Genomic DNA, 144,179 nt, shown 5'->3' on the forward strand with positions numbered 1-144,179 from the left:
TAGACTTACGGTTCCACATAGCTCAAAATCATGGCAGGAGGCGAAAGGCACTTCTTACATGGGAGTGACAAGAGAAAAATGAGGAAGACGCAAAAACGGAAACCCCTGATAAAACCATCAGATCTCATGAGACTCATTCACTACCACGAGAACAGTATGGGGGAAACTTCCCCCATGATTCAAATTATCTCCTACCAGGTCCCTCCCACAACTGGGAATCAGGGGAGTTCAATTCAAGATGAGATTTGGGTGGGGACACAGAGCCAAATCATATCAGTCTTTTAAAAATCCCCTTATGAAAAAGGCTAATGTCTTAATCATGGCCTAGAAGTCATCCAAGGTCATATCCCTGATCTCTTTTTTACTTCTATCATACTTGCTTTCTTTTGTTCTTTCTTTTCTTGTAAAGCGGCATTCCTTCTCTGGCATTTAACTTTGCATATTCCTGGATGCTACTTTCCCTTCCTTTCTGACTCGTTAAACCGCACTCATCTCGGAGATTAAGCCTCATTTGCTCAGGGAAGATGGATGTCATGAATGCCCCAAACAAGCTGAATCTGCCCAACCTACCCTCCCATAACATCATGGCTTCACCTTTATATAACTCACCTCATTCATCACTATTCTTTGGCAATCTTCTCCTTAGATTGTATTATCTCAAATGTCACAGCAACGGTGTGTGCTCTTAAATGCATATCCTAGCACCTGGCACACAGTAGGCACTTGGCAAATATTTGCAAATTAGCAAAATGAAAATGAAAATAGAAGTTTAACTTGGCTAGTTTAGAATCTGTGTAATAAGATAACCATATTGAATCACTGATTCAATAGCAACAAATATTTCCTGAATATTTCTTCTATTTGTCAGGCACTGTGTAAGATCTCCCCTCAAAAAAAAAAAAAAATTATAGTATCTTTTCCCAAAAAACTTACCTAGGTAAAATGCTTGCTAGATGATGACCAAGGTAACGGTACATAACTTTTGTAAATTCAATGTGTAGGTACACAGTAATATTAGTGATGAGATGAATGATTATTTTTTATACTTTTCTTCCTCTTAGTTGGTTTCACTCTGACTATGGCTTATATGGAGATTTAGGATGTTGGGTTCTCACACTTCTCTACTTGCGGTCAGATAGTCTCTCCATTATAAGGAGTAATTGGCCCTTAAGTGGCTTTATTGTCCTCCAGCCTAAGATGCTGTTTCCAGCCAGCTCAGCAGTTCTGCTTTCCCCTAGGAAGTATAGCTGTGAAACACGGAAGAGAATGAAAAAACTCCTCTTCTCTCACATGGTGCATGAGCCCCTGGCCTGTCTGCCACTTCCCTCTCAGAATAAAGGAGAATGGGTGATTTAAGGCGGGGTAGACTGAGATCAGGCTTTGAGTTGCTTCCTGAAGCCAAGCACCTTCCCAGGGAAGGGAGAGGACATTTTTCCTTCATGGTCAACCAGGTATATGGTACCATTGACAGAGGCATTGGAAACACTTTGGGACATCTGTTCTGCTGGACTAGCACTTGCTTGAGGTCCTACTTCTAAAGAGTTATTTCTTAAGCTTATACCCCATGTTAAATTTTGTTTTTCACTTTGGGAGGCTGAGGCAGGCAGATCACAAGGTCAGGAGATAGAGACCATCCTGGCCAATATGGTGAAACCCCGTCTCTACTAAAAATACAAAAAATTAGCTGGGCATGGTGGCACACACCAGTAGTCCCAGCTACTTGGGAGGCTGAGGCAGGAGAATCACTTGAACCCAGGAAGTGGAGGTTGCAGTGAGCCAAGATTGCACCATTGCACTCCAGCCTGGCAACACAGTGAGACTCTGTCTCAAAAAAAAAAAAAAAAAAAAATCTATTTTTTTCTGAGCAGGTTAACACTTAACATCTACACATGAATTGGTTTTTCAGGTTGATTTCTAACTACAGACTAGGTGGATGTGAGGCCAGAATAAGACCATAGTTGAGATGTTTTGAATAGAAGGACAGTATGGAGGGAAATATGTCACAGTAAGCATATATGAGATGTCTACAGTGGAGAGGGGAGGGCAGGAAGGATGGGATGGGGCCTGGGCAGTTCCTGGCAGCATGGTATGATAAAAGGAGTGCTGGGCTTGAAGTCAGACAGACCTGGCATAGTCCTGGCTTTGCCACTGGCCAGCTGGGTGACCTTTGGCACTTTGTAGCCCTGAACTTAATTTTCTCCTCCATTAAATGAGAAGAATATTTCTTACTTGAAAGGATAATAGTGAGACTCAAATCAGAGAATATGAATAGTGTTTGTAAAGGGTAGCACAGTAGGCCCTGGAGCCAGACTGCCTGGATCTAAACTGTAGCTCTGCCACTCATCAGCAGCATGTCCTTGAGTAAGGCAAGACATTTCTTCATCACTGAAATGGGGATAGTAAGTATATGCACCTTGAAAGACTGTGAGATTTAAACAAATTAATATGTATAAAGCCCTTAAAATAATCCTGAAAGGCTGTGAATGTCCAGCTCAATAAAATTGAGGAGGGATGATGAAGATAACGATGATGTCATTGGTGGTGATGATCAGCATCTGCAGCAGCAGCAGGAGGCTTCCTACAGATGGGAGGGGTAGGGGAAGAGAGCTGGCCTGGGAGTCAGCAGCCTGGGCTAACCCTAGCTTGGCCATCCCAGCTTCGTGTCCCTGTGCTCTGGTTTCTCTAGCTGTAAGATACCAGTTTGGGACTAGATGACTTCTAAATACCTTCTAGCTCAGACAGTAGGTGATTCTGGGACCAGACGTGTAAAGGATTTCAGAGAAACAAACATTGAGAAAATAAAAACAAAACCAACCCCTATCCACTGCAAGAATTAACTCTCAGCTCCACTGAGGTGAACAAACATTTACTGAGTATGTACTATGCACCAGTCACCATGTAACATAAAGGAGGCATTCTCTGCAGAGCAGACTGCAAGCTGCCCTTTCACATAGAGTAGAATCCTCACAGAGCCATCTCTGTCCTTGTGATGACCGTGTGGTCACATCTGAAGTTGTGGTGGTATGACAAAATCATCAAGTACATGGCAAAATAAATTAGTTCCATGGCCTTAAACATGTTAAAAACCTCAGCTAACTCATCTGTGAATACCACCTCTTTCTTGGAGATTCTTTGGAAATTTTGGGAGATAAGGTATGTTTCACAGGAGCTACAATTTTTAAATTATTAAGTTTTCCCTTTCATCCATTCAGGGTCCAAGATTCTCTCCTTGGTTGGACTGAGATAGCCTTCTAGGGGTAATAATGGTAAGGGGGTATGGGCTGGGGAAGGCAAATGTTAGTATTTGTTTCAGAAAAAAATACAAAAAAAGAGAATGGGTAGTGATATTCAACCTCTGACCTTCAAAATGAAACTATTTAGAAAAATTTGACCTGTTTCCTAAATGTTGCTTGAACAACTACCTAAGGGACTGTTTAAATTATTAGATGGATGGAACTAAGTTCTAAATGGAATTAGAACAAAATTGGTTATTTTTTGTTTTTAACCAAAGTACTTGACCTTGGAGGGAAGATCAGATAACTTATAAACAAACTGAATAATCCATATTTGCTCTGCACATCTGAGTTGAAAGCTGAATGAAAATTTTGCCTAGCATAGTTATTGGAACATAGTAAATAGTTACAATTAAGATTGTTTTTGCAGTCTAAATTTATAATAATTAGGAGTATACAAAGGAGAAATGATACATGTCAAAAAGCTGTTTATATTTAACTTTTTCTGGTAAGAAATGAAGAAAGGAAATCACATTAGGCTGAGAGCTTATTGGGGGCAGGAGGTATGCCTTACTTATCTCTCTATCTCCTTCACCCAACAGAGTCCTTAGAACAGCTGCATTTAATAAATGAATACATTAATGAATTACTCCATATCAAGGTCAACTTGTGGAGAAGCAGAGTTATCAAATTACGCAGCTTACCATGGATGATATTTTGTGGTTATAATAAAAACTCTCAATTCCTAGAGGGTGGTCTTAAATTCATAAACTAGTTATGTAATCTTGGCCAAATTATTTATGTACTCTACATCAGTTTATTCAATTTACAAAGTAGAATACATTATCTGCCAACCTTACAGATTTGTTGTGAGAAATAAATAAGAACAGGGTATGTTAAAGCAAGAAGAATGCTAGAAATACAAAATGTTATTTATTCCCAAGAAGTCTGAAAATGAATAAGTCATGTGGAACACTGAGGCTTGGCTGCTGTTTCATTCCTGGGATGATTTAGATAAAGTACAGTCTTTTTTTTTTTTTGAGACAGAGTCTCACTCTGTTGCCCAGGCTGGAGTGCAGTGGCGCGATCTTGGCTCACTGCAAACTCTGCCTCCCAGGTTCACACCATTCTCCTGCCTCAGCCTCCCAAGTAGCTGGGACTACAGGCATCCGCCACCACGTCCTGCTAATTTTTTTTTTTTTTTTTAAGTAGAGACGGGATTTCACCATGTTAGCCAGGATGGCCTCGATCTCCTCACCTCGTGATCTGCCCGCCTCAGCCTCCCAAAGTGCTAGGATTACAGGCGTGAGCCACTGCACCTGGCCACAAGTACAGTCTTGTAGACACACCTGTTTTCATTTTTATTTTTAATGAAATTGAGTGATTAATCCCCCAGAGAGTCCATGAAGTTAGCTAAAGTATGATTTAAAATCATTTCTCTCATTTTTAATCAAGAATTTATTCTTATTAAAATTTTCTGGCCTCCATTGGCTTCAAGACCAGAATGAAATGAATGTTATTACTTTACGACAGAGCCAAGTTTCTATTCTTGAAACTCCAGTGAAAAGTAGATGAGGCAATTTGAACACTGTGCAATGCATATATGGGCTAACCTGGAACTAACCAATTCAAGCTTCCTCTGACAGCCATGTAGCCTCTGCCTTCTCTATGTTTGTGGCTTCAAAACACACAATTCCTTTGCCTAGGAACAAGAACAGGCAACAACAGAATTCAAAAGTCAGAAAAATTTACCATGAAGCACAGTAAATCTATAGAAGATCTTTAAAAAGTCACCCTAAAATTAACAGCATCAGTGTTTATGAATTGTTGATATGAACCCACTCTTACTGTGCAGCCATGTCAACTTCTTCCTTAAGTCAATGCTTCTCCAATCAACATTCTCTACAGGCCTCTCTTAAGCCAATAGCTCTCAACTGATCTACTTCACATACTGGGGATGTGAAATATCTCACAGGGATGCCACCAAATTTTGCTGTGTGGATTCCGGGATGAAGGGATGTGCTTCCTAGAACTCATTTTTTTTTCTCTCTCTCTTTTGGGCTTCGTTTGGAGAACCTCTTGTGTCTTCCATCTCAGTTCCCGTGGTTTGAGTGGGTCCAATTTCAATCTAGATACACAAGTCGGCATGACACCTAGGCCTAAACTAAGCAGCCTTTCTTTTTCTTTGGCTTAGGGAATGGGCACATGAGCCTTGTGGACGGGGTCAGGACTGGGCATATGACCCAACTTGGGCCAATAAAATCTAGATGCTTCTTCAAACTGTTGGGAGTACAAGAGAGAAGATGTCTCCTTTTTTCTACATTTGAATCTAGGAGGATTTAAGCCTGCAGCTGATGTGTCACTATGTAGGGTTTGGAATTAAAGCTAGCACAGGATGTGAGGAGGGAGGGAACAGAACCAAGAGTACAAAGAGACTGTGATGATGCCCTTCCAGCCTCTGGATCTAGTCATGCCTGAAGCTACCAGATTTCCCTGATACATCAGCTAAGGATATTTTTTCTTAATTGAATCAATTTGAGGATTGGGTTTCCTATCTATTGTGAGGGACTTTTCTATTTTAGCATTGTAAGTCTTACATCCCAAGAAACTCCTCATTTCTGGGAAAACTGGGACAGCTGGCCATTCTATCCATTGTCAATAAAAAGGCACCACCCAATGCAAAATGTATATATTTCCTTACCGTTGAGGATAAATGACATTACAGTATTGATAAAATGTTGAACTAAGTGCCTCATTTGACATGAGACAGGATTTGACACAACTGATGTGAAAAATAAGAGGGTGGAACACAGTCAGGGCATGAAAGAAAGATGTCCTCTGCACAGGAACCTTACCCCTGAGTATGGAAAATGATGGGATCAAGGAAGACAAGAGTTCTAATCAATAAATAAGAGCTTAAGTATTGACCAAAGAATAATGTTAGTCCTGTAAATGTTCTCATACACTAGTAGACTTTTTTCTGTACAATTTCATTCTAATTACTGATAACTTATTTTAGTGTTGTTTTGAATATTTTCTTTTCTTTTTCTTTCTTTTTTTTTTTTTTTTTATGAGACAGTCTTCCTCTGTCACCCAGGCTGGAGTGCAGTGGTGTGATCTCAGCTCACTGCCACCTCTGCCTCCCGGGATCAAGTTATTCTCCTGCTTCAAACTCCTCAGTAGCTGGGATTACAGGGGTGTACAACCATGCCTGGCTAATTGTTGTGTTTTCAGTGGAAATGGGTTTTCACCATGTTGGCCAGGCTGGTCTCGAACTCCTGACCTCAACTGATCCACCTGCCTCGGCCTCCCAAAGTGCTGGGATTATAGGATTGAGCCACCGCAGCCTACTGTTTTGAATATTTTCATTAAGCCATTAAAAATTCTAGAGTGTTGTGATATGCCCATAGTCTTAGCTATTCTGGAGGCTGAGGCAGGAGCATCACTTGAGCCTAGGAGTTGGAGGCTGCAGTGAGTGATGATCACACCACTGCACTCCAGCCTGGGCAACAGAGCAAGATCCTGTCAAAAAAAAAAAAAAGATTCTGGTTTTCAAATGTATGCTGTGACAATTAAAGGATAAGAATAATTAGTTTGACCCTTAATGTTTTCTCCCTTGAAGTTTCTGTACAGACCTTACTTTCCCCTCCGAATTTTAAGATCCTCAAAGGCACATTGAAGGTTTGCTTATCTTATATCCTCCTTCCACATCAAATGTACCCATTGACATGGGTGGCAGTAAAATATTTTTGAAACAAATTAATCTGAACCATCTTAGGGCATAGAAATCTTACTTACAGAACTGAAGGATTTAAAAGCACTTCACTGAAAATGAATTCTTTTCAGTCATTAAATCCTTGGGATGTTTTAGGTGGCTGGACTGTATTTGCAAAGCTTTGAGTTATCCACTATGAACTGGAAAAGCTGCCGATAATTTTTTAGTATTTGGTTCTTAGTACACTGGGAGATTTGTGTCTGCAACAAAGAAGCATTTTAGAAGTGGTAGATTTGTTTGATGCTAGTGGGGGTGAGAAGTGTTAGGAAAAGAAATTATAATGAGATTTCTTTTTTTGGAGAGAGGAAAAATAAAGAAGGCTAGAAAGCCAGAGAGGAAGAGAGAAATATGTCACTCTATAAAAAGTCAAAGATCTCTCTTTCTATTTTTATCAGGGCCAGTGGATGATTCCAAAGCTGAAATTCAGACCATAACTCTATGACTAGAAGGTCATTTTATTTTTCACCTTTACTGGAATTTGAGTCAAAAACAAAGAAATATTAAGTTTGACTTAAGCGATATTTGGACTTAAGAGTTCTCAGAGTAGTATGCCTACCCACAGAACTCATGATTTAAAGTATTTATATTGAAAAATTATATATGCGTAAGATAATATATATCCATTCATATAAATTTATTCCTATAAATGCATGCATATGTACTTACGAAATTTTTTTTAATGCCTACAGATGGCCAGGTGCAGTGTCTCACACCTGTAATCTCAGCACTTTGGTAGGCTGAGGGTGGAGGATCACCTGAGGTCAGGAGTTTGAGACCAACCTGGCCAACATGGCAAAACCCTGTCTCTACTAAAGACACAAAAATTAGTCAGGTGTGGTGGCACATGCCTGTAGTCCCAGCTACTCAGGAGGATGGGGCAGGAGAATCACTTGAACCCAGGAGGAAGAAGTTGCAGTGAACTCAGATCACACCACTGCACTCCAGCCTGGGTGACAGAGTGAGACTCCATCTTCAAAAAAAAAACAAAAAACAAAAATAAATGCCTATAGATAATTGTATTTCAGAGGTCAACAAAATGCAAATTCCATGAACATGATTCAGTAATACTGTGTTTCTGTATGATTCCAGCAACTCATTCAAAGACCCTTAAGACTTACAGTCAAATAATTATGTATCTTGGGATTTTAGGTCATATTAGAGTTTAGCATCAGTTCACACAGAGGACTCTGCCTTCTTAAAAATGGATGACCTCAAGTTTCTCTTGTGCAAGCAAGGCTAATTGTTTCTCCCTGTCTACAATCCATTTTTGTGGAACAGGTCTTTGCCTCCTTTCTGAGAGTTGGCTTCATACCTAAGAATGACACTATGATAGACTAATAAGTTCATGAGTCCTGGGCTCAAATCCTGGTTCTGCTGTTATCAACTCCATTACTTTAATTTCTTTATCTTATGGTTGCTCATTTTACAAATGAGATTAAAGCTAGTAACTATTTAGGGGTTGTTATGAATTAATAAGTATTTGTGCTTAGAACAGTACTGCCATGCAATAAGTATTGGCTCCTACTAATATGGCCCCAACACTGTCCCTTTTAACCACAGATGACTAGACCAGGAGTGGCTACCTACTAAGAATATGGAACTAGGGTATATCAGTATATCAGAGTCAATTATTGGAGAGCTCTAGAACTGAAATCACTTATGAAAGTCAGAACAGAGGTCACCATGTTTGAGTCATGGGCATGGATAAGCAATCAGAGAAAGCTTAGTTTTGAGGGAACTAAATAGGTGTAAGATGTTGTGCAAAACACTTTACATGTATTTTACATGTATTACCTCATTTAATCTTCACAGCAACACCATGAAGTAGATATTATTATTAGGCACCATCTTACAGAAGAGAAAATTGAGGCACAGAATGGTTAGGATTCAAACCTAAGAAGTGTAATTCCAGAGACCATACTCATTCATACCCACTCTATATACTGCTATTGAGTAAGTAAGTATACAAGTGAGAAAGAGGAATGGAAAGAGGAATGTAGAGAAAGGAGATCTTGTGTTTGCCTGAATACATGTCTCATAAGGCTCACTTCCTACTCATGGGTTCAATGATATACTTCTTTAACTTTTCAAGAAATTTTCTCCTTCTGCTCTATTTAGTTTGAATGGTTTACTGCTATTTTTTGATTCATGACTAAGACTTCCTTCTGTTTAGTGGCAAACTGTCTAAAATGACCAAGAAAACACCATACTTATTCTCACAATGAACTGCAACTTAGGGTTTTTGAGGCACATACGGACCTGACCGACATGAAAGGCTAGAGAAAGCGTTCACACACCCAACAACGATTTGAAAGTCTGGTTCAGGATCTATCCAGCCACAGGAAGAACAAGAGCCACAGGTAATTGTTGTACATGGGATGAAATAGTTTCCTCCACTTTAGGACTAAGGTTTATTGAAGAACAGATGGCACCAGGATGCGGTTGCTGCATCTCAATGTCATCTCAGGTAATTTGCATTCTAGATTTTTGGCTTCTCAAAAAAATATTTCTCAGTGTCAGCTTTCACAGTTAGAGTGAATAGGTAGTTTGAGTTGGGCAGAAGATATTTTAAATTAAGAAATCAGACATCTCCATGGTAATCCAAGTCACCAAAATAGGTCAGAGCTAGACTACGTTTCAAAAGACAAAATCACTGGAAGTTAGAGGAAGAGGAGAGAGGTGGCCTTGATGTTCTGAAAATAAAGTAAGTAAGAAGGAAAGGCAGGAAGGAGGGAAGGAGGGAAGGAGGGAGGGATGGAAGGAAGGAAGGAAGGAAGGAAAGAAGGAAGGAAGGGAGAGAGGGAGGGAGGGAAGGAGGGAAGGAAAGGAAGGGAGGGACGGAATGGAGGGAATGAAGGAAAGGAAGGGAAGGAAGGAAAGGCGGGAAGGTGGGAAAGTGGGAGGGAGTGAGGCAGAAGGAAGGCAGGCAGAAAGGCAGGAATGCAGGCAGGCAGGCAGGAAGGAAGGAATGAAGGAGCCTATGTTTTCTCATATGAAAATGAAAATGTGATATACTGAAAGCTTGAAAATCTTGAAAATATTATATCCAGTACCCTGACTACTTCTCAGTGGTGACATGTGTCATTTGAAGAAATGTCAGAAGGGAAGAGGAGAAAATTACATTTGGCCAGTTATATGTGGTAACCATCGGAAGGAAAACACTGACATAAAAGGTTGCTAAGTCCACAGTTTCCTCTGGTTGTCCCATTTCTTCGCTTCATTTCTTTAGCTTTATCTAAGCTTTGCTCAAGTCCTGAATGCACTGAAAAGAGCCAAATTCCAGACCTGCTGGCAATGAACTGTGCTTCATTCCTCATGTATGAACTCAGCGTTGGGATGAATCTCTCCCAGTGGAAAGAAACAGGCAAAGAAACGTGGAAATTTGTACAGTTCGGTTATTGTACAGATTGAGGAAGGTGGACTCATTGCATTTGGAAGAAAAGATGGATTTTCCTCCTTTGGCAGTATTTTAAAAAAGATAAAATTTATGACCACAATAAATGTCAAGCTAATTAACTACTACAAAGCACCACTTTTCTTTATGTATCTAATCCCTTTTATGAACAAAACTAATTGGAAGAGCGGTAAAGATGCTATAAAAATTCAGAGACTTTTAAGCCAGGAGTGATTGTTATCTGCCATGCTGTGAGCCAGCAGTTTTGGTTTCCTGCCTGCCAGATTTCTTTGTGTTCCACCTTCATTCCCCAATTTTTCAACCTCGCAGCTCACTCTGCCCATTATTCTCTCCACTAAATGTTTTGCCTTTCACATGCTGGATTAATGCTGCATTTGGGTTAGGAATCAGGAGACAGAAGACAGGATTGAGGGGAGGATGGGGTGTGTGGGAGGTGCATGGAAGAGAAAATGGGGTTATAGGCTGGGAAAAGGGCCTAACAGACTGACTTCATGAGCCTGTGACCTAAGCAGTCATCTAGGGCCCTGAGCTTAGAAGGGACCCACCCTTGGCTTTATGCTTTGCTGCCATCATCTTGAAATTCTCAAACATTTTGAACAATACTCCTCACATTTGCATTTTGTATTGGCCTCCACAAATTATATAGCTGATCTTGAGAGCCACGGGAAAGGAAGCCCAAAGGGAGACAGAGTCCAGAGGTCTCCTAGGAGATTATGAAGTACATGCAAGCTCCAGGTCATCAACTCACCAGGGCTGAATTCCTACCAGCAGAAAAGGGAGGACAAGGAACAAGAAAGGCATGTGCTCAGGTTCTGATTGCCCCAGCCTGGAAAGCTTCTACCCTTCCTTTCCTCCTCCATTCAATACACCAACACCTTACAGTCATACCCAAAATTAAATTCCTTTGGCTTCACATTTTGCCTGCTCTTAGGAAATATATGCATGACATGATTAGTCATAGTAGTCATTTATGTTTAGTCAATCAAGGAAGAAATATTTATCCTGTATATCCTACAGTAAGTCATTCTTCCAGGCACTGTGGATATGATGATGAGTAAGGCATGCAGAAGCCTTGTGCTCAAGGGCATTACATTCTAGTGGGGAGACATGAAATATAACTCATAAATAAGTAAATAAAAACTATAATATGTTGTAATGATATATGCTATATAAAAATGAAGAGGTAGGTAGAAACTGAGCAGGCTGCTTTAGCTAGGGTGGCCTGGAGCTACCCCTCTGGGGAGATGGCTCGTGACTTGACAGCTGAGTGAATAGATGGCAGGTCTGCAAAGATCTGGAGAATGAATGCTCCAAGAAGATGGAGTACCATAGGCAAAGGCTCTGAGAAGAGATCTACTAATAGTTATTTTTGTATTTGAGAGACAAAGAGATGGCCAATTTGACTGAAAGCTAGTGGATATTGAGGAGAATAAAGAAACATGAAACCAAAAAGTCAGCAGGGGTCAGATCTTCTTGCAGTCCAGAGGAAGAATTTAGATTTTATTGAAAAATAACAGGAAACATTCGAAAATTTTATCTCTGGGGAGTGACATGATCTAATTTACATTTTTGAAAGAAAACTCTGTCTCCTGTGTAGAGGATGGACTGCAGGGGGTGTACAGCAAGAATGGAGTCAGGGGAATGTTTCAGAGCCCATGGAAGTGACCCAAGGGAGGGAGCTTGTCACTTCAACAAGAGAGGTAGCAATACAGATAGGAAAAAGTGGTGGGATCCAGGATAAATTCTGCAGAAGGGTTCAGAATAGATTCTGATGGACTTATGTGAGATCCATTAGAATCTATCCTGAACCCTTTTTTGCTACAGCAAAAGAGGAAACGTGAGTGGCTTTTACATGATTAGCCTGAGTAGCTGGTAGACTGCAACCCCATCACTGATGATAGAAAGGTTGCATAGAAGATTTTTTTCTGTGTTGGAGATGAGAGTGGAAAGCAAGAATTCTTTTTCAGTCCCTTTACCTTTGAGGGTACTATTAGCCATCTCGGTGGAGATGTTGGGTAGGCAGCTAGATGTGTGAGTCTGGTCAAAAAAAAAAGAGGTCTATCCAGGAGATATGGGAGAATTACTAATGTACAGGTGTGTTCTGAAGCCATGAGATGGTATGAGAATCCTCTTAAGAAGAGAATGTAAGCAAAGATGAAAAGAGGGCTAAAGAGAGAGCCATGCACACTCCAAGATTTCAGGTCTAGTTTGTCAGTAGGGGAAAAACCAGGGAGGATGTCACAGAACCAGAGATGAAATGTTTTTAAAATGGACAATAATTGGGTGTAGATATCTAATGAGACTTCAAGATAGAACAGGAAAACCAGCCATTGGATTTGGCAAGATGGAAGTAATTAATAACCTTGGGAGGGACCATTTATGTACAATGGGGTTGGAAGTGAGAAGAAAAAAATGCTCAGTCTGAGTGGATGGCAAAGAATGAGAAGTACAGATGGGAGTGCACACAGTAAGTATGGACGCATTTTTGTATTTTTTTTAGGAGGAGGGGAGGAGAGAAAAGAAAAATATAGTAGTAGGTAGAAAACACCAGGACCAAAAAGGCTTCATTTTTAAAAATCTTTTAAAAAATATTATTTTAAGGCATATTTGTACAGAGATGCAACTCATTTCACAGAGGGAGAAGTTGATAGTGCAGTTGAACTAGGTATAATTGAAATTCTCTTAATCAATTTCCACTTAACTTGAGACTAGATTAACTGCTCTTCTCCATTTCTTTTGTAGAGCATATTGATGATTCCCATGGCTGGTATTCCACACTCTGAAATGCTATGCACTCTGTGTTTACCAGCTTGATCTGTGAAAGGGACAAAGATGCAATTGTGTCCCTCCCCAAACCTGCTAGTGCCTGTGTTATAGGCTGAATTATATTCTTCCCCAAATTCATATATTGAAGCCCTAAGCCCCAAGCCCCAATGTGACTGTCTTTGGAGACAGGACTTTTAAGGAGATAATTAAGGTAAAATTAGATCACAAGGGTGGGGCTTAAGCCAATAGGATAGTGTTCTTATAAGAAGAGGAAGAGACACGGAGGGTGCACACAGAGAGAAGTGACCACATGACACCACAGTGAGAAGATGGCCATCTGCCACCACAGAGAGGCCCTAGGAGAAATCGAACCTACCAACCCCTTGATCTTGGACTTTCCACCGCCAGAACTGTGAGAAATAAATTTCTGCTGTTTAAGCCACCCATTTGTGGTATTGCATTACAGCAGCCCTAGCAGATTAATACAGTCTGTTCTAATACAGTCTATTGTAATTGCGTCATTTAATAAAATATTACATACAATGAAGAAATCATGTTCAAAAGAGTTGTTCTTAATGAAAACTTAGCTCAATGCTTTGGGAAGACTTGTTCTTTTAAGAAATTGCTTTTAAAAATTGCCATTCCAGATGATCATTAAAAAGTCAGGAAACAACAGATGCTGGCAAGGATGTGGAGAAACAGGAATGCCTTTACACTGTTGGTGGAAGTATAAATTAGTTCAACCATTGCGGAAGACAGTATGGCAATTCCTCAAGGATCTAGAACCAGAAATACCATCTGACCCAGCAATCCTGTTCCTGGGTATATACCCAAAGGATTATAAATCATTCTACTATAAAGATACATGCACACGTATGTTTATTGCAGCACTACTTACAATAGCAAAGACTTGGAACCAACCCAAATGCCCATCAGTGATAGACTGGATAAAGAAAATGTGGCACATATGCACCATGGAATACTATGCAGCCATAAAAAAGAATGAGTTCATGTCCTTTGCAGGGACGCGGATGAAGCTGGAAACTATCATCCTCAGCAAACTAACACAGGAACAGAAAACTAAACACCACATGTTCTCGCTCATAAGTGGGAGTTGAACAATGAGAACTCACGGACACAGGCAGGGGAACATCACACACCGGGGCCTGTCAGGGGGTGGGGGGAAAAGGAGGGGAGAGCATTAGGACAAATACCTAATGTATGCGGGGCTTAAAACCTAGATGACGGGTTGATAGGTGCAGCAAACCACCATGGCACATGTATACATATGTAACAAACCTGCACGTTATGCACTTGTATCCTAGAACTTAAAGTAAAAAAAAAAAAAAATTTAAATTGAATTAAAAATAAAATAAAAAATAAATTGCCATTCCATTGTTATGGGCAAGACAACTATAAAAGATTTTTTTAATTTATAAAAATCTAGGACTCTGCCCTCAGATTATCTTTAAGCTTCTTCTGCTTTAAAGAAATTAAACTAAAATTCAGAGATGAAACAATATATCAAAAGACAAACCAAAACTCTAATCTTTGTCCTGTAAAAGATTGGCAAATGAATGAATATGTATAATATATGCTAATTAAACTATTTTAATGACACCAGGTGGGGTGGAGCAGCTCATACCTGTAATCCCAGCAGTTTCGGAGGCTGATGCAGGTAGATCACTTGAGCCCAGGAGTTCGAGACCAGCTTGGGCAACATGGCAAAACTCAGTCTTTACAAAAAATAGAAAAAATTAGCTAGACATGGTGGCGTGTGCCTGTAGTCCCAGTAACTGGGGAGGCTGAGTGGGGAGGATCACTTGAGCCCAGGAGGTTGAGGCTGCAGTGAGCCATGATCATGCCACTGCACTCAAGCCTGAGTGTCAGAGTAAGACCCTGTCTCAAAAAAATAAAAAAAGAAAATAGTTTAATGATACTTAATTTTAATTTATGAATCAACTGTAGTTTCCAGCTGTGTCAGATAAGAAGACATTTGCTGCAAAGTACATGAGAAGGTGAGATGGGATGGGATTTAATGCCCAAGGGGAAGTGTTATCTTCGATAGAGGCGTGAACATTGCTTCCATTTTCACAGGTTGGAATGCAGAGTGTAAGTTGGCAGAATTGGTAGTGGGAAGATGAGACTGTTCTGATCCTATCGCTTCTTTTTCCCCTAGGAAGTCTGAGAGGGAGGAAGGTGTGGTAAAGAGTTGAGAAAAAGGGAATGTGTAAAACAGCTGTCTTGGAGAGTGGAAAAGTTAACTTACTAGGGAAATGTATACCATGGTCTTGCCATATTGAGTGCCTATCTGAGATTTGTGATCATAAATGTGAAGTGAGTCCAGTTAACATGGTTACCTAATTTTCTACTGTAAAGTTTATCCTCACAGGGGCCAATATACATTTATAGGTTATTTGGGTGCGATTGTGGTCGGGATTTTCTAGGCAAGTAGGTTATGAGGAGAGTGGGGCACAGAAGTGAAGATATTTTAAAGGAGATTATTCTGATGATGCATCATGGGACTTGGGCTGGGTAAAGCTGAATAGTAGGACATACTATAAAAATAACAATAGTTGTACGGGGAGAGAGAACTCAATGGGACAAAGTACTGTTGGAGGAGTATGAGCATGGAGGGACTGGATGGCCGGCCGGCAAGTTCAAAGTTTTAAATAAAGATTTTAGAAGTGGTACTGTTTCTGGTAATAGAAACATCTGGAAGTGGCTGTGTGGATGGGTAGCTGAGGTGAAGTGGAGAAGTGATCATTTAACCTAATGAACTGAGAAGCCAAAATGTCAGATGGGTCATCATATGGATGCTGAAGTCATCAGTCATGATGACAGAGAAGTTATGGAGGAGAGACACATCAGGTGTGCAGGACACTGGTGACTGGTGGGGAGAGTGACAAGAAGTTAAGGAGCTCACAGGAGGAGTCTGAATCTTTTGGTGCCATGACTTTTCAATACTGAGACAAGGTCTTGATTTGGCAAGTGAGAGGGGCACATGAGAGCCCTAAAGACCTCGGCAGAGTGAGAGTGCCACTTAGGATTGTGGGTCAAGTCAGAATGCAGGAAGGAGGGGGGAGAGGTCACAGAAAACAAACTTGTCTACATTTCAATGGATTTCTGTGGACCAGCAGACGTACAGTTTAATCAGTGTGTGTGTGTGTGTGTGTGTGTGTGTGTGTGTGTGCATGCAAGCACGCAAAGGTACTTCTACAGATAGCAGAACACATAAGATGAAACTCAGTAGTTCACTAGATAGCAAGAGCTCATTCAAAAATCCCATCCCCAGAACTTCTGCCTCAAAGCAATGGTATAGTTCCCTGAAGATGGTAAAAATGGATGATAACAGCCATCCTCAGATGCTGGAATCTGAACATTGGAGGGTTTCTGAGTCTGAGCCCAGCTTGTGGCCTTCATCTGCAAAGAATTTTCTTTGCCGTCAGCATCTTTGCATGGTGCCAAGAGGCATCCGTGTCAACCCACATTCATGAAATAAGAAAAAAACGTGGTGATCTGAAAGCAAGATGTGGTCACTTCTTGGGAGCCTTCAACCAGAAAATAAGAGCCCAGTAAAAATTCTTAAGTAAGCAGAGGGACAGGGCCTCTGTGTTACACTTAGTGTGAAATGCTTCCAGCACAAAGGACAATTCCGAGAAGCATATACTTCCAAATACACAAAGAAAAGTTGGGGTAGAGGCTTTCTAGACTCTGGGAAAGTTAGCCAAAATTCACTTTGGAGACACTGCTTAAAGGTTCAATTAGGAACAATTTGGATAATATCGTTTCTATTATCACCAAGCTTGGCTCTTATCAATTCTGTTCAAACTGTTAGGTATCACCTTGTCAGTCAAGGGCAGAAGTAAAGTACCAGCCCAACTTTTCTTAGGAAAATAACCCACAAGATTGTTATGCCTACTATATTTGGGAATGGGTGTTTGGGGTGTGCGTCTCTACTGCTAATCACTTCAGTTCATTTATCAAAGGAGCACTCAAACTAGGTGACATGTAGACAAAACAACTGGTTAATTTCACTTTTTGCTCCACATTTGTGGCAGGCCAAGGAGAAGTTCAGTTGTTTGGGTTGCTTGAAAATATATCGTCAACATATAAGTTCCCGATATTCATTCCCATATATTAGATGAATGGTTGGGCTAGAAGATCTTTTACATCCTACTTAGCTCCGAAATTCTAGGATTCTGATTTATTGCAACCCTATGGCGTAAACTTGCACATTTTTGCAAATGGAGGGGGAGGCAAAGTTAGGCTAGTAAATATGGCTTTAAATTGAGGATAAGTAAAGCATTTGGATTGTCTCAGTTGAGTATGAGTGGAGAAGACAGATCCAAGATCATAGGGTTATTGTGGTCATTAAATGAGATGCTGTATGCGGAAACTGAGGCCTAGAAAGAATTTGTGACTCTGTTGATAGGGAGCTGAAGCAGAACTCAAATCCAGATTTGCTGGGACCAAGGCCTATGTCTGGGTCAGGTTTTCAGCTCTAATCAACAGAATCCACTCTAACTAATTTATTAAATGGAAAAAATATGTATTTATTTAAGATCGTTGGGTAATTTATGGGCATAGAGACTACACAAACAGGAGAAAAAGACCCCGTTAAGCTTTTGACCACTGTAGTGGACACTTCACTGTTCTAATTGTCAGGCACATTCTTAGTCACCTGTTTTGCTGACAGGCCTTACCTAGACCCTCCCACTCGGCTGTGCCTGGAAGCTGGCCTCCTCTGTTATAGCTGCCTCACTGGAAGGAATTTCTCTCTGTGGCTGCTTCTTTGTGTCACTGGCTTCCAATCCAAGGCTCACATAGGAGCATCTGATTGACCAAGCCTAGGTCACTTGCCTGTGGTCCTACTGTAAGAGATGTTTAGAAAGTGAATTTCCAGTGTCTATCTTTGAGAAATGCAGATTCAGAAGGTGAGAAACTCTTAAAACACAGGCAGAGTGTTCAGAGGGTGCTGGAATTCCCCAAATAATGACAAATATCTTCTAAATATAGTGCTTCACGTGCATAGAACTGACAAATTACAAATAACTTTCATGTTATTTTCACTGGATTATTTGAAGGGGAAAAATCTACAGTGAAAAAGACAGTAGTCCTCATTTTCCCAGAAGAAGAAACCATTTTTCAGGAGTGGAAGCTCCATGTAGATTAAGGACCAGACATAAGCTTCTCCACCTAATGAGGGCAGAGCTGTGTTTAAGCCCCCTGGGTCAGAGGTTCTTGACTGATCATCATGGGCTTTCTCCTCACTTAGTAAGGATGGCATTAGCTATTGATCGTTTACAAAGAGTGTTTTTTTTTCTATTTTAATACTATTCACCATTATTAAATAAAATTTATAAAATTCAGAAAAATTTGGGAGTAAAACAAAAATTCACCTGAAATTACCACTGAGAAATAACTACTGCTAATACATATTTTTATCATATAAATTGGGATCAAATTATATGAAGTGTCTATCTTAACATGTTACCAGGGAACTTTCCACATGTCATTGAAAGTATTCCAAAACATAATTTAAATGACTATATAATAATTTCACTATATATAACAATAATTTATTAACTATATATTTTATATCTAAATCTATATGGTATTTCTCACTGGAGTTTTGCTATTACAAATCACAGTGATAAATACCATTTTTACATAAGTTGTATCTATGTATATATAACGGACATCGTATATATGTGTAAATACATATATACATACATACATGTGTATATATGTATATGTGTATATATGAGATACATATACGTATATACACACACACACACATATATATGTATATATAAAATTGACTATTTTCTTAAGCTGGAATCTTAGAAATACAATTCCTAGGTGTCAAATACTACAAACCGATTTGCTGTGTGTAGTTGTTTTCCCTGAAACTTCAGCAACACTAGGTCAGCTTAATTTTAGTTTTTTTTTGTAAATGACTTGCTTTTGTTTTTTTTTTGGTTTATTTTTGCCTAAGTGTTTTTGTTGGATTTTTTCTTTACCTGAGTAACTAAAATGGTGACTGATATTATCTACATGTGTCCTTCTTTTCATGATTCTAAGGTGGTGGTTAGAAGCATTGGTCTGAAGCCAGACTACTTAGCAATGAGTTCTAGCTCTGCTATTTGCTTCTTTGACCTTAGGCAAATTACCTAAACTTTCCATGAGTCAATTTCCTTATCTGTAAAGTGAAGATCATAATTTTCTAAGGTTATGAGTGTTAATCAATAAAATATTTAGACAAATGCCCACATAGTAAATGCCCAATAACTCTTTCTTATTACTATTAACCATTATTTTCTAATATGTTGACCCATTCTTCTCTCACCTATGACGGTTTTCCTTTACCCAAAATTATTTTTTACCCTCATGCACAGCTCCAATTGTTCTAGCTTGCTCCTTGAGAATTTCTGTAACTCCTCCTTCTCCCTATATACCACCTTCTCTTTCATCCTTTTATCTCTTTATATTTTTCTCTTGTATCCTCATAGAGTATTTCCAAGAGAGTTCTTCACCCTAGTGATTCAACTCCTATACTGAACAGACAAGCCTTTTCTTCTGTCTCCAGTAAAAATTTTGATTACCTTATTATAATTTTAGTCTCCTTGCAACTCTTAATTATATTATCCAGCTTCCTTTTCATCTCGGCTCACTATCTTTTTACTTCATCCTGTTTTCATATTGGTTTATTCTCTTGACAACTTTCTGCTCCTGTTTCATTAACACCATACCCTCTAGCATCCCATTAATGATGTCACATAATATTCTAAAATTTTTTTCTAAGTTCTACATAAAATCTTTTTCAGAAATCTGTTCTTCCAAAACTTTAGGATGATTTTTGTTTTCTATTGTTCCGTAGTATTTTTTCATGGTCCCTTTGGTGGGTTTTAGGTCCTCTATACTCATCCTCTAAGCAAAAAGATATCTTTGGGAACCTGGTATATGTCCATAAACAGGTTGTATAGATCTCCCTTGTCTATCATCATCCTTTTGAATGATGATCAAATTCCCTTCTAAATTCTTCTGGTGGTTGTTTATAATTTGCAGCTCAGTTCGCAGTGTCAAACAGCCATGTGTATAGTGTGGCTCTGTTATATGGGATTAACATCCTCTCCCACATGCACTGCCCAATTTTTGATATTCTAAACTAATGCATTATTTGGAAAACCATAGTTCCTAGCATGCATTGTTCCCAGGGTTTTCCTACCTTTGTGGGAGCCATATTTCCCACGATGCAATGTGACGGTCAGTCCCAACCATCCCTTTCCAGTCAGATATTTTATTCAAATGAATATAGAGATGTGGGGGCAAAGAGGATCTTCAAAAGTAGTCATGCATTAAAAGCTCACCAGTTTTCTATTTAGTGAAGATTCTGGGTCTTTGAACCATACGATAGGCAGTGATAGAATGACATCTTTTTTTCCAGCATCTATCCATAGTTGAGAAACCTGCTTTAAGAGGTAAAGTGTGGATATGGATTTTCTTAATTGAGTTTCCTAAAGCAGCTCTATTGATCTTGGATACAGTGGTAAATGATCCTAGATTCCTGCATGGGGTTTAGTTCAATATTAGTTTTCACTGTGGCTAGTTTTCATCTTTTTCTGTCTTCTTAGGTACCATTGAAGTAGGGAGTCAGGAAAGTTGCATGAGGAACTAAAGGTCATATACTTTTTATAAGTGAAAATCTCATCTGTTTATCTTTTAATAGGTCAATACAAAATATAATACTTTTTAAAAAATGATAACTTGCTTTAGTCTCCTCTAGCTCTTGGAGTTACCTTTTTGCTGCCACATTATCACATTTTGCTCCATCTCCTGTTTTTCTCTGTGAGTATCAACTCTTGGACATGAGACAATGAGTTCCTTGAGAGTAGCAAACATTCCTGGGTCATCCACACATCCACTGGCCTGCCTTGCAGAGAACAAAGTTCTGAAAATCTCTGAATGAGCAATGACAAGGGAGCACAGAGAGGCTCTTTATGGATCAGCTTGTGATAGCAGAAGGAAAGGTTAGGTTTCCGCTCCCCCTAGAGTCATTCTGAAGGGGTTTGAAAGCCATTTGATCTCATGCAATTGCGGAAATATGTATTGGGTTCCCGCTGTCTGCAAGGTACTTGGGATTTCAAGATAACTAAGCCTTGTCTGCTGCATTCTCCAATACGGATATAAAACAGCCCATGCATAAGCAGCTCTGATAGAGGGCAGACAATGGTGATGCTTTATTGGCAATTCAAATAAAGCACAGAATGCAAATGAACTGGATTCCTTTTATTAGCTAACCCAACAAACATTGATTGAGAACCAACTCCAAAGCAATGTAAACATAAAACATTCACCTAATTATGAGATGTAGACCACCTCAAAAGGAACCAAAAACCCATATAGGCTGAGTACCCCTTCTCCAAAATGCTTGGGACCAGAAGTGTTTCAGATTTTCAATTTTTTTGAATTTTGGAATATTTGGATATATATATATATATATATATAATGAGCCATCTTGGGGATGGGACCAAAGTCTAAATACTACATTTATTTATATTTCATATACATTTTATACACATAGCTGAAGGTAATTTTGTACAATATTTTTCATAGTTTTGTGGATAAAACAAAGTTTGTATTGTGTGGAATTTTTCACTTATGGCATCATGTTGGTGCTCAAAATGTTTGAGATTTTGGCGCATTTTGGATTTTGAAATTTCAAATTAAGGATGTTTAACTTGTCATTTATTTGTCTAAATAATGGAGAGCAGCACACACATTCCTTTGTAGATACCAACTGCTGGGAAACCTCTAACCCTGGATCCTCAACACATCAGTAGGCAGTTCAGGAATTAGGTGTCAGCCTAACTATATCTCACGTGTTTGATGTTCTCTTCCTGATTTCCACTCAGTTAAGAAAATTTCCTTTCTTTTCTTAGCAATAGTGTTATTCATTACAGGAGAAATTAAAGTGTCACCTAGGACATCTGTATTTGTATGCTACTGGAAATAGCCTGTGTTTTCTGAAGCCGATGTTAGTTACAACTAAAGTTTTGTTGCTGGAAATAGCTTTGCTTATTTTCTGATGCTACATTTGGCTTGCTTAACATTTAATTTTTGATATTTATTTCCTTCCGATGAAAAGATGAAAAAGTTTTCAATATTGGGGAAACAAGACTTGCAAATAATATTAAAAGTTTTTAATCATACTGCATGTTTGTAAAGGAAGCAAAAAGTGGATGCCTATTTTAAATATCAGTAAACAAAGACAAAAGCGGAAAAGTACAGATCACAAGTGAGTCAGTAAATTAGAGAAAGTAAGCATCGTGTCTTTGATTTCATACTTTCAGCTGCATTACCTGATTTTCCACCTGTGTTATAGGTACCATGCACTTTCTAAAAAGCAAGGATGCAAAATATTCTATTGGTGACACTAATAGTTAACTAGATTGACCTCTTACAATTTGCCAAGGACTGTGCTAAGTGCTTTTATGTACATTATCTCATTTAATCCATACAAAAATGCTGTAAAATAGGTGTCATTTTCATTTTACTGGTGAATAAATGAAAGTTGAAGATAGATGGTTATTGTCCAAGGTAATGTAACTACTATGTGGTAGAGTGAGTGGGATTAGAATCCAATTATGTCTGACTTTGGAGCCCATGCTCAGTCTAAACCACCATGTGTGCTGCCGTGAGACCATCAAGGCTAAACCTCTCAGTTTATTTTTGCCAAATCTGTGACCCAGAGCAATTGTGGTTCACTCTATGTCTCACAAATGGTTGGTGAGACAGCAGAAGCTAAAAATGCAAATTTGTCGATTTCCAGGCCATGATTCTATTTGCTAAGAAGAAACAGGAGCATTTTTTTTTTTTTTTGTCGTAGACAAGTGCTCCAATCAGCACTGTTTTACTGACTGTCAGAGTAGAAGCACAGCATGTCTAGCATTTTTACAAAAGATATGTAATGTCTATGTAATTAAGAAAGTTGCTTCCAAACTTTGTCACCTATCAAGTTGAAAAAGACTGGCAGTTGGCTGGGCGTGGTGGCTCACGCCTGTAATCCCAGCACTTTGGGAGGCTGAGGCGGGTGGATCAGGAGGTTAGGAAATCAAGACCATCCTGGCTAACATGGTGAAACCCCCGTCTCTACTAAAAATACAAAAAATTAGCCAGGCGTAGTGCAGGTGCCTGTAGTCCCAGCTACTTGGGAAGCTGAGACAGGAGAATGGCATGAACCTAGGAGGCAGAGTTTGTAGTGAGCCAAGATCGCACCACTGCACTCCAGCCTGGGCGACAGAGCCAGAGAAAGAAAGAAGGAAAGAAGGAAAGAAAGAAAGAAAGGAAGAAAGGAAGGGAAGGAAGGAGGGAAGGAAGGAAGGAAGGAAGGAAGGAAGGAAGGAAGGAAGGAAGGAAGGAAGGAAGGAAGGAAGGAAGGAAGGAAGGAAACTGGCAGTTAAAAAAAGTGTAACCTGAAGTCTACTTGCCACAACCTAAGTAAATTTTCTTATGCTTAGTCTGATGTAAGAAATTTCTGAATATCAGTGGGAGTGGGTCTACCAATCTCCCAATCAGAATACACATCCCTGAAAACTCTATGTGGTAAAAAGTGCTTGGGGTTGAAGTTCTATTCTTCCTTTTTCTCTCTGGGTGAGCTTGCTTAAGTAATTTCACTTCTCTAATTCTCAGTTTTCTCACTGTAGAATAGATACAGTTATAACATTTATAGATCATTTATTTAAAGAATATAGTTAAAATAAGGCATGTGAAAGGCAATTTGCAAATTGTAAAGGGTATACAAATGTTAGTTTCTATATTTAATAGGTACCATTTTCATCCTAAAAAAAATACATCTTTCAACTGTGTTTTTCTGTACTTGTAGTCATTCATCCATCCATTCATTCGTTTGTTCATCTGTCCACCACTTATCAAGATATCTGTCATGCCCCATCTTAGACAGGTTATAAGAGATATATAAAAATTAGAAAGCACAATCTAGCTGCTTGTTCATCCTCTACTTTGGTATCTAATGGACATCACAACTTAATTTATTCAGGACTGAGCCCCTGATCTCTGCCGTAAACCTGCTCACCACCACCACCACCCCACAACCCCCACAACTCTTCCCCATTTTAGTTGATAGCTATTTCATCCTTCCAGGCACACAGAACAAAAACCTGAAAGCCAAACTTAACTTCTATTTTTCTCCGTAACCCACATCCAACCTTTCAGAGAATCTTACTAGCTCTATCTTCGAAATGAGTTGAGAAATAGAACACATCTTTCCATATCCACTGCTGCTACCCTTGTCTAAGTCACTAGAATGGGTCGAATTGTGTCCCCACAAAAGACACACTCAGGTTCTAATCTCTGGTACCTGCAAGTGTGACTTACTTGGAGGTAAAGTTTTTGCATAGGTCATCAAGTTAAGATGAGGTCATACTGGATTAGGGTGGGCCCTAAATCCATGACTGGCATCTTTGTAAGAGAAAGGAGAGGGAGATTTCGATATAGAGACACAGACACAGGGAGGACAGCCATGTGAAGGCAAAAGCAGAAATGGCAGTGATACTGCCACAAGGTAAGCTGGGAAAGGCAAGGAAGGGTTCTTTTCTAGAGCCATCAGAGACAGCACAGTGCTGCTGACACCTTGATTTTGAATCTATCCTCCAAACTGTGAAAGCATAAATGTTTGTTGTTTAAGCTACCAAGTTTGTGGTAATTTGTTACAGCGGCCCTTGGAAACTAATTCGGCCACCATCACATTGTACCTGGATAATGGCCATAGCCTCTTTAACTAAACCAACCCTCTTTTTCCACCTGCATTTCCTAAGTGTGTTCTCAACATAGCAGCCGGGGATCTTTTAAAAGTGTAAATGTAAATAAGATCGTGTCCCTCCTCAGTTCGGAGTCCTCCAATGTCTTCTTATCCATTGTGGTTCCAACAGCCTATGAGGTTCTATGGAATCTGCCACTCCCAAACTCTCATCTGTCTCCCCACCTGCTACCCCCATCATTCACTTGCTCCAGCTGCCCATCTTTCTGCCACCAGGACTCAAACACCCAGGTGCTCTGCCTCAGGTTCTTTGTACTTGCTGTTCTTTTGTCCAAAGGGTACTATTTAACCACCAGTTACCACTCAGGCACAGGTCAATCAGAATGAGTTCTGGGGGCCTTTTGCTGTTTAAGGAGTCCATCCTTTAGTTGTCTGCTGCCTGGGGAATGGGCTGTACCAAATAATGCTGACATACCTCAATATTTTAGCAACTCACTTGGCCTTATGAACCTTCCTGGATGAATGTCAGCTTCGGCTCTGCTAAATTTTCTCCTTTCCCAGGGACTTACAGGGTTTCCCTTATCTCCATCAGGTCTTTGCCCAACACCACCCTCTTGGTGAGTTCCATTCTAACCAACCTATTTAGTATCCCCACGCTCCTTATTCAACATTTCCACTTCTGTTTCTCTATGAACCTTGTTGTCATCTGACCTGTATGTCTTCCTTATTTATCAATTGCCTATTTTGTTAACAGAATGTAAGCTCCATAACGGCAGGGTTTTTGTTGTTTTTGTTTTGTTTTGCTCTGTTTTAGTTTTTTCTGTTTTGTCACTTGCTGTGATCCCAGCACTGAGAACAGTGCCTGATATGTAATAAACATTCAGTGAACATTTGTTAAACAAATGAATGAATGAATGTTTTCAAATAGCTTACACGAAGGCTATATGTACATCTACAGAAACAGCCAGAGAAGAGTCCTGAGCGGACCACATACCATAGGAACTGTCATTTTCAGTGCTCTCATCTGGAACATTGAAGCCCAGATGTTCGCTTTCTCCCATTCTCCCCTCTCCTCTTAACCCAGAGAGCCAGTTGGGCATGAAGCACCTAGGATGGGTCCTCTCCAGCAGTTCTCCTCATTTTTATAATTGTGATTAAAATAGCTCCTGTGACATAATCCCAGCATCCTCCTTTATGGCAAAATGGCTTTATTTCTATTTTGTCAGATAACGTATCATTAACAATTTGTCTTGTTTTGACAGCATGGGGCTATAATTAGTTTCTACAGGAAAATGCACCAATTAACACAGTGTTTGTTTCTTGGCTTGAATCTAAACGGAAATTGGAGGAAGCTAACTGAGAAAATATAAAATGATGCTGCACTGACGCTAGCAAGAAACTCACCTGCCTGCAGATTAAGGAAGCTGTGTGATAATTTAGCTACCTCTTTCTTCGAGGAATGATTTCCCTTGCCTTATCAATCCCCAAGAGGTTTTATCGATGCCTATCACATCCAATCTCTCTTCACTCTCTGAAATTTTCTCATGTTTATATAATCACTCATAACACTCAGAAATATATACTAGTATGCTGTTATTTTTAGCATGCTGCGCAGATAAAATTATAATAAAAGGAATTTGGAATACTATGCAGTAGATCAATGATTAGCTAGCTAGGGAGAGATCTCTAGGCTAAGTTTACATATAAAAAGTTAATATGAGGAACATTATCATTGTATATGCTACCTTTTGTGCTAGACAAGTGGGAAAATAAGAATGTATATTTGTATTTGCTTATACTTGCATTAAGAAGCATTAGAAAAATAAACAAGAAGTTATTAATGAAATGTCTATCTGGAGAGCTGAGGGGGAATAGGGAGAATTGAGATGATACAGGAGTGAGGTTCTCAGTGTATACCTTTTCATATTATTTTAAATTATATTTGAAGCAGGCAAATGTATAACCTACTCAACTTTTTGTTGATGTTTTACAAAAGAACTGTGATGTCATATACATGCAGGACCTAATAAAATGCTGGTGACTCCAAATACCCAATAAGTTGGGTTGATTCATTACAGGTGGAGCAATAGAGTCACTGTGTTTCAGTGAGCTAAACCCAACCTGGCTACTTTGTGTTCATGTGAACATGCTTCCACAAAAGGAAGTCGTTATGTTTGTTGATATAACATTTTCTCATCTCCCTGTCATGCCAAACCTCTCTCACTCATTCATTTGTCTTATAGAATTATAAAGAGAAGCTCAAACTTGATGCCACATTCTTCCTCTAATAATAACTGGCATGTATACAGTGCTTCGCAGCTTACCTAGCTGTTTTGTAAAATGTTTCCTTTGGACTGTTACTTGTGGAGACCATACCTTTGTTCCCTTAGTCTAAACAGTTAGATGTCATTGATGATCCAGGCCAGACTTTGAAAAAAAAGTGTAGTAGAGCATAATTAAGTATATAGATTCTAAGTCAGAAAGACCCTGGTTGACATTCCAGACTCATCAATATTTGCTGTATAACCTTGGACAAGTTACTTATATTTTCTGAACGTTTGTACTGTCATCTATAAGCTAGGCATAATAATTTCTACCTATTAGAATTGTTGTGATGCTTCCACACAGCAAGAGGAATCAAATGAATAGCACTATGTCTCCTACATGTGAGGGCCCAGTAAGTATTAAGAATGACTTGTGATTATTGTTCTTATTTATATGTACTTATTTTCAGTGCATCCAGGAGGTCTACTCCCTGCTCCTGCTCCAAATGTCTCCTTCTTGTTCCTTGGCACAATGAACATTAGATGTGCATTGCTTTGGGTTAAGTACATACTTTGCTAAGGTGCTCCAATTTAAAATGCAAATTTACATGTGAATTATTGGCTTCTTAGCTTAACTTTGATATCATTTTTCTTCCAAGATGACTAAAAAGAAATGGAAAATAGGGGGAACTGGGAAGAGTACTTTCAGAGCATGCACTTCTTCTCCTCAGGAAAAACAGATCAAGGAGGCAAAGTTGGAGGAATCAAGGGCATCTTTGCAGCCTGAAAGGCACTCAAAGTAGCAACAAAGACTGAGGGGGATAGGAACATGGGGATAGGGTTTTGAGAGGGAGCTCTGCTCCGCAGATCTGCCAGGCCACCTCAGAGGCACTATATTGTGCAGCATGTCAGTTCAGATCCTCAGCACCTGCATCTCTACCTGTCAGAGCATATCTGGTGATGAGCCATTTGATTTGGCTTCTTGGCTCCCGCCACTGGATTTGAGTGGGTGTCACAGTGTGACTGTGCACCAATTATCTCCCTTTCCTCTTATAAATTTCATTCAGGTTTGGAGCATGAATGTGACTATGAAATTACTCTAGGTCTTTTGTAAGATGTGTTGAAGCGAAATCAGACTAAAGGTAGGAACAGAGATTGGAAAGTGCTGTCCCTAATGCAGAAGTGAGGCTAGGAGAGGCAGCTAGAATAGGATAACTTTGCCTCTCCTCCAAGGATTAGTCAAGTCTTAGATCATATTTCCACACCACCATCAAGTCTACATCCCAATAATGACTCATTTTTGTGATCGTCTTGAGAATTTCCACACAATAATCGCTTGGTCTTAAGGTTGTTCCATTTTGGTTTTTAGGATTGATGAGCTAACTATATCCACTATTTCCCACAGTTAATTCAGTCCTACAGTCACATTAGACAAGTGTCTCTTCCTGAGCCAGCAGGTGTCACTATTGATCAATTGGAAATAAACATGGTAGACTCACCAAGATAAGGATAGATCTACCTCTGATTAGAAAAAAAAAAATTACCTTGACATTTCAAGTTAAACTACTACTATTGCTCAGATGCACTGGATTCCTTGTAAACAGCTGAGCTCTCAAAAGAATGTATATTTCTTCATCACCACCTACCTGCAGGTATAAGGCAGGTAGAGGTCTTGTGAAAATGGAGATGAAGAGATGGTCCTCATGGTTTCACTCCAGGACCAATGCTCTGAGACTTACTTATAGCCTTGTTTTCTATATTCTTTTTCTTTTCTCTTTATAGCTAGGAATAGTCAATCCTAATTGACCACTAAGGGAATCTTCCATGGTATATTTTAGCCCCAGAATGACTTTCCTCATTTGATCTATTCCTCAGACATTAGAGTTGATTTCAGAGAACTATGTACCAGAAATAATCAGTAAATAAATCATGTAGTGTACTTCAAAATCAAAATGTAACCTTGGGGAGAGATGATCTCTGACTCTGCATCATCTGAGGCACTGTTCTCTCTTTCAACACAAAACTAAACAAAAGGCAATTTGTTAAATACATTTATGTATATCCCTTTCCTTTACAAATATACACTAAATATTATTATATGCAAACTACCATGCTTTCTCCATGAGGCTTACCTCAACCCCCTCCTCCTCTAGATAATTTTCTTATATAAAATTCCTCTGTCTTTAATATTTATTTTCTCTCAATATTTCTCTTATTTAGTTTGGTGTACATGTATTTTTCTCTGCTAGATTGTCAGTTCTAAATTTTTTTAAAAGGTAGAAATATTGGATATGTTCTACCCCAGAACCTCTCCATTTCACACGTGGCTTATGACAGTAGCCAGCATTGCTTGATTTCCTTTTGTAATTGAAACACCAAGAATAATGCCTGGCATAGAAGAGGTAGCCAAAAAAAAATTTAATGTTAGGCATTTCAGTGATGGAAAAACAAACACCCCTTCTCTGCACCCATAGTGAAATGCTTATAGTCTAGCAGGGGACGTAAAATATGCATGCAAATAGGACTTCCAATCTTGTATTAAGTCCTGTAGGAATAAAGTACACAGGGAACTCAGAAAATGTCTCTGAGTGGCTGGCTATGAAAGGTTTGCAGAAAAAAAAAAAAGGGCTTTAATTTAGAAATACATATATATAGAAAAGAGAGGGAACGAAGGAGATAAAAATATTTGGCATGAAACAAATAGCAGAGCTGAGGCATAGGGACAGGGAAGCCTAGAAGATTCATAGAGTATTTATTTGAATAACACCTTAATTAGGTAAAAAAATAAATAAATATAATAAAACCTAGGTCCTGCATGCATGATTTATGTAGATAGTAGGGAATATGGAGCTTGAATCAGGAAAAATAACATCTAAAGAACTGGATATATAATATTCCATGTTTTACAGTGTTATAATTTAATATTTTAGATGGCACTATGTTACTAGCTTTGAAATTTCTCTCATACTTCCAATAATTTAACTTCTTAGAATAATCCTAAACAATTGCCTGGGAAAGCAAGAAACCTTTTTAGTTGACTTTATGCATTGCCAAAGATTTGAGGGGGAGGGCATCAGCTAGAAGGAAGAGTAAGTGCAAAGGCCTTAAGTATGCTTAAGGAATCAAAAACAAAAACAAACAAATAAAAAAAAGCTACTGATGGGAAATTGAAGACTTATACTTGGAAATGGGAAGGAAGTAGGGAATACAGTCATGGTCTTCTGACAGGAGGCCACTTCCTGCAGTCAATGATCTCTAGCCTTTTTTTTTTTTTCTGTCTTTACAGTAAGATCTCAAGAGTTGATTTTAGAAGGAAGCGACTGATTGGCTGAACTCTAGTCACCTGTCTGTCTCCTAGTCAAACCAGGGTAGTAAAAGAAAGAATTCCTCAGAGAGAACTTCCAGGAACCTCTTTTGCTTCCATAGTTTGTAGTAGGCCCATAGATTTACCATTTCATCACAATACCCAATGAAAAAGAGTTAAATCCCTAATGAAAATGGAAGTATTGTAAGGAAGAGGAACAGGGTTGTTGAGTGTCCTGAAAGCAACAAATACCCACTTCAAGTTGGGGAACCATTGAAGCTTTAGACAGAGCAAAAATGGCTAATGGAAAATGGCTAGCAGAGAGGAGTGGAGCAGAATTTTTTTTTCAAAGCACCACATTGATGGAAGATTGTTGGCTTTTACCTGCTCTTGTCAGAACCCTCTCAGTCCCAGCATATTCAAATTTCCATTGATTGGGTCATAAACTAGGTGTTCTGAACTCACATATATTTACAGAGTAAGGATAAAGAGGAATTTTTTAAGATCAGAGAGGTATTGAATAACTAGAGTTTGGAGGAAATTCATCAACAGTGACAATAGCGCAAGAATATTATAAAATCATAAACCTTGAGCAAATTGTGTGGAATGCTGATCCAGAAAAGAGCCAGATGCTAAATAAAAGCCAGAGGACCCAGCCACTTTAGCTGTTTTCTCTTCCACCGCTGACTTATAGAATGGGCTAGATTTATAGGCATGGGAAATAATACTGACCAAACACACCCTGGCAGAACCTCTCTTTTTCACATCCTTTTCAGGTTCTGAATATCCAAGCTGAACTACAACTCTGATGACATTACCTAAACATTCGTGCTTCCATATTTCCATGCCTTACTCATGTAATTTTCTCTACCTAGTATCCATCAGATAGATACAGATTTAAAAACCTCAGGTTGCCCATATGTCAACTTCCCTATAAATTATTCTGAGTGATTCCATCAGTTAGAAGCGATTTATCCCTCTAAATTCCCATGAAATTATAAAAGTCTCTAATAAAGTTCTCACTATATTTTTTGTTGTTTTCTAGTTATCTTTTTAACCCTCTCATTTCCCAAGAATAAATACAAATGATCATGGACAAACTAACTGAAATCCATACCTGTAAGAGACTTTCACAGTCCTTTAACTCTGTGAGTGTACATTTCTTATAAACAGGTCCAATTTAGCTCAGTAAATAGATGAGTCACTATCTCAGTCTGCAGAATGCAGAAGGATCTGCATTCAGGTCAGTGATGATCTTGCAGGTTTTTGCAAGAACCATGAAATTGTCTTGGGTTAATATAAGTACCCGTTATGTTATGGGGGATTCCTCAACACAAAGTGAGCTTCATAGATGTTTCCATGTCTAATGAATGAGAACTTCTGACAACTTTTAAATGACACTTTCCCCACCTTTGGAAAGACACAAGCGTATTCTAGACTTCCAGCTCCTTGGGGTACAGACAGTGTCTGCATTAGCTCTACACAGCACTTGCACAGTACCTGCATGTGATAGTGAGCAGCAACTCAGAACTGATGAATGAAGTCCCTGGAGACTGTGAGGACTGTCCTCATTGCGGAGTAGCCAGAACATTAAGCTCTGTCTCGGAATGGGGTTAGGTTCTAGTAGAAGTGACAGGTCCATTTAAAGCCTGAGAATATTGGAGAAGTCCGTGTATAGAGATGATGTTATCTTCTCTAAGGAGGCTGAATTCTTTCTGGTGTATTTTGCTGGAAGTCTTTCAGAGCTGTTGGGCTCATTCTCAAGGAAAGCTTTAACAGTGAGTTGTGGTTGGCTAGTCCAGCATGCTGTTCATTTTGTTCCATCTTACAATTCCCTGCACCCATACTATTAGTTACCTGGATGGTAGATAAGCATATATATATATGTTTCATGGGGTTATTTGCTTAGCTGACCCTAGTGTACTGTAATATTGAACAGGGAATTTCATGTTGAGAGCCAGAAGAAATTGCTGCCATGTAAAACCACATCATAGTACCTAGTCTTTCAGAAATCCCAGTTCTCTCTAATGGCGATTTTGATAGAGACAGTCAAGATTACAGAGAGACCACCAGCTAAGGGGTTCAGGCTCAGATACCCACCCCGCCACTCCCACCGGCCACTGTTTGGTATGAACAACATGTGTCTCAAACAAATAGAGGATAACATACTTACAGATCACTGAAAGAGCATCTTGGTTAAGAGTTCCAGAGTCAGACGTGAGTTTGAATCCTGGCTCTGCAACTCACTTACTTTGAAGTGAATCATTAAGCCTTAGGGCTTTTTCTGTCATCCGAGGATGATTTTAAAAAATAGAATGTTCTTCATTGTGTTATAAAACCTAAATGAAAAAAATCATATATGTAAAACATTTAGCATTTTGCTTATAAAATGCTCAGTAAGCACAATGTCAATGCTGATACTGCTGCTACCAGTCTGTTGTTATTCCATCATCACAGACAACAGCCCGTAAAGGGCATTCAGGTCCTGACGACTTTTTTCACTTGATGGCAGGCTTCATACATGAATCCTCTTCTTCCTTCCTCCCTTCTTTTTTTACCTTCATTCAAAAATTGTATGTCGATAATCTGGCCATGATGTACATTAGGTGCTAAGGATGCAATCATTAACTACACATCTCTTCTCCAAGAGGTCACAGACAAGTAGAGAGGCACATAAATTCATAATGCATTGCGATGATTACAATACTAGATGCACAGTGTAAAATGGTAGCATGAAAGAAGCAAGGAGTAACTCTAATAGGGAAAGAATGATCAGAGGTCAAGAAAAATGAGTGCCTAATAGGCATGATGGGAAGACCATTTCAGCGGAGAAGAAAACAGGCATAAAGGTGCTATGGGGGCTGGGCGCGGTGGCTCACGCCTGTAATCCCAGCACTTTGGGAGGCCGAGGCGGGTGGATCACGAGGTCAAGAGTTTGAGACCAGCCTGACCAACATGGTGAAACCCCGTCTCTACTAAAAATACAAAAATTAGCTGGGCGTGGTGGCAGGTGCCTGTAATCCCAGCTACTCAGGAGGCTGTGGAAGGAGAACTGCTTGAACCTGGGAGGTGGAGGTTGCAGTGAGTCAAGATTGCGCCACTGCACTCCAGCCTGGGCGACAGAGCGAGACTCCATCTCGATTGAAAAAAAAAAAAAAAAAGGTGCATGGGTATGCTACATGGTACATTTGAGAAACCATGAGTAGTTTTGTTAACATGTTAACACCGCATATGCAGGAGAATATAGGACTTGAGGCTGGGACCCTGGCACAGAGAACTGTATGTAAAGTTTGGAATTTAGGGAAAAGACATAGATTGCTATATGTTAGAATAATGATTCTGGTGGGAGTGGGGAGAAGGAGTTGGAAGAAGATTTGGAGGCAGGAAGGTCAGGAGGACATTGCACACATCCAAAAGAGGAAAGGTGAGCTCAAGCAGTATGAGGGAAAAGAAAGAGAAGACTCAGGGGAGATAGTTAAGAAACTCTTAAGACACTTTCCACTGCAAGTTAGAGAAGATCCAATTAAAACTGCTTAAACAATAAGAAAACGTTATGAGGTATAGAAATTCTTAAGTTGGTTAAATTAGTGGCTCAGTTATCTTACTGATTTTTCTCTCTGTGGTCTAACTTGTTCCCTTGGACCTACTTCCCTCTGGGTCCCAATGTGGCTGCTGTTAATACAGTTATCACATGCAGATTCATCAACATTGATCCAAAGATAAGAAACTATTTAATTCCACATGCTTTTATTAACAAATGTCCCCTCATTCGATAAGCCAGAATTTTATCACATGCCCATTTCTGGACCAATCCCTTGCAAGGGGAGTGGAAAGAATATGATTGGCTTAGACTAATCAAGATTCACCCAGTCTCTCCTGAAGTGCATGGTCACTAAGTACTTGAAGAAAAATGGAATTTTCTTAGAAGAAAGAAGGAAAGCCAAAAACAGCTATTGGGTAGAAAATCACTACTGTTTGTCTGCTACAGAAATCAAAATAGACAGGCCTCAGTGACCAAGTGTATGTTAAGGCCAAGGAGTTAGAGATGACTTTAAGACTTCTGGCTTAGACTTCTCGGGTAATTTTATAACTATCTATATAAATATGTTTCAAGAGGTTTAGTTTTGGAAGAATGAGTTGTATTATTAGAGTGTATTAGAGTGTATTCATATGTGCCTTAGGGATAAAGAACAGCCTTGAAATGAGAGTTTATCTTAACTGCTCTATGGAATACAGTCTCATTTGAATGAAAGCTGAATATTCATTAAATGATTACCCTAAATTAGGCACATTTGGGAACAATATGTGCATATCCAATGGTTTGATCTCATTTGTCAATAAAGTAAACATAACTGTGGTTGCCAGCATTAATGCAAAATAAAATATTCTGCTTGGGAAAACATTCCTTTTAAGACAGAACAAATTTGAGTTTTCTTCTATATATGGTCCCTCAATAAATGTTGGGCATTATTTTTTTATATATACTCACTACAAATCCTTAAGCTTGAAAACGTTTATTTACCATGACCTAAACTTCCGGACTTCTATTTCCAAAGTAATCAATCTTTTCAGTCATTCTCATCAGAGCTGTTGAAAAAAATGCTCTTCAATAAGGGCACATTTGGTCTCTGCCTATAGCAGGAGGCCTGTCTATTTCTAAAGACACGTTGCTATGTTACAAATGCACCATGCCGGTACTATAGACAGGAAGATAGCTCTTTGAAATTAGCCTGTATAAGCTGATAATGGGAAATATTAAATCTGAAAGAGAATTCTAAAGCAATGGTCCATGTTCACATTTTTCTTCTCCTCCTTTTCAAATAAATATAATTTTTCTTTTATTCCTTCTTTCATTTTTTTTCAGAGAAAACACATTCAATGTTCTTAAGCAATTTGTCATTAAACAGAACTAGATGATAGATTGTTTCATTTCATAAGCCTCACTGTCCTGTGACTTTTTTACCACATTTTAGATAAATAAAACTTAACTTTAGCACTTTGTAAATAAAAATTTTCCCCGGGAACATGTTACTTTCCATTTGTTGTGCAAACAATATAAAGGACATTCTAAACATTGATTCATGTTGGAGGAAATTTCCAATTAGTGTAAACACCGTGAAGACATTGATACTAATTTATAATGAGAGTTAAATCTTAAAGGGACACTGAACTGTTTAGCTTTGAGGACCAGTGATGTGTTCAACATGATTTTGAAGTAGAGGAAAAGGCACTAGATTCCACTTCATGTCTGGCATAGAGGAAAGAAGTTAAAATTTTATAACTTTCAAATTAAATAACATTATATTCTACATTATAGAATATTACGTAATTTTCCTAGAATGTGTTCAATTTGGGACATTTATATTTATGGGCGTAAAGCTGCTTCCTTCCCTTGGTAGTCATTTTCCAGTTACCTACTATGCAAAATTTTATCCCAACACTGTATAACTCCATATGAACTATTGTAACAGCCTTCCCATTGGTCTTCCTGGTCACCACCTCTATCCCGATCTGGATCCATTCTATATGTTACGATTATAGAACAATACTGATCATATCATTCAGGTACTTAGTCCCTTAATGATGTCCCATCACCCGCCTGGGAACACTACAGCCCTCAGCCTAACATTCAAGTTCCTGTGGGATATGACCACAGTCCAACTCTCAGCCCTGTTTGCCATTGCTCTTCTACTTTTTTCATTTGCATCAATGCTCTCACTTGATGAAGGGGTTAATCATGCTACCCAGGTGTCTGCTTCTTTGAGGATAACCTATAAGTAGGGGATCATTCACTTTTTTTGACTACACTACATATTCTTCCTGCCTCCACATATGTTCTTTCTCCTGTAAGTAGGAAACCCCCATTTCTCTCTACCTACATCTTTTCTAAATTTAAATACTTATAAAATCTTAGCTCTCAGACATAGCAACTCCTATGCCTTGCTTCCCCAACAATAACTGTAGAGGTTCTTTACCTGTGATCCCACGTGATGTTCATCTTTATGGAACAGGTAGGACTAGTACATTGAGCAGACAAGAACATTGTGAATTCACTCTGTCTGGAAGGTGAAAATGGCTCCATGTTGTTTTTCTGTTCATTTGGTAACTGACTAACAGAAACTGAAGAATTCTACAGGATCTGCAAGCATATACCAAGTTCACAGTCCATTTTTAGAGGGGAAATATAAGCAGAGGTTCAGAGCTTGGGCTCTGGAATCATGCAGACCTGAGTCAAACCTGGCTCCCCTACTTAGTATCTGTGTGATCTTCAGCAAAATTTTGCACTTTGAGCCTCTATTCCGTCATAGAAGAATGGGGATTGAAATTGCTTGGTTGTCACAAGATGATGGTATGGTTGATGAAAAAATGCCAACAAGAACACTGAAAGGACATAAACTTTCTTTATGGAAATGGAGACATAAATTATGGACACATTATACAAAATAGAAGACAAGGCAGGAGGCTCCCAGTTGAGAATATTGGCTTCTCAGGTCTTCATGTCCCCAAGAGGTCATAAAAATTGCCAAAGAATTGCCCAACTCCCTCTGCCACCATGAGAAAATTCTGCAGTGTGAAGCTTGCTTCTGCTGTTCTCTTGAGCATTTTTATACCTTCCCACTTGAGTTTTCCGCCCTGGTTGCGTATGCCTGCCCACCAGACACAAATCATGGGTGTATAACAATCCTAGTACATTCATAAATGTTTATTATATTAGATAGGCCATTTTCCCTTGTACGTTCCTGAAGTCCATTACTGTTCTAATATTGCCTACCTCACTTGGTAGAGGAAAGAATTAAGCAAGAAAGCACTTAGCCCAGTGCTGGGCACATGGTAATTACTCATTAAATCATAGTTGCAAGTATCATTTTGGTGTTTGTGCATTACTTTTTTCCCCTCCAATGGAGGACGCAGTTGAAATGATTTAGAGTAGGTTATACAAATCTTTTGTCAGGTGGAACTACTTTGAATTTCCCCCAAGTTTTACCAGGACTAATGGGGACAATAGGAAGTAGAATGGAAACAATTATATATATATATTACATATATATATTACATATGCATATTACATATATAACATCTATATTACATCTATATTACATCTATATTACATCTATTACATATTTTACATATATATTACATATATATTACACATATATTACATATATATTACATATATATATTACATATATATATTTATCTTATTTATTTATTTTTTTTAGACAGAGTCTTGCTCTGTCACCCAGGCTGGAGTGCAGTGGCACGATCTCTGTTCACTGCAACCTCCACCTTCCAGGTTCAAGCAATTCTTGTGCCTCAGCCTCCCAAGTAGCTGAGACTATAGGCGTGTGCCACCACACCAGGCTAATTTTTGTATTTTTAGTAGAGATGGGGTTTCACCATATTGGCCAGGTTGATCTCAAATTCTTGACCTCGTGATCTGCCCGCCTCTGCATCCCAAAGTGCAGGGATTACAGGCATGAGCCATTGCGCCCACCCAACAATTATATTTTTAATGTAGAAAGTATTACTCAAGAGGAATATGGAACCAGTGCTGACCTCACTTTCATTTGTAATAAACATTTTCTTTGTTAAAGTAGAACCAAAAAGGGTGGAGAAAGGCAATAAAATGCAGAGAGAGCTGGGCACAGTGGCTCCTGCCTATAATCCCAGCACTTTGGGAGGCTGGGGTGGGAGGATCACCTGAGGCCAGGAGTTTGAGACTAGTCTAGGCAACATGAGACTCTGGCTCTACCAAAAATTTTACAGATTAGCTGGGTGTGGTGCATGCTTTTAGTCCTACCTACTCAAGAGGCTGAGGTGGGAAGATCACTTGAGCCGAGGAGTTTGAGGCTGCAGTGAGCTATGATCACACACTGCACTCTAGCCTGGGCAACAGAGTGAGACCCTGTCTCAAAAAAAAGAAGGAAAAAGAAAAAAGCAGATAGGATAAAAGCAGTCATTTGAAATCTCTGGCTATTCTATCTGACTGTTGGAGAACTCATTTTTATTGTACCAAATTCTAAACAAGCAGCATATAGTATTGAGTACCAACGGTGTATTCGGTGTCCCACCAGATTATCTGAAGGAATGCAAATATATGGCATGTTGCTTCCTCCACATTGACCTGACCTTTTATCATTGGAATGCTTCAGAGTTCAGCTTTAGTTCTGTTTTCTTTCTTCTTTATCCATACACACACATTTGATAATCCCATCGAGTCTCATGGCTTTAAATATCAATTACTTAAAATTATGTCAGTGACTCCAAAATTACTTACATCTCCATCTATACCTCTCTCCTAAACCCCAGATTCATATCTCCACTTGCCTACTACGCATGCTTACTAAGGGATCTCAAATCTGAGATGGATTTTGACCCTAAAAGACTGCAAATGTTCCCCTTCTTTCCAACCCCATCATCTGTAGCAAAAATCCATTCCACTAGCAGCCTCCCACTTTTGGTTAATGGTATCTACATCTTTCCAATTACTAGGACCGAAAACCTTGGAATTGTCCTCAATTCTCCTCTTTTTTCCAGATGCCCAAACTAGTTTGTCATCGAACCTGCTGGATTTACTTTCAAAATTTGTCCAGAAGCCAACCACTTTTCATTAAGTCCACCGTTAACACTAAGGTCTAAGCAATCATCAACTGGATGACTGGGTATCTACAACAGTCTCTTAACTGTTCTTTCAGGTTTTAGCCTTATTCTCACTTCATAGTCTATTCTCAATTCATCTGATGATGCACTGAGAACATGAATCAGACTATGTCACCCCTCTACTCAAAACCTTGATGACTTCCCATTCAAATTAAAAGCCAAAATCTTTACAGTGACCTACAGGGACCTATATGATCTGGCCCCATTACATCTCTAACTCATCTATAACTTCTCCAATTCTTGCTCATGCTGAGGCACTACCCCACTCCTATTCCTCTTTAATATTTTTCAAAAACATTGGCATACTCCCAACTTAGGGTCTTTATACAGCCCTCTACCTCCACCCAGAATGCTCTATCCCAAGATGTCCACTGGGTGGCTACTTTCTCACCACTTTTAAATTTAAATTTTTTCTGCAATGACCTTTTTACTGAGACTCACCCTGATGACCTGGTAATATTAAAATTAGGACTCCACATACTTAGTCTACTTACAGAGTTTTATTTAAAGAGACAGATATCCTGCAAATAAATGAAAGTAATTCAATCTTCACTCAGTATCTTCAGCTGAAAAAAAAAAGAACCATGGAAACACATTCTTAAACATCAGCAATACTTTTTAAGAATTCCCTTTTCCTATCCTCTCAGTTTCTATTACTCTCACAAGCATGATGGCTATTCCAGTCTCTCTCTCTCTCTTCACCCCATTCTATCCTCTCTCCTCCTCCCAAAAAATTAATTCCACTCTCATGTACACTCTCTCAGTCATTTCCACTCCCACTTCAATCTATCTCTGCCCTTTATTATATAAATAAGTTTAGCCTTTCTGGATTCCATACTTTTCTTTTTTGTTCTGCCAATTACTTGGTGTCTGACCCTCCAAAAAAATTCTTGGTCCCAGCTCAGCAAACAAGAATCTTCACCTTTGGATAAGAAATATTGCAAACATGTATAATTTATAAATCTTTCTTGTAGCCTTGTTGGCTGAACAGCAATGATATAATTAGAAAAAATTCCATGGATTAAATAGTATCTGAGTTAGACTTTGAAAGCTGAGAAGAATCTCTATAGGTCAAAAGTAAGGCATCCACATAAGAAAAAAAAAATGTACACTTAAAATGTGAAGGGATAGAATAGGTTTCCCAACTAGGGCAGCATGATAAATTTGAAGAACAAGAACTATCAGACTGGACAAATGAGATAGAACTAAATCATCTGATTGTTAAAAGCTGGAAAAAATCTTCCAGTAAGGAAGTATGAAGGTATTTGAGTCATGCTACATCTGTTTATTATCATGAAATGATGATGGTGGAGCAGTGATCATTTATTGGGTGTTTTATGTACCTCACACTTGTTCCTTCTTTAGCCTTCCTGATTTTGGTAATTGGCAGCCCCATCTTTCTAACTGCTTATGCCAAAAGCCTCAAAGTCATTCCTAACTCTTCTATTTCTCTCATAATCTTTATCAAATTCATCAGAAAGTTTTGTCTTCTTTGTTTTCAAAATATATCTACAACCCAGTCATTTTTCACACCTCCTCATCTGTCACCTGATTCAAGCTGCCATCATCTCTCCTCTGGATTATTTCCATGGCTTTCCAAATGGACTTCCTTTGCCCTCCCTTGCTCCTCTCCAATTTATTCTCAGCTTAGACAAATATGCTTTGGATTTAAAGTATATGCTGAATCTTTCATTTCCCTGCTCAAAACCTTCCAATGGTTTACCATCAAAATAACATAAAAGCCTATACACTATGTATGAGCTATCTCTCTCCTGCATCTCTCTCACTCTCCCCTTGCTCTACTCCAGCACACTTGCCTCCTTATAATTCCTTGAGTATGTCTTGCATGCTTCTATCTCAGGGCCGTTGTACAAACTATTTTCTCAGCCTGAAAAGTTCTTTGTTCAACACACAGCTCAATCTCTGAATTCATATAGGCCTCTGATCAAATGCACCTCCTCATGGAGGTCTTCTTTGACTATGCTTTGTAAAGTAGCAATGCTTTGTCTGCTCCATGTCCCCCAACCCCTTACCCCGCTTTATTTTTCTCCGTGGAACTTCTAACCATTCATTACATTACATATTTACTTGCCATGCTAGATTTTTCACTCCTCCAGATCTACTCTCCACTCTTCTTCACTCCCTCTGTGTCCTGAGAAGCTCACTGGTATAGACTACATCCATGGGCATTCTAGCCCTCTGGATTCCAGTTGGGTTCAGCTAATGGTGGGCACTGGCAGGAGACCAGGACATGGGAAATTGATGAGGTTAGAGTACCCCTCATCTGCCTTCCTGCTGTGCTGCTCTTGGATAGTGGTCATTTCTTCTCTCATGGCTACAACTCTTACAGGACAGTGCCTTCCCATAGCTATAGATCTCTTTAACTGAGTTCAGGTGACTGTTCTCTTCCTCTAACTCTTGAGGTCTAGAGTGGTAACAGTCCTCTGCTATTGCTAGCCACAAGGTATTTCACCACACCCTTCTGGGTTCCTATAATCCCGTAGCACATTTATAATTAGTTCCTTGATTAGGCTGTCTTCAATCAATTACCCTGCTTGACTGAGCCATCTATTTCCTGGATAGACCTTGATTTATTTATTTTTTATTTTTTGGCTCTACACACACACACACATTTTGCGTGTGTGCGCACACATGCATGTGTGTGTGTGTGTGTGTGTGTAGAGCCAACAAAAATCCCTACCCTACCCATCCCTCAAGGGTAGGGATTTGTGATTACAACAATACCTGTTATGTAGTAGACAATTGGTAAATTTGCTGATGGATGGATAATGAATGAACAAGGCACTCTTTCTTATTCTTACAAGAACTTCATGGGATAGGAATTATTGCCTCCATTTTGTAGATGAGGATATTGAGATGCAAAGAGTAGTAACTTACTTGCCTAAGATCCTGTTGCTAGTGTAAAATAACACTGATTGGAATCAACATGCTGCATTTTTCCTGGTGCATTATCTTTTCACTATATCATGCGAGACCTGTCATATTGCCATTATGTGAAAGATTAATTTTATTATCCTTGTTCTATGATATTAGATTATGTCACATAGTTTGTGAATATCTTAGCTGCCTTAATTGCCACTGCAATTAAGAAATATCTATACAAATAGGCCTTAGCTTTAGCAAAAAATAGAAGGCTTCATGACTCATCAACCAGTAAAAAAAAAAATTGTAAACCCAGCACATATGTTAAACCCAAACTGCACGTAAGTGTTTTTTGTTGATAAGGTTGTCTATTAAGCCTACTGCTAGAACAGCTTCCACAGAGTTCCATTAAGTCTCTCATCAGAGGAGAAATGAGTCTGGGCCAGAGGAATGGCTGATTTGGAGCTGGCTGACAGGAAGTGCTTCAACCCCAGAGGAGTATGCTGATGTAAAACAGAGAAGAATTCAGTTCCCACAACTGAAAGCAAAGGCTCTATCCTTATTTTATGCCAGACTAGCTGACTCCAGGGACCATGATCTGTGTTTCTCTGAAAATCAAACATTCTACTTTCTAATTTCTCTAAACCTACAAAACCTTTTCTCCTCCTCTTTTATCTTCCTCCTCTATAACAGTGGGGCCTTTGAAGGTATCAGGGGTGGGAAAGAAAAGGTGCTAATAGGTTAATATGTATTGGAAGAAGTCGATGAAATAAATTTTTAAAAACATCAAGCAAAATAGGCAACACCTATGCATAAAATTTCCAAGTGAAAATAAGAAAAAAGTTTCTTGAGATACGGGGATTTTTTTTTTTTTTTTATGGAGTCTTGCTCTGTTGCCCAGGCTGGAGTGCAGCAATGTGATCTTGGCTCACTGCAACCTCCACCTCCCAGGTTCAAGCGATTCTGTTGCCTCAGCCTCCCAAGTAGCCAGGACTACAGGCACCCGCCACCACGCCTGGCTAATTTTTGTATTTTTAGTAGAAGTGAGGTTTCACCATGTTGGCCAGGCTGGTCTCAAACTCCTGACCGCAAACAATCCACCCACCTCGACCTCCCAAAGTGCTGGGATTACAGGCGTGAGCCAGTCTGACCGGCTAGGGATTTTTTTCTTTTTGAGATGGAGTCTCGCTCTGTTGCCCAAGGCTGGAGTGCAGTGGCGCCATCTCGGCTCACTGCAAACTGCACCTCCCGTGTTCACGCCATTCTCCTGCCTCAGCCTCCTGAGTAGCTGGGACTACAGGCGCCCGCCACCACGCCCAGCTAATTTTTTGTATTTTTTTTTAGTAGAGATGGGATTTCACCGTCAGGCGCACTCCAGCCTGGGCGACAGTGGGAGACTCTGTTTCAGAAAAAAAAAAAAAAAAAAAAAAAAGACTAAAAGAATGAAAACGGGGAGGAGGCTCAATTCAACTGTCACATAGAGAGAAAAGAGTTATGGAGGATGAGACTAGAAAAGTAAGCTGGTAAGCTGGGACAGGCTGAGCCTAGTGCCTGACTCCACCTGAGCTTTTGGTTACATAAGCCAATTAATTCCCTTTTCCCCCTTACTTATTTGGGCTGGTTTTCTATCTTTGAATCAAGACGCCTGACTAATGGTGAGGAGGCAGCAAATCATACTGCTCGAGAGAGGATGGTCCCTAACCTCATCATTGAATGCAAAGCCATTTGGAAACAACGTGTTCTGTACAAATGCTGAGCATTATGATTATCCTAATATGCGGGCTCCACACTCACCCTGAGTAGGATAGAACCTGCCCCTGACATCAAAAAGAGAAAGCTCTGTGGGTGGATGTTCCTACTGGCTTCAGAAAGCCCTTTCCATATGCATAATTAACATCGACAGCCAACCATTTCTCAGTACCCCTGCAGTAACTGATCAAGCACTCTAAAGGCTCTTCTCAGATGCCCACAATGTAAATTTGTGTGTGTCGGTGTTCACTAGCCACAGTTTCAGCTTTCTGAATCCTACACCAACAATGCCTTGAAAATTCCTTTGTTCCAAGTTTATTGTGTAGATGCAATAAGATAATTCATGCAAAATGCTTCACACAGAAGCTGATCAGAATCCAATAAAGTCCCAGTAAGCATTAGTTTCTATTTTTGCTATTATTATTGTCTGATCTTATTTCTGGATTCTCAAGTGCTTTGGTGATATGGTAAAAGAAAAAAGAATATAGTCATGCCTTAGGCTCCCTGAAGATCCAAAAAGGTAGGGAAAACTAAATCAACTGGAAAGAGAGCTTCTATCAGGCCCCCAAGCTAAACCCCAGAGGTAGGACATAACCCCATCATCTTAGACATAAAGTCCATGAGGGCCCCAGAACAAAGGTATGTATATGTTATTTCTTCCAGACTCCTGTGTTAAATCTTCAAGTCCTGTGCAGGGCTCTGGGAAAGGTGACCAGAATCTTTAATAAGGGCAGCAAGGACTGCTCAGGTGGCCTGAATCCTTCTCATCTCCTATTTTGTGTTCCATAGATGCACCATGCTGCCTCCTGCTATGGTGGCCTTTGCACCTGCCATCCTGGCCACATGGAGTAACTTCCCTTCTACCATGTTCACAACTCACCTCAAGCTTCACTTCCCTAGCAAAGCCTTTCTTGACCCCAAGTCCAGGGCTGTTTATGTTCCTGCACAATATCATATCACACTAGTCTTTTGCTTTAGAGGTTGGCATCACAATTTGTTAATATGTGTTTGTCAGTGTGATTCTTAAATAATGGACTTCCTCACTTGACTGTAAACCTCATGTGCACACAATCCAAGGAAGTTTAGTCATTTGTTTTCCTTCCTCTTAGGGACCTAATGCAGAGCCTAACACACAATATATGCTAAATAAATACTGGATAATTGGATGGATAGAACAACGGATGATATCTATTGAGATTAGAGACTGGATTCATTAATTTATTTAATCAAAACAGGTTATCTCAGAGGAATTATTGAGTCCTCAGAGAGGTGGGCAATAATCCCTTCCCTGATACCAAGTGGAAATGGTCCTTTGCTCCTTGCCCACATCCTCAATCAATAAATTGCCTTTTGGAGATTGATTTCTTTTAAAATATTACTCTCCTCAAAAGATGGCTTCCCCCAGAGTAACAGATCTTATTTGCAGGAGAGATAAATGTAAAGTCTAAGACTTATTCGTCTTGCCAAAGGTGTGCAAAACAAAGTCTGCCAAACACTCCATACAACCTACATCCCCTTTCTAAATAGGAATTGCATAAAATTAATAGATACTGTTTTAAATATGCTAGCTGTCTAGAAGAGACCCTCCTTTGTGGTTATGTTTAGCTGCCCACTTCAAGGTAGAGGCAATAAAGAATAGTGGTTCAAAGAATGCACTTCAGGGCCAGGTGGAAATGGTTGAAAACCAGGGGCTGCTCTGCACTATCTGTGGAATCTTAGACTAATGAACTTACTCTCAGTTTTCTCATCCATAAAATGGGGTATTTACTTCCTGGAGTTGATGGGCAGATTGAGTGAGGTACTGTCTATGAAACACTCGATGCCAGACATGCGGAAAGGCTCAAACAGTGAAAGTTATATTGCTATTCTTCCTGGATGGTTTTCTTTTTCATACTATTGCCAAAAAGTGTGATGCGGTTGTGAAGAGGAAAAGGGAATCAATTAATTCCATCCCAAGGCTGAAAGATAATTTTTTCCCCAGACCAAGAAGTCCATCTATGGATAAGCTGGAGTTGTTACTAGCTAAATTAGCCAATATTCTTTGTACAACTGTCATTATACCTCTTCTGTTTTTCGCATCTCATAGGAAACTTTTGTTCTTTTTTGTGACTGGTGATGCAAATCATGCTCTTTCACAGCCAGGACTTTGGTGATTTCTCCATTTAATGGAAGCAGCACGTTATTATGAAAGGCTCCCAGGCTGGAGCCAGAAAAACCTGAAGTTGGATTCCAAGTCTACACATTTTGGTAGCTATGTGACCTTGGTAGCTATGTGACCTAGGGTGCATTGCTTTGTCTCTCTTAACATCAGTCTTCTACAGGGGATTGGTAGGGTGAAGTGAGATGATGTTCATGCAGTGCCTAGCACCCAATATGGGGATGGGAGTGGGGGTTGTTACTGAAGCCTATCTAATTCTCCTTTTAAGGGTACATTTTCCTAATAATGCTACGTAAGGAAGAATAACGTGCATAGAGTACTAGGCCAAAACTTTTCTTGTTCTACTTCTGTCAGTGATTCAATATTTGTGTATGACTAGAAAAACTCTTTAACTTCTTGAGCTTCAGTTAATCTATGTTTAAAATGAGTTATTCTTTGAATGAAGATCTCATTAAATGTAATTTTTCTCTCATTTCTCATTTAAGGGTAGACCAGGAAAGGAAGAGTACACTGGTCGTCATAAACTTATACAGGGAACAGAATAGTTCTCTGTTATCTAATATCTATGAATCAAGCTGTATAAACATGTATTTGCTGATGGCCCAACCTGCAATGGTGCTCTCCTCCCTTCCGTCCATCCATCAAAGAATTCATTGCCAATTGCCTACTTAGAATTATGTGCCATAACCACTCTCGAAACAGGGACAGAGAAAGGAAACAGGATTTGGCACAGAAATGGTTGCAGTGGCCCCATAGAAAATAGTCCAGGAATACATGCAACATAGGATGGTAGAGCTTGAGATGATTACAACATAGGATGGAAAGGAAACTATGGGATTAAGAGGACAAAGTTCACAGAAGTTGGCTCTTAAGCTCAGACTTGAAAGATGAAAAAAAAAAGAGGAAGGGAATATGTAGAATGCTGAGACAAGAGAGGCCACGATTAGTATGTGGCACAACAGACATTTTGCAAAGCTCAAATGCCAAGTGGCAAAGGTACAATCGTCCTTTCTGAAGAGGATTCCTGCCTACCAGTAATTGTCACACTGCAAAACATCTTGGAAAGAATCAGAAGTTGTGCCTCTATAGAGCAAAGTTAAATGTAGGTTTTATTTTTATGTCGCCAATTTATTTAGAGAAAATCAAGCTGGACTATACAGAAAAGAAAAGACACCTGGAAAATTGTAATGATTTGGTTATTCAATCAGTTAAAATACAGATGCAATTACATATTTGGAACATCTATGACTGATCTTCAAAGATGCACGAAACTGTTTTCTGAGAAGTTTCTCTCAATAGGACAGTTTTCTTCAGCTTTAGGCATAAGTCTGGAAACATTGTGTGATCAATAAGTACTTTGCTGCTTGATTTCTTTCCATGGGTAGAAGTATAAACAATGTAAGACTCTAGAACATTTCAGTTGTTCAGAAAAGTATTTTACAATAAGGCCCAAAGCATTGCCGTATATCCACAACTTAGTTTTGAGGGGTCCAAGTAACACAATGTACTGGTGACAATTCCTGAGAGAGCTCTGTGTGGGCCACACATTAAAATGCTTCATTAAACCATCAAAAGTCAGTTGACCTTTTAGCAGGAAATTTTGTACAAGAAGTAGAGACTTTGTGATCACAAAGTCACAAATTAAAGAGAAGCGATTTGTTCAGATAACACAATTCTGACATTCAATTATACCAGTTAATGTGAATTTTATTCTAATGCCATTATGATGATGTGATAAATACATCTTGCAGGAGATGCTTAATTCTGTTTCTCAAAGAGTAGTCTGTGGCTTTATTTCAACAAAGTTCACAATTATTTATTTAGTTCATCACAGGCACTGTAATAGGAACATGAGATACATCAATGAACCATACAGACAAGACCCCTGCCCTCATAGAGCTCACATTCTAGTGGAGGGAGAGAAACAAAAAAGGATAGACGTTATAAATAAGAAAACAATTTTTTTTTAGAAATAGAGCAAGAAAAGGAGGATAAGAATGCCAAGGGTGTGGGGGTGAGGGCTGCAGTTTTCAATGTTAATTGGAATAGGCTTTATTGAGAAGGTAGGGTTCAAACATAGGAAGTGACAGAGGTGCAGATATCTCCAGGAGGAGCATTCCAGGGAGAGGGAACAGTCCTAAGGCAGAAACAATGTGGCCAAGGCAGAAGTAATGTGGGAGTAGGAGGAGATGAGGTTGGGAGGCAATGGCAAAGTGGGGGCAGATTATTTAGGGATTGCAGTCTTATAAGAGGATTGAGGAGCTAATGGTGGGTTTTGAGTAAAGATTGAGAGATGTGATGTGTTTTAAAGGATGACTCTGGTTTCTGAGTTGAGAATAGACTATGAAGGGCAAAGTGAAAGCAGATAGACCAGTGAGGAGGCTATTGCAGTAATACAAGAATCCCATTGATGATGACTCAGCTGGAGTAAGATATGGGTCATTAAAAATGGTTGAATTCTCAGGATAGTTTGGAAACACTATCAGTGCAATTTGGTGATGGATTAAATACAGGATGTGAGAGAGGTAAGAAAAAGAAAGAGTGTCAAAGATAACTCCATGGTTTTGTCCTGAAACACTGGAATTGATATGCCTTCAGTTGAGATGGGGAAGTCTGTGAGCAGGGGAAATTTGGGAGGGAGGGATGGGGAGCATTATTAGTAGTTTGGGTTTGGAATAGGTCAAGCTTGCGATGTCTATTAAACCTCCAAATGCAGATGTAAATTAGGCAGCCTGGAATTCAAGAGAAAGTTTCAGTAAGAGTTTAAATTTGGATATGTTTGGCACAAAAATGGCACTTAAAGCCATGATATTGGAAGAAATGAGAAAAATAATGGGTAGAGAGAAAGAAAAGAACCAAAGTTTTGCATCAGAAAATCATGTGGATAATGAGCCTACATTGCCAACTAGGTGCAGCCAGGAAGAGCTTCTTCTTCCACCAAGAGAAAGACCAGACCATCAAGTAAAACAACACACTCTGTAAAGATTTTCAGAAAGAGGGCATTGAGAATGAACAGAGGCAATGGGCCTGGTCCCAGCCACACAGGGTTACAGCACATAGCCCAGGAGTGCTGAGCTGAGCCTTAGCCCCCTCAAAGCAACCATAAAGGAAATCAATCAACTAAATCCAACTTATACCACAGTCAAACATTCAAGGACAGCAAAGAATATTAAAGCAAAAAGCCCAACTCAAAAGACAGAAACTTCAAAGATTAAAGGAACATCAGCCCACACAAATGAGAACCAGTGCAAGAACTCTGGCAATTAAAAGCCAGAGTGTCTTCTTATCTACAAGTAAACACACTAGCTCCCTAGCAATGGTTCTTAACTAGAATGAAATGACTGGAATGACAGACATAGAATTTGGAATCTGGATGGCAAGGAAGCTTATTGACCTACAGAAGAAGGTTGACGCCTAACCCAAGAACATGGTAAAATGGTCCAAGAGTATAAATATGACAGAGCCATTTTATGAAAATCAAACTAAACTTTTGGAAATAAAAAATTCACTACAGGAATTTCAGAATGCAACTGGAAGCATTAGTAACAGAATGTACCAAGCTGAGGAAAGAATCTCAGCATTCAAAGATCACTCCTTCCAATCAACACAGGCACACAAAAATAAAGGGAAAATATTTTTTAAAAATGAACAAAACCTTCAAGCAATATTAGATAATGTAAAGAGACAAAATTTATGACTCATTAGCATTCCTGAAAGACGAAGAGAGCAAGCAACTTGGAAAACATATTTGAGGATATTGTCCATAAAAATTTTCCGGACATAGAGAGGTTGACATGAAAATTCAGGGAATTCAGAGAACCCCAGTGAGATGCTATACAAGATGACCATCCCCAAGACATATAGTCATCAGATTCTCCAAAGTCATTGTGAAAGAAAGAATCTTAAAAGCAGCTTGAGAGAAGGGGTAGGTCAGATACAAAGGGAATTCCATCAGGCTAACAGTGGACCTTTCAACAGAAACCTTCCAAGACATAGGAGACTGAGGGCCTATATTCAGCATCCTTAAAGAAAAAACTTCCAACTGAGAATTTCATATACAGCCAAACTAAGCTTCATAAGAGGAGAAATAAAATCCTTTTCAGACAAACAAATGCTAAGGGAATTTGTTACCACTAGACATGTGCTAGAGGTCCTTAACAGAGTACTAAACATGGACATAAAAGACTAGTATCTGCCACCACAAAAATACCCTTAAGTACATAGTCCACTGACACTATAATGCAACTATACAGTCAAGTCGACGTAACAACCAGCTAACAACACAACAACAGGGTCAAATCCTCAAATATAAATATTAACTTTGAATGTTAATGGGCTAAATGCTCCACTTAAAGACATAGAGTGGCAAGTTGGATAAAGAAGCAAGACCCAACTGTATGCTGTCTTCAAGAGACCCATCTCATATGCGGTGACACCCATAGGCTCAAAGTAGAGAGATGGAGAAAGATCTATCAAGCAAACAGAAAACAAAAAAGAGAAGAGATTGCTATTCTTATTTCAGACAAAAAAAAAACAAAACACTTTAAACCAACAATGATCAAAACAGACAAAGAAGGGCATTATAATGATAAGGGGTTCAATTCAACAAGAAGACTTAACTATACTAAATATATATGCACCCAACACTGGAGCACCCAGATTCATAAAGCAAGTTCTTAGAGACTTAGGAAGAGACTTAACCACACAATAATAGTTGGAGACTTCAACACTCCACTGACATTGTTAGATAGATCATTGAGACAGAAAACTAATGAAGATATTCGGGACCTAAACTTGACACTTGATCAAATTGACCTAGAAGACATCTACAGCATACTCCACCCAACAGCAATAGAATATGCATTCTTCTCATCTGCACATGACACACACTCTTAAGATTGACCACATGCTTGGCCATAAAGCAATTCTCAACAAATTCCAAAAAACCAAAATCATACCAAGCATAGTCTCAGACCACAGCACAATAAACATAGATATCAACACCAAGAAGGTCTCTCAAACCCATATAATTACATGGAAATTAAACAACCTTCTCCTGCATGATTTTTGAGTAAAAAAATAAAATTAAGGCAGAAATCAAAAAATTCTTTGAAACTAGTAAAAACAAAAATACAACATACCAGAATCTCTAGGACCCTGTTAAAGCATGGCTAAAAGAATAGTTTATAGCACTAAACGCCTACATCAAGAAGTCAGAAATATCTCAAATTAGCAACCTAATATCACAGCTAGAGGAGCTAGGAAAAGAAGAGCAAACCAACCCTAGAGCTAGCAAAAGAAAAGAAATAAGCAAAATCAGAGCTAAACTGAAAGAAATTGAAATTCAAAAATCCATGCAAAAGATTAACAAAACCAAAATTGGTTTCTTGAAAGAATAAAAGAGATCTATAGATCACTAGCTAGATTAATAAAGAAAAAAAAGAAGATCCAAATAAACACAATCAGAAATGACAAAGGTGACATTACCACTGACCCCAGAGAAATACAAAAAACCCTCAAAGACTATTATGAACATCTTTATGCACATAAACTAGAAAACCTAGAAGAAATAAGTAAATTCCTGGGAACATACAACCTCCAAAGATTGAACAAAAAGAAAATGAATACCTGAACGATCAGTAATGAGTTCCACCATTGAATCAGAAAAAGCCATAGACCACACAGATGAACAGCCAAATTCTACCAGACATATAAATAAGAACTGATACCAATCCTACTGTAATTACTTTTAAAAATGAGGAGGAAAAACTCCTCTCTAACTCATTCTTTGAGGCCAGCATCATTTTGATACCAAATCTGGCAGAGACATAATGAAAAAAGAAAACTTTAGGCCAATATCACTGATGAACATAGACAAAAACTGTCAACAAAATACTAGCAACTTGAATCCAATAGCACATCAAAAAATCAATCTGCCATGATCAAGTATTATTAATTCTGGGAATGCAAGATTGATTAAACATACACAAATCAATAAATGTGATTTATCATCACACAAGTAGAATTAAAAACAAAAATTTCATGATCATCTCAATAGACACACAAAAGGCTTTTGATAAAATTATTCATTCATGTTATAAAACTCTTCAAAGGAACTTATTTAAAATAATAAGAGCCATCTATGACAAACCCACAGCAAACATCATACTGAACAGGCAAAAGTTGGAAGTATGCCCCTTGAGAATCAGAAAAAGACAAGGATGCCCACTGTCACCACTCCTATTCAATTTAGTATTGGAAGTCCTAGCCAGAGTAATCAGGCAAGAGAAAGAAATAAAAGACATCTAAATAGGGAGAGAGGAAATCAAACTATCTTTCTTCACAGACAATATAACTCTATACCTACAAAACCCAAGAGTCTCCATCCAAAGGCTCCTAGAACTGATAAGCGACTTCAGTAAAGTCTCAAAATACAAAATCAATATACAAAAATCAGCATTTCTATATACCAATAATGTCCAAGCTATGAGCCAAATCAAGAACACAATCTCATTCACAATAGCCACAAAAAGAATATAATGCCTAGGAATACAGGTAATCAGGAAGGTGAAAGATCTCAATTAGAATTATGAAACCTTGCTGAAAGCAATCAGAGATAACACAAACAAATGAAAAAAATATTCCATGCTTATGGATAGGAAGAATTAACATTGTTTAAATGTTCATACTGCCCAAAGCAATTTACAGATTCAATGTTATTCCTATCAAACTACAAATACCATTTTTCACAGAATTAGAAAAAACTATGCTAAAATTTATATGGAACCAAAAAAGAGTCTAAATTACCAAAGTAATCCTAAGCAAAAAGAGAAAAGCCAGAAGCATCACACTTCCCAATTTCAAACTATACTCCAAGGCTACAGTAACCAAAACAGCAAGGTACTGGTAGAAAAACAGACAGGTAGACCAATGGAACAGGTAAGAGAACCCAAAAGGAAAGCTGCACACATACAACCATATAATCTTTGACAAAGTCTACAATACAAGTAATGTAGAAAGGACCTCCTATTGAATAAATGGTGCTGAGATAACTGGCTAGCCTTATGCAGAAAATTGAAACTGGACCCCTTCATTTCACCATATATAAGACCCAATTGAAGATGGATCAAAGACTCAAATGTAAGATCTAAAACTATAAATACCCACAAGAAAACCTAGGACATATCATTCTGGACATAGACCTTGGCAAATATTTTATGATAACATCTCCAAAAGCAATTGCAACAAAGATAAAAATTGACAACTGGAACCCAGTAAACTAAAGAGTTTCTGCATAGTGAAAGAAACTGTCAACAGAGTAAACAGCCAACCTACAGAATGGGAGAAAATATCTGCCAACTATGTATCCAACAAAGGTCTAATATCCAGAATCCATAATAAATTAAATCACAAGCAAAAAAGAAACAATGCTGTTTTGCTATCAAAAAGTATGTCTTATTCATTCTTTCAATTTTTTGTACCCATTAACCATTCCCACTTCCCCCTAATAAAAAATGTGTAAATGACATGAACAGACACGTCTGAAAGGAAGACATACACATGGTCAACAAGCATATGAAAAAATGCTCAGCATCACTAATCATTAGAGAAATGCAAATCAAAATCACAATGAGATACCATCTTACACCTGTCAAAATGGCTATTACTAAAAAGTCAGAAAATAACGTATGTTGTATCAGAAAGATAATCCACCATGATCAAGTGGGTTTCATAACAAGGATGCAGAGATGGTTTAACATACGCAAGTCAATAAATGTGATATACCATATAAACAGAATTAAAAACAAAAATCACACGATCATCTCAATAGACACAGAAAAAGCATTTGACAGAATCCAACATCCTTTTATGATTAAAACTCTCAGCAAAATTGGCATACAAGGGATATACCTCCATGTAATAAAAGCCATCTATAACAAACCCACAGCCAACCTAATACTGAATAGGGAAAAGTTGAAAGCATTTCCACCGAGAACTGGAAAAGACAAGAATGCCCACTCTCACCACTTCTGTTCAACATAGTACTGGAAGTCCTAGCCAGAGTAATCAGACAAAAGAAAGAAATAAAGGGCATCCAAATTGGTAAAGAGGAAGTCAAACTGTCACTGTTTGCAAATGATACGATTGTATACATAGAGAACCCTAAAGGCTCCTCCAAAAAACTCCTAGAACTGTTAAAAGAATTCAGCAAAGTTTCTGGATACAAAATTAATGTACACAAATCAGTGGCTCTCCTATACATGAACAACTACCAAGCTGAGAATCAAACCAAGAACTCAACCCCTTTTATAATAGCTGCAAGAAACTAAAATACTTAAGAATATACATAAACAAGGAGGTGAAAGACTTCTACAAGGAAAACTACAAAACACTACTGAAAGAAATCATAGATGACATAAACAAATGGAAACACATCCCATGCCCATGGATGGGTAGAATCAATATTGTGAAAATCACCATACCACCAAAAGCAATCTACAAATTCAGCGCAATTCCCATCAAAATACCACCATCATTCTTCACAGAACCAGAAAAAAAAATCTTAAAATTCATATGGAACCAAAAAAGAGCCCACATAGCCAAAGCAAGACTAAGCAAAGGGAATAAATATGGAGGCATCACGTTACCTGATTTCAAACTATACTGTAAGGCCATAGTCACTAAAACAGCATGGTACTGGTATAAAAATAGGCACATAGACCAGTAGAACATAACAGAGAACCAGAAATAAACCCAAATACTTACAGCCAAATGATCTTTGACAAAGCAAACAAGAACATAATGTGGGGAAACGACACCCTATTCAACAAATGGTTCTGGGATAATTGGCAAGCCACATGTAAGAGAATGAAACTGGATCCTCATCTCTCACCTTATACAAAAATCAACTCAACATGGATAAAGGACTTAAATCTAAGACCTGAAACTATAAAAATTCTTAAAGATAACATAAGAAAAACCCTTCTAGACATTGGCTTAGGCAAGGATTTCATGACCAAGAACCCAAAAGCAAATGCAATAAAAGCAATTAACAAGAAAAAAAATCCCATCCAAAAGTGGGCTAAGGCATGAATTGACAATTCTCAAAAGAAGATATACAAATGGCCAACAAACATATGACAAAACCTCAACATCACTAATGGTCAGGGACATGCAAATCAAAACCACAATGCAATACCATCTTACTCCTGCAAGAATGGCCATAATCAAAGAATCAAAAAATAATAGATGTTGGTATGGATGCAGTGAACAGGAAACACTTCTACACTGCTGATGGGAATATAAACTGGTACAACCACTATGGAAAACAGTATGGAGATTCCTTAAAGAACTAAAGGTTGAACTATCATTTGATCCAGCAGTCCTGCTCTGGGTATCTACCTAGAGGAAAAGATGTCATTATATGAAAAAGATTATATGTGCATAAATATGCACACCCATGTTTATAGCAGCACAATTTGCAACAGCAAAAATGTGGAACCAACACAAATGCCCATCAATCAACGAGTGGATAAAAAAGGTGATATATATATATATATATATATATATATATATATATATATACACACACACGATGGACTACTACTCAGCCATAAAAGGAATGAATTAATAGCATTTGCAGCCACCTAGATGAGAGTGGAGACTATTATTCTAAGTGAAGTAACTCAGGAATGGAAAATCAAACATCATATATTCTCACTCATAAGTGGGAGCTAAGCTATGATGATGCAAAGGCATAAGAATGACACAATGGACTTTGGGGACCCAAGGGGAAAAGGGTGGGAAGGGAGTCAGGGATAAAAAGACTACAAATTTGGTGTAGTGTTTACTGCTCAGGTGATGGGTGCACCAAAATGTCACAAATCACCACTAAAGAACTTACTCATGTAACCAAATACCACTTGTTCCCCAATAACCCATGGAAGTAAAAATTTAAAAAAAAATTTTTTTAAGTAACATCTTTCACAACTTACTCCACCTGGAGAATCAGGTGCTCACCCTCACTCAGGATAGAGGTAGATCTCATATAGTAATAGCAATAAAAATTTGCTCAAAATGTAAAAAAAAAAAAAAAAGAAAATAACGTATGTTGGTGAGGTTGCAGAGAAAAGGGAATGTTTATTATACTAGTTGTGGCAAGGTAAATTAATTCAGCCACTGCAGAAAGCACTTTGGAAATTTCTCAAAAAACTTAAAACAGGATTCCCATTCAACCCAACATTCCATTACTGGGTACATATTAAAAGGAATATAAATTGTTCTACCAAGAAGTCACATGCACACATATATTTATCACAGCACTATTTACAGTAATAAAGACATGGAATCAATCTAGATGCTCATTAGTGGTGGACTGGATAAAGAAAATGTGGTACATACACACGAAGGAATACTACACAGCCATAAGATGAATGAAAATAACGTCCTTTGCAGCCACAAGGATGCAGCTGGAGGGTATTAGACTAAGCAAATTAATGCAGGAAGAGAAAACCAAATTGCATATGTTCTTGCTTATAAGTAGGAGTTAAACATTGAGTACATATGAACACAAAGATCGGAATAATAGACACTGGGGCCTACTTGAGGGTGTATGGTGAGAGAAGGGTAAGGGCTGAAAAAAACACCTTTGGGTACTAGGCTCACTACCTGGGTGATGAAATCGTTTGTTCACCAAACCCCAGTGATATGCACTTTACCCATGTCACAAATGTGCACACTTCCAAACCTAAAACAGAAGTTAGAAAATAAAATAATAATTTGAAATTCATGCATATTAGTTTCCTGTTGTTGTTGTTGTAATGAATTACTATACATTTAGCATCTTAAAACAGCACAAAACTATAATTGTACAGTTCTAGAGCTCAGAAATCCTAAATGGATCTCATTGGGCAAAAGTCAAAATATGGGCAAGCCTGTGTTCCTTTCTGGAGGCTCTAAGAGAGACTCATTTTCTTGTCTTTTCTAGCACCTAGTGGCTGCTCACATACCTCACATACCTTGGCTTGTGGCCCCTTCCATCTTCAAAGAAGGCAATGACCAGCCAAGTCTTCTCATGTCACATCACTCGGACACTGACTCATTAGCTTCTCTCTTCCACATTAACGACCATGTGATTACATCAGGCCTATCCAGATAAACCAGTAAAATCTCTGCATTTGACAAGCCTTAATTTAATCACATATATGAAGTTCCTTTTGCTGTGTAAAGTAACATATTCACAAATTCCAAGGATTAGGATGTGGATGTGGCAATCTTTTTTTTTTTTTGGAGGGGAGGATGGAAGAAGACATTATTCCATCTACAACAGTGTAGAAGCCTATTAATAATGCAGAATCCTGGGCTCCACCCTCGACCCTTGACCTACTGAATCAGTCTCTGGTGAATGGTTCCCAGGAAGCTCCCTAGGTAATTCCTATGTACTCCATTCGCTTGGTGATGAACACAGGCGGTGATAAAAGGAGATTAGTGAGAATTTGGTCCTACTTCACCAAGACTCTGGCCCCTGTGGACAGGGTGACACTATGTGTGTCAGCAACCCTCTCAAGGTCACCATTCCTGGTCATGTTACACAGCACTATGACTCCTTTTTTTCATGCAACCCAAAAGCACAAGTGTTGGAGAACTCTTTTATCAAGGTTAACTCACAAAGGAACCAGTTGAGGTAGTTGTGAACAGAAGTGACATTCTACTGCAGGTACTTCCTTTAGGGGCAAAGATATTAGGGCCTAGGTATTTCTCTTCATAAACATTAGAGAAGTTCCCAAGCCATGTGACATGATTTTAAAACTACACTAAAATAAAATGAAAACGAAACTTTTCACACCCAGCATAGGTGTGAATGATGAGTAACTTTAACACAGGAATGCTTAAATCTCCAAACTTCTGGATTTTTTTCCTCAAGTTGACTTCAAGGACATTTTTAAGTTTGGAAGCTTCAAACTAAGAATTTTTTTTTACGGGAATTCAAACTTCAATATTTGTTTCCTAAATATTTATTGTACATGAAATAGGAAAATGCATTTCCTCATAAAAAGTTTGATTCAGAAACAGAGAACAAGACATTAATATTTACCTTCTGATATGGTTTGGCTCTGTGTCCCCACCCAAATCTCACCTTGAATTGTAATAATCCCCATATGTCAAAAGTGGGGCCAGATGGAGATAATGGAATCATGGGGACAGTTTCCCCCATACTGTTCTCATGAGAGTAAGTGAGTTCTCATGAGATCTGATGGTTTTATAAGGGGTTTCTCATTTTGTTTGGCATTCATTCTCTCTTGCCTGCCACCATGTAAGAAGTATCTTTCCTCCTCCTTTGCCTTCTGCCATGATTATGAGGCCTCCCCAGCCATGTGGAACTGTGAGTCAATTAAACTTCTTTTTTCTTTATAATTACCCAGTCTTGGGTATGTCTTTATTAGCAGCATGAGAACAGACTAATACACCTTCATATCCATCACAAAGGTAACAGATGTTAGAGGTTTGGAGAACATCCTTCCTTCTTCCTTTATATTCGTGCTCATATATATATGCATACACACAAATTTATTTTTTATATAGCTCAGGTCATACTTTCTTTTTCATGAAATAATGTCTTGGATATCTATTCATGTCAGCATAAATAATTTTACTTTATTCTTCTAAACTATGGTGTGCTTCTCCAGTTTGGATAAAACACTATGTATTGAACATTTTCGTATTGATGGACAATTAGGATCATCTTCCTTTTTACTAGATGTGTGACCATAGGTTAGTTACTTAACTCCCCTGGACCTTTGTTTTCCTACAGTAAAACAGTAATGGTAAATTTTACTTACCTCACCAGTTTGAGTGTGTTGTAAGTACGTAGAATGTGTAAAACACTTAGAGCATATAGTAAGAAATTAATGTTGATTATTTTTAGTGTTACAAACAATGCCTAAGCAAACATCTTTACATATTTTTTCATAGATATATAATTATTTTTCCAGGGTAGATTTGTAGAAGTGAAAAAAAAGCTAATCATAGTGATTATGCCTCTGAAATTATCACTGGCACCACCAAATTGCCTTTCAAAAATTATTCTCCAGTTGATACTTCTATCAGTATTCTATGAGAGAACTCCTGTCCCAGTATCTTTACTGAGAAGGACATTTGCTGTGTGAGGCTCCTCAAACATTTTGAACACCTTTTCTATGTTTTAATAATTTTACACATTAGAATCCCTCTTTTTCAAAGTGGAATTCAAAAAAACTACATTTCCCACATACCTCTGCAGTTAGGAAAGCACCAGTTAGAATCATTCACTGAAAATAACCAAAAAAGAATTCCATGAGGGAGTGGCTGGGCACAAGTCATGGTTTCTGCTGGCACTGGGGGTGGCAGAGGCAGTATGTTCCCAAATGGCAGCAGTCCCTCACCAGGGCAGGTCTGAAGCATTGCTCTGAGAGGTATTCTGGAATACTTAGCTTACAGCCTGTTTCTCCAACTATCCTAATTTTCTGATCATCAAATAATTTTTAACAAGCCTCATTTCTGCTTAAATTAACTAAAGTAGATGCTTTTGTCTGCAGCTAAGAACTCTGATAGATTCACAAAAACCTTAGCAAACAATATCTTTCAAATTTTTGGCAATCTTGTAGGCAGTTAATTTTATCACTCAGATATAAACAATGACTTTTCACATCCTTTAGAGGAAGCTGTATCTAGATGTAGGATTATCAGGAGCATTGTTTTGCATAGGGACGAAATGGTAAATCTACAATTTCTCCACTCTTTTTTATGTCATTCCTTTACTAGTATTGTTATCATCAAAATATTCTGAATAATTCATTTAGAGCTAAGGTGATTATTTGAAGTCCCTTAGGTATCATAATTTTCATTTTTATTATATCAAAAAGTGTATATGCAAACCTTCCTTTTATCTATGATACAAGGGATTTGCCCCCATCCTTAGAGTTTTCAGGGAAATATTTTTTTCAAAAATCATTTATAAGGAATTCTAACTCTTCTCTGTTTTTTGTATCAAATACAAATTTATAATAAATACATTGGCATGGAATTGTATGATTAAATGTTGAAGAACATGGTTTGAGATTCTTTCTACCTTTGATACCTTTCTACCAATACAATAGATATTTACAAAGTGTGCAATGAGTTGAAATATGTTGGTATGCAAATTAAGAAGCACTGTTCATTATTCTGTGGGGGCAGAAACCTGCCACTTTCTTTTTTAAAAAATTTGTGGATACATAGTAGGTGTATACATTTATGGGGTACATGAGATATTCTGGTACAGGCCTGCAATGCATAATAATCACTTCATGGAAAATTAGCTATTTACCCCTCAAGCATTTATCCTTTGGGTTACAAACAATCCAATTATATTCTTTTAGTTACTTTAAAATGTACAATTTTTATTGAACATTTTATTATTTCCCCCCGTTGTTCTATCAAATACTAGGTCTTATTCATTCTTTCTATTTTTTTTTTTTGTTTTACTCATTAACCATCCCCATTTCACCTCACTCCCCCACAGCCACCCCTTCTCACCTTCACACTACCCATCACAGCCTCTGGTAACCATCCTTCTACTCTCTATGTCCATGACTTCAATTGTCTTAATTTTTAGATCCCACAAATGAGTGAGAACACGTGATGTTTGGCTTCCTGTATCTGGCTAATTTAACTTAACATAATGAACTCCAGTTCCATCCATGCTGTGCCAATGACAGAATCTCATTCTTTTTATGGCTGAATAGTACCCTATTGTGTATATGTACCACATGTTCTTTATCCGTCCATCTGTTGATGGACACTTAGGTTACTTTCAAATCTTGGCTACTGTGAAGAGGGCTGCGGCAAACATGGAAGTGCATGATATGCTGATTTCCTTTCTTTGGGGTATATACCCAACTGTAGCATTGCTGGATTTTATGGTAGCTCTATTTTAGTGTTTTGAGGAATCTCCAGACTGTTCTTCATAGTGGTTGTACCATTAATAATATACATTCCCACCAACAGTGCATGAGGGTTCCCTTTTCTCCACATCCTCACCGGCATTTATTATTGCCTATCTTTTGAATAAAATCCATTTTAACTGGTGTGAGATGATATCTCATTGCAGTTTTGATTTGCAATAATTCTCTGATGATTAATGATGTTGAGCATATTTTCATATGCCCTCATTCGCATGTCTTGTTTTGAGAAATATCCATTCAGATCTTCTGCCCATGTTTTAATCAGATTATTACATTTTTTCCCATATATATATGTACCACATGTTATATAAGCTTCTTTTATATTCTGGTTCTTAATCCCTTGTCAGATGGGTAGTTTGCAAATATTTTGTCCCATTCTGTGGGTTGTCTCTGCACTTTGTTGGTTGTTTTCTTTGCTTTGTTAGTCTGGCTAAAGATTTGTCAATTTTGTTTATCTTTTCAAAAAAACCAGCTTCGTTTTATTGATCTTTTGTATTGTTTTTTTTACTTCAAATTCATTGATTTATGCACTGATATTTATTATTTCTTTTCTTCCACTAAATTTGGGTTTGGCTTGCTCTTGCTTTTCTAATCCTTTAAGATGCGTTAGATTATTTATTTGAGGTTTTTCCTTTTTTTTGTTGTTTTAGGCACTTAATCGCTATACATTTCCCTCTTAGTACTGCTTTCTCTGCGTCTCATAGGTTTTGATATGTTGTGTTTCCATTATCATTCATTCCAATAAATTTTTTAGTTTTCTTCTTAATTTTTCATTGACCCACTGGTCATTCAGAAGCATATTATTTAATTTCCGTGTGTTTATATAGTTTCCAAAATTCCTCTTGTTATTGATTTCTAGTTTTCTTCCACTGTGTTCAGAAAAAATGCTTGAAATCATTTCAGTGTTTTAAGACTTGTCTTGTTTTATGACCTAAAATATGGTCTATCCTTGAGAATGACCCATATGCTGAAGAGAAGAATGTATGTTCTGTAGCCTTTGAGGAAATGTTCTGTAAATATCTATTAGGTCCACTTAGTCTATAGCACAGATTAAGTCCAATGTTTCTTTGTTGATTTTTTGTCTGGGTGATCTGTCCGTTGCTGAAAGTGGGATGTCGAAGTTTCCAGCTATTACTATATTGAGACCTATCTCTTTCTTTAGCTGTAATAACATTTGCTTTAAACATCTGGGTGCTCCAGTGTTGGGTGCATATATATTTACAATGATTATATCCTCTTGATGAATTGACCTCTTTATCGTTACATAATAAGTAACCTTCTTTGCCTCTTCTTACAGCTTTTGTTTTAAAATGTATTTTTTGTTTTCCATTGACATAGAATAGTTTTTTCCATACCTTTCTTTTATTTTCTTTACTTTTTTTTTTCTTCTTTTGAGACAGAGTCTCACTCTGTTGCTCAGGCTGAAGTGCAATGGTGTGATCTCAGCTCACAGCAACCTCTGCCTCCCAGGTTTGAGCAATTCTCCTGCCTCAGCCTCCCGAGTAGCTGGGATTACAGAAGTGTGCCACCATGCCCAGCTAATTTTGTATTTTTAGTAGAGATGGGGTTTCACCATGTTGGTCAGGCTGGTCTTGAACTCCTGACCTCAGGTGATCCACCCACCTTGGCCTCCCAAAGTGTTGGGATAATGGGCATGAGCCACCATTCCCGACACCTTTATTTTCAGTCTATGTTTCTTTATAGGTGAAGTGTGTTTCTTGTAGGCAACAGATCAATAAGTCTTGTTTTTTAATCCATTCAGCCATTCTGTTTTTTTTTTAAATTAGAGTTTAGTCCATTTACATTCAATGTTTCTATTTATAAGTAGGGACTTACTTCTACCATTTTGTTTGTTTTTTGGTGGTTTTTGTGGTCTTTTCCTGCTTTCCTTCCTTCCTGTCATCCATTTAGTGAAGGTGATTTTCTCTGGTGGATATGCTTTAATTTCTTTCTTCTTACTTTTTTGTATCCATTGTATGTTTTTCTATTTGAGTTTACCATGAGGCTTGCAAATACTATCTTATAACCCATCATTTTAAACTGATGATGACTTAATGATTGCATAAGCAAGCAAACAAACAAAAAGAAATCTAGTAAAAACTCTACACTGTAACTTTGTATCCCTACTTTTAAACTTTTTGTTGTTGCTACTTATATCTTATTGTACTTTCTATGTCTTGAAACATTGTAGTTATTTTTTATTGGTTCATCATTCATTCTTTCTACCTGAGGAGTTTTCACACCACAACTACATTGTTACACTATTCCGTGTTTTCTGTGTGCTTACTATTGCCAGTGAGTTTTGTATTAATATCTTCAGATAATTTCTTCTTTTTCATTAATATCATTTTCTTCCAGATTTAAGGACTTCCTTTATCATTTCTTGTAGGAAAGGTCTAGTATTGACAAAATTCCTCAGCTTTTTTCTGTGAGTGTCTTTATTTCTCCTTTATGCTTAAAGAATATTTTCACCAGATAGACTATTCTAGAGTAAAAGTTTTCTTTCTTTCAGCACTTTAGATATGTCCTATTAATCCCTCTCAGCCTGTAAAGTTTCTACTAAAAAGTCTGATGCCTGATGTTTTGGAGCTCCATTGTATATTATTTGTTTCTTTTCTCTTGCTGCTTTTAAGATCCATTCTTTACCCTTGACCTTGGATGTTCAATTATTAAATGCCTTGAGTAGTCTTCTTTGGGTTAAAGCTGCTTGGTGTTCTATAACCTTCTTGTACTTGAATGTTGACATTTTTCTCTAGGTTTGGGAAAAAGTGAGGTGTTGAAGTTTCCAGCTATTACTGTATTGAGATCTTCCCAATCTATCTGTTGGGAAGTTCTCTGATCCCTTTCAACAAACTTTCTAACCCTATCTCTTTCTCTGCTTCCTCTCTAAGGCCAGTAACTCTTAGATTTGCCCCTTTGATGCTATGTTTTAGATCCTATAGGGATGCTTCATTGTTTGTTGTTGTTTTTGTTGTTGTTGTTTGTTTGTTGTTTTTATGAGACAGAGCCTTGCTCTGTTGCCCATGCTGGAATGCAGTGGCATAATCTTGGCTCACTGCAACCTCCACCTCCCAGGTTCAAGCAATTCTCTTGCCTCAGCCTTCTGAGTCACTGAGACTACAGGCACATACCACCATGCCCAGCTAAATTTTGTATTTTCAGGAGAGACAGGGTTTCACCACGTTGCTAATGCTGGTCTCAAACACCTAACCTCAAGTGATCCACTTGCCTCAGCCTCCCAAAGTGCTGGGATTACAGGTGTGAGCCACTGTGCCTGGCTGCTGCTTCATTGTTTTTTATTCTTTTTTTCTTTTATCTCTTCTGGATGTATATTTTCAAATAGCTTATCTTCAAGCTCACTAATTCTTTCTTAGGCTTGATCAATTCTGCTATTAAGAGACTCTGATGTATTCTTCAGCATGTCAGCTGCATTTTTCACCCCTAGAATTTCTGCTTGATTCTTTTTAATCATTTCAATCTCTTTGTTAAATTTATCTGATAGAATTCTAAATTCCTTTTCTGTATTATCTTGAATTTCTTTGAATTTCCTCAAAACAACCATGTTGAATTCTCTGTTTGAAAGGTCACGTATCTTTACTTCTCCAGGCCTGGACTCTGGTCCCTTACGTAGTTCATTTGGTGAGGTCATGTTTTCCTGGACGATGTTGATGTTTATATATGTTCTTTGATGTCTGGGCATTGAAGAGTTAGGTGTTTATTGTAAACTTCAGTCTGTTCTTCTTGGGAAGGCTTTCTAGGTATTTGAAAGGACTTAAGCCCTACGCCCAATAACACTGTGGGTTTTGCAGACTTCTGGAGGTATTGTTTTGGTGGTCTTGAATAATTTCCAGATGAATTCTCTGTATTACCAGGCACTCTTGCTCTTTTTCCTTACTTTCTCCCAAACACACAGAGTCTGTCTATGCTGAGCCACCTGGAACTTGGGGTATGGTGATGCAAGCATCTCTGTGGCCACCACCACTGGAATGGCATTGAGTCAGACCTGAATCTAGCACAGCACTGGGCTTTTCCCAGTGTCCTTCCCTTCAGTGTAGCAAGTTTCTCCAGGCCCAAAGTGTGTCCAGAGATTCTGTCTGGGAACCAGAAACTAGAGTCAAAAACCTTAGCAATTTACCTGATGTTCTTTTCTACTGCAGGTACGCTAGCACTCGAACCACAATACAAAATCCTTCCCACTTTCCTTTCCCTTTACACAGGCAGAGGAACCTCTCCCTGTTGCGACCATAATCACTGGTCCACAGGTGCTTCTACCTGGCCATCACCAGTGTTCACTTAAAGCCCAAGGGCCCTTCTGTTAGCTTGTGGTAAATGTTGCCAGGCCTAGAACTCACCCTTCAGAGTAGTGGGCTCCCCTCTAGCCCAGGGTAGTTCCACAAATGCAATCTAAGAGCCTAAGCTTGGACTTGGGGACCCTAAGAACCTGCTTGTTGCTTTACTCCACTGTGACTGAGCTAGTACCTAGGTGCAAAAGAAAGTCCCCTTTACTTTTCCCTCTCCTATTCTTGAACAGGAGGAGTATTTCACCATAGCCACCACAGCTGAGAATGTGCTGGCTGTCCCCTGAAGCCAGCACATCTCAGAGCCCAAGGCCCACATGTACTTCCTGGGTGTTGCTGGTAGTTATTGAGAGACCAAGGACCCCCTCTTAAGTCAGCAGGTAATTAATTCTGCCAGGACTGGATCCTTCTCTTCAAGGCAGCAGGTTCCCTTTTCTCAAAGAGTGTGTCTAGAAATCTGGGAGACAGGGCCTGGAATGAGGGCCTCATGACTCTGCTCGATCATTTGTCATACTGTGGCTGAGCTAGTATCCAAGAGGCAAGACAAAGTACTCTTTACTCTTTGCTCTCCTCTCTTGAAGCAAAAGGAAGGAGTTACTTTTTTGTGACTATTAACTGCACTGCCTGGGATTGAAGAAGGGATGGCATAAGCGCTCCTTAGCTGTGCCAGCTGCTGTCTCCTTAGGTCATGTGCTGCCCTAATTCACTAGCTCTAAGCCCAGACTAGCGCTAGGAGTTGCATAGGAACTGCAGTTTTCATGTCCTAGACCACCTTTTGAATTTATTTAGGACCCCAGAACACTTCAGCTTATGATGGTGAGGCTTGCCAAGAAACTCAAATTCTGACTGCTGGAATAGGTGATTCCTCCCTCTAGAGCTGGTCCAAGTGCTCCCTCTGTGCATGAGTGCTGGCTCAGACCAGCACAGCTTTATTCTCTGCCGTGACAAGGCAGCACTGAGATCAATGTAAAGTCCTCCAGTCTCTGTGCTCTCCCTTTCCAAAGTGCACAGATTCTCTCATTGTGCTGCAACACCACTGCTGGGGAATGGGGGAGGGGTGGCATCAATGATACAAGACTGTTTCCCCTGCCCCCATCAATGTCTCTTTTCACTATATGAAGTTAAAAACACATACCATAATTGCTCACCTGATTTTTTGTTCTTGTGGTGATATTTTTCTATGTGCGGATAGTTGTTAAAATTTGGTCTTGTAGCTGGCAAGGTGGAAGGTGCAGACTTATATTCTGCCATCTTGCTCTGCTCCGTGCTGTCATTTTCAATGGTAAATTGATTCATAACTTTTAATAAATCATGGAGTAATCCTGTCAAAAACAATGTCATACTATTTTTCCTAATTGTATATGCACAAATTTTCAGAAAGCTAATTATTCTGCGGACCAATATATTGAACAATTATAGCTATTATTTTCACTTTCTAAAGAAAAGAAAAAATAAATAGGCACTATTTTAGTCAACTTAGACTGCTCTAACAAAATACCACAGACTGGGTGACTTAAACAATGGACAATTACTTCTCACAATTCTGGAAGTTGGGAAGTCCAAGATCAATGTGCCAGCAGATTCAGTTCTTGATGAAGGCCCTCTTCCTGGCTTACAGACAGCCACCTTGTTGCTGTGTTCCTACGTGGCAGAACTGGTAGAAATACAGAGAGCTCTGGTCTCTTCCTCCTCTTCTATTTATTTATTTATTTATTTATTTATTTATTTATTTTTGTGATGGAGTCTTGCTTTGTCACCCAAGCTGGAGTGCTAGTACTTAGGGTACAAAAGAAAGTCCCCTTTCATGTGGTGCAATCAAGGTAGCCTCAAATTCCTGTGCTCAAGTGATCCTATTTCCTTAGTCTTCCAAGTAGTTGGGACTACAGATACATACCACAATACTCAGCTAATTTTTAGTTTTTTTTTTTAAGAGATGGGATCCCACTACATTGACCAGGCTGGTTTTGAACTCCGAACCTCAAGCGATCCTCCCACCTCAGCCTCCCAAAGTGCTGGGATTACAGGCATGAGCCACTGCACCCAGCTCTTCCTCTTCTTATAAGGACACTAATCCTAGTATGGGGGCCCTATGCACTTGACATCATCAAAATCTAATTACATCCCAAAGGCCCTACCTCCAAATGCCATCACAATGGGGGTTAGAGTCTCAACATGCGAATTTGAGGAGAACACAAACATTCAGTTTGTAATAGTTAGATTGCAGGCTGCAAATCCTGAGGAATCTTTTGAATTTATCCCCAGCTGACCGAAAATAATTAGTCCCCTTAACTTCACCCTGCATTTATTTTAGCAATGTATTAAATTAGAGCACATTGGCAAATACACTTTAATAACAAACATCTAATTCTTTATTCAACTTTCAGATCTACAAATGAAATAAATTATCTATTTACATGCATCACTAGACCATCTGGTTCCATGTGAGGACCTAACACAGAATCCACTAATTGTCATCTATGTTTATTCATTATTCTTAACTCATTTTCTTAAGATAATGAATATCTAGGACCTTTAGCAGTCTTCACCATTAGTCAACAACTTGGTTTCTTTGACTAAATAGAACAGGGCTAAAGATACCAGCAAAAAAATTTGTAACTAAGAAAATTAATTGTTAGTCAACTCCATTTTGCCATTCCTATTTTGCAGAGAAGGAAAAAGGTGGGCAAAGTATAGATTTTAAAGAGCCTTAAGGAATTAGAACCAGAGGTCACTATTTCGAGAGTTTGTTTTTTGCTTAGGCAATTAAGTTCTTTTTTTTCAAAGGCATTCCTGAAATTCTTTCTTCTAGGTTATTTCTCTGCCTTTCTTAGAATACAGTATTACCCTCAACATTTGCAAATACCAGGATTGAGAAGCTCACGCATAAGCAACCAATATGCTAATGAGGAGGAAAAAATACCAAAAATATAGAACAACAAATAACTAAAACAATATGTTTTTGATTTGTTTTCAAACTATATGCACAAAAAATAAAAGGAAAAGTCCAATGTATTGCAAAAGCATCATAACTCATCTTTTGGCAAAGACCAAGGTGGAAAATTATTTTATAGTTTTTTTTTATTTTTGTTATTTTTTTTGAGACAGAGTCTCACTCTGTCGCCCAGGCTGGAGTGCAGTGGCACGATCTCGGCTCACTGCAAGCTCCGCCTCCTGGGTTCGCCGGATTCTCCTGCCTCAGCCTTCCGAGTAGCTGGGATTACAGGCGCGTGCTACCACGCCCAGCTAATTTTTTGTATTTTTAGTAGAGATGGGGTTTCACTATGTTTGCCAGACTGGTCTTGAACTCCTGACCTTGTGATCCACCCACCTTGGTCTCCCAAACTGCTGGGATTACAGGCATGAGCCACCACGCCCAGCCGATTCTCTTTCTTTAATAAATATAAGCCAGGCAGTAGTCAAACATACCTCCTACTCAATTTTTTGTTTAAACATCACTTTTCCTAATCCTTTGAGCTGGTTTAGTTCTTCCTTCTGGACACACCGTAACACCTTCCACTTCTCTGTATAATTATTTGTAATTATGTGTTTTGTGGTTATACTGTCAATGTCAAGAGGAGCAGTGACCTCTGTTGTGTTCTTAGCAGAAAAAAAAAAGTTCTCATTAAATTATTTGTTAAATGTAAGAACAGGATAGACATACTACATCTTCCTGGAGTACCAATTTTACTCACAGATTTGGTGTTTTTAATTAAAATAAGCACAGTATCATGATTAAAAACACCAAATATCAGAGTAAAATTACAAAATTCATATGAACTTTCAAGAAAAAATTGAAAACATCTCCCAGGTATCATGCTTAGTTTCCTCTACCATTAATGCTATTTTGGAGAAAAAAGTAATGACACATTGATGTGGTGGGTTTGAGGATGAGGCTCCAAAGAGCAGGTAATTGAAGCCAACCAAGCTAAGATATTTCATCATGAAAAGAGATGTGATTTCTCCCTTCTGTGGAGAAAACAAGAGCAGCCAAAGTAATGAAGAGGAAAGTGTGCCCTGGACAAGATTTTTGTTTGTTTGTTTGTTTGTTTTTTTATTTTTTTGAGACAGAGTCTCACACTGTCTCGCCAAGACTGGAGTACAGTGGCTCTAACTTGGCTCACTGCAGCCTCTGCAGTGGCGTGATCTCTGCTTGCTGCAGCCTCCACCTCCCAGGTTCAAGCAATTCTCCTGCCTCAGCCTCCCAAGTAGCTGGGACTACAGGCACATACCACCACACCTGACTAACTTTTGTATTTTTATTAGAGACAGGGTTTTGCCATGTTGGCCAGGCTGGTCTCAAACTCCTGACCTCAGGTGATCCACCCACTTCAGCCTCCCAAAATGCTGGGATTATGGGCATGACCCACCATGCCCAGCCTGGACAAGTTATTTTAATGCCTCAATTTTTCTAACTATAAAACGAAGGCCTTCAGTTGGATGCTCTCCAATGGCCCCTGAATCTCTGAAATTCTGTTGTGCATGAACTCTTGGGTTTTTTTGGTCTACCATCATTCTCACATCCACAAAATGGGAAAAGTAAGGAAGCAAACAATCATGGTATTTTTTCTTCCTTTCTTAAGCTTCTAAGTGTAACATTTATCTTTTGAGTAACAACTGTAAATGCTATGCCATTGTTTCTTTCTCTTTTTATGAACTTGTAGACCCATTCATAAGTCTAAAGGATGAGGAAAAGTACAATCAATATCAAACCACAGAAGTATATTTTTATGGATTAGCCACTCAGCTGTTATCAGCTGAGATGCTGTCAGGTATTTCATCATCACAACCAGAAGTAATGGAAAATATTTTATGGAAAATATTTTAAATTCTAAGTTTAAAGAGGGGAAGCCTATTTTATAACATCTTTTTTTGCTATTTCATCCTTTCACCCTCTTTTTCTTTCTCTGGGCTTGACATTCTAGCTTTATATAAAAAAGTTTTGCAAGACTATGTATAGTAACTATTAATTCTATAACGTTAATACAATCCCTCAGGGGTTATTACATGAAACAACTGCTGTGCCTCTGTACCAAGTAAAGATTTTCTAAGTACAAGTAAAAGAGAAACAGTCAATGTCAGTGTCGTGCCAAACACTGATAAAAAACAAGTGGGCCAGACGAGGTGGCTCACACCTGTAATCCCAGCACTTTGGGAGGCCGAGGTGGGCAAATCACGAGGTCAAGAGATTGAGACCGTCCCGGACAACATGGTGAAACCCCATCTCTACTAAAAATACAAAAATAAGCCGGGCGTGGTGGTGCTCACCTGTAGTCCCAGCTACTCAGGAGGCTGAGGCAGGAGAATCGTTTGAACCCGGGAGGCGGAGTTTGCAGTGAGCTGAAATCACGCCACTACACTCTAACCTGGCAACAGAGCAAGACTCCACCTCAAAAAAAAAAAAAAAAAAATTAATTAAAATAAAATAAACAAGTGATTGATATGCAAGCAAAGGAAACTAATATAAAACCATTATACTTTTCCCAGTCTGTGTGTATTGCCTAGTGTTTGCTTAATTCAATAAATCTCTACCAAAAAAAAAAAAAAATTCCTGGTTTTGTTCTATTATATTGTCTTGTAACCAAATACATCCAATACATATCTGCTTCAAATGTGATTTTAAGGTATCAGTGCTGTTTATGTGTGCTCTTTATTAATGATAATAAAAATGCATGCCAAGCACTTCTGTGGCATACCATGTATGCAACCTAAGAGCTGGCAAAATAAGAAATCAAAATCAGAGCTCCTAAATTCAAAAGTCAGACAATTTGAAGTGTTTTTAAGTCTATTCGAAACGGGAACTCTAGTACACTGCTGGTGGGAGTATAAAATGCTACAATCACTTTGGAGAGCAATTTGGCAATTATCTAGTAAAGTTGAAAATGCAAACGCCTCCAACCCAGCAATTTCACTGCTAGATATATAGCCTAGAAACCACACGTGTACATGTACACAAGAAGTCTTTTGTAATAGGAACAAAAGTCGGGAGCGCTGGACAGCACTAAAAGTCCTTGATAAATGGTTGGATAAATTCTGATGTGGTTATAAACTGGAATACTACATAGCAGTTAACATAAATAGGTATACATATATGTATTAAGTTGGATAAATACAACATTTAGTTAAAAAATGCAAATAGTGGTCCTGGTTCTTGTGTAAGAATTCTGACTGCACAACCCTGCACTTTGGCTGTGGGTAATGAAAAGGGTTGGGATCAGTCAGGGAGAGCTAGGGTGGGGGCAGTCTTTAAAGCTGTCTTCAGAGGCCTTTCCTACAGGGTCTGAGAAGTCCACCGCAGTCATTTCTTCCCTTCTGTCAGATATAATTCCTCGGTTTAGCCTTCCCACCTCTATACAGTCTGATAACGGACCAGCCTTTATTAGTCAAATCAGCCAAGCAGTTTTTCAGGCTCTTAGTATTCAGTGAAACCTTTATATCCCTTACAGTCCTCAGTCTTCAGGAAAAGTAAAACGGACTAAAGGTCTTTCAAAAACACACCTCACCAAGCTCAGCCACCAACTTAAAAAGGACTGGACAATACTTTTACCATTTTCCGTTCTCAGAATTCAGGCCTGTCCTCAGAATGCTACAAGGTACAGCCCATTTGAGCTCCTTTTTATTAGGCCCCAGTCTCATCCCAGACACCAGACCAACTTAGACTGTGCCCCAAAAAACTTGTCATCCCTACTATTTTCTGTCTAGTCATACTCCTATTCACCGTTCTCAACTACTCATAAATGCCCTGCTCTTGTTTACACTGCCAGTTTACACTGTTTCTCCAAGCCATCACAGCTGATATCTCCTGGTGCTATCAATTCATACAAAACCGTATCCAGGCCATCACCAATAATTCTACACGACAAATGTTTCTTCTAACAACCCCACAATATCACCCTTTACCACAAAATCTTCCTTCAGCTTAATTTCTCCCATTCTAGGTTCCCACGCCGCCCCTAATCCCACTTGAAGCAGCCCTGAGAAACATCGCCCATTATCTCTCGGTACCACCCCCCAAAAATTTTCACAGTCCCAACACTTTGCCATTATTTTGTTTTATTTTTCTTATTAATATAAGAAGACAGGAATGTCAGGCCTCTGAGCCCAAGCTAAGCCATCATATCCCCTGTGACCTGCACGTACAAATCCAGATGGCCAGTTCCTGCCTTAACTGATGACATTCCACCACAAAAGAAGTGAAAATGGCCTGTTCTTGTCTTAACTGATGACATTATCTTGTGAAATTCCTTCTCCTGGCTCATCCTGGCTCAAAAGCTCCCCTACTAAGCACCTTGTGACCCCCACACCTGCCCGCCAGAGAACAACACCCCTTTGACTGTAATTTTCCTTTTACCTACCCAAATCTTATAAAACAGCCCCACCCCTATCTCCCTTCGCTGACTGTCTTTTGGGACTCAGCCCGCCTGCACCCAGGTGAAATAAACAGCCTTGTTGCTCAAAAAAAAAAAAAAAAAAACGCAAATAACAGAATGCAAAATATAAAATAGACCATTTTTATAAAATTTCAAGTCACAAATAATGCCATAACATTTTGTGTCTGCCTAACTAGTGAAATACGAAATCGTGAATTGGAGGATATTCAGCAAGTTCCAAAGAGATGCTGACTGGAGAGGGAGAGAAAGAGAAAGGGATGTGCCACCTGGGAGGGATCCAAAAATACTGCAGCTTTCTTTGTAATGTTTGATTTTGTCTTTATTGAACGCAATTTTAGAGGCATATATGGCAAAATGTTAATTAATTCTAGGATGAGGACACAGGAATGTTTTCATACTATGTACTTTTCTGTGGTAATTGTTTTTCCAAATAATATAACAAAACTTCAGTCCCTTTTTGTTACTCAGTGCACTGTAATACTGTATCAGTTGAATTTAAGGAACCATGACTCTAAATTGTTAAATACACTGCATTTTATTCATTTACAGTGTTTATACTGGATGACTAAACTAGGGCTTTGGAACACGTTCCATGGAATTTCAGTCTAATTAGGTCTCATTTATATGCTTGGTAAATGTAGAGAAAGTAGAATTTTAAACATTTGTTTATTCAAGGTACACAAACCAGAAAATGTTTTCTTTGGTTTCCTAATATTATCCTGTGCCAACATGAGTATTATCATCAGTTTACAGGATTTTTCCCACTGAGAGATTCAGGGTTAATGTAGCTACATAAATGTCACCTGAATCCTATTTTGGGAAAATTTATATATCCATACAAAGTGTGGAAACGAGAGAATTTTACTGCAGAGCGTCTCATTTAAGAATAAACAATATGAAAATCACTTTTCATTCTATGGAATTGTAGCTTTTTCTCTCTCATATTTCCTGCACGTGTGAATCATCTTGTCTGAGTCCTAGAGCTGACATGGACAGTTACCTAGGTCTCAGTAAGAAACTGAAAGAGAACACAGGCAAGGGAGAAAGGAGGAAATAAGGTTTGGCCTAAGAAAGACTTGGGTTTAAATTCTGGCTCTGTCATTTGCTCATTGTGTGACTTTAGGCAGACTACTGAAGTCCAGCTGTAAATCAGAGATAATTAGAGTGATGCATCATGGATTGGATGAGGATTAAAGGAGATCCAGCATGTACGTGCATTTCAGAGCAAAACCGAGACATGGTACACTCAGGAGTGGTGGCCATTGTATTTATTGCTGTTGTTGCTGTCACTATTATAATCTAAAGAGCCTAAATCCTTATTTCCTTTTAGCAAGCGCAAAGCTAAGTCCACCTAGAATCGAATTCAGCAGGTTGTTTGTGCTTCTTTGATACGCTGCTGCTGCCCTAGTAAGGGACAAAGAACGAGGACAATTTGGAGTCTTTTTAGAGAATATTAAGGATGAATCTCACCAAGGTTTGATTTATTTTTCTTTTTATTTTTTGTTTAGTTTTATTAGTTTTTCTTTTACTTTTTTTTAAAGCTTTTTTCAAAGAGGAGATGGGAAGCTATTTCTTAAGAAGACAAAGACATCCTTGTTGCCATCCAATTCCAATTTCAGTTCCCTTTCTACTCACAGTTTCATCCTCCTGCTTCTCATTTTCTCCTTCTAATAAATGCACGCCATATTTCATTACAAAGATCACTTCTTTCATCCACACTCAAGGTTGAAAATCAATCTGATAGACTACTTCCTCCTTAGCTGTTTGCTGATAATGACTTAAACCCATTCACTTTCCCAGAATAAGAACAATAAAGGTAGTATTTTAATAGTGAAAGTTTTCAAAAACTTTTTTACTAGTGAAAGGTTTCAAAAAGTCTTTAAGAGCTGCTAATCCTAGAATTTCAGTATTGTGACAGGATGGCAAAATAGCCACTTTTGTGCCAAAAGCCTTAATTACACAGCATTCAAGTATGCCATCTAAGTGTCAGATTCTTCTGTTCTACTTTCAGATTGACCTTGATTCTTGTTTCAACCCAGGATGACATGTGAGCCATCATGTTCCCTTCTCAAGCCCACAGAGGACCTCACTAATTGAGCACAGTACTCCTTCTGGCAGGACCTGGTTGTGACTCACAATTCTTCCTGACATAGCACTCCAAGTAGTAACCATCAATCTTAGCCAATAAGGAAATTGAAACTTATTGGCCCTCAGTAGCTTAAAATGTATTTGTTGATTTTCCAGTTGTAGAAAAGAAATGTGAAAAGTGGCTCATTTAAAGAAGCATTAGAAAACAATAGAAAGGAAATCATGGCTCTGCTTTAGTTTTATTTACATATTTATTTATTTACTGAGATAGGGTCTCACTCTGTCACTCAGGCTGGAGTGCAGTGGCATGATCATAGCTCACTGAGGCTCAACCTCCTGGGCTCAAGCGATTCTTCCACCTCAGCCTCCTGAGTAGCTGGATCCACAGGCACACACCACCACATCCAGCTAATTTTTGTAATTTGTGAAGAGACAGGGTTTCGCCATGTTGCTCAGGCTGGTGTTGAACCTGAGCTAAAGCAATTCGCCTACCTCAGCCTCCCTAGGTGGTAGGATTACAGGCTGCTTTAATTTTAACTAGCAACCCATATATTCAGGACTATAGAAGGAAATAAAATATAGTCATATACAAGTAATATTTTTTAAACGTTGGAATGAGTATTTAATAATTGTGTGAAAGAATAATTTTCTTTATTTTTTAAATGACAGAAAATTACAAAGCCATTGTTCTTCCCGATAAGTTCCTATTATGTTTTAGATTTATTTTAAGCTAGAGATAGAAAACTGTTCCTACCGTGATGTCATGTTGTATTTATTTCTGGTCTCATCAATTGAGTCAATCAAGAGACACTCTCATGACACCTTCTTGCACAGAATGAACACTGTGAAGTAGGTTTAGAGCCCAGCCAGGCAGATTTCGAATTGGTTGAATGATGTAAACTTTCATGATGGATTAAATGGAGAAGGTGAGAACCGAAAAAGGAGTCCAAGATGATCTTGAAGTTTTGAGTCTTGATGTCTGGGAAAACATGGGATCTTCATAGACACAGAAAGTCAGTAGGAGAAAATAGCTGTTCTGGGAGACAGAAAAAAAGTTCAGATTTAGATTTTTTTGAGGTTTAAATTTAGAGTTCGAGGGACTTCATAATGGAGAACATCTCGCATGTATTTGGCATTATAGGCCTGGCCTTTGAAAGCCTGGGGGTAAAGATTTTGAAATCTTGTCCTCGAGGGCTGGTAGAAAGAAATGTTGTCCAATTGCAACCCCATTTCTCATCTGAAAGATATTCGAAGGATGCCAGAAATTGAGAAAGGGCAGAGCTGATTCTACAGTGAGTCACTGGGATTCTGAAAAAATATGAGTGGCAGCTCCAGAATTTCTATATGGGGTGGAGGAGGCAATTTACAAGTGGAAGTCTGGTTGTAAGATGTAATAAGCTTGTATATATGGCAGCTTACAACAGATTGAAAAAATAGATGTTTATTTTCAGAATACAGAAGGGAAAATGTAGAGATTAGGAGAGAGTGCCTAAGAAGCTACCAATGTCTTATGCATTGATTAGGTAGAAAAGATTAGGTAGAACTTTCAGACAGTTTGAACTCTCCAGGCTCCACTAGAACGATAAGCCATTTCTATATAAAAACACACAAAATCAGTAAGTTACTGAATAAAAGTGATCATAGCATAATTTGATGTTAGATAATCTGTAAAATATATAATAAAGGCAGTTCAAGCAGTTCAAAATTTATTTGAATTTTTCAGTTATGTTGACACTATTCCTAGTTGAGAAATAAAGTTGTGTTTATTTTAGTGAAAAGGTGACATACCTTGACCAGTGTTCCTTGGAGACTCCACTCTTTACCAAGGACATTTAGCAAACATGGCAATAAAAACACATTTAGATCTGTGAGATTCAGTCAAAGCCCAGAAAAACTGTTCTAACCTGAACCACATGATCGCAGCACAATGCATGTCATTGACTTTCTCAGGCTATCCAGGATTTGAATATTGAGGAGGTGGTGAATATTGAATATTGTCCAGTGGTGACTCATACTGAGTAAGACTATACAGACTTTCTCTTTAACATGTTAGGTACCGGCTACAATAGTGACTTTCCACTGACTCTGACCTGTGGTAGAAGTAGATTTCACATTGTGATCCAGAGCACGTCCTGCAACCGAGGTTTTATGAACCAATTCTTAACTTCACCATATATGCTACACTTTCATATTTTCTATTTTTAATTTTGTTATGACGCTTTGATTTCATGACCCACAAGTAAATCATGACTCAAAGTTTGGAAAACATTAAGCGGCATGGTAGAACTTTCCTATTTAAGGTCTTTTTCATTATCCTTTTTTGTTAATGTCTTATATACTCAGCACTAACAGCCAACTCTGGTTCATAGTCTCAGCATGTAAGAAGCTATATTATCTTCACAACTATAATAATTCATCATACAAGTACTAAGTGGATATTAATTTGACAATAGTGGTCTTAGATTTATTTGCATTTAAAAAAATTTAAAGTGATATCCTTACTACAATGGAGTTAGGACAAAAGACTGGAAAACAGAGAAACCTGATGATATAGTGATTGCTAAAATATTCGTAAAGAAATGTGGAATAGTCAGCAAAGAATATTGTGTATCTTCAATGCAAAATTACGCATTGTTTAGCATATACCCTTCCAGGTTATCTGATGCTAGCTTTTTATTGAGCTGTTTTATAAATCTGTAAATTGTAAATAACTGGTAGCAATGAAAATAATTCTTGTCTATACACATGAATTCCATCCAGTGGTGGGATAATCCTCCTTTTTCATTCCTGCCTCTCCCCAAAGCCAGTTGTGTGAGTGAAAATTTGTAAATTCATTCTTATACTCCTGATCTCTAGGTATATCTGCCCTTTGGATTCTACTTTGAACTGATTACATCATTTTATTGGTTCCTTCATTAATAAAGCATTAAATAAAATCTTTAGCACCATTTCACATCCTCCGAAATTCATTTTACCTTTTTTTTTTTTTTTAGAAAATTCACCTTAATATATTCAAAAGAGTTTTACCAGAAATGGAAAATTCTGCCCCATTAATTCAAGAAAACAAGTTTAGCTGGGCGCGGTGGCTCATGCCTGTAATCCCACTTTGGGGGGGCGAGGCAGGTGGATCACAAGGTCAGGAGATCGAGACCATCCTGGCTAACATGGTGACACCCCGTTTCTACTTAAAAAAAAAAAAATTAGCTGGGTGTGGTGGCACACGTCTGTAGTCCCAGTTACTCGGGAGGCTGAGGCAGGAGAATTGCTTGAACTCAGGAGGCAGAGGTTGCAGTGAGCTGAGATCCTGCCACCCCAGTCCAGCCTGGGCGACAGAGTGAGATTCTGTCTCAAAAACAAGAAAAAAAAGAAAACGAGTTTAATTCTTTCTCTATTTGGTTCTTGTTTCTTTGTTTTCCAGTTTATGTTTCTGCAGTTGTGGCCTTCATTGGCCAAGTATATTGATGGTTGTAGTGATGCAACAGAAAATATAAATTTTTATATTTCTGTAAAGTTTTTAATTTCCATAAAGTTCAATTTATCTATTTTTTTCATTTGTTGCTTGCACTTTTGGTATTGTTTTAGGAAAGATTTGCATAATAGAAGGTCATGAAGATTTATTCCTGTAGTTTCTTCTAAAAGTTGTACAGTTTTCATTGTTATATTTAGGTCTATGATCCATTTTGAGTTAATTTTGCATGTGATGTGAAGGAGGGGTCCAGCTTCACCCTTTTACACGTAGACATCCAATTGTCTCAGCACTACTTTTTGAAAAAAATAATTTTCCCCCTCCACCCCTGGCCTGCCCCCCACCCCTCCATCACCTCCATTAAGCTGTCTTGGTCTCCGTTGTTGAAAATCAACTGACCACAAATGTATGAGTTCATTTTTGGACTTTCCATTTTATTCCACTGATTTATATCTCTATTTTTATGCCAGTACCATACAATCTTATTTATTGTAGTTTTGTAATACATTTTGAAATCAGAAAGTATGAGTCCTTCAAACCTGTTCTTTTTCAAGACTGTTTTGGCTATTCTAGATCCCTAACATTTCCATATACATCTTTATGGTTTATCATTACAACCCAGAGGGGTGGAGAAATAAGTTTCAATTTTATCCTTACCTTATTCACAAAAATATACGTGTGTTTGTACATACAAATATACACACACAAAAGATAAGTGGACATCTTGTTTTTCTTTACTTGGCATGCATTCTCCCAAATTCTAATAATAGAATTATATTGGTAAAAGCTCTCTGATGCCACACCCTCATACCCTGCCCTGATTTCATGTATGTGACCCAGTCCTGGAAACTAAGTACAATTTAACTATTTGGTTAGTGATTGGTTTAAAAATGGACTCAGCCAAGCCAAGTTAGTTACTCCATTTTGGGGACTTTATTAGAGCTGTGGGGAAGACGTTTTCTTTCTATGTAACATTGCCTAGATGTAAAAAAGAAGCCTGGACCTGCTGCAAACATTCTTGCAACCAAGAGGGAAGAACCTGCCTGTGGATGGAACCAACACACAAGCAAACAGAGCCCGGAGTTGAAGGGCCTGAAAATGAGCCCTAAGTACATCGTTTGAGTCCTGGGTTTTGTTATACCTGAAGCATGTCCAGTGTGAATGAGTATCTATCCTTTATAATCAAAAGTGTCCTGATTAAGAAAAACAAGAGGATTAGAAAAATCAGTATGTATATTTCAGTCATGGAACTATAGATAATTTTTATATTTTCTTTCTTAAAATAAGGTAGATACATTACCTTTATAATCAGAGGAATAAAATAAAAAATGTAACATTCTTCTGATGCTCTTTAAAAAGTTGGATGTCTCAGTCAATCCTCTTTGGAGATATTAGTCAAGCTACCACCCAAATACTGGATTTATAAAATGTTGAAGAATCTAATTTTATGGTTTGATTATGCATATTTTTTCTCCTTAGTTCCACTTACTAAAATCAGCAAATACTGGGGCTTTTGTGATCCCCTAGCATACATTTTCCAGAGGTCATTTTCCTGTGTTGTGGAAAAATGTGAATAAAAGCACTAAGTGGAATTATTGTCTCCAGGACACAGAAATTTGGGATAAATATCTTAGTCAGATTTGATCCTGGGAATATACAGGGACAGCATCATGCAATAACTTCTGGTTTCCCCCATTGGAGGATCCTAGGGTGGAGGAAAGTTGGAAGAGAAAGAAAAGAGCCAGTGTTCACGTAGTCCTTCTTGTGTGCTTGAGTCAAATACATCTTTAAATTTTTAACTTTGTATTTTGAGATAATTATAGCTTTACATATAGTTGTAAGAAATAATACATAGAGGTATGTATACCCTTATGTCGTCTCACTCAGTAGTAACATCTTGCATAATTATACAATATCACAACCAAATATTGACATCCATCCACCTTAATTTGGTATCTCCAGTTTTACATGCACTTGTGTGTGTGTGTATTTAGTTCTGTGCAATTTTATCACATGTGTGGATTCTTGTGACCACCACCACAATCAAAATACAGAATAATTCCATCACCACAAAAATCCCTTTTATAAGCACATGCACCTACCACCATCCTCCAAGCCCTGGCAGCAGCTGATCTGTGGTACCATCTCTATAATTTTGTTATTTGAAGGATATTTTTAGTATACATTTCTCATATTCTAGAAATAACTAGAATAATTCAATGTGAAGTTTAGGAAGACTCTTACAGCTCTGTAGTTCACCCTCCCTTTCTTTACTTGAAGGAATCATTTGACCACCATTTATTCAGCCTTTTTATTAAGCAAGGGAGGTGGCAGAGTTCACAGGAGACTAGAGCACAGTAAGTCATATCGTAGCTCTGCTATGTTCTAACTGTGCAATTGCTAAACCTCAGCTACCTCATATGTAAAATGAGATTAATAATCATAATGATCTCATAAAGTGGTTTAAAATTTAAATGAAATGATGCGTGGCTAACATGCATCCAGTTACTTGAAACAAAGAACCTACTACCACACCGCCTCATTCAGTTTATCTCACAACTGTACAATCAGAGCTTTTAGAAAGTTTTTCCTCCTTGAGAGTTGGAATTCTCCTCTTCCAGATTCTGCTCATTGGCCCTAATTTTACTTTATAAAGTCTTACAGAATTTATTGGATCCCTGTTCCACATGACAGCATGGTAGCTCATCGAAGCTGAATCTTTGCTTGTCTCTTATCCATGCTCCACTTTCTTTAACTGATCCCCATATAATTCCGTGACTATAGAATTAAGTGTATCTGATTCACCACTGTCTTCCTCTCCTTGGACAGTGCCTTACTCACAGCCCCTGCTCAAAAATATTTTAATGGATGACATGCTTTAGCATTCTTTTATTATCATGGTTGTCCAGTTCTAAGCATACTCTATTTGTCCAGTTTACCTTTTATTAAATGATAGTACCCCATATGACATTTATTAATCTCCATATACAAAAACAAAGGTCACACCAAAACTGTGTCACCTCTGAGCTCCAACAACAACAAACATTGCATAGTGTTCTTTCGAATATGAGAATAATAAACAGACTTATATACACACTTCTAGAACCAAAGTTATTCAATAATAGAGGAAATTCTCTATTTCTGGATAGGTTTCTAAGCATGCATATTGAGCCTTGGCTAGTTTTTTTTGGCTGGCTGGTTAGCTAAACCACTACACCTTTCCACAGGAGCAGTCACCGTAGCATCAATTGTTTCTTCTATATTGGTTAGAATTAAATCCAAAGGAACAGCACCCCTCCTTGCTTCCTCTACTTCTTGAGAAAAGAAATTGCCACAAACCAAGGACAGGGCTGTCAGATGTTCTACTTCCAAATAAGTAAGACTCCCAGCATAAACTTGAAAAATTGATTCTATTCCTTTTTCTGCATCTCCACTACTATTTCCCTATTGCAGGCCACCATCATCTTACCTCAAATATTGGCAACACATTCTTAGCTGGTCTCTAGGGCTCTGTTTTTGCCACACACCTATCCTATTCTCCACATTGCAGCCAGTGTGATCTTGCAGAAGCAAAAATCTCGTGCTGTTTGTTTTTTTTCCCTTGTGGATATAGCCTGATCCCTCAGCATCCCCATTACCCTATATTTACTATGTTCTGTCCATTTCAAACATTTTTAATGCCTTAATGAATTTGTGTTTTTTATTGCTCCCTGACTTTTGAGAATGTGTCCTCTACCAGAAATACTTTTCACCCAAATCTGACTTGTCCCTCAGTTCAGACATTCCTGGCTCCCGAAGGTCTTCCTTTCCTGGATCCAGAAGAACCCCAAATCCAGGCAAGATGTGGCCTCTCAAGGCATCTGGAACTCCCTGCTTTACAACATTCACCACGCTGCATTGTCATCACTTGTCTCCTCACTGTAGGCTGGGGTAGGGTGGATGGGAAGAAATAACTTTATTTGTCCTGCTTTTCTTTGCAGGCTCAGAGAACAGCACAGAATGGGGTTTATAAGAAGAGCTTCATCTCTGAAAATGAAAGGAATAAGTTGTGAAAAATTATGATTGCCATTTTTATGTGTAATGAGGTGTATGTATGGGGAAAAGCAGTTTGATATAATCCTGTAATAGTTTTAAAGGACATGTTCATGATATAAATATTTTTCATGAGCATGCATTCTGCTTCAAATGTTAGTTTCCAAACTAGTTTTAAGAATCCTTTCTGTCATACAAACATTTTGAATACAGTGCAAACAATTCTATATGCCTTGTGGACTTTCCTTATACGGGGTAAGAGTTATGCATTATCTGTACTCTTTCCACTCCAATTACAGGCTTTCTGTGGGAGGCAGCTGGATGTTTGAACTCTCTCTTATATCATGAAGATCCAAGGAGTTCTGAGTTTGTGATTACCAAGAGGAATTGTGCCTTGAAACATACATGCTTCCTGAATGGAATTGGAACAGTAAATGTTTCATTTATTTTGTAGTAAAATGATATTTTTCTAACAAGATGCAGTTGCCATCCAACTCATTCTAGGTCTCTATTTATATTTTCCTTGAACAGAAGCTTTCGTTTTTTATTTTGATTACTTTTCATTGATGTTGTGCCAGTACCACAAGATAAAATTAGAAACTTTTTTAAAAGTCTCATTTCAGCTTACATTGTAGCAAAATTCCATGCCCTCTTAAAAATGAGTTGAAATGCCTCATCCCCTTATTGGTTGCCTTATTTTGTCCTGAATAAAGAAACTCTTGTAGCACCTTCAATAAAAAGAAGTCCCAGCAATCCTTATTTCTGTTTTATTCTGGCAGTTAATGGAGCAAACGATAGAAAATTTACAGACATACACACACGAGGATATTTACTGCAGCATTGCGAGAAATAGCAAACAACTGAAAATCATTAAAAAAGTAATAGATATGTTACAGAACATCTATGTTATGAAACATACGTAGTCACTAAAAACAAGTTAGATTAACATCTACAAACTATGACTTGTTGTCGAGTGAAAAAATAAAGCTGCAGAATTATGTGTATAATACAATTCTTTCTGAGAGCAGTATGTCAAGTTGGTGAATATCCTATGCATCTATGTAGACACATGGATGATAGATAGATAGATAGATAGATAGATAGATAGATAGATAGATAACTGTTAACATTAGTTGTTGGAGAAGGTAGAGCTGGAAAAGGCATTTCTTTATATATCTGAACTATTTCCTTTCTTATAAACAATATGATTTCTGTTTGAAACAAAAAAATTTAATGAAAAATTTTAATGGAAAATAAATGATCAAAGGCCAGGCGCAGTGGCTCACACCTGTAATCCCAGCATGTTGGGAGGCCGAGGCAGGTGGATCACAAGGTCAGGAGTTGCAAGACCAGCCTGGCCAATATGGTGAAACCCCGTCTCTACTAAAAATACAAAAAAATAGCCAGGCGTGGTGGCAGGTGCCTGTAATCTCAGCTACTTGGGAGGCTGAGGCAGGTCAATCACTTGAACCCAGGAGGCAGAGGTTGCAGTGAGCCAAGATCGCACCACTGCACTCCAGCCTGGGTGAAAGAGTGAGACTCTGTCTCAAAAAATAATAATAATAATAATTAAAAAGAAAATACATGATCAAAAAGAAGAGTATTATGAAGGGAAGCCAGGATGAATCAAGACTATCAATCTACTCATTCTGTACTCTCCCAATGTGAGTGGGTGTGCTTGTGATTGATGTCAGCGATATATACCTAAGGCACAGGCATCAAGAGGGTAGGAAAGGCAAAGGGAAAGAAGGCAAGAAGTGGATGAGAATGTTAAAGAACAACCAAAGATTTCTTTAGCCTCATAGGCTGCTAGTCCCTCAACTAGCTCTTCCAAGTATGCCAGTGATTCATTTAATCAACATGAACTGAGCATGCGTCATGTACAAGGTACTATGGAGTGCTTGGGGATAGGATGGTGAACAAACACACAGTCCTCACTGGGGCTAGAGATGATAGTGCAGAGACAGGGCTCTGAATGGGGTCTGGGCACTGGTACAAATCGTCATGGGAGCAGGGAAGCATACAAATACAATTTCATTATGGACCAAGGGATAGAAATAGAAAAAGAAATCACTATATTGAGTAAATTACCAAGGCTTTTTCTAATTTAATAGGTTTTCTTCATCTGAAAGATTCATTATCAACTCCCTTTCTAAACAGATAAGACACTTACTATGAATCATATTGTAGGGAATGACACTAGAATGACAAGTTTACATAGCCACTGCCCAGTAAGTTCAAGAAACATCCTCGTAAAAAGTATATCTAGAAACCATGATAAAACATTGTAAAATATAAAATAGGGACATTAGATGTACTGGTAACATTTTCTTTCTCTACTTAGAGAGTAAGTACATGAGTGCTTCTTTTTTTTTCAACTATGTATATACATTTCAAACACTTTTTGTAACATCATGCATTAAAAAAACAACAGAAAAGTAAATTATCTTTGAGAAAAAGTTAACATTTCCATAATGTGCCAATTTAATTTGTATATCAATTCTTCTTAATAACACCCGGTAAAGATACACAATTTTTTCATTTTTTCCCACTAAATTATGCTGTTTCTACCTACAATAATTCATTTAAGTAAGCAAAGCATGACTTTTGATGAAGTCGAGGAGAAAATGTAAACAAAGAGCAAGTGTTAAGCGTGAAAATGAGTTGATACATCATGAATCCTCTAGTATTTATCTATTGAGAATATTTTGCTTGGACTTAGATAATGACAAGAAAAATGGTGAGCATACTAACAATGTCAAAACGTTTTGAATATTCAGCATTCGAACAAGTCCTAGCTACTTTTCTTTCCTTTTGGGCCGAAGAAGGGTTGCCAAGGAAAGCTTTCTAGAAGAAGTGACCAACTTCCCCTTGAGAGGTGTCAAATGCTGTCCCCCACAAAACACCAAAACTTCCTGTTGACAAAACTGAGTCTACTACCTGGTGCAGTGAGGTATAACATCCCTCAGTAGAACCTCAGTAGCATCTCAGAGAAGAGGAAAGTTGAGATATGTATTAAGATTCTGACATCTGGTTTAAGATAAGACTTTCAATGCAGGGTGTTTAGCTAGCATTGGGAAAGTATCATAATAGAATAGTTAAAGATTGGCGGAAACAGCAAGATGAGAATTTTCAGGCAAGAATTTCAGAGTCTTGAGATATAAAACCTTATTTTATGCTTTTTTTTTTTTTGAGACCTGTCTCACTGTGTTGCCCAGGCTGAGGTGCAGTGGTACCATCATAGCTTACTGTAACTTCTAACTCCTGGCCTCAAGTGATCCTCTTGCCTCAGCCTCCTGAGTAGCTACAACTACCACACATGCATGCCTCCACACCCTGCTAATTTTTTTTATTTTTTGTAGCGATGGGGTCTCACTATTTTGGCCAGACTGGCCTCAAATAGTCTTCCTGCCTTGGCCTCCCAAAGTGCTGGGATTACAGGCATAAGCCAACATGCCCAGCCTGATGCTTTCTATTAAAAAATGTATAGGACTTTTAGGAAGTTCCTGGAATGAATAATTAAGTTTGTTACAACTGTTCTCTTTCTGAGCAAGAATCTTCTCCAATAGTAAAATTATGTTGATGAAGGTAGTGGAATAGTAAAGTAATGTTAATAATTTTAGACAGTGAACTGCATGTATGGTTTCCATTCTCAGAGAGGAGAAAGTCAGAAACAGCAGGAAAGATGCATCATCATTGCATCCACATGTCTAGACACTTAGTGTCATTTAGCCAGTGCCCAAGTAGACGGGCTCACTAATGCCAGAGGGGGGTCAAAACTGCTCTGTCATTGAGAATCATTAGGGGTTTTGAAATCAGACCCTCTTTCTGGGGCTCAATCTGGTCCTCTTTTCAATAAAATTAAAGGGCTATGCTAAGTAATCTTTTGGTGCTTCCATTGTCTGACTGTAGACAGACAGGAGATGGTCGTAGAGCAAGGACTCTAGAGTAAGATGATATAGGTTCACATCCCACCTCTACCACTTAGTACCTGTGTGACCTTGTGGGATGCTTAACTTCTCGATGTTGCAGAGGTTTTCTCTTATTTTAATAATAGGAATAAAATCTACCTTGTTGAAGTATCTAAAAGTACACTACCTCAGAATGATTGCTCAAATATTGGTGGCAGTGGTGGTGGTGGTTGTGGTGGTTACCATCATTAATATCATCATTCTGTGGGCTCAGAGCTTTTGCTCAAATGTGGACCACTTAAAATGTTTTAATTGGGCTCAGAGAGTTTTATCCTACATATCAGTTAACCTAGTATGAGATCCTGTGTATTAAGTTCAGATAGAAAAATTGTAAAGCATATAACTGAGAACTCCTTGTGATTAATGTGATTTGGATAAGCACAATGGAATAACATATTAAGGTCACCGATTTAAATTATTAAATGATATGAAACTCATAAAACAATTTTGAGAAAGATGTTTTAGAGAAAGATTTATGACTTACATACAGGCATGTAATTGCCAGGGTTGAAAATGTGTTGTTGGTTTTATTAATTGGTCTGGTTTTTCTTTTTTTTCTGTCATGAAAATAGGTTGATTCTGTCTGATCTTAACCAGCCAGATTTGACACTGCAGAATTTGGTCAGTTCACCATGTTCTTTCCTAATTCTGTGCCTGTCACTTTTCCGGGTCCAGCAGGCAGTTGCAGCCGTGTTTGCCGACTTGCAGAATCCCTGAACCTTTCTCACTGCTCTGGAAGTGGCTGAGAGAGCAGCAGGAGATATGCTGCCCATTGGGTTGGCATCACAAGGAAGCATCATGGCCTCAATTGCTTTCTGAAGACCTGTCTACACAAGATGGCAGTGGAAAATCAGAATGAGGGTTGAAGCTGAAAAGTGAATCACAGTTTAGGGAGAGTGGGTTATACCCCAAAATAGCTACATGTTAAGGGATATTTCTACCCATGTAGTGTAGACATACTAATCCTGTGATTTTTTTTTTTTTTTTTTTTTTTTTTTTTTTTTTTGAGACAGAGTCTCACTCTGTCGCCCATTCTGGAGTGCAGTGGCGTGATCTCTGCTCACTGCAAGCTCTGCCTCCTGGGTTCATGCCAACCTCCTGCCTCAGCCTCCTGAGCAGCTGGGACCACAGGCAACCGCCACCACCACGCCTGGCTAATTTTTTGTATTTTTAGTAGAGACGGGATTTCACCGTGTTAGCCAGGATGGTCTCGATCTCCTGACCTCATGATCCACCTGCCTCAGCCTCCCAAAGTGCTGGGATTACAGGCGTGAGCCACCGCACCCGGCCACTAATCCTGTGATTTTATGGCTAGGCATAGAGGCCGGATTTCTGTGCTTGAGTCTATCAATGAACTCTTTTCACCAGTAAGATGAAAATCAGCTGAAATACAAATCAAGTGTTCAAGTTATGATTCTTTGTGTGTGGGACCATACTTTCTTCTCCTAGATATAGTGGAAAGAAAAATTGAAGTAATTATGTATATTTTTTAATAAACCATTAGGACAATCGATGTAAAACTTGTCAAGGTAACTTAATTATACTATTATAGAATATTGGCAATTATTTGGTTAAATCTTCCACCCAAAGCAGAAATTATCTCTCTAATAACTACCTCACATTTATTTGGTTGAACATTTATTTCTACTTTTAATAAACTCAACACTTTATGAGCAGCCTCTACCCTTATAAGCCAGTGTCAAAAAGTTCTTCCTTATACTAAGGCAGAATCTGTAGCTATACAATTTCTAGTCTTACACCTATTTCTGTACCTCTGAGCTGCACAAAACACATCTCTTCCCTCTCTAACTTGATTTTCCCTGAAAAATTCAATTCATAGATAATTATTGAATATTTATGCCAGGATGCAAGAAGCTGGAAGAATAAGATAGAACTAGTCTTTGACCTCTTGGGGTTTGGGGGTTTACTATGTTGTTTTCACCAGCCTCTTCTTCTTCAGGTTTGACATCACTAATTATTTTTATTTCCCCCACATAACATATTTCTTACCCCAGGTCAAACATTTAAAACAAGACACATAAAACTATGCATTTCTCCAGATGTGATTTGCCTAGTGCAAAGTACAGTAGCATGATTAACCAACTTATCTTTGCATCTCTATTGACATTGAAAGCAGGCCTTATGCACAGTTGAGTACTCAACAAATATTTATGAAAGACTCTGGATACCCCTTTCTCTTGTGGAGGCAATGGTTTCAATTCTTCCATTAACTTCTTATGTTTGGACATAACCGTAAACTACGCATGATTAAAACAAATGCATGGGGAATAGTGAACCACATATGACTTAGAAGCTATTTTCTTAAAGAAGAAATTATGTCTACCTTGCAAAATTCCTAGAAAATACTTACATTCACATGAGTCTTCTGCCACAGTGAAGGGAGATTTTTAACCTAAATGCTTAAGGTTTTGAGGTAAAATGATTGAAAATATTTCCTGCCTCAGGGTGTGATTTATGATAGATTCATGTCTACTGCCTGTTGACTGCACATAGTTGTACTGGACTAAGGTGATCAGGTAAAAATATTTCAAAAAATTATCACCTCACTTCGATTGGAAGTCTTAGAAAGTGCTATGTTAACATATTCTCTCAATCTTTAGAGTCTAGTCTCCTGGACTACACACATACGCGCGTGCACGCACACACACACACACGCACACGGTATTGAAACTAGAATTCTTTCAATGTTGTATTCCCCATGCTTATTTATGTCTCAAAGACTGACCTTCAAAGAGGACAGAGACTTCCAGTGTAAGACAGTTGCAAATACTTGACTGTGACCAGCAACTAAAGGCAAACAAGTGTCAAAAAGGTCTTTGCTATTGTAAGGTGATTCTCTTTTACTGATCTAAACAAAAGGCTCTTCTCAATTCTCTATTTCCCATCCTGGTGCATTAACCATTTATATTTAATTAAGTCTTTCTTATATTTCTCAAATAGTAGTATTTATGCTGGTAAGTCTTAGCTTTTATAAGTTTATGAGCTTTTATTTTCTTTCTATGATGAACATTATTTAGTTTCAATAGTACTTGTAACACCTCTAAAACTCCAAATCATTTTTTTATTTTATTTTCTGCCTTCAGTAATATTGATGTCATCTTGCAATACAGTGTCTATACACTTTTTAATCAGCATGTTAATTCTTCTCTATGAATCATTTACAAAACTGACAGAATCAGAAAGAGCTCACCCACCAGGACCCACTAAAATTCCCTCAGTCCGCTGAATTTATATTATGTTCTTATCCATGGAAATTTGAACTAACTTGAACATTGTATAACCATTATGGCATTTCTCAAAGCCTGTAATCACCAGTAGCTATTAAGATGCTGTCAATTAAGCCGGGAGCAGTGGCTCACACCTGTAATCCCAGCACTTTTACAGGCTGAGGCGAGTGGAGTTCAGGTCAGGAGTTCAAGACCACCCTGGTCAGCATGGTGAAACCCCATCTCTACTAAAAATACAAAAAATTATCTGGGCGTAGTGGCATGTACCTGTAATCTCAGCTACTCAGGAGGCTGAGGCAGGAGAATTGCTTGAACCTGGGAGGCAGAGGTGGCAGTGAGCAGAGATCATGCCACTGCACTCCAGCCTGGGCGACAGAGTGAGACTCCGTCTCAGGAAAAAAAAAAAAAAAAAAAAATGCTCTCAATTAAATGGGCTAGTGAAATCAAAGTCTACTCATGTAGTGCTTGTAGACATGATCTGTGCTGAAATGATACATTTTCAAAATCCAGAAACAAGTGCTAAGGAAAGATGGGGAACAAAATGGGCCTTTGTATTGGGAGTATGTCTTCTTTGAAGATGAGTTTTTGAGACATAATGAAGCATGGTGAATGTGGCACAGAAGGAATTCTACATCCAATAGCACGGTAAAGAGCCTGAGAGCAGTAAACCCACACCTGTTAGACATTAACAATTAAAATAATCATTTTTGTCTCCTTGAAGAAAAATAAAAAATGAAAAATGATCATTTATGGAAACAATTTCTCAAAAAGATAAAGTGCCTTTAGTTCTTTTGAGTTATGAAAAAGATGTCAGAAAAAAAGAAACTATTTTTAACATTTCTCTTTAAATTATTGAATGGGTTTTGTTTCCCTCACTCGAAACTTGAATACTATGAACAAAAGTATGCCAAAGAACTTCTATTCTGATTGTGATTCTTTATATACTCCCTGTTCTCTCAAAGCATTGTTTTAAGTTAGTGTTATCTCACTTTTAAAATATCAGTCTTATTTGAAATAATACAATATAGTTCCTGTTGTTTTACCTTTCTTATCCTTACCTCAATTCTCTCTTTAAATTCACTTTCTACTTGCAAGTCCTGATTGTCACAATCCAGCAATAACTCTTAAGTAAAAAGAGGATAGACATAATTTCTGATAAACTTGAATTTAGACAAACATACTCTGTTTTTAAAGCAGCCTGTCCACATGACTAAACCAGACAGATTTAAACAGAGACAAACTGACATCAATCTTGGTGCTGACAGTAATTCAGGGTACCCTTGGTGATATGGTTTGGCTCTGTGACCCCATCCAAATCTCATCGTGAATTGTAATCCCCAGGTGTTGAGAGGGACCTGGTGGGAGGTGATGGGATCATGGCGGTGGTTCTCACATGCTGTTCTCATGATAGTGAGTTCTCACGAGATCTGATGTTTAAAGTGGCAGTTTCCCCTGCACTCTCTCTCTCCTGCTGCCATGTAACACGTGTCTTGCTTCCCCTTCGCCTTCAGCCATGATTGTAAGTTTCCTGCAGCCTCCCCAACCATGCAGAACTGTGAGAAAATTAAACCGTTTTTCTTTATAAATTACCCAGTCTCGGGCAGTTCTTTACAGCACTGTGAAAATAGACGAGTACACTTGGGCAGGAGGGAATCAAAAAGAAAGAGATTCAGGCTATGTGCACATTTTAACTCATAGCAAGGATTCAACTTCACATGAATGGCAGGAAGAGCCTCTTCGTGGAAGAAAGAAGCAAGTTCAAGTTTCTCATTAGTTCTGAAAATAACTTTAGAAGTCATTCAGGTCATCGCTTTGTTTTGACATTAACAAAACTGAGGCCCAAGGAGGTGAAATTACTTGTCCCAAGTCCCACAGCTGGTTAGAGACAGATTACGACTAAGACCCAAGTCTCTACTCTCCCAGTTCAACACATTTTCTACTTCACAGTTACCAAATGAGGACAATTATCCTTAACAAATGACATAGGGTGGAGTTTTCTTTTCCTAAGTTCCCCAGAAAACTTCATAAAATTAGCTAGCAAAATAGAAGATCATCTTTATGATATAATATAATATATCAAAGGTATCTGTTGTATCAGCCGCACTCTGGCCCCAAGGACATCCATCCTGTCATCCTGTTGAAAACAATATTTTCTAACATAGCCATCCTTTGGAAGGAGGCCCAAGCAGAGGGTAAATATGTCGCTTGCGAACTTCTCCAAGGCAAGGATCAACCTTCTATTTTGTTTTTCCCAGAGGGCCTAGAATCATAACATGCATAAATGATTGATACATATTCCATGCTTTGTTGGCAACACTTTTTAGCATTTTATGCTCCTTTATAATCAGATATTCTAATCCTGAAGTTGGACTGCCACTAAAGATTATGGAAGGAAAATGTTTGGGTTTAAGAAGTGAAGAACGGCCATGCTCATGGATAGAAAGAATCAATGTCATGGAAATAGCTGCACGGTCCAAAGCAATTTACAGATTCAATGCTATTCCTATTAAACTACCAATGACATTCTTCAGAGAACTAGAAAAAGCTATTTTAAAATTCATATGAAACAAAAAACAGTACAAATAGCCAAGGCAATTCTAAAGCCAAAAACAAAGCTGGAGGCATCACACTACCCAACTTCAAACTATACCACACTACCCAACTTCAAACTTTTACAGTTGTAAAAACAGCATGGTACTGGTACAAAAGCAAACACATAGACCAATGAAACAGAATACAGAACCCAGAAATAAGGCTGCATACCTACAACTATCTGATCTTCAACAAACCTGACAAAAACAAGCAATGGGGAAGAGCACCCTATTCAGTAAATGGTGCTGGGGTAACTGGCTAGATATATGCAGAAGGTTGAAACTGGACCCCTTCCTTACCCCATATAAAAAAATTAACTCAAGATGGATGAAAGATTTAAATGTAAAACCCAAAACTATAAAAACTCTGGAAGGCAACCTAGGCAATACCATTCTGGACATAGGAATGGGCAAAAATTTCATGATGAAGTTGCCAAAAGCTAGTGCAAGAAAAGCAAAAATTGACAAATGGGATTTAATTAAACTAAAGAGCTTCTGCACAGCAAGAGAAATTACCAACAGAGTGAACAGACAACCTACAGAATGGGAGAAAATTTTTGCAAACTATGCATCTGACAAAGGTCTAATATTCAGCATCTTAAGGAACTTAAACAAATTTACAAGAACAACAACAACAAAAAACACCATTATAAAGTGGGCAAAAGGCACGAACAGTCACTTCTATAAAGAAGACATGCATGTGGCCAACAATCATATTTTAAAAAAGCTCAACATCACTGATCATTAGAGAAATGCAAACCAAAACAACAATGAGATACCATCTCACACCAGTCACCATGGTTATTATTAAAAATCAAAATATAACAGATGTTGGCGAAGTTGTGGAGAAAAGGGAATACTTATACACTGTTGGTGGGAGTGTAAATTAGTTCAACCCTTGTGGAAGACAGTGTGGCAATTCCTCCAAGACCTAAAAACAGAAATACCAGTTGGCCCAGCAATCCTATTACTGAGTATATACACAAAGAAATATAAACTGTTGTATCTTAATGACATATGCATATGTTCATTGCAACACTATTCACAATAGCAAAGACATGGAATCAACCTAAATGCCCATCAATGGTAGAGTAGATAAAAAAAAATTTGGTACATATACACCATGGAGTACTATGCAGTCATAAAAAAGAATGAGATCATGAGCTTTGCAGGGACATGTGTGGAGCTAGAAGCCATTATCCTTAGCAAACTAACATAGGAACAGAAAACCAAATACCGCATGTTCTCACTTATAAGTGGGAGCTAAATGATGAGAACACATGGACACATAGAGTGGAACAACACACACTGGGGCCTATAAGAGGGTGGGGGGTGGGAGGAGGGAGAGGATCAGGAAAAATAACTAATGGGTGCTAGGCTTAATACCTGGGTGAGGAAATAATCTGAACAACAAACCCCCATGACACACATTTACCTATGTAATAAACCTGCACATGTACCCCTAAACTTAAAACAAAAGTTAAATTTAAAAAATAGAAAAAAAAAAAAAAACAAGAAATGAAGGATGGACCTGGATTCCTCTGGCCCAGAATAACCAGTGGAGTTTTTCTCACCTTCTTAGTTTTACCGGAACTACTGTCAAGCTATTCTGTGGGGTTAGAGGTTGATGACACAACAAAAACATTTCAATAAAAATCACCAACACCACCTACGATATGGTAAACTCTGGCCCAGCTCTATGACACACATCATGGAAGACAAATGCAATAGCTTTAAAACCAGACTAATCTGGATTCAGAGCTCAGCTCCATCACCTACCATGGCAACCTTGGGCAAATGACTTAAGTGTCCCAGCCTCAAAATTGATTTATCTGTGAAGTAGGGATGATAATGTCCTTCTTGTCAAATTGTTAAAGTAAATAATGTACACAAAGCATTCAGCATAGGCCTTGTACAAAACGTTTAGTAAATGACAGCTTTCACTGTGACGCTGAAGCAGTTTATCATCCAGGGTTGAAGAGCCTGGCCTTGGCAATCAGAACAGATACAGGCGAATTGCAGCTCCTTTCCCCAAAGGAAATGACCTTGGACAAATAACACAGCCTCTGTAAGCTTCGGTTCACTTATCTATGAGGATGATAATACTTTTTCTGTCTGTTCTTCTTGTTGTATGATTAATTGAGATAAATAATGCCTGGTACATGATGAAATATCAGCAAATAGCAATAATGTTATTGCTACCTCATTAAATCCTTACATGAGTCCTCTTATGGAGGTACAGTTTTCCCATTTTATACACGAGAAAGTTAAAGCTCAGAGTTTGGGAAACTTTCCTAAGCTCAAGGCGCTTAAGTGGCAGACTTGAGATTTGACTCAGGACCTAAATCGCCTCCAAAGTCTAAGCCTTTTGCAATACCAACCTTTCTCTTCTCACACCCCTTCTACTTGTTTCCAGGGAAGTTGTCAATCAACTTTCTCTTTGTTTTACTCCTGTCGGATTTTTTTTATGCATAATAGAATCATCTGGGGTAAAACAATAATATTAAATTTTCCAGTGGAAATTTAAGTCTTTTAGATCTTCAGTTATACCGACATTTTTCTCTAGAATTCTAAATTATCTCCATTTCTTAAATTACTATGACACATGTTAATGATTATCAAAGGCTCTGAGTTTGGTTAAGGCCATCTCCAAGTTTCCTCCATTTCTATCATAATATGGAAAAAAACAGTTATAAGACATTTTAGTTCTGATCTAAGCCAAGTACATTTACATAACTTTCAGATAACCTAAGATGAATATGCAAATTTAAAGAAAATCATTACCTAAGGAATTCACTAGCATAATAAAAATAGTACAAAAAATTAAATAATATTATCTGCTAGCTGAAATTCGCCCCATTTTACTAATAGGAAATTTTGGTGGTAACACTAAGAAACGATTCATGGGATTTTGTTTTGTCTTTCACAGAAGCAGAGGGCAGAGGTAACAGTTTAGATGTAAACTCTAGGCTTAGAGAGACCTGAGGCCAAATCTTGACCCTGAGAATTATTAGCTATGATCTGGAGCAAAATTACGTATTCTTTCTAAGCCTCATTTCATCTTGGCAAAACTACCATAATTAAAGCATTTATAATATCAGGTGTACAGAAAAAGTTGGTTCTTAGAAAGTACATGTAACTGTCTGTATTCAATACACAGTAGCTATTATTTTTATTATTATACCATATACCCCAACCATTCCAAAATCTCCTTAGTTTCAGAGTGTGGGATGCAATTCCATAATCCAAAGGCACATTTCTAAGTCACAGAGCCAGTCAGTTAATCATTTACCTGAGTTTTTTCCTTCTGCTGTATACCATTTTGAATCATGTCATTGGTAGTTTAAACCAAGAAAAACCAATGAGCCATTAAGGCTGTAAGAGTATTCGTGTCCATATAGCACCAAAATAACTACTCAAAGTGATTAATTTGATCATCCAAATGGTAAGTTTATTTCAAAACAAAATTAAAAACTTAACTAAACTGGGGAGTAAAACTTGGTCTCAGCAGTCCTCTGACTGTCTAGACTGAAAATGCCACACGGTTTTTTGTTTTATCTCATATCCGAAGTAGAAACATCTCTGTTTCTCCTTTTGACAGACAAATCTGGGCATCTATAACATGTTGGCTTTATATTCCACTCTTAGATTCTATGGGATATATCCAATTCTGTGGAATATATCAAACCATCTTCAAAATGCATCCATGCCTAAAGACATGGTGGCTTGTAACTATACCGTGTAATGCATAAATTTATTCTTGCCTCTCTCCTTGGGGTATCTGTGAGGAAGTTCATTTAATAGCTGGGTCAAAGTACATAGAAATATGGGCAACAATAATGGCAGCCCCTGCCTCTGTAGAACTGCTGCAGGGAGTCCTAGACCGTCTTTGTTGGGGAGGACATGAGCAAAAGTGCTACCTCCCTGCATCCCTCCCAAGGGCCAGTGGCTCGTGAGGGCAGCTCAAGAACTCTGTCCTAAAAGTGGGCTGAATGAGGGGAAGGCAACCCTCAGTGCTGCCTGAATCCCCACTTTAAGAATCTTTCTGATGTCTACGTCTCACAGCCTCTTCTCTCCATCTCCATCACCACCTCCCTGATCCAGGCCCTTGCAATCTATTCTCCACATTGCAGCCCAAGAGGACATTTAAAATGCAAATGTTATCATGTTCATTCTTCTGTTTCCAACCCCTCAGTGGCCTCCTCTGACTCTCAGGATCCAGATCAAACTTCCACAGGGGGACCCCAGGTGCTTCCTTCTCTAAAGCCTGCCCGTCGACAGAGCCTCAGCTCTGCTCACCTCTAATGTGAAGGCGCTGCCCAACTTCTAGGTTATCAACCCCCTCAGGGCATTCACAGTCCATTTTCTCTACCCAGGCGCTTTTCCTTCCCTGCAGCCCGACTTTTCTGTCACCCAGCCAGATTCTCTAGGTCTCGGTTTAGTCACTTTTACTTTCATTAAAAAGCTTTCCTAATTCCCGCAGATCAGATTAGGATCACCCTTAGCACTCTGTACCTCTTCTGAAGCTTTTACCACAAATACAATTAATGAGTTGAGAAATTACTAAATATCTGTCTTCCCCACCAGAATGTAAGCACCACAGTGGTCTCTGTTCTCACCTCCTAGCACAGCTCCTATTTGGTTCAACACTCAGCACAAGACTTCTTACCATGCTCAAAGAGAATTAACTAAGTGCACAAATGAATTAATGAATAGATGGAAGGATGAACAGTGAATACGGAGAGGAGCCTCCATCTGACCAGTCTCTCTCATATCCAGGCTCAGCAGGCATGGACTTGATGACTGAGATTGAAAAGTGACTGCCTGCATTATAATCCAGGGCTTGCACATGCAGCGTGGGAGCTGGGGGACCTCACAGATCCCCCCCCTGCCCTTTAGCTATACTCTTACAAGTGTGAGCACCCTTGTCTCACCAGGAGATCTCACCTCCCTTGAGACCAGGGACTATGAAAGATCACTTTTTTTCCTGCATCATACCTAGCCCAGCCTCACACATAGTAGGCACATGAAAATGTTTGATAAATACATTTGAAAAATACACAGATCATTGTTTCTTCTGTACCCTGGTGAAGGATATAACAGCCTCTTGGCCCTGAACTATTCATGTTTTGGTTTCCCCATCACTAACTCATTTTATCCCCCTTTCAAGCTGGGCAGACAACAGACCCTCTCCCTTCCTTCTATTGATGCAACTACAATGTATCTGAAGCACTTTTAGTGCTTGGAAAGAAATAGAAAGTTTATAAAGACACAATTATTATAAATATTATGGCCTTTCTTTCACATCTCTTTGAATATAGATTCTTAGAGCAAATATTGTAAGAATATTAAAAATAAATTTCAAAATCTGTTAGTTTCAAGACAATTCCTCATTCATTCCTAACTATTCCATCTTGTATTCATATTTATTTTTTAATTCAGTTGGAGGCACTCCTTTCTCAACTAAGCCACCTAATTACATGAAAGATCATAAAACCAGTTATAAGCTCAAATATTAAGAAAGAAATCAAGGTTAAAACATATATGTCTCCTGCCTATCTAAATACCCATAATTACTGTGATGATGACAGCATTTAAGTGGGATTCTATAAATCAAAAGAAATATGTGCTGTCTTAGCAAATTACTGTGAATAGCCATGTCTAAAACCAAACAAAACAGTGCATTTTAAGCTTCAGTTACCATCTTGTATTTGACAGAAAAAAATCTAAGTTCTCAACTGAGCAAAACTCCTATAGAGCTATTTTTCAAAGTGAAGAATGAAACATGAACTAAACTTGGAGGGAAAAATATGCAAAAATAAAATGAAAATGTAAAGTAATTCAGTGTGAGCACACACACACACACACACACACCCCTCCAGTATCCAGAAACTGTAGATAAGATTTGGTCTTCAAACCACACACAATAAATGCACCAAGCAGTCCTCCTGCATTCTGCTGGAACCCAGCGGAAGTCCTGGATGAAGTTTACTTTTCTGTTGTATTCATTTAAACTATGGCAGACCTCAAAAGGAGCCCAGGAAACTGTGAAACCCCTGAACTTGAACTGAAGGAGGCAGGATGAAAAAACTTTCCACAAAGATCAAGAAACGGAAAGAACTGTTTACATAACTGGGTTCAAGCTCTGCTTTATTCTCTGTTCACCCTGCTATCTCGGCTTGCATGCAGCACACAGGCTTTCATCATGGGCCATATTCTCATTAACTGGAGTGGCCACATGTGGGGTGAAGTGTGGGGCCTTTGACATAAAGGAGATTGCTAACCTGCTCAAGGTGACTCCTTGCTGGAAATTCATGGCGTAGCCCTTAACATCAACTCAAGGTTTGAAAAGATTTATACTGTAGCATGCACATTACAATAATACATGCCAAGAACATGGTGCTTTTGTTGGGGAAAACAAGGTTGTCGTTGGTAGAAAAGCTCTATCACAAGGCCTTTAAATAGAAGAAAATATCCGTCAAATGGAGAGCATGACCAGTAAACAAGAGCCCTTTGGGTGTCTCTGTTATCTATTTCAGTCCTGGAAATGATTAGCAAGGAGAGATAAGAAATGAAAAGAAAAAGGTTATAGAGTGCTTCCTAAGCATGAGATAAGTGCTTTATGTGCATATTCTCATTTCATCCCACCACTACCCAAGGATATGGTAGATTTACAATAGCCTGTTTTACAAGCAAGGAAATTGAGACTCAGGTCACTTACCCAAATTCACCCCTAGAACAGTGCCTGGCATACAATAAACACTCAAATATTTGTAGAAAGAAGGAAAAGAGGGAGGAAGAGAGGGAAGGGAGATCAGATAAGGAGATATTTATTGTCATCAAAATAACAAATGAGGAAAGTCTAGCCTGGAACAAGGGCAGTGGGACCAGAGAGGAGCAAACAGATTCATGAGCTATTTGAAGGAATAACATTATAATGTTAATAAAAACAAATACTTATTCAGCAATTTCTATGTGCCAGTCACTGTTCTGAGTGTTTTACTTTTGTTAACGTCTATTAAATGTATTTATTTGTTTAATTCTATGAACTATTTTTTACTTATTATTTATTTTACTATTTTATCCTTAAAGCAGCCCCATGATACAGAAAAGGTCAAGTGTCTCAGGTCACTTTCCCTAGAGAGAGCCTCAGATGGGTTTTCTTGTGCAAGCCATTTATTGAGGAAGTGGGAGAAGCAGGGGATCCTACTAGAATTCTAGGTTGTGAATAACACCACAGGCTGACCCGATCTGTGGCATGGGGGCTGGACATTCATACCCCACATGAGTCATTGGCTGCAGGCAAGCTTTGGAACTCAGGCAGGTCTCTGATCTCAGGTCTCTTTTCAGAACAACTGTGAGCTGTTAGTAGCCAGTGCTTATCATCAACATCATCATCATCATGATTACCACTGAAAGAAGACAGGGTTTGAGAAGTCACCAAGAGCAAGGCAGAAGGGATGAAGGAGAAAACGAGTAAATGGTGGTCAGGGAAGGAGGCAATGTGAAGAGACCCACCAAAGCTTGACCAACTGACTGCCTTGCAGGAAACTAGGGAATTAGGCCTGAGGTCTGTAGGCTCATTCCTTTGGGAAGTTCTTATTCTGCAGAGGAGCAATAAAAAGCTCAGTTCTGCTTTATGACAAATATTTTTACTTTGCAGGGCTTCAAAATAAGGAATCTTATAAAACTTTATGGATATGGGAAGAAAAATCAGAGGGGCTTTGGTGTTAGCAAGCAATTTAAATATATTCTCTTCAATCTTTTAGGAACCTAGTAAGAAATACTAGTGCTCAGAAAAGCATGTTTTCTCTCTTGTTATTAAACTTTGACTAATTTTACACTAAAAAATAAACACCCAAAACAGTAAGTTCATGAAATAGTAGACTACTGATTATTCTGTGTCTATGAGTTACTTTTCCTTTATTGAGTTTTGCTTTTCCATTTGTTTAAAAGAATTCTGTTTCCTTCCCCTGCAATATTGAAGCAGTTTTGTCTCTGTCTTAACAGAGCATTTACATTTAGACAATATTCTTCTGCACATTAAGATATGGTCACAGGAAAGGAAAAGTTGAACCTTTGTGCACAAAGCTGATGCTGGTGACTCACCACCAGCAGGCCAAAGGCTCAGAACTGTTTTTTGAGAAGCAGAGAAATAACCAGCCCAGCCTCCCCAGAACTAAGAGAACTTGTCCATGACATAGATCACCTAGGAGAGGGTGTTTTCATCACGGAAATAATTGATTGTATGGGAATCATGTTTGCAATTTGCCACCTTTCACCTCCATTATACAAGTTTATAAATGTCAGTCCCACATAAGTTAATTCACCTCCTGGCTGCCATATCTGATGCTGAAGAGTCACTGTATGATCAAGTATAAACCCTCAATAGTCATGGCACAAAGAATGGCTTAGGAGAGCTCTCTAACCCACTCCAAAACCACCCAAATGATTGGGTTTTTTAGATATGCCCCCCACCTCCACCCCACCATCTGCCCCAACCGCATTGCTGCCTTCGAATCCTCTTATTTGGAAATTCTAGAGTTGGAAGCATGCTGTATGTTTTTTTGAAACTTTAGAAAGTGACTCAGTACTACCCTGCCTACAACTGGGTTTTGGAGTCATATTCCTTGTGACTATAGCCTTGAAAGGAAGCAGAGGCAGAATGTCAGCACATTTTAATTATATAGCATTTCTTTAGCCCTAGAGAGCATCTTTCACAAGTGATTCTTAGTGTGAACCCTTATCTACTTTCTTTCATGAAAGTTCACCTTCACTTTGAAGAAGCTTCCCCATCTTAGACCCATTTCCTTAGATCTGGTATTCAAAAACTCTGGTCAGTGGCTCTCAAAATTCTTAATCTGTGCACAGAAATTCACAGAATTTGCTAAAAATGCAAACTTAGTAGGTCTAGGGCTAGTTTTAAATCACAAATTTAAATTAAAAAATAATCCCCTGAAGCATTATTGGGAATGTCATTGGGAGAAATGAGGCATTAATGAAAATACTGATTACTTAATAACAACAATTATAATGGTTCAAAAAGGCCATGACACTGATTTGGGGTTATGTGTCTCAGATTTTGCAGCATTTCATACTTAAGCTCTTAGGGATTGCTATTTTTCAATAAAGAATTCAGCTATTTTCAATAGATGACCTATTATAATTTTTATGTAATTACTCTGGCCCTTATTTATCGTTAACCATTTATTGAGCACTTACTGTGCACTAAGCATTTTATGCCTCTTATGCATTCTATAATTTTAGTAGTCAACCTAAGTGATTCTAATGTAGCAGGTCACAAATTCGGGCCCCCACTTTGAGACACTCTGGTACAATGATGAAGAGTTTAGGGTTCAGCAATCAGACAGATCTGGGTTAATTTCTGGCTTAGTGTCTAACTAGCTGAGCATATTGAGCCAATTATTTAACTTTTATATGCTTTAGTTTTCTCTTCTCTAAGATAGGGACATTAGCAGTTTCTATCTCACAAGGTCATTAGGTTAAATCAATGAGACAATTAAATCAGTGAAGCACAGTGCCAGGTGACATATAAATGCTCATAACAGTTTACTATCAGAACAGGGATTGGCACTAGTAGGCATTAATAAATATTTGCAGACTGTGAATGAAAATAAATTATACTAACAGAGACAGCTTTGCAGGTAGATCAAGTGCTCTCCTAAGCCTCCATTACAGGTTGAGCATCCCTTATCCAAAATGTTTGGGATGAAAAGTGTTTTGAATTTGGGATTTTGTTCAGATTTTCTGAATATTTGCATATATATAATGAGATATCTTGGGGATGGGAACCACATCTAAACATGAAATTCATTTATGTTTCATATACACCTTATACACGTAGCTTGAAGGTAATTTTATACAGTATTGTTTAATAATTCTGTGCATGAAACAAAGTTTGTGTACATTGAACCATCAGAAAGCAAAGGTGTCACTATCTCAGCCACGTACGGGGCCAATCTTTGGTCATTTGGCATCATCATTCCTGACTCTGAATTTTTATGCTACTGATAAGCAGTAATTTTTATACCTGATTCACACATAAGTACTTAGCAGCAAAAAATATGACACACATTTATATAGTGAAAAATTAATATGCTCAGAGTAACTAAGCAGCACAGTGGCACCACCAGAATGCATGCATCAGCTGTTCAACAAATCCAACAACAAACGACTCCAGGCTTGCAGTCGCCACCTGCAATGCTATGTTTTAATTAAAAGATTACTGTACACTGTATTTTATTTTAGGTGAGAAGAAACATCAGGAGCTGTTAAGGGACCAGGAAGTGGGTCCTCAAGGGATGAGGAGGCATTCTGTTGGGTGTTTCCTCCAGACTCATCTGCCTCATTAACAATGTTTCTTGTTTTAGAAGTCTCTCTTTGATTTTATAAACCGCCCTGATTTCTTGTTCTGTTTTGAATGCATGCTACTCTAGTCCTTCAATAAGCCCATCACACATTTTCACCGTGTTGTCTATAGGCATTTTCTGCAGTGTTAACAATGTCACTTGCAGCCTCATATCAGCATTCAAAAATTTCAGGTTTTGGAGCATTTTGGATTTCAAATTTTTGAATTGGGGATGCCCGACTTGTATAAGAAAGGGCCAAAAAGAGAAAGAGGCTGCTTTTGGGGGCTTTAGAAGTAAGGCTACTTAAGAGAGAAGACACTGAACTGAGCAAATACATTGCTTTAAGAATCAAGATGTGCTCGTTCCAAGCAACTTCATGACGTCAGTGAGTGGCAAAGTATTTTGAATATAATGTGAAAGTATAATTTGTAACTCTCTGCTGGAATCAGCTAAGACTAGACTGAAGTAGTGAAGAGGGCTAAAGCAGAATTTTTATATCCAAATTAAAATTAAAAGGAGGCGTAATACCATTCATATTAGAAAGAAACCATGAATCACAAATTTAAAATTTAAAAAAATCCCCTGGCGTATTATTGGGAATATCATTGGGAGCAATGAGGCATTAATGAAAATAGTGATTGGTAAATAACAATAATTAATATGGTTCAAAAAGCACATGACACTAATCTGGGGTTATGTGTCTCAGATTTTGCAGCAGCTCATAATTAAACTCTTAGGGGTTGCTATTTTTCAATAAAGACTTTAGCCATTTTCAACAGATGACCTATTATAATTTACTCTGGCTCTTATTTATAATTACCATTTATTGAGCACTTACTGAGTGCTAAGCATTTTATGCTTATCGTTTACAATAACACTGCAAGACAGTTGTTACCATCTTCATTTTATAAATTATGAATAAAACTCAGAGGGTTATATGACCAATGTGAACTAGAAGTGACGGAGATGTGATTGAAACCCAGCTATCTCCCAGCCAAGCTGTCCTTCCACAATACTCACTGACTCTTGGTGGTGATTAGCGGGTGTCCTTGCCTAGCTAGCCAAGTGGAACCAGTGACCTCTGTGCCACAGCTGGCCTGCCCCACACCATGGCATTCCTCCATAGAACTTTTAGCTTTCAGCTCTCTCTCCCCATGATGATTAATTGAAATAGACGGTTGCCCAGTTTCTACATGGCTTTGGGCAAATTACATAATCTAATTGTTCTAAAGTACATCTAATGACCCTAAAGAAAAAGGCAACAGGAGGCTTATATCTGTGGCCATATTTTGTATTTTCTCATTTACATTACAAAGGAGAGTGAGAAAAATATTTGAACAAGCTTGTTCAATGATAAGAACAATGTTAATGGTAATAATGATTAAGATATACTAAGTATTTATGCACCAGGCATCAGGCTAAGCACTTTACATGCAATATCTTATTTAACTCGCCTGACACTGTGATGAGGTATTACCTCTATTATAAAGCTAAACAGATAAAGATTCAAAAGCTCTGACTGATGTCACCAATGACTCATAAACTGTAAGTGGCCAAGCCAGGATTGGAAACTAGGACAAAGGGGTCCATGGCATTCTAGGCAAGCCAGGTAACACAAATGAGTAAACACAGCCAGGAAGGGGCCATGGCAAATGTCAGAGCACATGTATGTTTTCAAGAATGGCTACTCAGTTCCAGCATTTTGAGGCTGCGTGGGAATTGTAGGCCCCTTTCTTCTGATGTTTTGTAACATCTGACTGGATGTAAAATCTCCTAATTTATAAATGTTGGCATCCATTTAATCCAAATGTGTTTCTTTAAACATTTCAAGAGCCCAAGAAACACATCTGTGGGCAGAGTGTGGTCCTAGGCTTCCTGGATGCCACTTCTGATTTAGTGCCTGTGCTCTTAGCCCTCAGGCTATTGGAGCTCCAGGGTCTCCTTAGGTCACCTTTGCGAATAGTCCTTTCCAGGTCTGTCATTCTTAGATCTATGGCTTCGTCTTCCTTCTTGGTTCTCAGAGCTAACGGAAACAGCAAGGTAGAAAGAAATGCAGAGCAAGACAGACACAAGCTGGCAAAGGCAGAGGTTCAGTATATAGCTTCAATAAATATAACATCATTCCCAGAACTCTCTCCCCAGGAGCAACCTTCCACTGCTCTGGGCCTAAGACTGACAAACATTTGCATTTACAAAGTTATAGAGCCAACTTTTTATTAAAATAAATACATGGTGCCCTTTAGGGGTTACTTGCCTTTTTACTTGGGAGAGATTAAACAGATACACTTTCACAGGCAGAATTCCTTCAAAGTTTGGGAAATAAGACCATATGTGTGATGCCCTTGAATTTTTCATTTTTTCTGAAAGCCATCTGCTTCCTGTTATCCTGATGTGCCCAGTCATAATGACAGTGTTGTAGCATGGAAATCGGCTCCATCCAGGTTTCCATATTGGTATCCAAAAATTTGTTTGTTTCAATTGACAAGAGTCTCCCCTTAGGGATTCTCCCTAAGACAGCTGGGCTCACTGCCTGCTTCATCTTCACCCTGTCTTCAAAACAGATGAGGGAAGATCCACAGGCTGAGAAAGGCTAAGCAGCAGCACTTCGTGCATTTATTCCCCTTCCCACTCATGTTTATTAATATCTGGGCAGAAATGTGACAGTGAGAAGTTTTGATGCACACAGGAGGATGGCTATAGCAAGCGAGCAGTTTAATATAGTACCAACCAAGTGGGCTGTGCTGTACACAGGAGAAAAACGAATCTTAAGTCTATTTTGCAAAAAATAAGTAAATGCTGGTTTGAATCAGCAAATAAGCTACAAAATCATGTAGAAAACTAAGAGCTATGACAAAACATTACTCTAAGCCCGGCCTATGGGTTTCATAAATGCCATTTCTTTTTGGAAAGTTAAGGGTTCTTTGGTGATTGATAAATACTATTTGAGAAACAGGATTTTAGTAGATCCTTAAAAAATCTGTAGAACTGGGAGAAATACCCTTGAAATGTACAGCAGTGATTTTATGACTAAAAGGGACAAAAGTATCAGTCTATGACTATCCACAGCCTTTTCCCCTCTTCCCTGTCTGAGAAGAAAGTTTGGATTTTGCCGACTCTTTTCCTTCCTCATCCTACCTGGAGGGTTCTTCCATTGGCCATGCTAAGTTAGGAGACTAGATGCAGGGAAAAACAGACAGCACAGAGGAAATACTGCTTTCTGGAGAACCCTAGGTCACAGGGGAAATAACATGCTGAGAGTCCGTTGTGTGGGAAGGCAGAGGAGGGAGAGTGACAGGAGATGGCCTTCAAGTGGGATGACAGAGGTTGAATGGATGAGACCAGGGAGGTGGTTCTCGAGTAGAGAGTGAGAGGCTTCCAGGAACTTCTAAGTCCACAGGAGAAAACAGCTTATTTTAATCCTATTCTCATTTATGTTGCTTGAGGGATACCACAACTCATTAGAATTCCTGTTTGGATAGTGTTTACACTTCAAGTTTCTCATGAACTGAAGCACATGGATCATAGCTCTAATAGGGTTATGACTGTCAATGAGTTTGCCTGTTTGCTATGCCTTTCCTCTCTATTTCCAAAGGGACAAAGAAACTTAACACAGAAGCACAAAGACGTGTGACTTTGTTTTCTTAGGCAGGAGTAAGGGACCTTTTCAATAAATATGACACTGTTCCCAGATTTCAGAATAATCTGCCTCAGAAAGTTAGAGGTCAACATTTAGTGGTGCCTTGAAGGAGTTTATTATGATCTTATCAGGGGGACAGGCACCTGTGTGACTGAATATGGATTGATATTTGGATTCTCTCTACAACTCTTATTCATTCGTTTAATCAATAAATATTTACTGACCACTCACCAAGTCTCAGGCACATGTCCCTGGCTCTGAAGATATTGTAGTTAACAAAACCAGTGAATTCCCATCTCTCACGAAGCTTACGAACCTTTTTACACATATTTCTTTCTAATAAAAATGCTCCCATTAAGTAGGCAAAGAAATGCGAGTGGCAGATTATAAACTTGTTGTTTAAGTCACTTGGAAAATTAAAATCATGCCTCAGAATCCCCCTGCTATGGGGAATAAGGGTTATGCCAAATATTTTCTTTTTTATCCATTCAAAAATAACTAAACTCAAAGGGAATTAAGAACACTTATCCTCAGCTTAACAGAGCCTGGCATACTTTCAAGAATCACAAGGAGGCAGCTGCAGGGTCAATAATACAGGCGGAGGGCTCTATCGGCCAGAGCTGGGCCCCATCTGAGGCACTGCATGCTTTGGGCAAGTTGTATAACCTCTGTCTTTGTTCCATCACCTGTCATATGGGGTCAATTAGAGTACCTATCTCATTAGGTTTTTGCGTGGACAAAATGAGCTAAGTTGTGTGAAGTGCTTAGCTTAGTGCATATCAGAGAGTACCCTGTTATTATCTATTCTTATTATTTTGTTGCCTTACGTTTAAAGAACGGGCTAGAGGAGCTCAGCTCTGTTTAAGTCTAAACTCTCTTTACAAAAGAAATGAATAAAAAGATGAGAAAGACTCACTGACAAGTGAAGAGATAGAATAAGCAAATCAAATAATGATATGTAAGAGTGGTGGCAAGTCTGTACAAGATTTAGAACAAGAGCAGACGATGAGATTTTTCTACATAATGTATCTGTGTCTATGTCTCCTCTCTCTGTCTCTGTGTGTGTGTGTGCATGTCTGCATAAGCCTAGGCAGCTAAATTATTTTCAGTAAACCACAGCTAGCTTTCTGATGACATTGACAAGCTTGCAACATCAAGGAGGCAGCAAGACTCCACTAATACTGGTTCTGTGTTCCAGGAGCTGTTTCCAACTCTGAGAAAGTCCCCTGATGGAACAAATTATAATTTAAGTGGCATAAGCAAGCAATGCAAAATGCCAGTGTCAAGCCATTGAGGTTATTTCCTGGGCAGAGGGCTCATTTAATGAAGAAGCACATGACATGTTTACTCCAGAGTCTTTTCATTGCTTGGATCAGCATCTAGGCTTTCAAGAAAATTTTTTTCCTGTTGTGTTTTGGGTAGAGGAGGTGGGGGCAGACATCAGTCATTCTAATTCCCAAAATTGTCTCCAATCTTTTAAATAAGATAATTGATAGAGGTTTAGTTCATCCAGCAAAAGGTTAATCTGAGCGATCTCTAAGACAGTCTTGTGCTGGCATTCTCTTTTAAATTGTTGTTCCATCTTATTCATCTTAGTGATGGCCTCTTTCATTTTGAGGCAGAATTTGTCTTCATGCTCTGTGCCACTCTGCATACCAATAGGAGTCCAGTGAAAAGAACACAAGGAAATCAAATCCTGGTTCTGCTACACCCTCGTTATTTGATGATTAGCTAATCCTGCAGTCTCAGTTTCCTCATCTGCAAAACAAAATCCATCCAGCAGAGAAGCCCTAAGGAGTCCAGCTAATCTCTATACACACTAAATGCTGACTGTCCTATGATTTCCTGGGTTACAGTCTTCCCTCATCTCTGCATCAGCGTCTTCCTTGTATCCTCTTGAAATATTCTTTTTAATGGCAGCCCTTATCACAAAGATGGTGTATGGTGGTGGTAGTGATGAGGCACTCTGGAGGCAAACTGCCCAGATCCAAACTCTGTCTCTACTGCTGATTATCATTTTGCTGTGGGCACATTTTAAAATTTCTCATGCCTCGATGTCCTGATGTAGAAAATGGAGCTAGTAACAGGAACTATCTTACAATATTTTCATAAGAATTAAATTAGTGCCACATGCAGAACTTTTATAAGCATGAGCTGTTATTTTTTAATCAGTATCTGAGAATTGTCTAATGCTGGATCAGCATAAAGGCATCGACCAAATAGAAGGGATAGATGGGACATGGGGGACAGAGCATCCGAGAAGAGAGAAAAACGGACATCCTGTTTACTCCTCATCTTACAGAGCCTTAGCGGTGAGTAGCAGAGCACTAGATCTCTCAGAGTTCACTGGGCTTCAGCTCTCCTCACCATGAGCTCCTGGAAGCAAGAGACCATGACTTGTTTATCCTCAAGGCTGGCCCACAGAAATACTCAAGAATAAATAAACCTAAAACAAGAAAAGGAACACAGAGCTTTGAACTATTGCCAGGCTAGCAAATTCTCTGATTTATTTGGTGACCTGAACAATTGCAAAGTGGTAACACACAAAGTAACCCAAAGCCCTTTACAACGTGTCAATAGGGGACCTAGAACCAAGCCTGCCTGCTCCGGGTGACTCCCAGGAAACTCTTCAAAGCCATTAAGAAACCTGGAGAGTCCTAACCGAAGAGGACATCTGGTCAACTTCATAAAGCACACACTCTCGGGCACTGTTTAACATGAGTAACCCAACCCCTTGCTGCAGCAAGAATTCCCTTGAATCATTTTTCTGGCAGCAGGGTGTCCTCCCCAAAGGCAGGACTATTATCCATGTGACCTCCCAAGATCCATTTCTTTCCTGTGATTTATTCAGTGACCTCCTCCGGTGCACAAAATGGTATCTTTGTGCCTTAAAAGGGTTTTTCCCCCTCCTCCTTCTTCACTATGAGTCATTTATTTCTTCCTGCCAGTAGGACACTTCTCTTGTTCATTCCCAAAGCATCCCTGTAAAGAAGGCAGTAAGGGTATAAAAATAAACCCTTCAGAAGCAGAAAAGGGCTCCAAAGCCCTCTGCTAGGACCACCCCACCATCATGGTCATGGAGTAAACTTGGTTAGAATGTCAGCTCTAAAGTCTGACTACCTCAATTCACACCCTCACTCCACACTCAGCAGCTGTGTTACCTTGGGAAAACTACTTAACCTCTTTATGTTTTTATTTTTTCCTCTGCAAAATGGGGCTAAAAATAATACTGACCTCATAGCATTTTGTGAGGATGGTATGCGGGAATACAGGAAAGCACTTTGAATAGTGTTTGCTGTGGTAAGAGCTCAATAAAAATTATCTAGAATTTCTTTCTGAAGCCACTGTAAATTCTCAGCATTGAATATATACATGGATAAATGAAAAGTGGGGTTAAATGACTCGCAGAGCTCAGAGTAAAGATGCATGATGGCCTTCATTATCTATTCCCTTCTCTTAGTTCCTAGCTTCCTGTCTAGTTAGATGCTAATATCAGTAGCCAATATTGAGAAAAAAATTCTTCATTTGTTTCACTTAAAAATAGGCATTGCCTAAAACAAGTCTGAAATGAATGTAAATATTGTATTTTCATTCACCTTTGACTGAATCACTATCTATTTCCCCCAGTGTGAGAGGTTGATTCTTTGAGCTAGAATTTTGAAAGAGAGAGAAGGTAGGTTCTGTGACAGTGTAATTCTTGTTTTAAAATGTGTCCTTAAAAAATGTGCCCTCGCTCTCTTGCCTTGGCTTCCAGGAGTGGCTTGGCATGGGGCTGAGTTCCTGGTGGAGAGTGCTGAGCTGGCCGTGTGTCAGTGTGGTTCACGCTGCCTTCCCTTCTTGCTTTTAGTTGCATATGAAGTAAATTTCTGGAAACCACTCACCATGTATTGACATCTGTGAATGGAGTCAGAAAAAAAAAAGTGTAATCATCATCGGCAGAGTACAGTACACTGATCTGAGAGTTTTCAGGAGAGAGAATTACATTCTATAACTTCATCTAAGTTTTTTTAACTTTACATTTTTTCATGCTCAGAAGAGAACTGGCAGAAGTGTTTGACAATTAATGATGAATTCAAACAGCTTTCGGCACCCACTCTCATTTGTGTCTCTCAAGCACAGAGGCGGCAGAGGTGAACCATCTGCATTTTCCTGGGTTTCTGCTGCCATGTGTACCGGGGAACAAGGGTTAAAGGAAACACATCACTAAAACAGCTGAAAGTTTCCAACTGCAGTATTGGTGAAGAGAGTAGAAATTTATGTCACTGATTTCCACAAGGACAATTTGATACATTCACTTTGTTCAGCCCACAACGAGGTGCAGGAGAGATGATGAATTGAGTCTCTTTCTATGCAGATCTGTTCCCTGCCAAATGAGCCCACCATCAAAGAATACAGTATGGCTCTTTCTACACTGAGCTGTTTGGCAGACACATTTTGTAACCAGAAATGGTGCCAGCAGTTTGCAGCAGCCTCCGCCACAGCAAATCAGCTGTGATATTAAAAAGAAAAACAGCCTGGCAATGTGGAAATTATCCCATCCAGCAGTATTTCCCAACACAAGAGACTTGATTTTGCTGCCCAAGTAAGAGTGACAGAACTGATTAATCCTTTATTCCAAATGCCATTCTCTACCATCAAATTTTGGTTGTTTATTTTTTAATCTTTTCTAGAAAAAGGAAACATTGTGACTCTACTTAAATAGCCCAAGTAGACTGAAGATTTGGCGACGGCACTGTACATTTAAGCCAGCCGAGCTAAGAAGAGAAGAAATTGGGTTATACGAGGTAAAGAAATCTATTATCCCCTGTGCTTTCTGGATTGACTCGTTCTATGGTGAAACCACTTTCTTTTCTGCTATAGTGTTTCATGAAGCCATCTGGATTATTTAATCTATACAGACAGCTGGTCCAGATACTTTTAGACTCAACATGGATTTTTTTTTTTAACAGTCTGAATAATGTACAAGGCCTAAATTAACAAGAGAATTGCCAGCTCTCTCTCTCTCTCATGTTGTGCCAGGGCCCCATGAGGAGCATCAGGAAAAGCGTGGGACAAGGAAGGGGTTTGCACCTGTAGCTGTTGGATCCTTCAGCTGGCCAGGTGGAAAGAGGCTTCAAATGGGATAACTTTATGTGTTCAGCCCTTCGTGCTCTGAATACTGTCCATTTTCTTTCTCCCTTCAGCAGCTGCTGTTCCCCAGAGTTTGTCTATGTAAAATTGTGGCTACAAAGGCTCCAATTTTTTATCTACAAAGCTGAGGCTCATGTGGCTAAGGAACCACTCAAGAAACCAGAAACTAATAGAACCCGAGAAGAGGTCAGTATCCCCAGTGATAATTGGACTGTCTGATCTCTTTACCAGAACTTTCTAAGTAATAAAGAGTGCTAGTACCACGCTACTCCATCAGACAACTAATTGTGCAGCCCTATGCACTAACTAGTTGTGTAATTTGGGGCAAGTTACTTTTCTGAGCCTCAGTTCCCACATCTATAAAATGAGCATGATAATGGTACTTATCTCGTGAGGTTGAGGTGAGAATTAAATCAGATAATACATGTAAAGCACTTACCTGGCACAAGGAGCACTCAAAAAACAACAAAATAGTAATGATAATTACCATTTGTCGAGCACTTGCTCTAGTATGCCAAATACCCTTGGAACTTTACAACATAGCTTGAAGCTCTTATGATAATCCTGTGAAGTGGCTGTTGTTATACCTCTTAAACAATAAGAACCACAGATGGTAATTAAAGGTCAGATGACCCTGGTAGTTGCTTCTGATATAATCATCAATCAATTTACAGAAAACTGATTGGCATAACGGTTGATGAACATGGGCTCTGGGGTCAAACGGCTTGGGATTTAATCTCTGTCCTGTCACTTATCACCAAGGTAACCTTGGACAAATGATTTAACCTCACTGACCCTCATTTTTCTTATCTGGAAAATAGAACTAATAATCATTCCTACCTAATAGGGCCGTTGGGATGGTAATTCAACAATATAAAGGATGCCTGTTTAGCCCACAAGGAACTAGCAGTGCTGCAGCTGAAAACAGGTTAGTGATTAGGAACACGTTGCTTGCTTCGACTCTGACCACTCTGCTTACTAGCTGGGTGACCCAGGGCAAGCCACTTAACCTCTCAGGTCTGGTCTCTTCATGTGTAAGATGGAAAGGCTGTTGTGAAGACTGGACAAGTTAAAGCACATAAAGTGATTAACTGGTAAGTATTCAATAAATATACAAGTACATTTATAGACATGGGCTTTTTAATGACAAAGTTAAGCAAAAAACAGCAAGCATCAGAAGCAGGAAAGTTCCTGAGGGTTCCAACGAGGTAGAGGCTGGGTGGTTAGTGGTGGTCAGAAAGTCTGAGCTGAGCCACAAATTCAATTCAATGCAAACTTTACTGTAGCAGGCCTGGTACTGGGTTCTGTGAATATACAGGTGAAGGTAGGCAGTACCTGGTTTCTGAGAAGGCAGTGTAGCTAAAGGGTATATGAGTTAGGAAGCATTTAACTGAGACAGTGTACTGGGTGTTACACTGGAGAAAGGCAGACAACAAAGGGAAGCTAGATAAGAAAGATGGGAGCAGTGGATTCTCCCTGCGATGACAGAATGAGGATCTCAAGAGGCCAAGGAGCAAGCTGGGTAAAGATGCCATTTATTGATCCACTAAGCCATCATGATGCCTTAAAAGAACCCAGATTCTGGTGAACATGAAAGGCAAAATTGTAAAAAGTTTAAAGGTTGTTTGAGAGGTGCTTTAATAAGATCAGAGATACTGTGTTCTTCCTTTTTGCCAACTATAACTGCAGGGTTCCAGGTAATTCTTGTTCTCTGAAATTTAATTAGCTAAGGATATCTGAGTTCCAAGCTAAGAACTTCTAGCTCTTCTCTGCATTTCTGTATAAGTAACACTTGTTTTTTAGCAAGTAACAGAAACCCAGAAACCTACTCAAATTACCTTAAAAAAATTATCTCACTTAACTGGAAATCCAAGATGTTTCTAGCTTAAGGCCAATCTAGGGCCTCAAACTAGACACTCATGTACTCATGGTTCTCTTCCTGTTAGCATTTTTTCACAGGCAGGCTCTTCCCAGTTTAGCGGCCACCCCTCCCCACCCAGAGTCCCTCTTTGACAGTAGGCTCCTGCAAAACTTGCCATTGTATTTTTAACAACCGTAACCAGTAAAATGGAGTGTCTCATTGGTCATGCCTGGCTTTGCAGAGCCTGGAAGCCATTGGGTAAAGTCTGTGATGCACAAACTAAATGAAAGATGGGGAGTAGTGGTTCTATAAATGGATGATGAGCCTAGAAAAACTTTTCTCTATTACAGCGTGCTCCAAAGGAGGAAGGCAGAGAGAAGAAGGTAAGGAGATGGAAGGGGAAAAAAATCATATATGTAAAGCCAATCAACTCAGCTATGGATCTTTCATTACTCTCATCATAAATTGAATCCTCTTGAATTTTAAAGGTATTTTATTCTCCATTTTTCTTCATTTCCAGCCTTTCAATTTATTTGTACACCTCTTGTCCTTGATTTTTATAGATAGTTTCATAGTCAAGAAAAAATAAATTTGGGAAAATATATTCCACAAAGAAGTTTCCACTCTACCTAAAATAGCAGAGGCCATGTATGATTTGAGGTCCTCAGTACATCACTTTGGGTCCTTAAGGTTGCATCAGTTTGGACCTGCTGAGACATTTCTACTGCAGGGTAATCATGGTGGATTATTGAAAGGTTGAGCACTGGGAACACTGACTTGGAGTTTGATCTCTCTCTCTCTCTCTCTCTCAATCTCTCCCCTTCTCCACCTCTAATCAAAGATGTGTTTACATATTTACATAGAGGCAAAGAATGTCCCCCAAACCAGATCCAAAGATTCTAGGACACATAGACTTTTAGTCCTTTTGTAAGAGAATATTTGCAGGTGTTTTCAGCTTTTCTCTATGGGCCCAATATTTTTCTTTTATATTTTGATTCTTCACTCAACACATCTGTTCAAAAGGATGCTAGATACCATGTAAAGCTTCAAAGAGTGGAGCACACCATAACTCTTAATTATCACATGGCTTTCTATTATAATTGTTATTTAAAAGTGCTTTGGCCCCCAGGCTGGAGCCATTAGGTGTTCTATTCCTGCCTCTGCCCTGCTTGACAGTATTCATTTGACAGTATGAATTTAAGATGCCATTAAGTCCCAAAGCTTCATTTTCTGCCCATTCAAGACCCCCTTTATCACTATTCTAAACTTCAAGAATTCAGATTTAGCAATTTGCAGGACTAAGCACCCTTCCCGTGTGAATCCGCAAAGGGAAGGACCCACAAACCCAAAGGCTCTAAGCCATGGGCTTGGCAAGTAAAATCGTCCCTAGCAATCTCACTTGCATGTATGATGCCCTGTGTAAATTTTGCAACTCCTTTCAGCTTGTAGAGAAGATTTCTAATGTCTATCCTACGGCCACATGAGACCCTGGTGCTTACACATGTGAATTCAGTTACCTTTATGAGCAAGGTATTGAATGAGCACTGTAGGCCACATGAGACCCTGGTGCTTACACAAGTGAATGCAGTTACCTTTATGAGCACGGTATTGAATAAGCACTGTAGGCATCTGGTTAAAACTGATTTCTCCTGATTGCATCATTACAGTTCTCCACTCAGTGGGTGGTTGCAGAGCAAAGAGAAGCTGAACTGAAGGAAAGAATTTTTTTTTTTTTTTTGAGGCAGAGTTTCATTCTTGTTGCCCAGGCTGGAGTGCAATGGCACGATCTCAGCTCACCACAACCTCCGCCTCCTGGGTTCAGGTGATTCTCCTGCCTCAGCCTCTCGAGTAACTGGGATTACAGGTGTGCACCACCACTCCTGGCTAATTTTGTATTTTTAATAGAGATGGGGTTTCTCCATGTTGGTCAGGCTGCTCTCAAATGCCCGACCTCAGGTGATCCGCCCGCCTGGGCCTCCCAAAGTGCTGGGATTACAGGCGTGAGCCAGTGCGCACGGCCAGAAAGGACAAATTCTAGGACAAACTCCGCAATACTGTTTTGATAGCTCAGGAGTTGTTCATGGGGTCCATCATGTAGTCAGGCTGCTGGCAAGTTATCTAGACACCTGGCCATCCAGGTTGTCATTTTACTTGATTCATGGTGGATTCTAAAGGGCTTTATTTATAATCCAGAAAAGCATTCTCTCTCACCCTGTCTCTTTTTATCTCTTGCATATACACACACCCCACACACCCCAGAAAGGAAAGGGAAGCCTTTCAAGGGATTTCTATAAATAATGTTATTCAATGGAGGCAGCCATTCCCACAGTTCTCTAGGCTCAGCCTAAATGGTTTAATGTTATCACCTGGTCACCAAATTTTCTGCATAAACAGAGGGGTGCTCAAACATCTTGTTTGAGAAGATTCTGCAGCTGTGCAAATACAGTCGGCCTGATCATTAATCCATTTGTCAGATGAGATTTCCTTCTTTAACTAGCAAAGATCCCAAGTGGTATGAGTTAGTGTCTACACTATAAAATTGTCCTCTGAGAAGTTGGATTCTGGGTTTTCATGGGAAACAATGGACAGGCCTCTCTAAGCCACTTGGCCCAAAAGTTTTAGCATCATGTTTAATTATGAGTCATTCAGTGCAGGGTCTCTTAATAATTCTGGCCATTGCTCACTTATTCAAAAATATTAGGTGTTTATTGTGTGCCAGTCACAGTGCTGAATGCGAGGGGAACAAAGATGAACAAGAACCAACACCTGCCTTCAGGAAGCTTGCAGTCGAAGTGAAAAGCAGATACTATTTCAACACAGTATGATATGTGCTTTGTGATACAAGATGGAATGATACCCAAAAAGAGGAATAGGGTCAATCTTTGATGGAGAGGCTTGTTTCCGGAAGGCTTCTCAGGAGATACCGGAGCCTGGGGATTGAGGAATAAGTAGGAAGGTGAGAGGGTGAAATTCCAGACACAGAAACCACCATGTGCAAAGACATTGAGATATGAAAGAAAAATACAAATGGGAACTCTGAGTAGTTTAGAAGGGCCAAGGAGATGAAGCATGTGGCAGCTTGAGGAAAATCAAATAAATCATGCAGGACCTAATGGATCATTCTAATTGTGGAGCCATTGAAGGTTTTCCATTAGAGGAGTCTTTTCAAAATGTACTTCTGTCTCTGGTATGGAGGATGACAAATCACATCATATTTGTTTTCTATGTAGAATAATTAGTAACTTTTATCTGGCTTCTCTTAATTAATGTATTTCAGAGATGGAAGATATATGCTACAATGGCCCCTTTATCCTACAACTGTGAGAGATATTGTGAAACAGTTTTAGCATCTTTCTCACTAAATCCAGATTCAGACCACAACTCCTTCTTTAATCCTAATACTCAGGCATTTGCCACCAAGTCATTGGATTTGGCATTGAGTTGAAACTTGTTCTCCATCCCTGGCCTGTTACTGGCAGGGTCATATCAGTCTGTGTGCCATTCTGATCTCTGTCTTCCTAATACACTTGCCCTGTCCTCAGTGGAAGGCAACTCACTTCCAGCACAGCAAGATTCCTCTCCTCTCCTTTTGTTATATCACTGAGTTTTGCTATCTCTGGTTCTTAGCTTTCTCTGGCATGAGGAACCTGAGTCCATTATGTTTCCTAAATCCAGGAGACATGTATCAAGCTTTTCAATGGTTCTCTTAGAGCCACAGCTTGATTGGCTTAAGGTGATGGGAAAGCACCCACCCCTTCCCGTGATAGGCTACATTTCCTGGGAAGCTGACTCTGAGTTTATTGTGTAGGATCATTCTTAAGGACCACCTGTGGGATCAGCACCTGTGGAAGGGGTGCAATGGAAGCAGGTGGGCAATCGGAGACACAGGCCATGGAACACAATGACAGCCTCAGCCAAGCCTGCAGGGAGTTCTGGAGCTCTAATATCTCTTAAAGTGGTCCCAAGATGACTCATTCTTCATACAACCTCGTGGATCAATCACTGAACATGGGCCACCCGGGAAGGAATATGACCTTGGACAAGGCTGTTCTTTGCAGCTAAGCCGATTCAAAGAAATTTTCTCTCCCTGCTCCAGTCTCTCCAACTTCAACTGCTTTCAGAGATGAAGGGAGTGATTGGTATTGCAGGTGGATCTGGTTTTAGGACTTCTTAGTCTGTCTCATAAAAGGGCTTTAATTAAACATTTTGTTAATTTATTGTTGTTGTTTTCAGGTTTTGAGGGCTCAGCTAAAGCTAATACACGGAGTTCCATTTTACTGCACTGCTACATATGGTAAGTTGTTAAACTATCTATATTGCAATAGCTGGGTGTAAAAGATCATGACTTGTATTCCTATAACAATCCATAGCACAGCAGTTATAAAGTGATCCAAATTTCAAATAATCTTCTTAGCAGTCACACGGTACACCTAGTTTTTGGTTTGGAAAATATAGTCACTATACACAAAGGCTTAGGACAACTCTGGGCACATAAGCTCTAGGCCCTCGACCCTTGGTGCTGACTCAGTGACTTTTTACCTTAGAAACTGTTGTTGAGTTTGAATTAGGGCTGTTTTCAGTGCCTGCGGCTTCCTGAATGCTTTTGGGAGGAGCTTCATCTAAAGCAGCTTCAGCTCTCTTTTTGGGATAATTATAATTATCCCAATCTTTAGGGGAGCCTGTTACCCCTTTTCCCTTTTTGCTCTCAGGAAAAATAAAACAAATCAAACTGTTTTCTTTAGTTCTGTCTGTTGACTTCCTCAGATAAATTTCCACAGGTTTGTATGACTATCACTGGGGTCATAAAAGGCATCTTTCGAGATTGGGCTTACTTTTTCGTGGTTTTTACCAAGCCAAAAGGAAAAGTATAAGAAAAGTAGCATAAGTAAAAGAAACTGAACAGGAAATTGGTAATAGCTGATTTTAGGATTTTAGGTCAGGAAGTTATTATTTCAGGTTCAGGCTCTGAGATGATCTTTGACACGTTACTTCCTCACTCTCTCTGCTTTGGTTTTCTTACCCATAAACATAAAGAGATTGGATAAATTCTTATGTGTCTAAAAGTTCTCATAATTCTGGGTAGGGAGTGTCATGAGACATGATCACCCCATGTAGGACACAGCCCTGCAGTTGATATGCAGGTGGAGGAATCACTCCTAGTAACCAATACTAGGAAGAATGACCAGTAAGGCAGGAGAAAAACTAGAAAAGTATAAGGTCATAGAAAGCAAGAAAAGAGAGGATCTTCAAAAAGAGAGGATCTTCAAAAAGAAAGGTAATTAACAGTGTCCAATATTCCTAACAGCTCAAAGAATATAAAGACTGCAAGAAATGATACTCAATTTAGTGTCCACTAAGTTGGCTGAAGAGTGATTGAATGTGAGGGTAAAGAAAGGAGTACAAGGGAATATCCCAAAATATTATTATTAGTTCCTTTCAAGGGAGAAGGAAAGAAATGCAAAGGAAGGTAGCAGAAAATATTAACTTTAAAAAATTTATTATTTGATCCTGGTTGCTTTTATAACTTTAAGGAACTCAGATAAAAGAATGAATGAAAGGTCAAAAAGTGGAGACAGCAATTATAAACTATACTTCCAAGAAGGTTGTTTCATAAGTGTAAATGTTTTACACAGGTGTTACTGGAAAGAGGGCCTTGAGTGTAAGTTGTCCAGGTTCTTGGTGTTTTGAATAAACAACTGAACAAAATGCACAAAGTAATAAAGGAATGAAACACAGGAACAAGGCAGCAAAAGCAGGGATTTATTAAAGCAAGAAAGCACTCCACAGAGTGGGAGTGGATGCAAGCAAGTGGCTAAAGGGCCCAGTTACAAAATTTTCTGGATTTTAAGTACTCTTTTTGAGGTTTCTATTTGTTACTCCTTATCTGGATGAAGGATTTGGTCCATGGCTAATTAAAGCCTGAGGTGAATTGGCCCTCTATGCAGATGAAGGGATGGCCATGCTTGGCCCGCAGCCAGTCCAAGGCACTCTCCCTTTCCATCTGAGACTTGGTGGAGTGGGAAGGTTGTAGGGAGAGTCGCCTTTGATCCCTTTCTATTGGGGTGTGGTGGGGAGATGGGGTTTTTCGTTTAGGTTTAGCTTTAGGAAGTTGACATTAATTGGCCTTAGGATTTCCGTCCCCAGACCCAAGTGTTTTTCTTTTGCTCCAGCTTTAGGAGGTCAGCACGAATTGGCCTTAGATTCCCTGCCCCCAGTCCTTGGTGTTTTCTCTTTTAGGAAGTCAGCACAATTGGCCTTAATTCCCACCCCCAAACCTTGGTTTTCCTTGAATCAGCATGAATTGGCCTCAAGTTCCCTGCCTTCAGACCCTATTTTCCTGCCTCACAAGATTTTGTAGCCAAACAAAAGCAGCCAAAGTAAAAATAAATAAATAAACAAACATCAACACTTAATTCTTCACATTTGACTCCCATTTTACCATTCCATCACCAAAGCTCTTCTTCAAAAGTCTTTTCACTGACAGGAAAATAGGAAGAGCAGGATGAAAACAGAGAATAGGACCTGATATATAAAAACTTCTCACCCAAATTACAGTAATCATGCTACAGTTTACATTTTTACTAGTTACATATAGATTTCTCCAGACCAACTTGTCATTTCAAGGATGGTTTCTGAAACTCTAGGCTGGTTTTGCATTATTGCGATAGCCTTGAAATATAATCTTAATAAGGTACACCCCAAAAGAGCATGCTAATGAGGTAAGCCAACAGCAACCCCTTAGCCAATCATTGTAAGCTCCCTGTTCAACTTCAAGAGTAGCCTAGCTCTGAATGAGATGGGACCTCTCACTCAGGTCTAAATATTGGACTTTGTCCATAAACCTAATTGGCGAAAGAAGATGTAAAGATAAGCAGAAAGAAACTACTATCTTAAGGCATGTTTTAAAAGGGTCTTTTGCATAGTTGAAAACAGTTGGTATATTGTCAGTCTCCTAGGACAACTTGAAAAAAATGTTTTGCTGTATGCATGTTTGGAGGAAAAAAAGAAAACAAAAAAACCTTTTGAGATCAGGAATGAAAGACAGCCTTGTAAACTTGGCAACTGCTGGATCTTTTAAAAGATGAGACAAAAAAGTGTGTGGCGGGTGGCGGTGGTGCTTAGTAGTAGAATTTTTTTTCTTTTAGTGAAATGCTTGAAAGTATTTTCTCTAAAACTTTATTCAGTGCAAAATGAAGGAAAAAGTTCTCTCTGGTTATGTCAGTTCTTCCATCTAAGACACATCTTTTCTATAAGAAACATTCCTCTAATCACTAAGCAGCCCACATACTTCAGCTGAAATTTCTGATGTTCAGAGTGAGAAAGAAGGAGGTTTTTTGGACACATGCATTCAAACAATAATCAAGACAACAAATGAGTATAATGAGGAATAACAATGAGTATAGAATAAGTAGTGAGTAGCTATGAATAAGGTCATCCCTCTTAGCTGATTATCCTGTTACCTATTTCATAGAAAAACTGGAAGTTGTCAAGGATGAACTACCTTAGCCTTCTCAACTCCTGCCTCTCTATTTATACCCACACCCAGACTCTCCTCCTTCCACTCTGACCCAGAAGAAGAGCTGCCATCCTTCTACTCCAGGCTAACTCCTCGATCCATTCCATTCAAACTTCTTCAAGGATTTTGCCCCTTCACTGGTTTTTCCATTCTCTTTTATCTTTAGCCTCCTCTTTTTCTTTATTTGATGCCAACATATCCAAGTTTTCTCCAACTCTTTTCTCAGTTGAACTGTCAAGTGGTCCTACCACGCTACACCTTCAGGCTTTCTTCCTAGCCTTCCCCTTTACACTACTATACTCTTTTAGAGTTATCTTCTCACTTCTCCAGTTCACTTCCACTCATTCAGTTACCTCTGATTCCCATCCTTAATGCTCACTGGAAGCACAATCTGCTCAAGTCACCAGTGACCTCCTAATTGCCAAATATGATGAGCATTTTTCAGTCCTTATTAATATCTTTATGTCATTAGACTTTTATCATAATTCTGTCTTGAAAGTCTTCCCTTCTTTGGACTCTGTACCATCAAAACCCTGGTTTGTTTCTTATCCCTCTGATAATTCTTAGTTCCTATGCAGACTTCTCTCTTTCTATCAAGGCCATCCAAGCCCCTTCTCTTCATTCTCTGTTCACTTTCTCTCTGACTGATCTTGTTGTCTATTCCAATGACTTCAGACTTAGATATTCCTACCTGCCAGACATCTCCATTGGAATGTCTCATACACAATATGTCCAAACTGAACTCCATTATCTTTCCAATCAAGCAGCTTCTCTTCCTGAATTCTTCCATATCTCATTCAATGGCACCATTGTTCCACAAGTTAACTTATCCAGAAACCTGGGAGTCATCCTTGACATCTTTCTCAACTCTTTCTGTCCAAATGCTTTGTCCTTAATAGATGTCCGTTCAACCCAGTTTCCTCCAACTGCTAAGTAGTTTTCTAATCCAACTGCTTTCCTCCACTTACATCATCACCACTACCTTTCTCCCAGACCACAACAGCAGTTTCCCTTCTTCCAGACTTCCTCCTCGATAATTCATCATACTACAATCCATGACACAGCTAAAAGCCTTTTAAAACCTGTACCCTGTCCAGATATCCACCCTAAACTTATGCCATTCTCCCCGTCTATTCAGTAATTACACTATTTTGAAGTTATCTCTGTCCTGGGATTCCCCAAGCTCCCTCTAGCTTTTCTCTTTTAGCCTGTTATTGTTCTTTAGGGCCCCTTCCTCCAGGATACCTCCACTGGTCCCTGTAAGAAGTCAGATGAGAATTTACTCCTGAGGGCTATCTCTCTCTACTCACCTCCATGTGCTGCCATTATTCTCACTACATTTATTGTCACTATTTAATTTTCTCATCTTTACTGGAATATAAGCTCAGAGAAGGCAGAAAGAATGTTTAACTTCTTTTCCAAAGTATCCCCTGAGATTAGAACAGTGTCTTATTCATTGACGTTGTTCAAATTGTTTAATAATGGGTAAATAAATGAATGTACTAAAAATTATTTGCTTATGGAACAATGGCTTTTGGTCCAACTCATTCTGCTACAAAATAAAATGATGAAACTATTTCCTCATTTTTAAGAAAGACTTGGTCTAGAATTATCTTTAGCTCAAACAAACATGTCATAAGCCTCTCATATCCACTACCAACCATGTGTATACCATACTCTACAAGGGCCCATGAGGTCTGAAACAAGTTTGAGTGCCCAGTGTATACTCGTTTTCTCACTCTTCCTCTCTGTCTGGCATATCTTCTCTTCCTGCTGGGACCCACCTCTAATCCTCAACTGCCACATCATAGCTGGGTGTACTCTGCTCTATAAAAAGGCTTCAGCCAGCATGGTCACTGAGGGTAGAAATATAGCCCTATGCCCTGGCCCTGGTACAAGGCTGCAGAGAATCCAGAGGAAGAGGTACCTTTTTGTAGTTTGTGTGCCTAGAGGATATCTTTTTGCAATTTACACAAAAACTGCCCAAAGTACTAGCTGACGGCCATATGCCATTCTGCCCCTAATTTCTTGAACTTCCAGTTCACAACTTATTTGAATCATGAAAATAACCAAAAACCAGTTATCTCCATACTGGCTTTTCTACCCTAGTTTCTAATGCACATGTTCCAAAAGATTGATCTAGTTGACCACTAAGAAGCCTTGCTGTTTCAACACATTTTAATCAGTCCCAGTTAAGCGTTTTGAATATGGGTTAAAGTGTTACCTCCTCCTCCTCCTCCTCCTCCTCCTCCTCCTCCTCCTCCTCCTGCTCCGTGAAAATGTGACACCTCAGCATTTTTTCCAGTGGCAATTTGAGTAAAGAAACCATTTCTGCTTAGCAAAGCAGACAACAATTTGACCACCGGTTTGTGGGGTCATCTGCAAGTTTTGTGTAATTTCAAGTGTGGGGTGAGGGCAGCAGCAGTGGCCTGAGCTCTAGGAATTTAGCTCAGTGACCCAGCAAGTTGGGTATGTGCCCAGGCTGCATTAAGGAGGCATCCAACCGTGACTGTGTTGTTTGGTTCACTAAGTGCAGTGCAAATCATGTGGTTATTTTTTCTTGATTGTATAGACTTTTGTTTTCAGTCTCTAATTGTTTAAATGCATTTTCTAAATTATGCTCCTTGGGATGCTAATATGCATTGCATTGGTAAAGAGTTGTGCACAGTGGATTTAAGAAATGCTAGATTAATCACAATGTAACAGGTTTCCTTACAGCAAGATTTATTGAAGACTTTATTACGCAAAAACAAATTATGAATCTCCAAAGAGAGAAGGCTGTAACATGCCACATTCCCAAACAGATGTTGCCATGAAACCCCCTTCAAAGTACAGTTCTTCGAGGGCTTTTGTTCCATGGAACCCACTCTAGAAAACATTGTTTGAAGCATTGCCTTTCAGAATTGCTTCTATGTTTACCCCAAATTCCTGGAGAACCAGCACATTCATCATAAGATTTTCTTTTCAATCATCATAGTATGGAATCAAACTAAATGCCATCTGGAAAGTTTGATTTCACTAAAAGGTAGTAATTAATTTCATGAGATGGGCAGTGGCATTTAGTTTTGGGTACTCAGGCATCATAGAATTTAAAAATCTAGTTGGAGCTAAGAGAAAAGCACCACTTTGGAGTTAAATTCTACACCTGGCTTAGTTAGGTTGGAGGCTTAGGTGGAGTAGGGAGGAAGAGTGAGGAGGGTAGTTGGGGAAGGTAGTTGGAGATGGTGGTTTAAAAATTCTGATGTCCGGTCTACATCCCAGATCAATTACATCAAACCAGGGATGAAGGGATTGGGATTCTAAATTCAGTTTCTACACACTTAGGTCTCTGTGATGGTTCCAATTTTTGTAAACTTGTCTAGGCCATGGTACCCCATTTTTGTTCAAACACCAGTCTAGATGTTGCAGTGAAAGTGTGTGTCTTTTTTTAAAGATGTGATTAACATTTAAATCAGTAGACTTTGAGTAAAGCAGATTACCCTCCATAATGTGGATAGGCCACATCCAATCAGTTGAAGGCCTTAAGAGTTGAGGTCCCCAGAGAAAGAAGGAATACTGCCTTTAGCCTGCCATCAGCTTGGAGTTGCAGCATCTACTCTATCCGGGCTCTTTAGCCTGCCGAGCTGCCCTGCAGATTTCAGGCTTGACAGCCTCTACAATCATGCCAGCCAATTCTTCAGAATAAATCCTTGATAGCTAGATAAGTAGATACACGTATACATACATACATACTATTCATACCTTCTACTGATTTTATTGGTTCTACTTCTCTAGAGAACTCTGAGTAATACAGTCTTGCAATTGATCACCTACCTTTACCAGGCATGTGACCTCTCTAACCATCTGCTGCATTTGTATTTTTCATTATAACTCATGAGTAGAATGACTGTTTTTGCAAAGTAACATACTAAATTCAAATAATAGCATCCTTTATATTTGGACAAGGAGAATAATACATTTTTACTTGACAAAATAAATTCTTTGATTGGCCTTGCTCTTAGTTAAATGTATCATGTTGATCTTGAACATTTTTAATAAGTAGATTTATATTAGAGACCAAGTGTCAAAATTGTTTAAACTCGAAAGGCCCAGTTTGCAACGAAATGAAACAGATTCTGGTGGATATTACTGAACTGCCAATAAGGATTAATTGAAACACAAATGTTCTTTATTGTTTGTTAATTATGTAATTGTTATTCATCCAAGCTTCTTGATTTTTCATGTTAAATAATCATACTTGTATTTCACCCCAGCCTCTCTGTTTAGTTACCCAATTAATTAAGGATGAGGAGATCTGCATTTATTAGCATTTTAATGGCCAGATTGATTCCCTATGGCCCAAACATCTACATGTGTTTAATTTTTGAGCTCAGCTTTATTCCATTTTAAGTGATTATCATGTTTAATCACAGATGCAAGAAACTGAAAACCATGCCCTGAAACATCCAGCCCAATCTACCTCATTAAAACTGCCCCTTGACGATGAAGTTCAAGTGTTGAACTTTTGATTGGCAAGGCCAATCAAATAATTTATTTTGTCAAGTAAAAATGTATTATTCTCCTTGCCCAAGCACTACAAAGGAATCGCACATAGGCAAGGCTAGAATTGGTTAGAAATCACCAGCAGCCGGGGATTCCTGTGCTCTTGGCAGTTCCTATCTTTGAAAAACCAAAGACCAGCAACTTTGTAGAAGCACCCACTGGCCTGAAGGTCATGCAAATCTTGTTTTTTTTTCTTTTCCAAGGCCATCATCAAATTCATCAGGTTGAATTGCATCAAATATTAAAAATTAGTGCATTGTCACTGTCAAAAGACAAAATTACAAAAAAATTTGGCTTAAAAATCTAATCATCTTTTATTAGCAATTCACGAACTGGGGAGCATCTTATCTAAGATTTTTACTTTGCATGGGCATGATAGAACAGTTGTTTTTTGTAAGTTGCAAACAAGGAAACAGAAGTTTTTTTTAAAGCAGATTGGTTAACATCAGGTTACTCAGGCTACTTCCGTTGTAAGGGTTAAAGGGGAGGGGACTTTTTTTTTTTATCATACTGAATCTGGTTGATTGAGCTCTCTCCAAATGGTTGCTGTGAATCTCCTGTTTTCAGAAAAAAAAACTGATCTTTTAGGAGTTTTGCCTGTTTCCTTAAAATTTCAGTTTGATTTTGTGACACTGTAATTAATCAATGGCTTCTTCTTGCCTGTTGCATCAACAAAACCAGTTCGCCAAGACCATGGTACTGCCGTAACGAAAGTTTGATTGACACAAGGCTAGTTATGTGGGAGAACTGGAGTTATCACTCAAATTAGTTTCCCGGGAAGCTCAGAGGTTAGGGTTTTTCAAGGATAGTTTGGTGGGTAGGGGGCTAGGGAATGGGGAATGCTGATTGTTCGGGGATGAAATCATAGGGGTGTGGAAAACAGCCCTTGTGCTCTGAATCAGCCTCTGGGTGGGGGCCACAGGGTTGACTGAGTCACAAATCGCAGGTTCAGGTGGTGTCAGTCAGTTGCCAGAAATGCAAAAGTCTGAGAAACATTTCAAAAGGCCAACCTTAGGTTCTACAATAGTGATGTTATCTACAGGAGTAATTAGGGAAGTTATAAATTTTGTGACCTCCAGAACAATGACTAGTTATCCTTTCACTATGCCTATATTTTAGCAGAATTCAGCCACTCTCATAATTCTATCCTTGTGAACTTTAGTTTTAGTTTAGTTTAGTTTTAGGAAGGGCTATTATCATCCCTTCTTCAAAGTTAAACTATAAACTAAATTCTTCCCATGGTTAGTCTGGCCTATGCTCACAAATGAAGGACAGCCAGCTTGTGAGGCTAGGAGCAAGATGGAGTCAGCCACACGAGATTTCTCTCACTGTCATAATCTTTACAAAGGCAGTTTCAACACTCAGCATAGGTAACTTCATTTTGATTGGGTCTGTTGGAGCCCAGTGCAGGAGCTCAGTTTAAAACAATGGCCTCCTATACATTTCACCGTTTTAAAGAACCTCTGAGTTCTTTAAAGAGCCTACCTTTCATTTGGAGAGGGTGGGACTAGCTATATAATTTGCGGAGGCTAGTGCAAAATGAATGGCAGACATGCATATTGCACTAATCTCCTCTGCTCACAGGAACACTCCATTGTCTCATCAGTCTTTGTTTACAAAACACAATCTCAGTGATTATTAAGAATTTCAAGATAGTAATAATAGAACATTAAACCAAGTGTGGATTCTTCGGAGCATAGGGCCCTTTGTGACTGTCCAAGTCACATGCCCATGATGCTGGCCCTAAGAGAGAGTGAAACTCTTCACCCTTTTATGGTGGGAGATAGCTCTGATATCAACGTTTGTGTGTGTCTTGTTGAGATTCCTTGAAAGTAATCTTTTTTATTTAAATCCAAAGATGCCAAAAACATCATCTAGATAAGCTGGCTCCACATTTTCCAGTGTTAGTAAGTTAACTCTGATCTTGTATGACTTTGGCTTTTTGTAAGGAATAATATCCTATAGAAAAGGAAAATGTAAGACTAAGATTTTAGAGGCCATGGCCAGAAGGGAAGCAGCAGAATTTGGAATTAAAAACACAGGCTCTGTAACCAGAGCAAGCTGCATTCAAGCCAAGCCTTTTTTACTTATAGTTGTGTGATCTTTAGCACATTGTTAAATATTTGTTTCCTTTCTGAAAAAGAAAAGAATAATGATAATGTCCTATAGAGTTGCTGAACAGATCAGGCCAGGTCTAGTGTCTACACATAATCCAGATATTTTGGGGGATGTTACTGAGCTTTTGAAGATCTAGAAAGGTTGACCCTATTCCCATTCTATCCTATCCCGGGTAAGTGTCCTACATTCTATTTCCCTCAGTGCTAGAGGTTCAAGTTTTCATGGTCTGCTTTGGCTCTGAGGTCCTACTGTGTCAGTTACCTGTTTAGGTATCACCTCATTTTCCCACAGTTCTGTTCCTGGCTGGACAACCCAGACATGAACTATTCAGACTCCATGTCTGAATTTACATACGCATACACAAGGAGTTCATCAAAACCTTTGTGTGTATAGCTGAGAGTACAAAAGGTAGGAAGGTACAGTACATTTACATTTCAAAATTATAACCAATTGCTCTTAAAATATTCCCCTTCATATTCACCAACTTGGACTCCAATCTGCCTCCATCTCAGGAGAAATAAAAAGAAAACTTGAAACATTCTCCTGCCGTGAACCTGGGAGGCAGAGGTTGCAGTGAGCCAAGATTGTGCTACTGCACTCCAGCCTGAGCGACAGAGCGAGACTCTGACTCAAAAAAAAAAAACAAAAAAAAAAAACCCCAAACAAAAAAAAAACATTCTCCTTCGTTTTCTTACTACTCAGAAGAGTCCAGGCTTACTTTTGTTCTACTCTCTTTCTAAGCCAGATCCAGCCCTTAGCTGGAGCTACATTACGCTTCATAAGGTGCTTTCCTAAACAAAGGTTCTTTCCCCGCTAACATGAATATTATAACTATTTTGTTTTATATAATGATTTTATAGATGGGACTGAATTTAAGTATTTTGCCCAAGATTATACAGCTAGAAATTGGAGAGGTTAGGATTCAAACACACATTTTTTCCGAATGGGGAGCCCAAGTACTTAGTCACTATGTTGTACTTATTTTCAAATTTAAGGTTATTTATTAAATATTCATTATGTATCAGTCTCTGTGCTAGGAGCTTCAGATAATATCTAATCCTCACAACAACTTTGCTAGGTATTATGATTTGACAGTAAGTTATTCAAGGCATAGCAAGATTAAGTAACTTGCACAACTAATGATAATACATTTGGATTTCAAATCTTGGACTATTGGACGTGGTCTCTTAAAGCTTGCTAAGTTAATGCCATGCCCAGGAGCATTCACTTCTTACTTGGATTGAATGTATGAATGTGTATTCATTTGCATCCTCATCCATCATAGCATCCCCTCTTTTCCAGGTCCTTCCTGTCTGTATAATTTTAGGACTCCAGTTATATAACCAGGATACATACTGAAGAGTAGAATAATTAATAAGGGAAGGAAAGAAAAGAGACAAATTAAACCAAATTAATACTTAAGAACCTTAGTGTATGTGTTGGGGGGAAATAAATTAAGAATATGGGATTTAAAATGTATTTGGGAGTATTTTAGTTTGTTTTAGTGAGTTCAAAAATCATCTATATATGTATAGAGATTAGTAATAAGGATAAGAAGGGACAGATATAAACCACTGGAGAAAGGAAAATGGTTTGATTTCTATTTTTGGTTTCTGGACATGTACAATACGAAGGGAGACCCAAACCCCAAATCCTGTGTCACACGAGCATTTTCATCTCACACCACCGGCTGCTGTATCTCAGGGAAGGTAGAATGCCCAAAAGCCAACACAAACCTCAAGCCTGCCGACTGCCTGTGTGCACACTCGCCGCTGCAGCAGAAGACAGGCAGCTTCCCTACTCCTTCACCTTCCATATCACACACAGCCCTTCTGTTTGGTAGGCTCTCACCTGGAATCCTGCTTTCTAGGAATTTAGGAGATTTTATTGAGTCCTGGGCTTCCTCCTTGCAATCAGAAATGGAGAGGATGATGCTGATACTGAGCTGTGTAAAGAATCCGTACAATGAGCGCTCAATCAATATTTGGGTCCACCTTGGAAAAGTTCCCCCATCTCTGGCATCTCAGTTTCTAATCCTTAAAATGGGAGAGAATAACAGTAAATAGTACCCACCTCAAAGTGCTGGTGGGCAGAATAAATGAGTAATGCATATAAGATATTTCCAAATGAGTGAAGAACAGGTGTTCTTAGTCTGCATATGTGTGTGCCATGGATTCCCTTAGTTGTCTGGTGAAGGCTATAGATCCTCTTCCCAGAAAAAAAATGTTTGAAATTAAAGATAATAAAAATGATTCAAAGGAAATCAATTACATTTAAATACAATTATCAAAATATGTTTAATTGTGATATAGTAATTCACACATACTCATTAAGTAACAAAATCTAGCAGCAAGTCTTAACAGCAACCATAATTTGGAAGTAGCATTTGGTATAGTGATATTCCAAGGTATCTACAACATCAGAAATATGGTATGAAAATATCTGAATTCTGTTGGTGACGAAACCATAGGTCCAGCATATACTACTATGGTTTGTTATGTATATCTATAATTAAACAGAACGTTAAATTTCAGTAAAGTGGAAGTGAAAAGGGTAAAATTATTTTTCCATCTATATTCACAAGCCGACACTGCAGAATTAGAGACAGCAGTGCTCCCAATAGAAATTGATGTTTATGCAGACAACAAACGTATGACAAAAACTCAACATTACTGATTATCAGAGAAATGCAAATCAAAACCACGATGAGATACCATCTTATGCCAGTCAGAATGGTAATTATTAAAAAGTCAGGCAACAATAGGTGTTGACGAGGCTGTGGAGAAATAGGATCACTTTTACACTGTTGGTGGGAATGTAAATTAGTTCAACCATTGTGGAGGATGGTTGAAGTATGGCGATTCCTCAAAGATCTAGAACCAGAAACACCATTTGACCCACAATCCCATTACTGGGTATGTACCCAGAGGAATATAAATCATTCTACTATAAAGACAGATGCACACATATGTTTATTGCAGCACTATTTACAATACCAAAGACATGGAACCAACCTGAATGCCCATTAATGTTTAACTGGATAAAGAAAATGTGGTACATATATACCATGGAATACTGTGCAGCCATAAAAAGGAATGAGATCATGTCCTTTGCAGGGCCATAGATGAAGCTGGAAGCCATTACCCTTAGCAAACTAGCACAGGGACAGAAAACCAAACACTGCATGTTCTCACTCATAAGTAGGAGTCGAACAATGAGAATACGTAGACACAGAGAGGGGAACAACACACACCAGGGCCTGTTGAGGGGTGGGAGGTGAGGTGAGGGAACTTAGAGGACGAGTCAATAGGTGCAGCAAACCACCGTGACACACGTACACCTATGTAACAAACCTGCACATTCTGTGCATGTATCCCATTTTTTGTTTTGTTTTGTTTTGTTTTTTAGAAGAAATTAAAAAAAAAAAAGAAGTGGTGAGACTTCCTTAGTGAGCTGAGCACGTAGTCCCTGCCTGCAGAATGGAGCATAAAACAATACTCCATTGAACTCACCGTCTCCTCTGGGGCCCCTAAACCCAGTTGTCCTCCTAAGATCAAGGAGAGGAAATCAGCCATCTCTCTTTTCCCGCTTCCAATAACTTTCTTTGCCCTATAAAGCGCTTCCAAAGGAATAAGAATCACTTGAGGATTCTAAGTGACCCAGCTACCAGCCAGCAAAACCTCCAGAATTGCAGTGACATGATACCAAAATATCGGGAGACAAAAGAGAACAACATGATACAATATTAAACACCAAGGCAAAAGACTGAAACAGTCAGAGCAGAAGTGGTCCCATGAATTCCCACACATCTTAGGTGTGTGTAGACTATGGTGACAGTAGGACCTCATGGTGAAGAACACAGACTTCAGTGTCAGTCGCATTTAAGTTGCAATTCTGGCTCTGTCACTTGCTAACTCTGCATCGGAGCATATAACTTCATATCTCCAAGCCTCAGGTTCCCCACCTGCAAAACAGAGATAATTATAGTACCAACCACATAGGGTTACTGTGAGGATTAAATAAGGTAAGCATATAAAAGGATTTGGCACAGTGTCTGACACAGAGTAAGTGTTCAGTTAATGTTGTTAGCTTTTAGAAGCCACACTACTATGTAATTTCTTCTTTTCTGTGTTTTTTCTTTGTTGTTGTTGTTGTTGTTTGGTTACATGGGTAAAGCATCTGATATAGTGTATCACCTGCACAAGCATGCTGCTAAATTACAATCCTGACTATACCGAAGGGAATCAAACAATAGGCTCACGCTATCTCAAATGTTATATATGAAAGGAGAGCCAGCGGGGTGTCTCTTCTATAAAAGCAGGGTCTAACAAAAGTAAAGGCCTCTTGCTATACTTCAGTTGCTGAGCTGAGCTGACTACATTTTTGTTCTGCATTAGACCTGTAAAATCCTGTCATAGCTGTCTCCTTTGCAAATAGAGTTCGGTCCACTGCCAAACTCCGAAATAAGATGCTCAGTAACTTTACCCCAGCTGTTCACTTCAGTTAGCGCATGTCAATACAAGTAAGGTCTATTATGGTTCAGTGATTTTCCATCACTTGTCAGTCAGCACACTTTCTTCTGGTTCCCTCTCCCTCGTGGCTCCCAGACTTCTTAAAGAATTTCTTACCACTTTGCTCCATTTCTGTTTCCCTGGTGCCTTCCTCCTCATTTTTCTGCCAAACGTTCCATGAGAAACTGGCAACAAGTCTGAACACTGGCCAGAAGATGAAAAGCACATAGACTTGGGAACAGAACAATGCACATGGTCCCCCTAAAAAAACAGAGTCTCCAGCCTAAAAGTTTAATCCCTGAAAAGCTATTGTTTACTTTCCCAGCATTAATTAAGCTAATAAATCTACTAGCTTCCCAGATAACAATTTGTAGTCCAAGACATATTCCAAAACAAATTCCTAGATGAGGCAAGATATTTGCAAAGCAATGCCCGGGATCCATTGCGTGGGTGGTATCAAGCAGCATCTGAGAGGCTCTGCCTTAGCTGCACATCAAATCTTAGAGCCTACTTTAAAATGACATCTATGACTGCTGCGGGAGGCAAGGGGCCACATGGTGGCACCCAAAAGTTGAGTAAGGCCAAGAAAATTCAGGACACATTGGGAGTGAGTATGGTATGGAGGTTTGCAGATTCCCACAAAGTACCATACATTTGTATAGCATAATAATATTGGTTTTGATTAGATATTTTTTATTTAATCCCTGAATAGTCTTAGGTGGATTAAAATTATTTGAGCCACTTTAGAATCAAGAGAACTAAAGCTAAAAGAGGTTATGATCTGTCCAAAGTCACATGCTAAAAATGATGTAGCTGTCTTGATTTCTTCACTGTTGCACCAAGGAGAAATCTCATTTGATTTAATTAACCTAGATAGTTGTATAATTCAATTAAACCACTATTCCAGAGCATCTATCTACAGCACTTTGCTTTTATGTGACAAAAGGCAGTCACTGCAATTGGAAAGCCTTATAATTCATCATCACATAGCCACTTCCCAAACAGGGCCAGAGCAGACGTGCAAATTTGCATTTATTCTCAGAATACCTCTACCTAGGTCCCCGAGGCAGCTGTCACCTCATGATACCACCTACCTTGGTCCTCTAGGCAGCTATCGATTCAAATTGGCCACTTGAGATAAACCAATTTGCCATTTCTAACTAGTCCAGTATTTTTTCTACCATAAACTACCGATATATCCAAATGTAAAGGAAAAACAGATTTTAAGAAGGAAGTATTTGAAGCCCTGAGTAAAATTTTTCTATTACCATTTTAAAAACAGCAGTGGTACTTAAGGACACAGATACAGTAACTAGCCAAATAATCTGTCTTTCCATCAGCCCTGTATTGGTGACCATCGTGTTTATATAATCTTTTTCTGTTTGTTTTGTTTTGTTTTTTTGAGATGGAGTTTCACTCTTGCCCAGGCTGGAGTGCAACAGCATGATCTCGGGTCACCACAACCTCCACCTCCTGGGTTCAAGAGATTCTCCTGCCTCAGCCTCCTAAGTAGCTGGGATTATAGGCATGCACCACCACTCTCCTAATTTTGTATTTTTAGTAGAGATGGGGTTTCTCCATGTGGATCAGGCTGGTCTTCAACTCCCGACCTCAGATGATCTGCCCACCTTGGCCTCCCAAAGTGCTGGGATTACAGGCGTGAGCCATGGTGCCCCACTTATATAATCTTAACTATAAATTAGATGGCCCTCTTTTCTCTTTATCATATGATTTTGGCCTCTCCACCTGTGACACTGTGGTATGAGGCACTATAGGGGATGCAGTAAATGACTATTTACTAAGCACCTGCTATGTGCCACGTACTCTTCTAGGAATTGGGAATATAGCAGTGAACAAGATGAGATCTATATTCCTAAAGAGCTTATATTCCAGAGGCACAAGACAGACAACAAGGAAATAAACAATAAATATACAAGATAACTTCAGTTATTGAGATGTGCTGTAGAAGAAATAAAATAGGGTGGGTATGACGGAGTGTGCCTTGAAGACCTCTTGGAGTAGATATTTAAACTGAGACCTTAGTTATGAGAAGAAATCATCATTTGAAGTCCTTAGAGCACAGCATTCCAGGCAGAGGGAACAGCATACAAGGGCACTGGCAAGCTTGGCCTGCTGGCGGACAAGGAAGATGGCCACAGTGGCTGGAACCAGTGTGTAAAGAGAGAACAGTGTGAGGTAAGTCAAAGAAGTGATCAGGGCCAGATTTTAGCTCCTTGTGAAGGGCCCTGAGAAGTAGCTCGAATTTATTTTGAATTATCGTAAAGTCATTGTAAGGCTTTCAGTAGAAGAGGAATCCCTAGTGATTTACACGTTTAGAAAGTCAGTAAGAATAAAGCACAGTTGCTGCCCTCAAGGAGCAGATACACTACACCACTAATTATAATAGAAGGCAGTCATTGAAGGATGAGCTTTGCCAGTGCTAAATTCTTTACCAGTCTCAGGAATCCAGCTGGTAAATGGTGCTCCTATCTGCACTATATTTATAATCTAATGCCAGGAGTTGAGTAGTAAAGGACAAAATTTGAACTCAAGGGGAAATATTCATCATTTTTATTTTCTTTTTGAAATGCAATTACTAACTTTCAGAGAGTACAATAAAATCTTTTCAGTCCCTCCAGAAAGGGCTTCTGTGGTGCAAGTCCTGACATCCAATCTTTCATTTCTTTGATTTGTGGAGAAAGAGAAGCATGATCCCCTAAGCATTTTATACTCAAAGCAATCCCTCTTCTTTTGTGTTGGCTGATGGGGCCATTTGAAAACGAATGTTTAAAAAATGTAAGTCTAGTGAATGAAAAGTAAAGTCATTATTGAGATAGTGTCCTGCATCCAGGAGCTTGTCATTTCCACAAGCAACAGAATTTCTGGGATCAGGATCTCTGGGCTCTCGCGTTGCTCTATAAACTTAAGCAAATATTTTTACTTTGAGAGTTGCCCTTGGTTACTCGTAGCCAAAATGAGGGAATTGATTTAGACCATCCCTAAGTTCCTCCACACCACTTTTACTTCCAATAATCTGCTAATCCCTCTTCAGTTGGGTTGATTTTTGAGGTTCACCATGTTGACAATGGCCCTGTGCATTGAGAAGCAAGACAGAGGGCAATTCAATTGAGGAACTTTAGAAATCCTGGGCTGTAAAGAAGGAACTGTGTAATATCCTCAGAGGGGCAACCCTCATAAGGAGGAGGCTGACTGCACCAACTATTTGTGGTCTCCATGAATGTTGTTATTAACTTACTTTAAGTGTACCTAAAAGTACTGAAGGGCTTATAAAGGCATATAATACCTGCTTCAGATAACTCATGGTCTATCTTAGAAAGTAAGACATAAATATATGAGAAGTTAAATAATACAGTACAAGGTGAGTAATGTGATCTGCCACAAGGTGTTACATGATTAATTATTACATAAGAGAAGTATGGAGCAAAATAAATGTAGAAAAAAACATGAGCACATAACTGCTGAGAGATTAATTCATTTATTTACTCAATTTATTCAATCATTTAACAAGTACTTACGGCATGCTCACTTTGCCAAGAGCTCTGCCCAGTGCTAGGGTGGTAAGCCAAGGTGCATATGCTGTTGGATCTATCAATCAATTGTTGAAGTCTTGGAAAGGGGCTTATCCCTACTGAAATGTCAGATTTCTCCTCTCTCACACTTGCCACCACAAAGATGTACTGTGTTAGTCCGTTTTCACACTGCTATCAAGAACTTCCTAAGACTGGGTAATTTAGGAAGAAACGAGGTTTTTTTGACTCACAGGCCCACAGACTGTACAGGAAGCATGGCTGAGAGGCCTCGGTTAACTTACAATCATGGCAGAAAATGAAGAAGAAGCAAGCATGTCTTACTAAGGTGGAGCAGGAGAGAGAGCTAAGGGGGAAGTTCTACACTCTTAACCAGATCCCATGAGCACTCACTATCAGGAGAACCACAAGAGGGAAATCGGCCCCCATGATCCAATCACCTCCCATCAAGTCCCTCCCCCAACAATGGGAATTAACAATGTGACATGTGATTTGGGTGAGGACACAGAGCCAAATCATAGCATGTGCATAGATCAAACTGTGAACTTAAGATATCAGAATTTCCTTTGGCTTGTCCCAGGATTTGCAGAATTGGAGATCTATTCAATTATCAGTTATGTATTACCTTTTTTTTCTCCAGTGTTCCCTGCAGAGTACACATATCTTCAGTGTGAATTCCTCTGAGGACAAAGAGCTCCTTTCAGAGATGTCCATTTCCACTAATAGATAACTATGGAAATTTCATGTGTCTTCTTCATATTGAAACAGACTCTTCTCTCTGCTCCTTTCACACAATCATCTGCCAGTTGATACAGGAATTTGTGGGCTCCTGCCCCAAAGGGGATCTTACAAACCTCCTTATTTGCTGAGATCAAAGAAATGTTTAATCAGAGCAATTTCAAAGAAATAATAGTATTTTAAACAGATATTTAAAAGATAATAATTAAGCTGCTTCATTACCTTTCAACATACCTGATTACACAGCAGGTAGGGTAAAGGCAGATTGTTTTAAGCTTCCTTTAGTTCTACTTGTTCCTTCAGCAAAGGCTACCACCTCATTCTTCCTGTATCACACAGGGTGCATTTTAATTTAATAAAGAAAATATATATTCGTATTTAAGCCAAACGCCCAAGTTTAAAAGGTGATGCTGAATTTCAGACGCTATTTCCTGGAAGTTTGTCTTAGATCTTGCTTTCATTGGCTCAATTAGGATGACTTTGGCAGGCATTAAAAGTGATTCTTTGCAGAGTGGTTTTCACTGAACAATGTTTCCTGGTTCTTTATGACCTCTGGGACCCAGAAATATATATATAAACAACAAAAAAAAATCATGTGCCTATTTCAGGAACTTATTATCTTGCAACACTTAGATTTATCTCTTATAGTGATTTCTATTTCTTAATTCATGTCTGTTATGTGGCAGGCACTCTGCTATGCACCCAGGATCCAGTGGTGAACAATCCCTGTTGTTGGAAGGGACACTCACCTAGGTTGATTCTGAGACATCATTGGTTCTTCTCTCAGTTATTGACACAACTGTTATCTCCAGGCTGTAAGCACAGCTGGCTGCTCATCCACAGGTTCACACCATGTCCTCAGGACTTGGTCTCTCTTCTTCTCTCAGTTGCTGTTCCTCTGGACTGGCTCTGACCTCCGGAAGGTGTCCCCATGGAGGCCAGGTAATGATCAGCAGCTCCACGCCTACCTCTTTCTCTCAGCAGTGCCACAACAGTCTATGAATGTAATGTAACCGAATCCCATTGACCCCAGTTGGGCCACATGCCCATTTCTGGATAGTTCCGGACTTTTCCAGAGGGTAAAATATACTGATTGGCTGGGCCTGGACCACTACCTTGGAGCAAAGGTAGTGGGTTAAGTGGGGCCAGCAAACTGAACCTGGTAACCCCTGGACAGAGAGTGAGAAGGAACACTCTGAAAGATGAGGGAGTGAATGCTTGGCAGGCAAAAACAGCAGATGTTCTCTACAGAAATCTTTTGCTTAAGCATGGTTGCATAATTTTGAGCTAGAAGATAGGATCTTTCTGGTGGGGAGGTAAATGAAGATTGATCATTATATTTAACTAGTTAGTGGCTGACCATGGGACAAAACTCAGATGTTCTGACTTCTTGTCCAATTGACCCTTCATAAATATTTCCTTTTTTTTTTTTTTTTTTTGAGACAGAGTCTCTCTCTGTCACCCAGGCTGGAGTGCAATGGCATGATCTTGGCTCACTGCAACCTCTGCCTCCCAGGTTCAAGCAATTCTCCTGCCTCAGACTCCCAAGTAGCTGGGACTACAGGCACCTGACACCATGCCCAGCTAAGTTTTATAATTTTAGTAGAGACGAGGTTTCATCATATTGGTCAGGCTGGTCTCGAACTCCTGACTTCAGGAGATCCACCCACCTCAGCCTCCCAAAGTGCTGAGATTACAGGCATGAGCCACCGCGCCTGGCCCAAATGTTTCCCTTTTTAAAGTCAGTCACATAATTTGTGGGCCCCAGTGCAAAATGAAAATGTGGGGCCCTTTGTTAAAAAATTATTAGAATTTCAAGATGGCCATGGTGAAACATTAAACCATGGGCACAGATCACACGTGAAGCCAGTCCTGGTCAGCTAACACCATTTTCCTTGTATGCAGTGCACAGTATTTGTCAGAGTACAGCCATGCAAAGTCTTGGAAGACATTACCTTTAGCTCCACCCAGATTTCAACCTAGTATTGAAGATAGAAGAATTACACAGACACAGACCAAGGTACAATGGCTTTGGAGAAAAGCATACAGCTGAGCTCTCTTTTATGTCAACAGATCTTCTACAAGAGTAAATGTTATATTGGGCAAAATAAATAGGGATATAAATTCCATAAAGAGAGAGGAAATAAGTCTCACTCCATCCAGAGTTCTGCCCCTGGGTCTGCCACTAACTAGTATCATCTTGGGTGTCATTTTTCCACTGGGCCAAGGATGTTCTTTTTTTTTTTTCTCTGCTGTTTTTGCATATGAATCTGTTATGGACTGATTTGCATCCCTCTAAATTCATGTTAAAGCTCAAACTCCCATGTAACTTTATTTGGAGATAGGGTCTTTAAGGAGGTAAAGTTAAGTTAAATAGAGCCATAAGAGTGGGGCCCTAATCCAACAGGACTAGTGTCCTTATAAGTAGAGAAAGAGACACTAGAAATGTGCAGGCACAGAGAAAAGGCCATGTGAGGACACAGGAGGAAGGCAGTTATGTGTAAGCCCAGGAGAGAGGCCTCAAGAGAAAGCGATCCTCTGGTGCCTAGATCTTGGACTTTCAGCCTCTAAAGCTGTGCGAAAATAAATTTTTGCTGCCTAAACCACCCATCTGTGGTGTTTTGTTATGGCTGTCCTAGCAGACCAACATAGTACCCAATAAATAACTGTTTAAGGAAAAAGAAGAATCCTTAGTGGAACTAGGTAACCTAGAGAACAGAAGATTTAGAGTAAGTATTAAAATTATCGATGGCAGAAGGAGTGTGTTTTGTCTATCCCTGGGGGAAGACCTGAAGCCAATAATTGGAAGTTATAGAAAAGTAGACATTGGATCAACATAAGAAAGACTGTCAACAACCAGACTTTATTATAGTTCCTCCAGGGAGAACATTATCACAGACTTCTAGAGTTCAAGAGCAGCTCAGAGGGAGTCCAGTTGCAGGGAAAATACCAGCAAGTAGAGACTGATTGGAGGAAAGCTCAAAGTACAAGTCTTCTTTGGAAAGAAAAGCAAAGGTAAGATCTGCCTCAGCAGGATGGTTACTCCAATATGTTTTAGAGCGATCATCCTTCCTGACATTCAGGGAAGAAAAGTGAAGATTATATACATCTTAACAGAATGGTGGGTAATAAATCAATTTGCAAAGGAAATTATCAGAGCTAAGACTGGACTATACAAAATCATGGCTTAAAATGCTTTTAAGGCAAGTTTTAAAAGAGGACGTCTCAAGTACTTGGCAGAATTTACCTTTTTGCTCTATATTTGGTGTAGCTTTATTAGTAGTTAATAACGATAACTCATTATATTGTATTGAGGTTAGTAAATTTCTATGAACACACACATGCCATTGGAATATTTCTCTGAGAGTACTTAGCTATTAATCCTAAAAACCAAGTCTTAACTGCTGTATTATCAAAAAAGCACTATCAGTTTATCTGGTGATGGTAAACAGAACAAAGGGTACAACCCAAAGGGGAAATCAGTTCATCTGCTTAGAATTTGTTTCAACCAATGAGATTAAAATATCACACTAACCACTAATGATGAGTAAAGTAAAAGAAAATAGCTACAAGAGCATGAAGCATAGCAAATCATTTCAAGTGAAACCATGTCTTACCAAGTCAATTGGATTAATTCCATTGTTGCTTAGTCCAAAAGTACAACTGACCAACTTTTCTGTTTTTTTCTAATACTCTGTCAAATCCTCTAGGGTAACATCGTCTAACAAATATAATGCAAACCACATGTGTGATTTTAATTTTTTAGTAGCCACATTAAAAAGTAAAAAGAAACAGGTGAAATTACTTTTGATAATTTATTTAACCAATATGTATTTTTAAAATTGTCATTTAAACATGCAATCAATATTAAAAAAACTTCTAGTGAGGTAGTTTACATTCTTGTTAACTGAAGTCTTGAAAATGTGTATTTTATACTTCTCTCACATCTCATTTTGGGCTAGCCTCATTTCAAGTGCTCTACAGACCTATTGGGCTATTGCACCAGACAGTGCAGAGCAAGAGCCGTGGGTCCCAACTCATTCTATGACACAACCCTTTTAGAAAAAAATGAATACGTATCCCTAACACAATATATGCATATGTATTTCTTTAGAAATTGTACACGTGGATTGTTTTATATTTTATATATGTTCTAAATTTTTTAAAATACATATCAAATGAGATACAGATAAGTACATTATTAAAATGTTCACTTATTACTTCAAAAACCTTCTTACTAACAGAACTTTATTAGTAAATACAGTGTGATAAAATAAGCATCATTATATTTGAAAATCTTGATTTAACACCCATAATATGTATAATTTAGCAATTCAAAGGTCCGTCACTAAGTTTGGCTTATTTTGATCCTTGGTTTTAATGGCTGTCAAAGCTGAGAAAAAATCTCTCAAAGATAAATATATCTAAATTAAAGAGTATATTATTGTCTGCACATGAAATCATAATATTCATTTTTCAACCCCATTCACTAATTGTGTGAAATAATTTGCCATTGCTCAGCAGGTAAATTTCCACTTCCTTGATGTCAGTGGTTTTTCAGTTTCATTTTTATATTATCAACAAATGTATTCAAAGCCCACTGGGCTCTTTTTTATGAAGACTTGCAAAGTGGAAAATTCTGTGTGTCACATAGAACATAAAATGTCCCCCTCCAGAAGAAGATACCTTTGCCTGAGTGAAATCCTTTCCCTTGACTGTGGGCATGACGTGTGATTTGCTTCCAACCCACAAAATATGGGATGTCACTCTCGTGATTGGGTTTGTTACATAAGACTCTGTCTTAGTATCCTGGAGCGAGAGACTCTTCTCAAGACCTGGAGGAAGTGAGTGGTCCTGTTGAAAAGCCCACATGGCAAGGACCTGTGGGTGACCTTTAGGAGCTGCAGGCAGCCCTTGGTTGTATAGTCACAAGGAAATGAATTCTGCCAACAACCTGAATGAATTAGAGGCAGATTCTTCCCCAGTAAAGCCTCCAGATGAAGACAGCCCAGCTGAGACCTTCACTGCAGCCTTAGGAGACCCTATGCAGTAGATATTAACCATGCTCCTGCACCTGACCTAGGGAAACTGTGAGATAATAAATTTATGTGCTGTCTTAAGATGCTAAATTTCTGGTAATCTGTTACACAGCCATAGAAAACTAATATACTCTTTCTAATATTTTAAAGTATAGAAATATGAGTTTTTATACATAGCACATGATCATGTTTAGCTATAGAATCACAAAATAAGGGAAACATTTTTAAATATCTATTTTCAAATGCTCTATCCAAAACAAGAATTTGTTTTGTGAAACAGTCTCTTCTTCACACATTATTAAAATATAAATTTTGCAATTAAGGGATAGATTCAGTGTGTTTATATGCAAAAATTTTGTCAGGCAAACCTAAACTAATAGGACTTGTCATTAGGGGAAAGATCAACAAATTTTATACCTTTATATTTTTGTAAAAGAAAATGTGTATCTTATCTTTAAATCCAGCTCTTTTAGTCAACCTCTGAGTGGCTGAAAAAATATCTCTTGCCATCTCATTACAAAATGACATACAGATTCTACTATATTTTTTAGTCTTGATTTTCAAATTTTTTAAAATTTAATTTTTAAAATCAGTCACATCAGTATAGCCATTTGTGCTTTCCTGGTTTTAACTTCTCATCTTCATTACCTTACCTATAAACAATGCAATGGATGAATTCCAATTTCGGTGTTATCTGTTTAACATTACCGAAGAAACTTAAAAAGAAAAAATCTTAGAGGGGCCGCTCTATCAGTGAACATACTTAAATATTCCCTCATAAGACATTGTTTTAATTGTAGAAGTTATTCAATCTCAGAAATATATCTTCTTTGGCTATCTGTAATTTAGTGACATACTAAATGTATGTAATTCTTTATGTTGTTTATTATTTATTATGTTAATATTTATTAACAGAAAAATGTAATTCTTTATGTTGTTTATTATTATGTTGTTAATATTTATTATTAACAGCATAATAAATCTAGCAATAGCTCACTTTAAGACATCCTAAAAACATCTGTACTTCCATCTGGCTGTAGAACAAAATTCCTATCCTATATCATATGCCCTAAAAGTTGTTTCTTCCGATCTTCATCAATACATTTGACATACGTACATTCCAAAAGTATTTTGGTCCAAAGAAATGTTTTCTAGTTTGTCATCATATTGCTTTTATCATTTTATTTCAGCCATATTTGTCACATCAGGGAAACAGGTTTTGTTCCAATGATATATGACTTTTTGTCTTTGGCCATTTCACCACATAAAATTAGAATTGTCAGCATGTAATAGTAAAACTCCAAGTCACAATGGCTTAAATTCAAGGGAAGTTTATTTCTCTCTTAGGTAAAAGAAGTCTGTAAGTAGACAATCTAGACTGGTAGGTAGCTCATGGTCTCCTGTCTTTGTTGCTGTACCATCTGTAGCATACTTTCTCAAATTCCAATAGGATTTCTCAAAGTCCTGCTTACGCTTCTAAATTCCAGCTAGGATAGGTGGCCTCTGACATGGCAATGATCCCTGCCCCTTGAAATTCACACCCTGGTACCATTCCATCCCCTTGAATGTGGGGTGGACCTACTGACTTGCTTCTAATGAATAGAATATAGCAAAAGTGATGGAATGCCACTTCCATGATTCAGTTACAGAAGCTTATGATTTCTGAGTGCCTTACTGGAAATCCCTGTCATTCTTCTTGCCTGCTTGCTTTCATGAAGCAGGCTGCCATATCAAGAGTTGCCCTATGGAGAGACTCATGTGGCAAAGAATTGAGGGTGGCCTCTGGATAACAGCCAGTGAAGGCCAGAATCCCTCAGTCTAATAGCCCATATGGAACTGAATCCTGCCAACAACAATGTGAGTTAATGTGGGAATTGGATCCTTCCTTACTGAGCCTCAAGGTGACTATAGTGTAGCTAACACCTTGATTATAGCCTTCTCAGAGACTCTGAGCTGGAGGACTCAGCTAAGCCATGCCAAGATTCCTGACCTACAGAAACTGCAAGACAATAAATGTTGTTTTAAAGTACTAAATTTTCAGGATAATTGGTTATGCAATGATAACTAATAGACTTTCCAACAGGGAGGGAATAAAAGAGGAAAAAAAGTATGTCCTCACTTCTAAGGGGGCTCTATGGAAGTCTATGGTTATTTATATGTGTAACTCATTAAGTAGAATTTAGTCTCAAAGACATATATAGCTGCAAGGGAGGCTAGGAAGTACCTTTTTTTTTCACCTTGACAGCAATGTTTCCTGCTAAATATTGGGGTTCTATTACTGAAAGAAAGGGAAATGGATATTGGTATAGGCAACCACCAGTCTCTGCCAAAGTATTAACTAAGAAACCTCAGAAAAGGCTTCCAAATGTCATTAAACTCAGGAAGATTTCATCAGTTCTTGGACTGAGAATGATATGGTTATAAACATTGCTTTAAAATTATATAGTTTGTCTTCATGTTCTGGATGTATAATTTTAGAGGTCCTGCTTATCATAACCTCACACTATCTCAAGTTAATCTTGTAATGCATAATTTAAATAAGTTTATCAGGGCTAGGATAATAATTAATAATGTTTATAAATTTGTATTTCAAGTTATCTTAATAATTTTGAAAGGTGAAGGGACAAATTTATATTAGAACTGACTAGGTAATTGCATTAGTCTTCTCAGGCTACCATAAGGAAATACCACTGGTGGCGTGGCTTAAACAACAGAAATTTATTTCTCACAGTGATGGGGGCTGGAAGTCTGAGATCAAGGTGCCAGTATGGTCAGGTTCTGGGGAGAACTGTCTTCCCGGCCTGCAGACAGCTGCCTTTTCCCTGTGTCCTCACATAGCAGAGACAGAGGGAGACAGAGATCTCTCATTTCCTCTCTTATAAGGCTACATTCCTATTGGACTAGGGACCTACCCTTATGACCTCATTTAACTATAATTAATTACCTTCTAACGACCCCATCTCTAGATAGAGCTACATTGTGGGTTGGGGTTCGACATCTGAATTTGGTGGGGTGGGGGTGCAAATTTAGATCATAGCAGTGATCGTACTTTCATACTTTTACATTTATAATGTTGATAAAGAACTTGTACCAGGAGTAAGGGAGGTGACAGGTGG

This window comes from Nomascus leucogenys, chromosome 2 (genome assembly GCF_006542625.1).
Source record: "Nomascus leucogenys isolate Asia chromosome 2, Asia_NLE_v1, whole genome shotgun sequence".
In the NCBI taxonomy this organism is placed as follows: Eukaryota; Metazoa; Chordata; class Mammalia; order Primates; family Hylobatidae; genus Nomascus; species Nomascus leucogenys.